The 144179-nt window shown below is 35.9% G+C and overlaps 6 pseudogenes; 3 read left to right on the top strand and 3 right to left on the bottom strand.

The window, feature by feature from the left end:
* Positions 1–34084: 34084 nt before the first annotated feature.
* LOC124555346 lies at positions 34085–34903 on the top strand (annotated as a pseudogene).
* Positions 34904–35312: 409 nt separating this feature from the next.
* Positions 35313–47393, bottom strand: LOC124556282 (annotated as a pseudogene).
* On the top strand, positions 47392–49206 carry LOC124556281 (annotated as a pseudogene).
* A 163-nt stretch (positions 49207–49369) lies between these two features.
* Positions 49370–49962, bottom strand: LOC124556280 (annotated as a pseudogene).
* Positions 49963–63854: 13892 nt separating this feature from the next.
* On the top strand, positions 63855–64827 carry LOC124556599 (annotated as a pseudogene).
* Positions 64828–65235: 408 nt separating this feature from the next.
* Positions 65236–65943, bottom strand: LOC124556279 (annotated as a pseudogene).
* Positions 65944–144179: the final 78236 nt, after the last annotated feature.

Genomic DNA, 144179 nt, shown 5'->3' with positions numbered 1-144179 from the left:
TGCTGGCCGTCTCTACAAGGACTACAGTGGGTCTGCGTCTTTGCTGACTCACCAGTACCATTATTTCTACAAGGACTGCAGTGGGTCTGCGCCTCTGATGGCCCATCAGTACCGTAATCTCTACCAGGACTACAGTGGGTCTGCTCTGTGATGACCTACCAATATTCTTCAAAACGTCGACTGACTCTGCTGTGGGTTTGCTCTGTTGTGGCCCATTACCTGTCAGCATGTCAAGTGTCAGCACTGTCTTTCCATTGGAAGGACAACACTACTTCTTCAAGACTGCATGGAAATCCACTACTTCCGTGTGCATTTTCTTTTACTGCTCAGACTTTGAGAAAAACACTGCTATTTTACTGTGATAAACAATCAGGACTGTCTCTATGGACTGTGAGAAAGTTTAGCTTTTGACCAACATTGTATCAATAAGTGGGCATTTGATATCTTTGTTATTGTAATTATGAAAAATTTTATCAAATCATTATTGGCCACTCCACAAAACAATTTGTAAATTTTTTTGTGGGGAGCATGGGGGCTATGTAAGTAGGCTGTTTAGGTTTTTTTATTGGTAACGCCACCTCTGTATGAAAATCACTGGCTGTGCTGTGTGCAGTCTGTGGCTGCTTTGCATTGTTGTAATACTCGCCATTGTAGTGTTGGGCAGCTGGGCTGTTAACAGCGCGTAGCGTTGCGCAGTTGGAGGTGAGCCGCCAGCAGTGGTGGATAAGGGGAGAGAGATGGCGGAGTTTTGTAATTTGTCATGAACTGTTATACATATTATGACTATTAAGGTAAATACATTGTTTGTTCTCTATTAATATCTTTCATTTGCTAACTATCCCTATCAGTAGTTAGTGCCTTCCATAGTTTGAATCTTTTATTTAGCTGACAGTAGTGGCGCTAGCTTTATTGTAGTAGCTTGAGCAGCGAAGATTTTTGTGAGGTAAGTGATTTGTGAAAGGTATAGTTTAATGTTAGTCAGGGTCATTCTTTTGTAGGGAATTTTGAAAGTCAGATTGCGTTGCGCTAACAAAATATTGTGTGTCAGTTTAAGCACAGTCATGTAGAATTGTTCAAAGGGGACGTTTCATATGTCGACCCTTAGCTGAGGATACCTCACTGGAATCTTCTGATTTTTTCTTGTAGTTTGTGTAATTAGTGTAGCTATTGTTTATTGCTAGCGCGTAATCATAGAGAGAATTTCCTTTGTAGTTGCAGTCTTTCATTGTTGTACAGTAAAACAGTTGTGACATGCATGTAGATTTGCACCAAGTATTTCGCAGCTGCAATTAACTAGATATTATTTTCAGTGCTATGTTAATGTGTTCTCTTATTTTTGATTTTCAAATTGTGTTTTTCTGTGTTGTCGTGTGAAATACTGTGACAATAATGGCGTGTGAAAAACGTAATACTAGGCTCCAAAGTAAACTGAGAAATGACAGTAAAAATGAAAGCAGTGTGTTAGCGCCGCCGAGTAATGAATTAACTGATGTTCAAAGTAGTAATTTGGTAATTGTGCATAGGGAAATGGAGCGGGCTGCAAACAATGGTGTAGACAGTGAAACAGGTAGTGAACAGGGAAGCATTATGGATCGATCGGTCGGCAACAGCTCGCCTCAGGAATCCGAAATGACAGGACACAATTTCGCAAATACTGTAGATTCAGGTTTTGGGTCATCACCGTTTTCTCAAATAAGTCAAGACACATTTTCTGCTTGTCAAAATGTGAATGTTGCCGGTGCAAATGCACTGCCGAAAAGCGTAGAGAAACAGATTCCATACACTAATACATTATTATTGCAATTAATGCAACAAATGGAACAAAATCAGAGACAAATGGGACAAAATCTTAAAAAGTTAGACACAGTGGAACAAAATCTTAATAAGTTAGACACAATGGAACAACATCAGAGACAAACACAGCAACAGTTAGACACAATGGAACAAAATCAGAGACAAACACAGCAAAAGCTTCAAAAGTTAGACACAGTGGAACAAAATCTTAAAAAGTTAGACTTATTGGAACAAACACTTGAACAAACACGTGAAGATTCAACTACTGAGTTACGTAACATTGAATCGAAATGTCAAAAAGTCTGTAATGACGTAAAAACACAAATTTGCGAGCATTTTCAACCTATTTTTTCGCGGCATGAAAATGCATTACAGAATCACGAAGCAGTCATAAAAGAACTGCAAACCATTGTTCATGAAAATCATGAGACCTTGTGGGCTAAAATTGACTCAGTTGCATCTACCGATTCGGTTACGCAACTTGCAAAAACTCAGGAAAACTTAAAGGACACAGTAGATTCGATTTCAACGCAAATGGACACTCTGAAACTTGGTTCAGAAAAACACACTGAGGAAATGTGTTCACTATCGGAGAAAGTAGCCGAACTTTCGGATCAGGTCACTAACTTATCTACAAAGGTAGATGATGATCTGAATGACACAAGACCTGTAGCCTTCACTGACACAGAAGAGTATGAACAAATTAGAAAATTCAAACAGAATCAAAATCAAATCAATACACAGTACAAAAGAGAAATCCGGGAAGTACAAGATCAGCTGACACAGGTAATACAAGAATTACGTATTTCAGAGGATACTCGCGCCCCAATACGGGAAGAGGGACATAGAAATACGGAACAGCCACAAAATAATAACACAGGGCATTTCGGAAGTTATGAAAGAAATTGGCAATGTGCACCGAATTTTGAGATGGAACGGCCGACACGACCTAACAATGACCGATATGCGACTCGCCGACATGATGATTTTGACTATAAGCTGTTCATTACTACATGTAAATTCAAAACATTTAAGAATTCTGGCAACGACATTCATCCACAAGCATGGCTCCATCAATTCTCTCATTGTGTTCCTCACAACTGGTCGTTATAACACAGATTAGACTTTATGTGTGGCTACTAGGAGAATGAACCAGCTGTAAGAATGCGATCGGTAATTCACGATTGCCACAGTGAAGGAGAGTTTTACCACGCCTTTCTCTCAGCATATTGGTCTCAAGCCACACAAGACCGAGTAAAACATAGCATCATAATGATGAAACGTTTCGAACAATCTGAATTTTCCAGTCTTATGAAATATTTTGAAGACATGTTGCATAAGAATCAGTATCTTTCAAACCCATACAGCCCCTCAGAACTCATCCGCATTTGCTTAATCAAACTGCCTGAACATTTACGACATATTATTTTGGCAGGACGTTGCAAAGACGACATTGAAGCATTTCAGGGACTCTTACAAGAATTAGAAATTGACACTGACAATCGCGGAACGCGAAACCAGGAACACAACAATTACAGGTCACATCCGTCGCAATTCCGTGATGACAGAAACAATAACTGGACATGAAAAGGCTATTCTTACAATGCAAATCGTGACCAAAATAGACACCACCCATATGACAACCGCTGGCAGAGTAATAATAGTTACAGAGAAAGATCGCATTTCCGTAGTAATGACTATCACAGAGACAATCAGAGAAACAGACAATATGGGAACCAAAACAATTATTATCAAGGGAGGCAGAATAACTTCAGATGCAACAGTTCGGCGCACGGTTACGATTCAGGGAGAAACTCTCCACCACGTGACGGACAAGGAAGAAACTACGGAATCTACCGACATGACGACAGACGATATATTCGTAACGACAGACCTGAATTGCATCAGAACTGGCGGGATTCAAACAGAGCAGGGCACTTTCGACAACGTGAATTTGTAGAAGTTAGGTCTCCTAATCCCAATAACAACCCACACCAACAAAGAGACAGACAATGACTCGCGCTGCAGGCACCCACGTGCGCCGGCTGGCTCAGAGAAAAATAACATAGACGCTAACCTTGAGAAAAATTCCAGTTTTCTTTACCGAGGTATACCACATGATAATTGCGTTGAAGTTGAAACTCTGCGTACTAGGAAGAGTAAAGGTTTACACCACATTTCACATGTAAAACCGTTTATTTAAAGATAATCTGCTTTTTAGCTTTGTCTTTGCCATAAAACGTTTCACTTCACGTTACTAGTATGTTTCAGAAACTGTTACCATGCAACAATGTTTGAAGTTAAATATCCAGTCAAGAACCAAGAGAACTTATTTCAACAGAAATTATGAATGCATTGTTATTGCGAACAGACGACACAGTGTTATTGTGTGTGTACATTCTTGCTTGTTAGTTGCACGATTACGTAACGACTATAAGGCTCACATACTTAGAACATTTACCAGTACTGCTAATGAGATTTTAATGCAACATTTTGGTTTACTTGAAAATACATTCTGGATTTAAAGTACTTTCTGTGAGATACCAGACGACAGAGTGATTAGTTTATGTGACAGGTACACGATTTTATCACGACGCTACTAATGAGTGACAATTTACCTTGTTGCTTTTGCGGTGTATCTGTTTTATATCTGCACAGTTTTTCTGAATTATTCTGGAAAGTAAAACAGGTTTCAGTAGTAACTTTTGTGGTATAGCTACAATGAGACTGCCTTTTCCGTAGCACAACGATACGTTACAGCACAGTACTTTCCTCATCACGGCAATAAGCGTAATAACTAAGACATTTATACGCAAAGCATTTCACTTTTGTGTATTATGAGGTAAGTACATTGACTTCTGCAGAACTTAGCTTTCGGAGGACGATAACTACGACACTTCCACACAGATTATGTTGCAACAAGGCGCACATTTAGCGCTACAGTACACGCATTAGAGTGATTAATTTTGTACTTTAAACATTTATTTTTAAAGACTTTTGAATTACAAAGAAAGTTTTCCGTGATACATTTCATTCCATTGCTGTAATCTGTAACACCTGAGGGTATAATTACATTAATCCTCAGGGGGGTAGACGCTTACTTTGTGTACCATGTGTGTGGCAACCACAAGGAACCCTAGCTAATATGGTATTTGCTTATACAACTTTACACATCGGTACCATATTTCTCCAACACATAATTACACAGCTATCTGATCATTTAACTGAGACAGACAAACGTTTTTACTACATCAGTGACAGATGTTTACGTAATTACACAGTTGGATAACTTCACACTTACGAAATTGTATTTTGTCTGCACTTTGAGAAATGCTCATATTTTTCGGAACCATTGTGATACTATGAGAGCTTTGAATGATGTATTCGGTGTGAGATCATGATTTTTAAGGTACGTTTGAGGTAGATGACACTTTTGACATGAGCAGAGAATTTTTTTAATTATTGGAGGAAGCTACGACGATTTTGAGATTTGACTGAGGTGTTATGATGTTATTTTTACGACGACGATGTGTATTATGCTGTTGAGGTATGTTTATGTCAATAAGATGATGCTACCATATATGAGGAATGTGATTGCGTGTTTATATGTATATGAATAATGAATAGAAGTTAGGGACTCTTGACTTGTGGAACAGGATGTTGGAAACCAAGAATCGTACTTTAGAATTATGAAATGTGTGTAAATGCGTGAATGTATCACAATGCTGGCGAAAATTTTTTTGGGACACTGTTATATTCATAGGATTTTGTTTCTACACATTTGCAACGTAAATTCTCGACCTGTGAAATTTTTATATGAGACTGTCACTGTAGCGGAAACTGCTGTCGTAAATATTTCCTAAGAAAGTTAAGTGACCACCTGCACGTGCGTCGTCGGCACACCGCTGTGTCAGACACCTGGAGAACAAGCCATCAGGGTGTGCCTTTCCGGAAGCACAGGTAGAAAAAAAAAGGGGAGGCCATTATCCTCGCTATTGACATTTTCTTGTTGAAAGCATACTGTGGAGCTCGTAATTTATGATATTTACTGAAATGCCTAATGAAATGACGAGAAATATTTTTACATCTGCACACCTGATTACGACAAGCGTCTTTCTACGAGAGTTGAGAGAATTTCTACTAACGTATGAAATGTCACATGACTATTGAATGATATTTTTATGCTTTGGTTTGCGTAATTGCTTATTTCATTTGATACCTCTTTTCCAGCTGTGTTACAGCATTAGTTTTATAAAATAAACTTAGATGCATTTGCTAATGTGAACACTTTCTGTCAACAGATCTATTAAACGATAATTTTGTAATCCACATTCTTTAAAAAAGGAGCACTTGGAAAGGAAAGAACAATAAGAAGGGACTAGTAACAGTAACTGGACACATAATTTTCTTTTCAAGTACATGGTAATATTTTTTTTACAATAAGTTGTTGTGGTGCACCACTTTAATTACATAGACATTAAGATGTGAATATATACTCCTGGAAATTGAAATAAGAACACCGTGAATTCTTTGTCCCAGGAAGGGGAAACTTTATTGACACATTCCTGGGGTCAGATACATCACATGATCACACTGACAGAACCACAGGCACATAGACACAGGCAACAGAGCATGCACAATGTCGGCACTAGTACAGTGTATATCCACCTTTCGCAGCAATGCAGGCTGCTATTCTCCCATGGAGACGATCGTAGAGATGCTGGATGTAGTCCTGTGGAACGGCTTGCCATGCCATTTCCACCTGGCGCCTCAGTTGGACCAGCGTTCATGCTGGACGTGCAGACCGCGTGAGACGACGCTTCATCCAGTCCCAAACATGCTCAATGGGGGACAGGTCCGGAGATCTTGCTGGCCAGGGTAGTTGACTTACACCTTCTAGAGCACATTGAGTGGCACGGGATACATGCGGACGTGCATTGTCCTGTTGGAACAGCAAGTTCCCTTGCTGGTCTAGGAATGGTAGAACGATGGGTTCGATGACGGTTTGGATGTACCGTGCACTATTCAGTGTCCCCTCGACGATCACCAGTGGTGTACGGCCAGTGTAGGAGATCGCTCCCCACACCAAGATGCCGGGTGTTGGCCCTGTGTGCCTCGGTCGTATGCAGTCCTGATTGTGGCGCTCACCTGCACGGCGCCAAACACGCATACGACCGTCATTGGCACCAAGGCAGAAGCGACTCTCATCGCTGAAGACGACACGTCTCCATTCGTCCCTCCATTCACGCCTGTCGCGACACCACTGGAGGCGGGCTGCACGATGTTGGGGCGTGAGCGGAAGACGGCCTAACGGTGTGCGGGACCGTAGCCCAGCTTCATGGAGACGGTTGCGAATGGTCCTCGCCGATACCCCAGGAGCAACAGTGTCCCTTATTTGCTGGGAAGTGGCGGTGCGGTCCCCTACGGCACTGCGTAGGATCCTACGGTCTTGGTGTGCATCCGTGCGTCGCTGCGGTCCGGTCCCAGGTCGATGGGCACGTGCACCTTCCGCCGACCACTGGCGACAACATCGATGTACTGTGGAGACCTCACGCCCCACGTGTTGAGCAATTCGGCGGAACGTCCACCCGGCCTCCCGCATGCCCACTATACGCCCTCGCTCAAAGTCCGTCAGCTGCACATACGGTTCACGTCCACGCTGTCGCGGCATGCTACCAGTATTAAAGACTGCGATGGAGCTCCGTATGCCACGGCAAACTGGCTGACACTGACGGCGGCGGTGCACAAATGCTGCGCAGCTAGCGCCATTCGACGGCCAACACCGCGGTTCCTGGTGTGTCCGCTGTGCCGTGCGTGTGATCATTGCTTGTACAGCCCTCTCGCAGTGTCCGGAGCAAGTATGGTGGGTCTGACACACCGGTGTCAATGTGTTCTTTTTTCCATTTCCAGGAATGTATATTTCCCTTATCTGCATTGTTGTTTTTACTGTAATATTTTTTCTGCTTGAGCTATGTCATGTTTAGGTATAAGTTACTGCTGTTTGCCAGGCATAGTGCTACTGAATTTGACTTTGTGTTACTCTGCTAAGCCAGTTTTACTACTCATTTATTTTTCTTGTTGCTGCACATTGGCTCATATTAGTTGTAATGTTGCATTGCTTGGTAATTTAGATTTACTGTAGCTTGCTTTGCAATTTCCCATTTTTTTGGTCATTGCTGTTTGTGTTACTTATTTTGTGCTGCTGCATTGCCTCGTCCCTTAGTTTAGCATCTGAGCTCAGTAGATTTAAGTTAGCTTAAGAGGGGGTAGCCTCTAAGAGAATGAGTTGCGATGAATTGGAAGAAATGCAATGAGAAGTTATACGAAAAAAAGTACAGAAAACAGGTTTAGGTAGGATTTTCTTGGAAATAAATGTTGAGGTAAGAAATGTGTGAACATACAGAAAGCATGCTTAGATAGAATTTTTTTGGTGGAAACAAAGGATGAAATAAAAGGAAAGATATATGAAGTTTTGGGTTGGACTGCAGTACCACATGTTACACTGAAAACGAACCCTGTCCTTTCCTACTGGTGTTATCCCTCTATATGTTTGTGTACCCTTGTGTATTTGTTTTCTTCCTGTCTCTGTGTACTGTTTCATAGAACTTTTTTCTCTTCTAATACTAAGTTACATTCACTATGATGAGGAATACTGTTATCCTCAAATACAATTGGCATTAATAATGTGTTATTTACTTTGTAAAGATGTTTAGACATTATTTACTCTGTTTTGTGTTAATGCTCATGTGTGAAGTTGATGTTTCGAAAGATATTCTGATCTTTTATCTATGTACTCATGTCATAATTCCTGTAACACTGATGTATATGTTTATTTCTATTCTTTTGTAAAGCCCCTATTACTACAAATGTTATCTGTATTATTATGTTTTTAGTGATGTATTTTGTACCTTTGTAATTGTATTCTCATGTTATAAAATTGTAATTGACACCAGTTCATCTTATTATTAACTTGTAAGTTACATTTCACTGCACACGTTTCTGTTGGTCATAGTATATGGACAATATGTGAGAAGTAGGGACTGTTAGTGTTGCATGTGTGTTGATAATTCAGCAAGGGACTGGATAACAGCATTGCTCGTTCTAAGGACAATTCCAAAAAACTTTGTGAGTGCACAAGTGGTGGTTTATGGACTTGCTATATTCTCCGCAAGACTCTTCGATGGTGAATATGAACCTGCACAATCGCAACAGATGGCTGCTGGCCATCTCTACAAGGACTACAGTGGGTCTGCACCTCTGGTGGCCCACCAATACCATTATCTCTACAAGGACTACAGAGGGTCTGCATCTATGATGACCCACCAACGCCATTATTTCTACAAGGACTACAGTGGGTCTGCATCTTTGATGACCCACCAATACCATTATTTCTACAAGGACTGCAGTGGGTCTGCACCTCTGGTGGCCCACCAATACCACAATCTCTACCAAGACTCCAGTGGGTCTGCTCTGTGATGACCTACCTACCAATATTCTTCCAAACTACGACTGACTCTGCTGTGGGTTTGCTCTGTTGTGGCCCATTACCTGTCAGCATGTCAAGAGTCAGCACTGTCTTTCCGTTGGAAGGACAACACTACTTCTTCAACACTGCATGGAAATCCACTACTTCTGTGTGCAATTTCTTTTACTAATGAGACTTTGTGAAAAAAAAACCTGTAATAACTATTATGATAAATGATCAGGACTATCTTTATGGACTGTGAGAAAATTTTAGCTTTTGACCAACATTGTATCAATAAGTGTGTGCATTTGATTTCTTTGTTATTGTAATTATGAAATTTTTTTTTCAAATCTGTATTGGCCACTGCCCAATCCAATTTGTAAAATTTTTTGTGGGGAGCATGGGGGCTATGTAAGTACTCTGTTTAGGTTTTTTTATTGGTAACGCCACCTCGGTATGAAAATCACTGGCTGTGCTGTGGGCAGTCTGTGTCTGCTTTGCATTGTTGTAATACTCGCCATTGTAGTGTTAGGCAGCTGGCTGTGAACAGCGCGTAGCGTTGCGCAGTTGGAGGTGAGCCGCCAGCAGTGGTGGATGTGGGGAGAGAGATGGCGGAGTTTTGTAATTTGTCATGAACTGCTATATATATTATGACTTTTGATGATATCAAGGTAAATACATTGTTTGTTCTCTATTAATATCTTTCATTTGCTAACTATCCCTATCAGTAGTTAGTGCCTTCCATAGTTTGTATCTTTTATTTAGCTGGCAGTAGTGGCGCTCGCTGTATTGCAGTAGCTTGAGCAGCGAAGATTTTTGTGAGGTAAGTGATTTGTGAAAGGTATAGTTTAATGTTAGTCAGGGCCATTCTTTTGTACGGAATTTTGAAAGTCAGATTGCGTTGCGCTAACAAAATATTGTGTGTCAGTTTAAGCTCAGTCATGTAGAATTGTTCAAAGGGGGCGTTTCAAGTATAACCCTAGATCAAACACCTTTATTTGTATGATCTGTAGCTATTACAGCCCTTCTCCTCCTTCTTTCACTTCCAGTATTAGCGGGAGCTATTACTATAATATAAACAGACCGAAATTTAAATACTTCATTCTTTGACCCTGGAGGAGGAGGTGACCCAATTCTATATCAACACCTATTTTGATTCTTTGGACACCCAGAAGTTTACATTTTAATTCTACCAGGATTTGGGATTATCTCTCACATTGCATGTCAAGAAAGAGGAAAAATTGAATCATTTGGAACATTGGGTATAATTTATCCTATATTATCAATTGGGCTAATAGGATTTATTGTATGAGCACATCACATATTCACAGTAGGAATAGATGTTGACAGACGAGCATACTTTACATCAGCAACAATAATTATTGCTGTACCTACAGGAATTAAGGTATTCAGATGATTAGCTACACAATATGGAACTAAATTCAAATTCAATCCACCATTATTATGAGCTTTAGGATTTATTTTTCTATTCACAATTGGTGGACTAACAGGATTAGTATTAGCAAATTCATCACTTGATATTGTATTACATGATACATACTGTGTAGTAGCCCACTTCAATTATGTATTATATATAGGAGCAGTATTTGCAATTATAGGAGGTGTTATTCAATGATACCCACTATTTACCGGATTAACTATAAATAATACATGATTAAAAATCCAATTTACAATTATATTTATTGGAGTAAACTTAACATTCTTCCCTCAACACTTCTTAGGGCTAGCAGGAATACCACGACGATATTCAGACTATCCAGATGCATATACATCATGAAATGTAGTGTCAAGAATTGGATCTACAATTTCTATTGTAGGAATCATTATATTCATTGTAATTATTTGAGAAAGAATGGTTACAAACCGAGCAATCATATTTAGAGCTAACATAAGAAGACAACAGAATGACTACAAAATAACCCGCCTGCAGAACATAGTTACTCAGAACTACGACTAATTTCTAGATTCTAATATGGCAGATTTGTGCAGTAGATTTAATCTCTACAAATAAAGGTTTGACCTTTTATTAGAAAAATTCATTAATGGCAACATGATCAAATTTATCCCTTCAAGATGGAGCTTCACCATTAATGGAGCAACTATCATACTTCCATGATCATACTATGGTCGTATTATTGTTAATCACAGTAATTGTAGGTTATGCCCTAAGTTATATACTATTTATTGCCTATACAAACCAAAACATACTTCACGGACATTTAATTGAAACAATCTGAACAGCATTACCAGCAATTACGCTAATTTTTATTGCACTTCCATCATTACGACTACTATATTTACTTGATGATTCAGTAGATGCAATAATCACAATTAAAGCCATTGGACGATAATGATACTGAAGATACGAATATTCGGACTTTATAGACTTAGAATTGGACACTTATATAACACCAGAACAAGACCTAGAAAACGACGGATTTCGACTTCTAGATGCAGATAATCGAACAATTCTACCAATAAATACGGAAGTACAAGTATTAACAAAAGCATCAGACGTTCTACACTCATGAGCAGTACCTGCGTTAGGGATTAAAATTGACGCAACGCCAGGTCGACTAAACCAAGGAACATTTACGATAAACTGACCTGGACTGTTCTTTGGACAATGCTCAGAAATCTGTGGAGCAAACCACAGATTCATACCAATTGTAATTGAAAGAACTTCAGTTAACTTATTTATCAAGTGATTATCTAAGATAATCTAAGTACTTAGTTAAAATGTATAACATTAGAGTGTCAATCTAAAATAAATAAATAATTAGTACACCTTGAAATACATCAGATGACTGAAAGTAAGTAATGATCTCTTAAACAAAAAAATAGTAAATTAACGACTACTTCTGATGGGGAAATTTAATCCAAATCCCTCAAATATCCCCTCTCATATGATTCTCCCTATTCATTATATTTTCGCCTACATTAATTTTATTTAATCATATAAACTTTTTCTCATTTAAATCAAATCTTATTAAAAGAGCAGAAAAAAGAACAATTGATATAAAAAACTTATTTTCAACATTTGATCCATCAACTAATATCTTCAAATTATCATTAAATTGAACTAGAACATTCTTAGGATTATTAATCCCATCAATGTTTTGACTTACACCATCACGGATTAATATTATTTGAAATAAACTAAACTTAACCTTACGCAATGAATTTAAAACATTACTAGGACAAAAATCATTTATTGGAACTACATACATCTTTATCTCAATTTTTATTATAATTCTATTTAATAATTTTATAGGATTATTCCCTTACATCTTTACTAGAACAAGACATTTTGCATTAACATTTGCAATCGCTCTACCTATATGATTAAGATTTATGTTATTTGGATGAATTAATCATACCAATCACATATTTACACACCTTGTTCCTCAAGGAACACCGCCTGCATTAATATCATTTATAGTATTAATTGAAACAATTAGAAATGTCATTCGACCAGGTACACTAGCAGTACCTCAAGGTAAAGTGTATCCTATAAGTGCAGCTGCTATAACTAAGAATAGAATTACTGTACCAATTATTCAGGTGTGTATGTATATGTAAAATCCGTAGTAAATTCCTCGTCCTACATGTAAATAAATACAAATAAAAAATATAGAAGCTCCATTTGCATGTAGGGTTCGAATAATTCAACCATTATTTACGTCTCGGCAGATGTGAACTACACTACTAAATGCTATTTCAATATTTGATGTATAATGTATAGCTAAAAATAGTCCAGTTACAATTTGAATTACCAAACATAACCAAAGTAGGGACCCAAAATTTCAACAAAATGAAATATTTGTTGGTGCGGGTAAATCAACTAAAAAGTTATTAATGATTTTAATTAATGGATGTCTTAATTGTAAGGGTTTATTCATTAGTAAATTATCTTATTTTACGAATAGGCCCCTGGTTAATATTAGTGATTTTAACAACTGTTAATAGTGCAAAAAATAAATAAATTATTATTATTATTGTCATAATGAATGTTGGTCTATTATATAGTTTTTCTAAAGATATTGTTATTTCTTGATAATTGATTGAATTATCAATATTTATAGCTTCAGTATTCTTGAAAAAGTCTATAAATATTGTTATATCTAAAATAATTAATGTTGATATAATAAATACTCATATGGTTACGGTAATATTTTTCGTAATTGATTTAGGTTGAAATATTTCGTTTGATGCAATCCTCGTAATATAAATAAATAGAACTAATATACCACCAAGAAACGTTAAAAATAAAATATATGATAATCAATATCTTACCATTATTGTTCCTTTTATTAGTCCAACTAAAAAAGTTTGTAGGATAATGAAAAGCATGATTGATATTGGGTGTCTTAATTTAATAAAATTAATATTTATTACGTTTGATAGTGATATAATTATTATTTTGATCATTTCAGGGGTTACTTTATTAAAAATATCGGTTTTGGGGACTGATGATGGAAGCTTTTCCACCTCTGAAGTTTTAAAAGTGGGGGCAGGACTTATTTCCGGTTTACAAGACCGGCGTTATATTTAAACTATTAAAACTAATGTTTATATTCTCTGTCTTTACTTCTTTATTGGTTTATTTTACTGGTGTTTATGTTTTTTCTTCTAAACGTAAGCAATTATTAATGGTTCTTTTGAGATTAGAATATATTGTTCTTTCTTTATTTATATTATTTATTGTTTTTCTTATTGAGTTTGTTATGATTATTTTTTCCTGTTATTTTTTTGGTTTTTTATGTTTGTGAAGGTGCTTTAGGTCTTTCTATTTTAGTTTCAATAATTCGTTCTCATGGAAATGATTTTTTTAATTCTTTTGGTTTATCTTTATGTTAAAGTATTTATTTATAACTATTTTTTGATTCGTCTTTGTTTGGTTAATAATTGTTGATGGTTTGTTCATTCTTTAATATTTCTGTCTAGTTTCGTTTTTATGATTTGTGTTTATTCATACGCAGATTTGAATATAATTAGATATTATTTTGGTACTGATAATTTTTCTTTTAGTTTGATTTTGCTTAGTTTTGGATTTGTTCTTTAATAATTACTGCTAGAGGTTCAGTTTATTTAAGATCTTATCATTCTAATTTTTTTGTCTTTATGGTCTTAATTTTAATGATTATGCTTTATTGTTCGTTTGCTAGATTGAGTCTTCTTTCTTTTTATATTTTTTTTGAGGCTAGATTAGTTCCTACTTTACTTTTGATTTTGGGTTGAAGTTATCAACCTGAACGCTTACAGGCTGGTGTTTATTTTATTTTTTATACTCTGGTTGCTAGATTACCTTTATTATTAGTATTATTTAGGGTTTTTGATTTTTCTAATACTTTATATTTTCCTTTATTGGTTGATTTTGGTTGTTATTATTTTATATTTTATGTGTCTATAATTCTTGCTTTTTTAGTTAAGATACCAATATTTTTGGTTCATTTAGGGCTTCCTAAGGCTCATGTTGAGGCCCCTATTTCAGGTAGAATGATTCTTGCTGGTGTTTTATTAAAGTTAGGTGGTTATGGTATATTTCGTGTTATGAAGGTTATTTCTTATTTGGGTTTAAAGTTTAATTATATTTGATTGTTTTGGGTTTATCTGGTGGGGTTATTGTTAGTTTTATTAGTTTTCGTGAGGTTGATTAAAAGTCTTTAATTGCATATTCTTCTGTTGCTCTTATAAGAATGGTTATTGGAGGATTGATGACCATGAATTGATGAGGTTGTATAGGTTCTCTTTCTGTAAGGGTTGGTCATGGTTTATGTTCTTCTGTTTAATTTTGTTTGTCTAATATTATTTATGAACGTTTAGGTAGACGAAGACTATTAATTAACAAGGGTATAATTAATTTGATACCAAGAATGGCTTTATGATGATTACTTTTGAGATCATCTAATATAGCTGCTCCTCCTTCTTCACATTTGGTAGGTGAACATAAATTATTGAATAGAATTATGTCTTGATCTTCTTTTAGATTTTGTGCTTCAATTTTTTTGTCTTTTTTTAGAGCTGTTTATACTTTATATATGTATTCTTATTCTCAGCATGGTAATTATTATTCTGGTGTTTATACTTGTTCTCTTGGTTATTTTCGTGAATATCATCTTTTACTTTTACATTGATTCCCTTTAAACAACCTTTGTTTAAAGGGGGAGTATTTTTTTGTTTAGGTTGCTTAAGTATTTTAATTAAAAATGTTGTTTTGTGGAATCAATTATATGAATTTTTCATCTTAGGCCGTGAATTTATTTTCTGTTTGTTCTTTGAGTTTTTTTTCTTTATTTTTTTCTAGAACTATAATTTTTATTTTGGGTAATTATTATTTAATAATGGATTATAGAGGTTTTGTTGAATGAGAACTTTTTAATTTAAATGGTTCTATGGTTGTTATGACTTTAATTTTGGATTGAATATCTCTCATTTTTATGTCTTTTGTTATATATATTTTTCTTTGGTTATTTATTATAGAGAGGATTATAAATTGGGAGAAAATAATATAAATCGTTTTATTGTTATTGTTTTAATATTTATTCTTTCTATAGGTTTTTTAATTATTAGTCCTAATTTGATTAGAATTTTATTAGGATGAGATGGTTTTGGTTTAGTTTCTTATTGTTCAGTTATTTATTACCAAAATGTGAAATCTTTTAGTGCAGGTATGTTAACTGCACTTTCTAATCGTATTGGTGATGTTGCTATTTTAATTTCTATCGCTTGAATATTGAATTTTAGTGGTTGGAATTATATTTATTATTATAATTTTATATCTAATTCTTTTGAAATAAAGCTTATTACTATATTAATTGTTTTAGCAGCTATAACTAAAAGAGCTGAAATTCCCTTTTCTTCTTGACTTCCTGCTGCTATGGCTGCTCCTACTCCTGTTTCTGCTTTGCTTCATTCTTCTACTCTTGCTACTTCTGGGGTTTATTTATTAATCTGTTTCAGACCAATATTAGATACTTATAATTGTGGTTGATTCTTACTTTTAATTGGTTGTATAACTATATTTATGGCTGGTTTGGTGGCTAATTTTGAATTTGATTTGAAGAAAATTATTGCTCTTTCTACTTTAAGACAACTTGGTTTAATAATAAGAATTTTGGCTATGGGTTATGCGAATCTTGCATTTTTCCATTTATTAGCTCATGCTTTATTTAAGGTGTTATTGTTTATGTGTGCAGGTTCAATAATTCATAATTTAAAGGATTCTTAGGATATTCGTTTTATAGGTTCAATTGTTAATTTTATACCTTTAACTTCAGTTTGTTTTAATGTTTCTAGTTTGTCTTTGTGTGGTATACCTTCTTCAGCAGGGTTTTATTCAAAGGATTTAATTCTTGAGATGGTTTGTTTAAGATGAATTAATTGTTTGATTTTTTTCTTTATTTCTTTTCTACTGGTTTAACTGCTTCTTATTCTTTTCGCCTTTTTTATTATTCAATATCTGGTGATAATAATTTTTGTTCTAGATTTTCTTTTGATGATAAGGGGTATTATATTTCGTTTGGTATAATTGGTTTATTGTTTGTTGCTGTTTTTGGTGGTAGCCTTTTGTCTTGATTAGTTTTCCCTGTTCCTCATGTGATTGCCTTGCATTATTATTTAAAGTTTTTAACTATTACTGTAGTTGTTTTAGGCGCTTATTTGGGTTATCTCATTTCTAATTATGATTTTTCTCAAAATTTATTTTCTTTACGTAACTTTCTTCTGTCAGATTTGCTGGTTCTATATGGTTTATACCCTTTCTTTCAACTAAGTTTATTAGATATATTCCTTTAAAATTAGGTTATTATTCATCTAAATCATTTGATTATGGTTGAGGTGAATTATTTGGTGGTCAAGGTTTATATAGACTATTTATTTATTTAATTGGTTATATACAGGGTTGATACGATTCTAATTTTAAGATTTTTTTTTAACTTTTATTTTTTGAATATTTATTTTGGTGGTATTATTTTTCGTTTACTTAAATAGCTTATAGTTAGAGCGTGACACTGAAGATGTTAAGGAAGTATTTTTACTTTTAGGTATTTATAAATATACATATATTATTTTTACAGTGAAAATGTAATGTTTTATTTAAACTATATAAATTTTAGAAATGTTAACGGAGTTTAACCGCTAATATAAAAAGTTAGCAGCTTTCATATTGGCTTTACAGTTCCTTAATTGGAACTTTATTGTTCAATTATATTATTAACAGTAATATGCCTCTTTTTTGGCTTCAATTAATAAGAATAAGGGTATTTTATTTACCAACCTTCCAGGTCGAAACTGACTGCAATATTTCGCTTCTTATTATATTTGAGGTTGGTTGATTATATCAATACATTTTGAATGCAACCCAAATGTTATAGTTAACTACAACCCTTTATTCTGCTCATTGTAAGGCTCCTTGATTTCATTCATGGTATAGTCGGCCTAGTAATACTATAATAAAAAATATTGTTGATACTGTTCAGATTATAATATCTGAAGTTTTAAAAATAATTACAATTGGAAGGATTAGTGCGATTTCTACATCAAAAATTAAGAAAATTACTGCAATTAAAAAGAATCGAAGTGAGAATGGTATTCGTGCTGATCTTTTTGGGTCAAATCCGTACTCAAATGGTGATCTTTTTTCTCGGTCATTAATTAATTTGTTTGATAATGTTGTTGCAAGGATTATAGCAATTATTGGGATAATAAATCTAATTATCTACCTCATTATCTACCTCATCAATAAATAGAGATGTATAAGAATAATCATACTACGTCTACAAAGTGTCAGTATCATGCTGCTGCTTCAAATCCAAAGTGGTGTCTTGGTGAGAATTGGTTTATTGAATGTCGAAGTAGACATGTTGATAAGAAAATTGTTCCGATAATTACATGTAGACCATGGAATCCTGTTGCAACAAAGAATGTTGATCCATAAACTGCATCTGCAATGGTGAAGGGTGCTTCTCAATATTCGTATGCTTGAAGTATAGTGAAGTATAGTCCTAGTAATACTGTAAAGAATAGTCCTTGTAATGCTTGAGTATGATTAGATTCTATTAAACTATGATGTGCTCATGTTACTGTTACTCCTGATGCCAAAAGAACAGCTGTATTAAGTAATGGAATTTGTATAGGATTAAAAGGTTGAATTCCTATTGGGGGCCATAGTATCCCTGGTTCAATAGTAGGTGCTAGTCTTCTTCTAAAAAATGCTCAGAAATATGAAACAAAGAATAGTACTTCTGATGCAATAAATAAAATTATTCCTCATCGTAATCCAATTGATACAAATCCCGTATGTAGCCGTTGGTATGTCCCTTCTCATACTACATCTCGTCATCATTGGATTATAGTTAGTAGGGTAATTCCGAATCCGATTATAATTAAGTTAATGTTAAATAGGTGAAATCATTTTGCAAATCCTGATACTAGGACTATTGCTCCAATTGCTCCTGTTAATGGTCAAGGTCTATAATCTACTAAGTGGAATGGGTGGTTTGAGTGAGTTGTTAACATAGGTTTGGTATACTTCTCTAGAATATAAAGTTCTTAAAATTGAGAAAACATAAGCTTGAATTATTGCTACTGCTGATTCTAAGATTAATAGATGTATTTGCCCAATAATTAATAGTGAAATTAAGTTTATTGCTATAGATGGTCCTGTATTTCCTAGTAATGTTAATAGTAAGTGTCCTGTAATTATATTTGCTGCTAGTCGTGAAACGTGCCCTTTTGAAGAATTATATACGAGACTGTGCTTAACCTGACACACGATATTTTTAGCGCAACGCAATCTGACTTTCAAAAAATCCCCACGAAAGAATGGCCCTGACTAACATTAACCTATACCGTTCACAAATCACTTACATCACAAAAATCTTCGTTACTGGAACTACTGCAATACAGCGAGCGCCACTACTGCCAGCTAAATAAAAGGTTCAAACTATGGAAGGCACTAACTACTGATAGGCATAGTTAGCAAATGAAAGATTTTAATAGAGAACAAACAATGTATTTACCTTAATAGTGTTGAAAAATCATAATATACATAGGAGTTCATGACATCGAGTCTTAAAAATTTCCAAACTCCGCCATTTCTCTCCCCCACATCCACCACTGCTGGCGGCTCACGTCCAACTGCCCAACGCTACACGCTGTTCACATCCAGCTGCCCAACACTACAATGGCAGACAACAATGCAAACTAGCCACAGACTGCACACAGCACAGCCAGTGATTTTTTCATACAGAGCGCTACGTGGCGTTACCAATAAGAAAACCTAAACAGCCTACTTACATAGCCCCCATGCTCCCCGCAAAAAATTTTGCACATTGTTTTGGGCAGTGGCCAATAATGATTTGATAAAATTTTTCATAATTACAATAACAAAGATATCAAATGCTCACACTTATTAATACAATGTTGGTCAAAAGCTAAAATTTTCTCACAGTCCATAACGACAGTCCTGATCATTCATCACAGTAATACTGCCGTTTCCTTTCTCAAAGTCTGAGCAGTAAAAGAAAATACACACAGAAGTAGTGGATTTCCATGCTGTCTTGAAGAAGTAGTGTTGTCCTTCCAACGGAAAGACAGTGCTGACTCTTGACATGCAGACAGGTATTGGGCCACAACAGAGCAAACCCACACCAGAGTCAGTCGAAGTTTTGAAGAATATTGCACCTGTAGTCCTTGTAGAAATAATGGTATTGGTGGGTCATCAAAGATGCAGCCCCACTGTAGTCCTTGTAGAGATGGCCAGCAGCCATCTGTTGTGACTGTGCAGGTGCACAATCACCATTGAAGAGTCTTGCGGAGAATATAGCAAGTCCATAACCACCACTTGTGCACTCACAAAGTTTTTGGAATTGTCCTTAGAACCAGCAATGCTGTTATCCAGTCCCTTGCTGAATTATTAACACACGTGCAAACACTAACAGTCCCTACTTCTCACATATTGTCCATATACTATGACCAACAGAAACGTGTGCAGTGAAATGTAACTTACAAGTTAATAATATGATGAACTGGTATCAATTACAATTTTATAACATAAGAATACAATAACAACGGTACAAAATACATCATTAAAAACGCAATAGTACAGATAACATTTGTAGTAATAGGGGCTTTACAAAAGAATAGAAATAAACATATACATCAGTGTTACAGGAATTATGACATAAGTAAATACATAAAAGATCAGAATAGTTATTGAAACATCAACTTCACACATGAGTATTAAAACAAAACAGAATAAATAATGTCTAAACATCTTTACAAAGTAAATAACATATTATTAGAAAAATTCTACAACATAACTCTTATTAGCTAAACATATAAAGACAGGAAAAACAGAAATATACAAGAGTACACAAACACATAGGGGGATAACACAATGGAAAGGACAAGGTTCGTTTTCAATGTAAAATTTGGTACTGCAGTCCAACCCAAAACTTCATTCCATAGATCTTTTGTCTTATTTCAACATATGTTTTCACCAAAACATCCTATCCAAGCATGCTTTCTGTATTTATATGTTCACATATTTCTTACCTTATTATTTATTTTCCATTATGTTACATAATTTATTTCCAAGAAAATCCTACCTAAACTTGTTGTCTCTAAACCCTACTTTTTTTTGTTCATATCCTCTTTCAAAATACTTTTTTTTGGCCAATCTATATTCTTATAGCTTCTCAATGCATTTCTTCCAATTCATCACAACTCATTCTCTTATAAAGTATACCCCCTCTTAAGCTAACTTAAATCTACTGAGCTCAGATGCTAAACTAAGGGACGAGGCAATGCAGCAGCACAAAACAATTAACACAAACATCAATTACAAAAAATTCAAATTGGCAAAGCAATTGCAATATTACAACTAATATAAGGCACTGTGCAGCAAACAAGAAAAATAAATTTGTAGTAAAACTGGCTTAAAAAAGTAATACAAAGTGAAATTTAGTAACACTATGCCTGGCAAGCAGCAGCAGCAAATGCAAGAACTTATATCTAAACATGACATAGCTCAAGCAGAAAAAATATTACACTAAAAATGACCATGTCTAATACCTATGTCACATCTTAACACTAGAGTGATGCATCACGAGAATTTACACTAGCAGATAAGTTAACAAATCGTAAAGAAATTATTTATGCAATTCCTGTGAAGGGAAATGTCTATTTATGTGCCCTCGTTTTCTTGGAAGTAGATCATAAATTTCTTAATGACTGGATCTGTAGGCATAAAATAACTATTTTAGTACATATATTAAATTTTATTTTAACCAATGCTGCAGTGCAGCTAGAAACTAGGTATTAAAGAAAATGAGCAAATATGTACAAAGGACGGCATGAAACATCATTCATTAGCCATATGGCATTTCATAAGGCAGTAAAAATTCTCTCAATTCTCGAGAAAGACGCTTGTCATAATCAGGTGTGCAGATGTAAGTATCTTTCCAAGTAATGAGCGTGTCGTATTTGTGGTGCTTTCTACAAAGGAATGTCAGTAGCGAGGATAATGGCCTCCCTTTTTTTTCTACCTGTGCCTCTGAAAAGGCACACACTAATGGCTTTTTCTCCAGGCGTCTGACACAGCTGGGTGCCCACGACGCATTACGTGCAGGTGGTCACTTAACTTTCTTACGGAAATATTTACGACAGCAGTTTCCGCTACAGTGGCAGTCTCATATAAAAAATTTCAGAGGTCGAGAATCTGCGTTGCAAACGTGTAGATACAAAATCTTATGAATATAACAGTGTCCAAAAAATTTTAGCCGGCATTATGATACATTCACGCATTTACAAACATTTCATAACTCTTAAAGTACGATTCTTGGTTTCCAACATCCTTTTTTGCAAGTCAGAGTCCCTAACCACTACTCCTTATTCCTTACCTTATTACACATATACATATTCATCAACACGTCTTCAATATTTCATTATAATAAATACATAGCATAATCAGATTCCTCATATAGCATCATCTATCATAAACATACCTCAAAAGCATAATACACATCGTCGTCGTAATAATAACATCATAAAGCCTCAGCCAAATCTCATAAACGTCGTAGCTTTCTGCAATAATTTCAAACCCTAAAAAATATTCTCTGCTCATTTCAATAGTGTCATCTACCTCAAACATACTTTAAAAATCATGATCCCATACCAAATATATCATTCAAAGCTCTCATGGTATCACAAAGCTTCCAAAAAAAATTATGATCAGTTCACACAGTACAGACAAAATACAATTTCATAAGTGTGTAGTTATCCAGCAGTGCACTTGTGTAAACATCTGTCACTGACGTAGTAAAAAAAAATGTTTCTCTCTCTCAGTTAAATGATCAGCTAGCTGTGTAAGTTATGTGTTAGAGAAATATGGTACCGATGTGTAAAGTTGTTTAAGCAAATATCATATTAGCTAGGGCTCCTTGTGCTTGCCAAACACATGGTACACAAAGTAGACGTGTACCCCCCTGAGGATTAATGTAATTATACCCTCAGGTGTTACAGATTACAGCAATGGAATGAAATGTATCATGGAAAACTTTCTTTGTAATTCAAAAATCTTGAAAAATAAATGGCTTAAGTACAAAATTAATCTCTCAAATGCGTGTCCTGTAGCGCTAAATGTGCGTCTTGCTGTAAGATAATTCTGTGGAAGTGTCGTAGTTATCGTCCTCTGTAAGAAAAGTTCTGCTGAAATCAATATACTTACCTCATCATAAACGAAAGTGAAATGCTTTGTGTATGTGTACCGTAGTTATTACGTACCTTACTGTGATCAAGAAAGTACGATAATGTAACGTATTGTTGTGCTACGAAAAAGGCTGTCTCATTGTAGCTATACCACAAAAGTTACTACTAAAACATGTTTTACTTCCAGAATAGTACAGAAAAACTGTGCAGCAATAAAACAGAAACACTGCAAAAGCAACATTGTATATTGTCACTCATTAGTAGTGTCGTGATAAAATCGTGAAGCTGTCAAATAAACTAACCACTGTGTCATCTGGTATCTCACAGAGAGTACTTTAAATCCAGAATGTATTTTCAAGTAAACCAAAATGTTGCATTAAATCTCATTAGCAGTACCAGTATATGATCTAAGTATGTAAGCCTTATAGTCGTTATGTAATCGTGCAACTAACAAGCAAGAATGTACCCACACAATAATACTGTGTCATCTGTTCACTATAACAATGCATTCGTAATTTCTGTTTACAGAAGTTCTCTTGGTCCTTGACTGGATATTTCACTTCAAACATTGTTGCATGTTAACAGATTCTAAGTCTCACAAAGCATACTAGCAATGTAAAGTGAAAAATTTTATAGCAAAGACTAAGTTAAAAAACAGATTATCTTTAAATAAACGGTTTTACATGTGAAATGTGGTGGAAACCTTTACTCTTCCTAGTACACAGAGTTTCAACTTCAACGCAATTATCATGTGGTATACGTCGGATTCTGTAAGGTCCATTGTAAACTAGAAGGAATTTGTGACTCAAGTGTTTCTTCTTATGTGACAATGAATGAGCTTTAATGAGAACTCTCTGACCAATATATAATTTCTTTGCATTTGCTTTACCATGTAGTTTACTCCTTTTGTCTGCTGCAGATTTTATATTTTTAAGAGCCAAGTCAATTATGTCTTTGTGTCGAAGTTTACGTGTTTTCGGGAAAGGTACAAGCTCTCTGATTCTGTTCGGTGGTTCTTCATTCTTCAGTACAAGAGTAGGTGGTAAAGCAGTGGAGTCATGAGGCATTTCATTCAGCACGTTCTGAAATAAGTGTGAATATCTGTCCCAATGCTGATGCTTTCTGTGACAAAGTCTGCAAAGCTTATTGATTTCTTTCATAATCCGTTCGGAGGGATTACAATGTGGTGGGTACAATGAAATAAAAACAGGTTTGATTTTATGATTCCGAAGCATGCGTGACCAAACAGCAGATCTGAATTGCGGTCCGTTATCTGAAATGACTTTACTAACGTGTCCAACTTCACCTAAGAAATTTTTAACAAAGGCGTTGGATACAGACCGTCCAGTGGCTTAATGTAACGGAGTGAAAGAAACAAATTTTGAAGTAAGTTCAACAGCGACTAGAACGTACGAAAATCCATTAGATGTTCTGACAAGCGGTCCCAAGAGATCAACAGCAGCAAATTCTTTTAATTTAGAAGGAATGATAGGAAACAGCGGAGCACAATGGGAGATAGTAGATGGTTTCGCCTTTTGACAAAGTTTACAAATAGACAAGACTCTTCGAATTCTCTTTTCCATATTGTTAAAATAACAAGTCGTCCGAAGAATATGATAACATTTTCGTGGACCAAAATGTGCGTAGCTGAAATGAATGTACCAAATGAGCTTATTGACAAAATCGTCTGGAATGCAAAGTACCCATAGCTTGTCATCAACAGTGCAGCGTTTGAAGAGTATGTTGTTTCTAACCAGGTAATAATGGCGAATCTGAGTGTGGGTCTTTTCATGCCATTTACTTTTGATGTCTTTCCAAATCGGATCTTTATCTTGTTCATGAGCAATGTCCCTTAAAGAAGTGGTGATGAAGTTTTCAAAGGCGACTTTCTGAATGTAAAGAATACTGAAATTTTTTTCGAGGTTGCCTTCTGTGTTACTTCTCTCAAGCCCAGTCGGTGCGCGTGACAATGCGTCCACAACAATGTTCTCCTTGCCGGGAATGTAGACTATTGTGAAGTGGAATTCTTGCAGAAACAATGCCGAACGTTTTAATCTGTCATGATTTAATTTTGAAGACATAAGATATTGTAATGCACGATGATCACTGTATACTTTTACGTGCTTACCAGAAAGAAAGAAACGGAATTTGTTAAATGCCCAAACGATAGCTAAAGCTTCTAATTCAGTAATGGAATAATTTTTTTCAGATTTTGTTAGCACTCGGCTAGCAAAAGCAATGGTTTTCTGAACGGTAGTGTCATTTTCTATGGCTTCTTGAAATAAATGGGCACCAAGACCGACTTTAGAAGAATCCGTGCTAAGGCAGAAATCTTGTGACAGATCTGGATAAGCTAGTATTGGCGCGTTAAGTAGCGATTCTTTCAAAGAATTGAATTCCAACTGAGCTTGTTCATCCCAGTTCCAAATAGTATTTTTTCCAGTGAGAGAACAAAGTTTTGGTGTAACAAGAATTTGCATATTCAGAAAACGACGGTAAAAATTTACGAGACCCAGAAAACTGCAGACTTGTTTTTTTGTGGATGGAACTGGAATGGCTCTGATTGCTTCTAACTTTTCAGGATCCGGCTGAATGCCTTCAGAAGAAATAATATGTCCCAAAAACCTCACCTTTGACCTATCGAATTCAGACTTTTCCAAGTTAACGGTAATTCCAGATTCTGCAAAAATACATAACAAACTGTTGAGGATGCGATTATGTTGTTCCCATGAGGCTTCTGCTATCAGAACATCGTCCACATATAAGGTGATGTGACGTTTTAAGAACTCAGGTAATATGGAATTTAGCCCGCGAATGAATGTTGCCGAAGAAATGTTCAAACCAAAAGGAAGTTTACGAAACTGATAACAAACGCCAAAACAAAGGAAAGCTGTGTATTTTCTACATTCTGGATGAAGCTCGATCTGATAAAAACTGGATCAGAGATCAATGGAAAACAACACTTTTACACCATTAAAATTTTGAAGAAGTTCTTCCAACGTTTGCGGCCTGTCTGTTTCAGGAATAATGATAGTATTGATTTGTCTCGAATCTAAGTCAAGCCTGATAGATCCATTTTTCTTCTCAATAACATGTAGTGGATTGTTTTATGAGCTTACTGCAGGTTCAATAACGCACTCGTCAAGCATAGATTGTATTTCTCTTCTAACACGGTCCCTATAATGCGCCGGAATTACGTATGGTCTAACACAAAATTTTGTATGCTCACGAACACGAAATTGATATTGAAATCCCTTGATTGTTCCTGTTTTGTGAGTAAAAACTGTGGAATGTGCTTGTAAAATCTCAAAAAGGTCCTGCCTATCAGTGTCATTACAATTCTCAATTGTTTGAATTTTATTCTGAATTAACTCATTAGTTTCAAATATGCCGTCGATATCATCCCTGTCAGTATTTGCAGAGTGATTGTTAGTGTCTAACTGCTGTTGTGTTTGCCTCTGGTGTTGTTCCATTGTGTCTAACGTTTGAAGATTTTCTTAAATCGTGTCTAACTTTTGAAGATTTTGTTCCATTGTGTCTAACTTTTGAAGATTTTGTTCCATTGTGTCTAACTGTTGCTGCGTTTGTCTCTGATTTTGTTTCATTTGCTGCATTAATTGCAGTAATAATGTATTAGTGTCTGGAATCTGTTCCTCTATGCATTTCGGCAGTGCATTTGCACTGGCAGCATTCACATTTTGACAAGCAGAAAATGTGTTTTGACTTATTTGAGAAAACGGTGAGGCCCCAAAACCTGAATCTACAGTATTTGCAAGACTGTGTCCTGTCATTTCGGATTCCTGAGGCGAGCTGTTGCCGACCGATCGATCGATAATGCATCCCTGTTCACTAATTGTTTCACTGTCTAGGCCATTATTCGCCGCCCGCTCCATTTCCCTATGCACAATTACCAAATTACTACTTTGAATGTCTGTTAATTCATTACACAGTGGTGCTGATAAGCTGCGCTCATCGTCACTATTATTTCTCAGTTTACTTTGGAGCCTAGTGTTACGTTTTACACACGCTGTTATTGTCACAATATTTCACACGATAACACAGAAAAGCACAGTTTGAAAAGCAAAAATAGGAAAACACATTAACATAGCACTGTAAATAATATCTAGTTAATTGCAAGCGCAGCTGCGAAATACTTGGTGCAAATCTACATGCATGCCACAACTGCTTTACTGTACAACAATGAAAGACTGCAACTACAAAGGAGATTCTCTCTACAACTACGCGCTAGCAATAAACAAAAGCTACACTAATTACACAAACTACAAGAAATAAATCAGAAGATTCCAGTGAGGTATCCTCAGCTAAGGGTCGACATATGAAACGTCCCCTTTTGAAGAATTATATACGAGACTGTGCTTAACCTGACATACAATATTTTTAGCGCAACGCAATCTGACTTTCAAAACATCCCTACGATAGAATGGCCCTGACTAACATTAACCTATACCTTTCACAAATCACTTACCTCACAAAAATCTTCGTTACTGGAACTACTGCAATACAGCGAGCGCCACTACTGCCAGCTAAATAAAAGGTTCAAACTACGGAAGGCACTAACTACTGATAGGCATAGTTAGCAAATGAAAGATTTTAATAGGGAACAAACAATGTATTTACCTTAATAGCGTTGAAAAATCATAATATACATAGGAGTTCATGACATCCAGTCTTAAAAATTTCCAAACTCCACCATTTCTCTCCCCCACATCCACCACTGCTGGCGGCTCACCTCCAACTGCGCAACGCTACTCGCTGTTCACATCCAGCTGCCCAACACTACAATGGCAGACAACAATGCAAACTAGCCACAGACTGCACACAGCACAGCCAGTGATTTTTTCACACAGAGTGCTATGTGGCGTTACCAATAAGAAAAAATAAACAGCCTACTTACAGTCGTACTGCTAGCGTACCTGGTCGAATGACATTTCTAATTGTTTCAATTAATACTATAAATGATATTAATGCTGGCGGTGTTCCTTGGGCAACAAGGTGTGTAAATATGTGATTGGTATGATTAATTCATCCAAATAACATAAATCTTAATCATATAGGTAGAGCGATTGCAAATGTTAATGCTAAATGTCTTGTTCTAGTAAAGATGTAAGGGAATAATCCTATAAAATTATTAAATAGTATTATAATAAAAATTGAGATAAAGATGAATGTTGTTCCATTAAATGATTTTGGTCCTAGTAATGTTTTAAATTAATTGTGTAAGGTTAAGTTTAGTTTATTTCAAATAATATTAATCCGTGATGGTGTAAGTCAAAACATTGATGGGATTAATAATAATCCTAAGAATGTTCTAGTTCAATTTAGTGATAAATTGAAGATATTAGTTGATGGATCAAATGTTGAAAATAAGTTTGTTATCATTTTCAATTCAAGTTTTTTATATCAATTGTTCTTTTCTCTGCTCTTTTAATAAGATTTAGTTTAAATGAGAAAAAGTTTATTTGATTAAATAAATGTAATGTAGCCAAAAATATAATGAATAGGGAGAATCATATGAGAGGGGATATTTGAGGTATTTGGATTAAATTTCCCCATCAGAAGTAGTCGTTAATTTACTATTTTTTGGTTTAAGAGACCATTACTTACTTTCAGTCATCTGATGTATTTCAAGGTGTACTAATTATTTAGTTATTTTAGATTGACACTGTAATGTTATGCATTTTAACTAACTCCTTAGATTATCTTAGATAATCACTTGATAAATAAGTTTACTGAAGTTCTTTCAATTACAATTGGTATGAATCTGTGGTTTGCTCCACAGATTTCTGAGCATTGTCCAAAGAACAGTCCAGGTCGGTTTATTGTAAATGTTCTTTGGTTTAGTCGACCTGGCGTTGCGTCAATTTTAACCCCTAACGCAGGTACTGCTCATGAGTGTAGAACGTCTGATGCTCTTGTTAATACTTGTACTTCCGTATTTATTGGTAGAATTGTTCGGTTATCTACATCTAGAAGTCGAAATCCGTCGCTTTCTAGGTCTTGTTCTGGTGTTATATAAGTGTCAAATTCTACATCTATAAAGTCTGAATATTCGTATCTTCAGTATCATTGTCGCCCAATGGTTTTAATTGTGATTATTGCATCTACTGAATCATCAAGTAAATATAGTAGTCGTAATGATAGAAGTGCAATAAAAATTAGTGTAATTGCTGGTAATGCTGTTCAGATTGTTTCAATTAAATGTCCGTGAAGTATGTTTCGGTTTGTATAGGCAATAAATAGTATATAACTTAGGGCATAACCTACAAATACTCTGATTAATAATAATACGACCAAAGTATGATCATGGAAGAATGATAGTTGCTCCATTAATGGTGAAGCTCCATCTTGAAGGGATAAATTTGATCATGTTGCCATTAATGAATTTTTCTAATAAAAGGTCAAACCTTTATTTGTAGAGCTTAAATCTACTGCACAAATCTGCCATATTAGAATCTAGAAATTAGTCGTAGTTCTGAGTAACTATGTTCTGCAGGCGGGTTATTTTGTAGTCATTCTGTTGATCTTATTATGTTAGCTCTAAATATGATTGCTCGGTTTGTAACCATTCTTTCTCATATAATTACAATGAATATAATGATTCCTTCAATAGAAATTGTAGATCCAATTCTTGACACTACATTTCATGATGTATATGCATCTGGATAGTCTGAATATCGTCGTGGTATTCCTGCTAGCCCTAAAAAGTGTTGAGGGAAGAATGTTAAGTTTACTCCAATAAATATAATTGTAAATTGGATTTTTAATAATATATTATTTATAGTTAATCCTGTAAATAGTGGGTATCATTGAATAACACCTATTATAATTCCAAATACTACTCCTATAGATAATACATAAAGGAAGTGGGCTACTACATAGTATGTATCATGTAATGCAATATCAAGTGACGAATTTGCTAATACTAATCCTGTTAGTCCACCAATTGTGAATAGAAAAATATATCCTAAAACTCATAATAATGGTGGATTGAATTTGAATTTAGTTCCATATAGTGTAGCTAATCATCTGAATACCTTAATTCCTGTAGGTACAGCAATAATTATTGTTGCTGATGTAAAGTATGCTCGTGTGTCAACATCTATTCCTACTGTGAATATGTGATGTGCTCATACAATAAATTCTATTAGCCAATTGATAATATAGCATAAATTATACCCAATGTTCCAAATGATCCAATTTTTCCTCTTTCTTGACATACAATGTGAGAGATAATCCCAAATCCTGGTAGAATTAAAATGTAAACTTCTGGGTGTCCAAAGAATCAAAATAGGTGTTGATATAGAATTGGGTCACCTCCTCCTGCAGGGTCAAAGAATGAAGTATTTAAATTTCGGTCTGTTTATATTATAGTAATAGCTCCCGCTAATACTGGAAGTGAAAGAAGGAGGAGAAGGGCTGTAATAGCTACAGATCATACAAATACAGGTGTTTGGTCTAGAGTTACACTTTCTGATCGTATATTAATTGCTGTTGTAATGAAGTTCACTGCACCAAGAATAGATGATACACCTGCTAAGTGGAGTGAAAAAATAGCTAGGTCTACAGATGCACCCCCATGTGCGATAGCTCCTGCAAGAGGGGGGTAAACTGTTCATCTTGTACAAGCACCGTTATCTACCATCGAAGATGTAAGAAGAAGGGTTAATGAAGGCGGTAGTAATCAAAAACTTATATTATTTATTCGTCTAAATGCTATATCTGGTGCACCAATTATTAATGGTACGAGTCAATTACCAAATCCACCAATTATAATAGGTATTACTATAAAAAAATTATTACAAATGCATGGGCTGTAATAATAACATTATAAATTTGGTCATCTACAATTAGAGATCCTGGTTGACCAAGTTCAGCACGAATAAGTATTCTTATTGATGTTCCTACTATTCCTGCTCACACTCCAAATAAGAAATGTAAAGTACCAATATTCTTATGGTTTATTGAGAAGTAAGAATCAACCACAATTATAAGTATCTAATATTGGTCTGAAACGAATTAATAAATAAACCCCAGCAGTAAGAAGAGTAGAAGAATGAACCAAAGCAGAAACAGGAGTAGGAGCAGCCATAGCAGCAGGAAGTCAAGAAGAAAAGGGAATTTGAGCTCTTTTAATTATAGCTGCTAAAACAATTAATATAGTAATAAGCTTTATTTCGAAAGAATTAGAAATAAAATCATAATAATAAATATAATTTCAACCACCAAAATTAAATATTCAAGCAATAGAAATTAAAATAGCAACATCACCAATACGAGTAGAAAGTGCAGTTAACATACCTGCACTAAAAGATTTCACATTTTGGTAGTAAATAACTAAACAATAAGAAACTAAACCCAAACCATCTCATCCTAATAAAATTCTAATCAAATTAGGACAAATAATTAAAAAACCTATAGAAAGAATAAATATTAAAACAATAACAATAACACGATTTATATTCTTTTCTCCCAATATATAATCCTCTCTATAATAAATAAACAAAGAAGTATATATATATAACAAAAGACATAAAAATAAGAGACATTCAATCCAAAATTAAAGTCATAACAACCATAGAACCATTTAAATTAAAAAGTTCTCATTCAACAAAAACTCTATAATCTATTATTAAATAATAAATACCCAAATTAAAAATTATAGTTCTAGAAAAAAATAAGGAAAAAAACTCAAAGAACAAATAGAAAATAAATTCATGGCCTAAGATGAAAAATTCATGTCATTGATTTCACAAAACAACATTTTTAATTAAAATACTTAAGCAACCTAAACAAAGAAATATTCGCCCTTTATACAAAGACTGTTTAAAGGGAATCAATGTAAAAGTAAAAGATGATATTCACGGAAATAACCAAGAGAACAAGTATAAACACCAGAATAATAATTACCATGCTGAGAATAAGAATACATATATAAAGTATAAACAGCTCTAAAAAAAGACAAAAAAATTAAAGCAAAAAACTAAAAGAAGATCAAGACATAATTCTATTTAATAATCTAAGTTCATCTACCAAATTTAAAGAAGGAGGAGCAGCTATATTAGATAATCTCAAAAGGAATCAACATAAAGCCATTCTTGGTATCAAATTAATTATACCCTTGTTAATTAATAGTCTTTGTCTACCTAAAGGTTCATAAATATTATTAGACAAACAAAATAAACCAGAAGAACATAAACCATGACCAACCATTAAAGAAAGAGAACCTATACAACCTCATCAATTCATGGTCAGCAATCCTCCAATAACCATTCTTATATGAGCAACAGAACAATATGCAATTAAAGACTTTAAATCAACTTGACGAAAACAAATAAATCTAACAATAACCCCACCAGATAAACCCAAAGACAATCAAAAATAATTAAACTTTAAACCCAAATAAGAAATAACTTTCATAACACGAAAAATACCATAACCACCTAACTTTAATAAAACACCAGCAAGAGTCATTCTACCTGAAATAGGGGCCTCAACATTAGCCTTAGGAAGCCATAAAGGAACCAAAAATATTGGCATCTTAACTAAAAAAGCAAGAATTATAAACACGTAAAATACAAAATAATAACAACCAAAATCAACCAATAAAGGAAAATATAAAGTATTAGAAAAATCATAAACCCTAAATAATACTAATAATAAAGGTAGTCTAGCAACCAGAGTATAAAAAATTAAATAAACACCAGCCTGTAAGCGTTCAGGTTGATAACCTCAACCCAAAATCAAAAGTAAAATAGGAACTAATCTAGCCTCAAAAAAAATATAAAAAGAAAGAAGACTCAATCTAGCAAACAAACAATAAAGCATAATCATTAAAATTAAGACCATAAAGACAAAAAAATTAGAATGATAAGAACTTAAATAAACTAAACCTCTAGCAGTAATTATTAAAGAACAAATTCAAAAACTAAGCAAAATCAAACTAAAAGAAAAATAATCAATACCAAAATAATATCTAATTAAATTCAAGTCTGTGTACGAATAAACACAAATCATAAAAACAAAACTAGACAGAAATATTAAGGAATGAACCAACCATCAACAATTATTAACCAAACAAAGAGGGATCAAAAAAATAGTTATAAATAAATACTTTAACATAAAGATAAACCAAAAGAATTAAAAAAGTCATTTCCATGAGAACGAATTATTGAAACTAAAATAGAAAGACCTAAAGCACCTTCACAAACAGAAAAAAACAAAAAAAAACAGGAAAAAAATAATCATAATCAAACTCAATAAGAAAAGCAATAACTAATATAAATAAAGAAAGAACGATATATTCTAATCTCAAAAGGACCATTAATAAATGCTTACGTTTAGAAGAAAAAACATAAACACCAGCTAATAAACCAATAAAGAAGTAAAGACAGAGAATATAAACATTAGTTTTAATAGTTTAAAAAAAACGCCGGACTTGTAAACCGGAAATAAGTCCAGCCCCCATTTTTAAAACTTCAGAAGTGGAAATGCTTCCATTATCAGTCACCAAAACCAATATTTTTAAAAAACTAACCCCTGAAATGATCAAAATTATAATTAAATCACTATCAAACGTAATAAATATTAATTTTATTAAATTAAGACACCCAATATCAATAATGCTTTTCATTATCCTACAAACTTTTCTAGTTAGACTAATAACAGGAACAATAATGGAAAGATATTGATTACCATATATTATATTTTTAATGTTTCTTGGTGGTATATTAGATCTACTTATTTATATTACGACAATTGCATCAAACGATATATTTCAACCTAAATCAGTTACGATAATTATTACCTTAACAATATGAGTATTTATTATATCAACATTAATTATTTTAGATATAACAATATTTATAGACTTTTTCAAGAATACTGAAACTATAGATATTGATAATTCAATCAATTATCAAGAAATAACAATATCTTTAGAAAAACTATATAATAGACCAACATTCATTATCACAATAATAATAGTAATTTATTTATTTTTAGCACTATTAGATGTTCTTAAAATCACTAATTTTAACCAGGGGCCTATTCGTAAAATAAGATAAGTTACTAATGAATAAACCCTTACCATTAAGACATCCTTTAATTAAAATCATTAATAACTCTTTAGTTGATTTACCCGCACCAACAAATATTTCATTTTGATGAAATTTTGTGTCCCTACTAGGTTTATGTTTGGTAATTCAAATTGTAACTGGACTATTTTTAGCTATACATTATACATCAAATATTGAAATAGCATTTAGTAGTGTTGTTCACATCTGCCAAAACGTAAATAATGGTTGAATTATTCGAACCTTACATGCAAATGGAGCTTCTATATTTTTTATTTGTATTTATTTACATGTAGGACGAGGAATTTACTACGGATATTACATATACATACACACCTGCATAATTGGTACAGTAATTTTATTCTCAGTTATAGCAACTGCATTTATAGGATACGTTTTACCTTGAGGTCAAATATCATTTTGAGGTGCGACAATAATTACTAATTTATTATCAGCAAATCCATATTTAGGAACAGATTTAGTTCAATGAGTGTGGGGAGGGTATGCTGTTGATAATGCAACATTAAATCGATTCTTTACATTCCATTTTGTACTACAATTTATTATTGCTGCAATGGCAGCAATTCATTTATTCTTTCTTCACCAAACAGGGTCTAATAACCCCTTAGGCCTAAATGGAGATATTGAAACAATTCCGTTTCACCCGTACTTTACTTTCAAGGATTCTATTACATTTGTATTAATAACATCAATATTAATGATACTGTGCTTGATTAATCCTTACCTCCTACGGGATCCAGATAATTTTGTACCTGCTAACCCATTAGTATCCCCCATTCATATTCAACCAGAATGATATTTCTTATTTGCATATGCAATTCTACGATAAATCCCTAATAAGCTAGGAGGTGTTACAGCATTATTCTTATCAATTAGAATCTTAATAATTTTACCATTTTATAGTAAAACACCATTCCGAGATATTCAATTCTATCCTTTTAATCAGATTTTATTCTGAATTATAGTGTTTGTTGTCTGCTTATTAACATGAATTGGTAAACTACCTGTTGAAGAACCTTATATTATAACAGGACAAATCTTAACAATTATCTACTTTACATACTTCTTAATTAATGTTCATGTTGCAAACACATGAGATTAACCAATTAAGGAATAATAAGTTAATTAGCTTAGGAAAAGCACATGTTTTGAAAACATATAACTATAAGTTTAACTCTTCTATTAACTTTTCTTAAAAAATTTCACTAAATAAATGAAATAAATAAAATCTTTAAACCAACAAAGAAAATAGAAAAATTCAAAGATAAAGGCAAAAAAACTTTTTCAAACTAAGTACATTAACTTATCATAACGAAAACGTGGTAATGTACCCCGAACTCAAATAAAACCAAAGGACATAACAGCAAGCTTAATAAAAAATATAAAAGAATAAAAATCACCACCTAAAAAAATTAAAGCTAATAATATTCTTATAAAAACAATTCTAGTATACTCAGCTAAAAAAATTAAAGTAAACCCGCGTGCACCATATTCAATATTAAAACCTGAAACTAACTCTGACTCACCTTCGGCAAAGTCAAAAGGAGTATGGTTAGTTTCAGTTAAACAAGAAGCAAAACAAGCTAGAGCTAAAGGAAAAGAAATAATAATAAATCAACAATAAAGCTGATAATTTATCAAATCAAACATGTTTAAACTACCAATTAAAATAATCAAAGATAATAAAATTAAAGCCAAACTAACTTCATATGAAATTGTTTGAGCAACAGACCGAAGAGAATAATTTGAATTAGAAGACCAACCAGCAATTATAACGGTATTAACACCTAATCTAGTACAACATAAAAAAACACAAATCCATAAGAAAAAGAACATATATAAGTTAAGTAAGGGAAAATCGCTCAAACAGCCAAGGAAATTATTAAATTAAAATCAGGAGAAAAATAATAAAGTAAATAATTAGATATAATAGGAATTGGCTGCTCCTTAGAAATTAACTTAACAGCATCACTAAAGGGTTGAGGAATTCCTACAAATCCTACTTTATTTGGACCCTTTCGAATTTGGATATAACCTAAAACCTTATGCTCTAATAAAGCAACACTAATTAAAACACAAATAACTAATAAAAGAAAATTCAAAATAAACTTAAATAAATCATAAAGTATCAATACTATTTGTAGAAAAAACCTACATAAATGAATTCTAAATTCAACACATTAATCTGTCGAAATAATAATCTAATTAATATTAATCAATAAAATAAAAAATATTTCAACCATATGGTCCTTTCGTACTAATATGAATTAATAATCTTAGGATAGAAACTGACCCAGCTCAAGCCAGTCTGAACTCAGATCATGTAAGAATTTAAAGGTCGAACAGACCTAATTACTGGGCTACTGCACCAAAAATTTTTCTTAATCCAACATCGAGGTCGCAATCTGCTTTGTCGATATGAGCTCTCAAAAACAATTACGCTGTTATCCCTAAGGTAACTTAATCTTATGATCATAAATTACGAATCAAAACAACAAACATAAATAAATGATATAATAATGAAGAGTTTATTTAGTCTTCATGTCACCCCAACAAAACATCATCATTAAATATAGAAAGACAAACAAAAAACTATATAAAAGTAAAATGTTAAGCTCTATAGGGACTTCTTGTCCTAAAGAAAAATTTAAGGCTTTTGACTCAAAAGTTAAATTCAAAAATTTATTAAGAGACAGTTGATTTCTCGTCAAGTCATTCATTCCAGCCACTAATTAAGAGACTAATGATTATGCTACCTTTGCACGGTCAAAGTACCGCAGCTCTTAAAAAATCCGCTCAGTGAGCAGGCCTGACCTCAAAGTATTTTCAAGAGGACTTGTTTTTGATAAACAGGCGGGAATCAATTTTTCCTAGTTCCTTATAATAAATTCACAAGGTAAAAATTAAATCCAAATAAATATACTAATTCTATCATTTTTACAAAAATTTTAAAATTAAATCTATAATCTTAATAAAAAATCTAAAATACTTATAAAATCAAAAAAAAAAAATAATGAACTAAAACGTAATCTTAAAGGTAGCTGGTTTAAAGCTTACTATTATATTTCATAAAACAAATTATAGGTTATTAACTTCAAAGTTTATCCCTTAAAGAATAAATAAGTCAATATTTATACTTAAAAAATTAAATAAAAACAATTATCTTCAAAAAATTAAATTTTTTCTTAAGAAACTAGATATCTTGGGAAACGATTATCATCTCATTTCTATAAATTATTTAATAATAATTATGATACATTTACTATAAATTATTTTTAAATCAACCCAAAACGAGACAAGTCAAGTAAATACTAAAATTTTGAAAAAACCTTGATACAAAAGGTACAATAAATAAAATTTACTTTTTAAAATTTAAAATAGTATTTCATAAAACAATTACATTACCAATAAACTATAATCTAAAAAATCAATTCTACAAAATATACTAAGACAAAATTCGACAAAATTATTTTTATTAAATAATTAAACAAACAAAAAATAAATATAATAAAATAAATAATCGAGATATCCTGATTTGCACAGAAAAATTTTAAGTGTAAATGAAACACGTTACTAATAAGTTATATCTTGAAACTCTTCCTAGATACACTTTCCAGTACATCTACTATGTTACGACTTATCTCATCTAAATTGAAGCTACCTTAAAATAATAAAATAGAATAACCAATTATGAGAGCGATGGGCGATGTGTACACACCTCAGAGCCAATATCAGTTAAATTACATAAATTAAATTACTATCAAAACCACCTTCATTAACAGTATTTCACCATCAAATCCTTTATAAACAAAAATCTATTGTAACCCACCTCCTCTTAACTATAAGCTGCACCTTGACCTGAAATATTTTATAATTATAAATCTTGAGAATTATGACTCTAAAAACATTCTCTGATAATGGAGATATACAAACAAATAAATTAAGTAGGGTAAATCGTGAATTATCAATCACGGGGTAGATTCCTCTGAATGGAATGAGATATTGCCAAATTCTTTGGGTTTAAAGACCTTAACTAATAGTACCCTGGTAAATATAATTAACATTTAATATAATAGGGTATCTAATCCTAGTTTATTATTTAAATTTCACAGATTCATAAAAAGAGTTATAAATAAATTTTAACATTTCACCTTACAAATCTATATTTTAACACTAAAAATATAAAGAACTGTTTTAACCAATAATAGTCACTTGTATTAATCGTATAACAGTGGCTGCTGGCAAGAATTATGCCGATACTAAATCAATTGCTACAGCCAAAATCACTTGATAATTAAATCAAATTACTGCTAAAAGAACATTAAGTTTAACGAAACTTACATATAATACAAAGAAAAGGTGAATAAACTAGCAAGAATAAAATTTTTGGAAACAAAAATAAGAAATTTGAAAATATATAAAATTCAGAAAAAATAAAAGATTCAAATATTTAAAGAAAAAAAAGAAAAAAACACAAAAAATGTCAAAAAATAAGAAACGCACCCCTGTATGACCACACAACTTCTCTATTATATATAAATAAAGATTAATATGGAACATGTATACCAATAAATTCATTATATTCTTTCTTATTTAATCTTTCTTTTCACAAATATTAAAGAAAGATAAAATAATATAATAAATATATTTTATACAATTATGTAATTTAATGTAATATGTTATTAATATAAAATTATTTTTATATTAAATTAACTTAAATATTAATTAGTTAAATAAGTTAATTATAGAAAATTATGTAATTATATTATTGTAATTAATATAATCATTTATATTGATAGAATATATTATATATAATATCATTAATTAGATTTATTATATCGAATTATAATAATATTTAATATTAAATTCCATATTATTATATAATTTATAATTTAATAACCTATTTTAAGCTAAAAACATAAGTATCTATAATCGTAGGTAAATAAATGTATTAAAATAATCATTTAATAATAGTATAATAACATTATAGGTATTTAAATTTCATTAAGTGTAATATATTAATATATATATATATATATATATATATATATATATATATATATATAAATATATAGATTCAATATATCCGAATCGAGATACATTAATTAGAAATAACCAAAATAATACATAAACAAAATTTCAAAAAAAAATTTTATTTATATATTAAATTTAAATGAAGTGCCTGGTTAAAGTGTTACCTTCATAGGGTAAATCAAGTAAATAAAAATTACCTTCATTAAAAATTACATAAGACAGAATTAAACTACCTCCTTTAATGTCAAAAACTAACGTGCATCATACACTTTAACGTAAAAAGGTAAGCTAAACAAGCTAATGGGTTCATACCCCATTTATAGATGTATCAATCCTCTCCTTTTTAATGACCAACCACTCTATAAAACTTCTCTGCCTATCAACATTAATGATAGGAACGATCCTGTCCATTTCATCAAACTCCTGATTCGGAGTTTGAATAGGACTTGAGATCAACTTACTTTCATTTATTCCACTCCTAACAAGAAATAAAAATATATCAATAAATGAGTCATCAATTCAATATTTTATTGTCCAAGCAATAGTATCGACAATACTATTACTTTCAATTTTGCTGATTCAAATAAAGTATCCAATAGGGTGAGAAACAGAACTTATTCCCTCAATAATAATTAGATCTAGATTATTATTAAAGATTGGGGCTGCACCCTTTCATTTCTGATTTCCAGACGTAATAGGACCCTAGAGATGAAATAACTGTTTAACACTAATAACATGACAAAAAATTGCCCCAATAATGGTATTATCTTATTGTATTCAACTAAGAACTTTCATTTGAACAATTATTATTCTAAGAATTATTATTGGGGCTATAGGTGGCTTAAATCAAACATCTCTACGCCAACTTCTAGCATATTCCTCAATTAGACATTTAGGGTGAATAATTAGATCCCTAACAGTAAGAGAAAACATCTGAGAACTATATTTTATTATTTACTCACTATTAAGATTAATTATGGTCTTATTATTTTAGCAAATAAATCAATTTTTTTAAACCAAATTTATTCAGCCAGAAATATAAAAACTGAAATTAAATTCATAATATTTCTATCTCTACTATCCCTAGGTGGTTTACCACCATTCCTTGGTTTTCTACCAAAATGAATTGTAATACAATCATTAATAGAAAATAACATAACAACTATTATAACCATTATGGTTGTATTAACCACAATTACACTTTATTATTATATACATATTAGATTCTCAGCCCTACTTATGTCATACACAGAAAATTCATGATCTATAAAAATAAAGTCTCAAAAATCAAGAATTATTCTTCCTATAACAGTAATAATTTCAACAATAGGATTAATCTCAACATCAACCTTAATCTCTTTATACTAACGACTTAAGTTAATTAAACTAATAACCTTCAAAGTTATAATTAAAAGATTAATCTTTTAGGCCTTAGTAAAATTTTACACCTCTAGAATTGCAGTCTAGAATCATAATTGAATATAAGACCTAAAACATGGTAAGAGAGAAACATCTCATAAGTAGATTTACAGTCTACCACCTAATATTCAGCCATCTTACCGCAAAAATGATTATTCTCAACAAACCATAAGGATATTGGTACTTTATACTTCTTGTTTGGAGCGTGAGCAGGAATAGTAGGAACATCAATAAGAATACTTATTCGTGCTGAACTTGGTCAACCTGGTTCTCTAATTGGAGATGACCAAATTTATAATGTTATTATTACAGCCCACACATTTGTAATAATTTTTTTATAGTAATACCTATTATAATTGGTGGATTTGGTAATTGACTCGTACCATTAATAATTGGTGCACCAGATATAGCATTTAGACGAATAAATAATATAAGTTTTTGATTACTACCGCCTTCATTAACCCTTCTTCTTACATCTTCGATGGTAGATAACGGTGCTTGTACAAGATGAACAGTTTACCCCCCTCTTGCAGGAGCTATCGCACGTGGGGGTGCATCTGTAGACCTAGCTATTTTTTCACTCCACTTAGCAGGTGTATCATCTATTCTTGGTGCAGTGAACTTCATTACAACAGCAATTAATATACGATCAGAAAGTGTAACTCTAGACCAAACACCTGTATTTGTATGATCTGTAGCTATTACAGCACTTCTCCTCCTTCTTTCACTTCCAGTATTAGCGGGAGCTATTACTATAATATAAACAGACCGAAATTTAAATACTTCATTCTTTGACCCTGCAGGAGGAGGTGACCCAATTCTATATCAACACCTATTTTGATTCTTTGGACACCCAGAAGTTTACATTTTAATTCTACCAGGATTTGGGATTATCTCTCACATTGTATGTCAAGAAAGAGGAAAAATTGAATCATTTGGAACATTGGGTATAATTTATGCTATATTATCAATTGGCTAATAGGATTTATTGTATGAGCACATCACATATTCACAGTAGGAATAGATGTTGACACACGAGCATACTTTACATCAGCAACAATAATTATTGCGGTAATTACAGGAATTAAGGTATTCAGATGATTAGCTACACTATATGGAACTAAATACAAATTCAATCCACCATTATTATGAGCTTTAGGATTTATTTTTCTATTCACAATTGGTGGACTAACAGGATTAGTATTAGCAAATTCATCACTTGATATTGTATTACATGATACATACTATGTAGTAGCCCACTTCCATTATGTATTATCTATAGGAGCAGTATTTGCAATCATAGGAGGTGTTACTCAATGATACCCGCTATTTACGGGATTAACTATAAATAATACATGATTAAAATTCCAATTTACAATTATATTTATTGGAGTAAACTTAACATTCTTCCCTCAACACTTCTTAGGGCTAGCAGGAATACCACGACGATATTCAGACTATCCAGATGCATATACATCATGAAATGTAGTGTCAAGAATTGGATCTACAATTTCTATTGTAGGAATCATTATATTCATTGTAATTATATGAGAAAGAATGGTTACAAACCGAGCAATCATATTTAGAGCTAACATAAGAAGATCAACAGAATGACTACAAAATAACCCGCCTGCAGAACATAGTTACTCAGAACTATGACTAATTTCTAGATTCTAATATGGCAGATTAGTGCAGTAGATTTAATCTCTACAAATAAAGGTTTGACCTTTTATTAGAAAAATTCATTAGTGGCAACATGATCAAATTTATCCCTTCAAGACTGAGCTTCACCATTAATGGAGCAACTATCATTCTTCCATGATCATACTATGGTCGTATTATTATTAATCACAGTAATTGTAGGTTATGCCCTAAGTTATATACTATTTATTGCCTATACAAACCGAAACATACTTCACGGACATTTAATTGAAACAATCTGAACAGCATTACCAGCAATTACGCTAATTGTTATCACACTTCCATCATTACGACTACTATACTTACTTCATGATTCAGTAGATGAAATAATCACAATTAAAACCATTGGACGACAATGATACTGAAGATACGAATATTCAGACTTTATAGACATAGAAATTGACACTTATATAACACCAGAACAAGACCTAGAAAGCGATGGATTTCGACTTCTAGATGTAGATAACCGAACAATTCTACCAATAAATACGGAAGTACAAGTATTAACAAGAGCATCAGACGTTCTACACTCATGAGCAGTACCTGCGATAGGGGTTAAAATTGACGCAACGCCATGTCGACTAAACCAAGGAACATTTACAATAAACCGACCTGGACTGTTCTTTGGACAATGCTCAGAAATCTGTGGAGCAAACCACAGATTCATACCAATTGTAATTGAAAGAACTTCAGTAAACTTATTTATCAAGTGATTATCTAAGATAATCTAAGGAGTTAGTTAAAATGCATAACATTACAGTGTCAATCTAAAATAACTAAATAATTAGTACACCTTGAAATACATCAGATGACTGAAAGTAAGTAATGGTCTCTTAAACAAAAAAGTAATAAATTAACGACTACTTCTGAAGGGGAAATTTAATCCAAATCCCTCAAATATCCCCTCTCATATGATTCTCCCTATTCATTATATTTTCGGCTACATTAATTTTATTAATCAAATAAACTTTTCCTCATTTAAACCAAATCTTATTAAAAGAGCAGAAAAAAGAACAATTGATATAAAAAACTTGAATTGTAAATGATAACAAACTTATTTGCAACATTTGATCCATCAACTAATATCTTCAATTTATCACTAAATTAAACTAGAACATTCTTAGGATTATTATTAATCCCATCAATGTTTTGACTTACACCATCACGGATTAATATTATTTGAAATAAACTAAACTTAACCTTACACAATGAATTTAAAACATTACTAGGACCAAAATCATTTAATGGAACAACATTCATCTTTATCTCAATTTTTATTATAATACTATTTAATAATTTTATAGGATTATTCCCTTACATCTTTACTAGAACAAGACATTTAGCATTAACATTTGCAATCGCTCTACCTATATGATTAAGATTTATGTTATTTGGATGAATTAATCATACCAATCACATATTTACACACCTTGTTCCTCAAGGTACACCGCCTGCATTAATATCATTTATAGTATTAATTGAAACAATTAGAAATATCATTCGACCAGGTACGCTAGCAGCAAATATAATTGCAGGACACTTACTATTAACATTACTAGGAAATACAGGACCATCTATAGCAATAAACTTAATTTCACTATTAATTATTGGGCAAATACTTCTATTAATCTTAGAATCAGCAGTAGCAATAATTCAAGCTTATGTTTTCTCAATTTTAAGAACTTTATTTTCTAGAGAAGTATACTAAACCTATGTTAACAACTCACTCAAACCACCCATTCCATTTAGTAGATTATAGACCTTAACCATTAACAGGAGCAATTAGAGCAATAGTTGTAGTATCAGTATTAGCAAAATGATTTCACCTATTTAACATTAACTTATATATAATCGGATTCGGAATTACCCTATTCTTTGTTTCATTTTTCTGAGCATTTCTTAGAAGAAAACTAGCACCTACTATTGAACTTGGGATACTATGACCCCCAATAGGAATTCAACCTTTTAATCCTATACAAATTCCATTACTTAATACAGCTATTGTTTTGGCATCAGGAGTAACAGTAACATGAGCACATCATAGTTTAATAGAATCTAATTATACTCAATCATTACAAGGACTATTCTTTACAGTATTACTAGGACTATACTTCCCTATACTTCAAGCATACGAATATTGAGAAGCACCCTTCACCATTGCAGATGCAGTTTATGGATCAACATTCTTTGTTGCAACAGGATTCCATGGTCTACATGTAATTATCAGAACAATTTTCTTATCAACGTGTCTACTTCAACATTCAATAAACCAATTCTCACCAAGACACCACTTTGGATTTGAAGCAGCAGCCTGAGACTGACACTTTGTAGATGTAGTATGATTATTCTTATACATCTCTATTTATTGATGAGGTAGATAATTGTTTTTCTAGTATAAATAGTACATTTGACTTCCAATCAGAAATCTTCATATAAATCAAGAAAAACAAACCTGATTTTATCTACAAGAATTTTTATTAGATTTATTATTCCAATAATTGTTATACTCCTTGCAACAACATTATCAAAAAAATTAATTAATGACTGAGAAAAAAGGTCACCATTTGAGTGTGGATTTGACCCAAAAAGATCAGCACGAATACTATTCTCACTTCGAGTCTTCTTAATTGCAGTAATTTTCTTAATTTTTGATGTAGAAATCGCACTAATCCTTCCAATTGTAATTATTTTTAAAACTTCAGACGTAATAATCTGAACAGTATCAACAATATTTTTTATTGTACTATTACTAGGCGGACTATACCATGAAAGAAATCAAGGAGCCTTACAATGAGCAGAATAAAGGGTTGTAGTTAACTATAACATTTGGGTTGCATTCAAAAAGTATTAATATAATCAATCAATCTTAAATAGAATAAGAAGCGAAATATTGCAGTCAGTTTCGACCTGGAAGGTTGGTAAATAAAATACCCTTATTCTTATTAATTGAAGCCAAAAGAGATGCGTATTACTGTTAATAATATAATTGAACAATAAAGTTCCAATTAAGGAAATGTAAAGCGAATATGAAAGCTGATAACTCTTTATATTATCGGTTAAACTCCGTTAACATTTCTAAAATTTATATAGTTTAAATAAAACATTACGTTTTCACTGTTAAAATATATGTATATTTATAAATACCTAAAAGTAAAAATACTTCCTTACATGCTTTAATTATAAGCTATTTAAGTTAATTAATATAAAGTTACTTTTATATTAATAACATATTACATTAAATTACATAATTGTATAAAATATATTTATTATATTATTTAATCTTTCTTTATTATTTGTGAAAGGAAAGATTAAATAAGAAAGAATATAATACATTTATTGGTATACATGTTACATATTAATCTTTATTTATATATAATAGAGAAGTTGTTGCGATCATACAGAGGTGTGTTTCTTTTTTTTGTCATTTTTTGTGTTTTTTTCTTTAAATATTAGAATCTTTGATTTTTTCTGAATTTTTTAAATTTTCAAATTTCTTATTTTTGTATCCAAGAGTTTTATACTTGCTTGTTTATTCACTTTTTCTTTGTATTATATGTAAGTTTCGTTAAACTAAATGTTTTTTTGCTGTAATTTGATTTAATTATCAAGTGATTTTGGATTTAGCAATTGATTCAGTATCGGCATAATTCGCGCCAGCAGCCGCGGTTATACGATTGATACGAGTGAATATTATTGGTTAAAACAGTTGTTTATATTTTTAGGGTTAAAATATAGATTTGTAAGGAGAAATGTTAAAATTTATTTATAACTCTTTTTATGAATCTGTGAAATTTAAATAATAAACTAGGATTAGATACCCTAATATTTTAAATGTTAATTATATTTACCAGGGTACTATTAGTTAAGGTCTTTAAACCCAAAGAATCTGACGGTACCTCATTCCATTCAGAGGAACCTACCCCGTGATTGATAATTCACGATTTACCCTACTTGATTTATTTGTTTGTATATCTCCGTTATCAGAGAATCTTTTTAGAGTTATAATTCTCAAGATTTATAATTATAAAATATTTCAGGTCAAGGTGCAGCTTATAGTTAAGAGGAGGTGGGTTACAATAGATTTTTGTTTATAATGGATTTGATGGTGATATACTGTTAATGAAGGTGGATTTGATAGTAATTTAATTTATTTAATTTAACTGATATTGGCTCTGAGGTGTGTACACATCGCCTGTCGCTCTCATTATTGATTATTCTATTTTATTATTTTAAGGTAGCTTCAATTTAGATGAGATAAGTCGTAACATAGTAGATGTACTGGAAAGTGTATCTAGGAAGAGTTTCAAGATATAACTTATTAGTAAAGTGTTTCAGTAACACTGAAAATTTTTCTGTGCAAATCTGGATATCTTGATTATTTATTTTATTATATTTATTTTTTGTTTGTTTAATTATTTAATAAAAATAATTTTGTCGAATTTTGTCTTAGTATATTTTGTAGAATTGATTTTTTAGATTATAGCTTATTGGTAATGTAATTGTCTTATGAAATATTATTTTAAATTTTAAAAAGTAGATTTTATTTATTGTACCTTTTGTATCAGGGTTTAACAAAATTTTAGTATTTACTTTACTTGTCTCGATTTGGGTTGATTTATAAATAATTTATAGTTAATGTTTCATAATTATTATTAAATAATTTATAGAAATGAGATGATAATCGTTTCCCAAGATATCTAGTTTCTTAAGAAAAAATTTAATTTTTTGAAGTTAATTGTTTTCATTTAATTTTTTAAGTATAAATATTAACTTATTTATTCTTTAAGGGATAAGCTTTGAAGTTAATAACCTATAATTTGTTTTATGAAATATAATAGTACGCTTTAAACCAGCTATCTTTAAGATTACGTTCTAGTTCATTATTTTTTATTTTGATTTTATAAGTATTTTTGGTTTTTTTATTAACATTATTGATTTAATTTTAAAATTTTTGTAATAATGATAGAATTAGTATATATACTTATATATAATTTTTACCTTGTGAATTTAGTATAAGGAAATAGGTAAAATTGATTTCCGCCTGTTTATCAAAAACATGTCCTCATGAATATACTTTGAGGTATGGCCCGCTCACTGAGCGGATTTTTAAAGAGCCGCGGTATTTTGACCATGCAAAGGTAGCATAACCATTGGTCTCCTAATTAGTGGCTGGAATGAATGGCTTGATGAGAAATCGACTGTTTCTTAGTAAATTTTTGAATTTAACTTTTGAGTCAAAAGGCTAAAGTTTTTCATTGGGATGGGAAGACCCTATAGAGCTTAACATTTTACATTTATATAGTTTTTTGTTTGTCTTTCTATATTTTATGACGATGTTTTGTTGGGGTGACATGAAGAATAAATAAACTCTTCATTATTATATCATTTATTTATGTTTGTTGTTTTGATCCGTAATTTACGATCATAAGATTAAGTTACCTTAGGGATAACAGCGTAATTGTTTTTAAGAGCTCATATCGACAAAGCAGATTGCGAACTCGATGTTGGATTAAGAAAAATTTTTGGTGCAGTAGCCCAGTAATTAGGTCTGTTCGACCTTTAAATTCTTACATGATCTGAGTTCAGACCGGCGTGAGCCAGGTCAGTTTCTATCCTAAAATTATTAATTCATATTAGTACGAAAGGACCATATGTTTGAAATATTTTTTATTTTATTGATTAATATTAATTAGATTACTATTTTGACAGATTAATGTGTTGAATTTAGAATTCATTTATGTAAGTTTTTTCTACAAATAGTATTGATACTTTATGATTTTTTTATGTTTATTTTGAATTTTCTTTTATTAGTTATTTGTGTTTTAATTAGTGTTGCTTTATTAGAGCGTAAGGTTTTAGGTTATATCCAAATTCGAAAGGGTCCAAATAAAGTAGGATTTGTAGGAATTCCTCAACCCTTTAGTGATGCTGTTAAGTTAATTTCTAAGGAGCAGCCAATTCCTATTATATCTAATTATTTACTTTATTATTTGTCTCCTGTTTTTATTTTAATAATTTCCTTGGCTGTTTGAGCGATTTTCCCTTACTTAACTTAAATAAGTTCTTTTTCTTATGGTTTTTTGTTTTTTTTTATGTTGTACTAGATTAGGTGTTTATACCGTTATAATTGCTGGTTGGTCTTCTAATTCAAATTATTCTTTATTAGGTTCTCTACGGTCTGTTGCTCAAACAATCTCATACGAAGTTAGGTTGGCTTTAATTTTATTGTCTTTGATATTTTAATTGGTAGTTTTAACATGTCTGATTTTATAAATTATCAGCTTAATTGTTGATTTATTATTATTTCTTTTCCTTTAGCTTTAGGTTGTTTTGCTTCTTGTTTAGCTGAAACTAACCGTACTCCTTTTGACTTTGCCGAAGGTGAATCTGAGTTAGTTTCAGATTTTAATATTGAATATGGTGCAGGCGGGTTTGGTTTAATTTTTTTAGCTGAGTATACTAGAATTGTTTTTATAAGAATATTATTAGCTTTAATTTTTTTAGGAGACGATTTTTATTCTTTTACATTTTTTTAAGCTTGCTGTTATGTTCTTTGGTTTTATTTGAGTTCAGGGTACATTACCACGTTTTCGTTATGATAAGCTAATGTACTTATCTTGAAAAAGTTTTTTGCCTTTATCTTTGAAATTTTTTATTTTCTTTGTTGTTTTAAAGATTTTATTTATTTCATTTATTTAGTGAAATTTTTTAAAAAAAGTTAATAGAAGAGTTAAACTTCTAGTTTTATGTTTTCAAAACATATGCTTTTCCTAAGCTAATTAACTTATTATTCCTTAATTAGTTTATCTCATGTGTTTGCAACATGAACATTAATTAAGAAGTATGTAAAGTAGATAATTGTTAAGATTTGTCCTGTTATAATATAAGGTTCTTCAACAGGTAGTTTACCAATTCATGTTAATAAGCATACAACAAACACTATAATTCAGAATAAAATCTGATTAAAAGGATAGAATTGAATACCTTGGAATGGTGTTTTATTATAAAATGGTAAAATTATTAAGATTCTAATTGATAAGAGTAATGCAATAACACCTCCTAGCTTATTAGGGATTGATCGTAGAATTGCGTATGCAAATAAGAAATATCATTCTGGTTGAATATGAACGGGGGTTACTAATGGGTTAGCAGGTACAAAATTATCTGGATCCCCTAGGAGGTAAGGATTAATCAAGCACAGTATAATTAATAATGATGTTATTAATACAGATGTAATAGAATCCTTGAAAGTAAAGTATGGGTGAAATGGAATTTTTTCAATATCTCCATTTAGGCCTAGGGGTTATTAGACCCTGTTTGGTGAAGAAAGAATAAATGAATTGCTGCCATTGCAGCAATAATAAATGGTAGTACAAAATGGAATGTAAAGAATCGATTTAATGTTGCGTTATCAACAGCAAACCCTCCCCACACTCATTGAACTAAATCTGTTCCTAAATATGGAATTGCTGATAATAAATTGGTAATTACTGTCCGCACCTCAAAATGATATTTGACCTCAAGGTAAAATGTATCCTATAAATGCAGCTGCTATGACTAAGAATAGAATTACTGTACCAATTATTCAGGTGTGTATGTATATGTAAGATCCATAGTAAATTCCTCGTCCTACATGTAAATAAATACAAATAAAAAATATAGACGCTCCATTTGCATGTAAGGTTCGAATAATTCAATCATTATTTACGTCTTGGCAGATGTGAACTACACTACTAAATGCTACTTCAATATTTAATGTATAATGTATAACTAAAAATAGTCCAGTTACAATTTGAATTACCAAACATAACCCTAGTAGGGACCCAATATTTCATCAAAATGAAATATTTGTTGGTGCGGGTAAATCAACTAAAGAGTTATTAATGATTTTAATTAAAGGATGTCTTAATCGTAAGGGTTTATTCATTAGTAAATTATCTTATTTTACGAGTAGGCCCCTGGTTAATATTAGTGATTTTAACAACTGCTAATAGTGCTAAAAATAAATAAATTATTATTATTATTGTGATAATGAATGTTGGTCTATTATATAGTTTTTCTAAAGATATTGTTATTTCTTGATAATTGATTGAATTATCAATATTTATAGTTTCAGTATTCTTGAAAAAGTCTATAAATATTGTTATATCTAAAATAATTAATGTTGATATAATAAATACTCATATTGTTAAGGTAATAATTATCGTAATTTATTTAGGTTGAAATATTTCGTTTGATGACATTCTCGTAATATAAATTAATAGAACTAATATACCACCTAGAAACGTTAAAAATAAAATATATGATAATCAATATCTTTCCATTATTGTTCCTGTTATTAGTCCAACTAGAAAAGTTTGTAGGATAATGAAAAGCATTATTGATATTGGGTGTCTTAATTTAATAAAATTAATATTTATTACGTTTGATAGTGATATAATTATTATTTTGATCGTATCAGGGGTTAGTGTATTAAAAATATCGGCTTTGGGGACCGATGATGGAAGCTTTTCCACCTCTGAAGTTTTAAAAGTAGGGGCTGGACTTATTTCCGGTTTACAAGACCGGTGTTTTTTTAAACTATTAAAACTAATGTTTATATTCTCTGTCTTTACTTCTTTATTGGTTTATTTTGATGGTGTTTATGTTTTTTCTTCTAAACATAAGCATTTATGAATGGTTCTTTTGAGAATAGAATATATTGTTCTTTCTTTATTTATATTAGTTATTGCTTTTCGTATTGAGTTTGGTTATGATTATTTTTTTCCTGTTATTTCTTTGGTTTTTTCTGTTTGTGAAGGTGCTTTAGGTCTTTCTATTTTAGTTTCGATAATTCGTTCTCATGGAAATGATTTTTTAATTCTTTTGGTTTATCTTTATGTTAAAGTATTTATTTATAACTATTTTTTTGATCCCTCTTTGTTTGGTTAATAATTGTTGATGGTTGGTTCTTTCTTTAATATTTCTGTCTAGTTTTGTTTTTATGATTTGTGTTTATTCATACGCAGATTTGAATATAATTAGATATTATTTTGGAATTGATTATTTTTCTTTTACTTTGATTTTGCTTAGTTTTTGAATTTGTTCTTTAATAATTACTGCTAGAGGTTCTGTTTATTTAAGTTCTTATCATTCTAATTTTTTGCCTTCATGGTCTTAATTTTAATGATTATGCTTAATTGTTCGTTTGCTAGATTGGGTCTTCTTTCTTTTTATATTTTTTTTTGAGGCTAGATTAGTTCCTACTTTACTTTTGATTTTGGGTTGAGGTTATCAACCTGAACGCTTACAGGCTGGTGTTTATTTAATTTTTTATACTCTGGTTGCTAGATTACCATTATTATTAGTATTATTTAGGGTTTATGATTTTTCTAATACTTTATATTTTCCTTCATTGGTTGATTTTGGTTGTTATTATTTTATATTTTATGTGTTTATAATTCTTGCTTTTTTAGTTAAGATGCCAATATTTTTGGTTCATTTATGGCTTCCTAAGGCTCATGTTGAGGCCCCTATTTCAGGTAGAATGATTCTTGCTGGTGTTTTATTAAAGTTAGGTGGTTATGGTATATTTCGTGTTATGAAGTTTATTTCTTATTTGGGTTTAAAGTTTAATTATTTTTGATTGTCTTTGGGTTTATCTGGTGGGGTTATTGTTAGATTTATTTGTTTTCGTCAGGTTGATTTAAAATCTTTAATTGCATATTCTTCTGTTGCTCACATAAGAATGGTTATTGGAGGATTGATGACCATGAATTGATGAGGTTGTATAGGTTCTCTTTCTTTAATGGTTGGTTATGGTTTATGTTCTTCTGGTTTATTTTGTTTGTCTAATATTATTTATGAACGTTTAGGTAGACAAAGACTATTAATTAACAAGGGTAAAATTAATTTGATACCAAGAATGGCTTTATGATGATTCCTTTTGAGATCATCTAATATAGCTGCTCCTCCTTCTTTAAATTTGGTAGGTGAATTTAGATTATTAAATAGAATTATGTCTTGATCTTCTTTTAGATTTTTTGCTTTAATTTTTTTGTCTTTTTTTAGAGCTGTTTATACTTTATATATGTATTCTTATTCTTAGCATGGTAATTATTATTCTGGTGTTTATACTTGTTCTCTTGGTTATTTTCGTGAATATCATCTTTTACTTTTACATTGATTCCCTTTAAACATTCTTTGTTTGAAGGGCGAGTATTTTTTTGTTTAGGTTGCTCAAGTATTTTAATTAAAAATGTTGTTTTGTGGAATCAATGATATGAATTTTTCATTTTAGGCCATGAATTTATTTTCTATTTGTTCTTTGAGTTTTTTTCTTTATTTTTTTCTAGAACTATAATTTTTATTTTGGGTAATTATTATTTAATAATGGATTATAGAGTTTTTGTTGAATGAGAACTTTTTAATTTAAATGGTTCTATGGTTGTTATGACTTTAATTTTTGATTGAATGTCTCTTATTTTTATGTCTTTTGTTATATATATACTTCTTTGTTTATTTATTATAGAGAGGATTATATATTGGGAGAAAAGAATATAAATTGTGTTATTGTTATTGTTTTAATATTTATTCTTTCTATAGGTTTTTTAATTATTAGTCCTAATTTGATTAGAATTTTATTAGGATGAGATGGTTTGGGTTTAGTTTCTTATTGTTTAGTTATTTACTACCAAAATGTGAAATCTTTTAGTGCAGGTATGTTAACTGCACTTTCTACTCGTATTGGTGATGTTGCTATTTTAATTTCTATTGCTTGAATATTGAATTTTGGTGGTTGAAATTATATTTATTATTATGATTTTATTTCTAATTCTTTTGAAATAAAGCTTATTACTATATTAAATGTTTTAGCAACTAAAACTAAAAGAGCTCAAATTCCCTTTTCTTCTTGACTTCCTGCTGCTATGGCTGCTCCTACTCCTGTTTCTGCTTTGGTTCATTCTTCTACTCTTGTTACTGCTGGGGTTTATTTATTAATTCGTTTCAGACCAATATGAGATACTTATTATTGCAGTTGATTCTTACTTTGAATTGGTTGTATAACTAAATTATTGCTGGGTTGGGGGCTAATTTTGAATTTGATTTGAAGAAAATTATTGCTTTATCTACTTTAACACAACTTGGTTTAATAATAAGAATTTTGGCTATGGGTTATCCAAAACATGCATTTTTTCATTTATTAGCTCATGCTTTATTTAAGGCGTTATTGTTTGTGTGTGCAGGTTCAATAATTCATAATTTAAAGGATTCTCAGGATATTCGTTTTATAGGTTCAATTATTAATTTTATACCTTTAACTTCAGTTTGTTTTAATGTTTCTAGTTTGTCTTTGTGTGGTATACCTTTTTTAGCAGGGTTTTATTCAAAGGATTTAACTCTTGAGATGGTTTGTTTAAGATGAATTAATTGTTTGATTTTTTTCTTTATTTCTTTTCTACTGGTTTAACTGCTTCTTATTCTTTTCGTCTTTTTTATTATTCAATATCTGGTGATAATAATTTTTATTCTAGATTTTCTTATGATGATAAGGGTTATTATATTTCGTTTGGTATAATTGGTTTATTGTTTGTTGCTGTTTTTGGTGGTAGCCTCTTGTCCTTATTAATTTTCCCTGTTCCTCATGTGATTGCCTTGCCTTATTATTTAAAGTTTTTAACTATTACTGTAGTTGTTTTAGGTGCTTATTTGGGTTATCTCATTTCTAATTTTGATTTTTCAAAAAATTTATTTTCTTTAAGTATACTCTCTTTTGTCAGATTTGCTGGTTCTACATGGTTTATACCCTTTCTTTCAACTAAGTTTATTATATATATTCCTTTAAAATTAGGTTATTATTCATCTAAATCATTTGATTATGATTGAGGTGAATTATTTGGTGGTCAAGGTTTATATAGACTATTTATTTATTTAATTGGTCATATACAGGGTTGATATGATTCTAATTTAAAGATTTATCTTTTAACTTTTATTTTTTGAATATTTATTTTGGTGGTATTATTTTTCGTTTACTTAAATAGCTTATAACTAGAGCGTGACACTGAAGATGTTAAGGAAGTAATTTTACTTTTAGGTATTTATAAATATACATATATTATTTTTACAGTGAAAATGTAATGTTTTATTTAAACTATATAAATTTTAGGAATGTTAATGGAGTTAAACCGCCAATATAAAAAGTTTGCAGCTTTCATACTGGCTTTACACTTCCTTAATTGGAACTTAATTGTTCAATTATATTATTAACAGTAATACATCTTTTTTTTGGCTTCAGTTAATAAGAATAAGGGTATTTTGTTTACCAACCTTCCAGGTCGAAACTGACTGCAATATTTCGCTTCTTATTCTATTTAAGGTTGATTGATTATATCAATACTTTTTGAATGCAACCCAAATGTTATAGTTAACTACAACCCTTTATTCTGCTCATTGTAAGGCTCCTTGATTTCTTTCATGGTATAGTCCGCCTAGTAATAGTACAATAAAAAATATTGTTGATACTGTTCAGATTATTATGTATGAAGTTTTAAAAATAATTACAATTGGAAGGATTAGTGCGATTTCTACATCAAAAATTAAGAAAATTACTGCAATTAAGAAGAATCGAAGTGAGAATGGTATTCGTGCTGATCTTTTTGGGTCAAATCCGCACTCAAATGGTGATCTTATTTCTCGGTCATTAATAAATTTCTTTGATAATGTTGTTGCAAGGATTATAACAATTATTGGGATAATAAATCTAATAAAAATTCTTGTAGATAAAATCAGGATTGTTTTTCTTGATTTATATCAAGCTTTCTGATTGGAAGTCAAATGTACTATTTATACTAGAAAAACAATTATCTACCTCATCAATAAATAGAGATGTATAAGAATAATCATACTACGTCTACAAAGTGTCAGTATCATGCTGCTGCTTCAAATCCAAAGTGGTGTCTTGGTGAGAATTGGTTTATTGAATGTCGAAGTAGACATGTTGATAAGAGAATTGTTCCGATAATTACATGTAGACCATGGAATCCTGTTGCAACAAAGAATGTTGATCCATAAACTGCGTCTGCAATGGTGAAGGGTGCTTCTCAATATTCGTATGCTTGAAGTATAGTGAAGTATAGTCCTAGTAATACTGTAAAGAATAGTCCTTGTAAAGTTTGAGTATGATTAGATTCTATTAAACTATGATGTGCTCATGTTACTGTTACTCCTGATGCCAAAAGAATAGCTGTATTAAGTAATGGAATTTGTATAGGATTGAAAGGTTGAATTCCTATTGGGGGTCATAGTATCCCTAGTTCAATAGTAGGTGCTAGTCTTCTTCTAAAAATGCTCAGAAAAATGAAATAAAGAATAGTACTTCTGATGCGATAAATAAAATTATTCCTCATCGTAATCCAATTGATACAAATCCCGTATGCAGCCCTTGGTATGTCCCTTCTCGTACTACATCTCGTCCACATTGGATTATGGTTAGTAGGGTAATTCCGAATCCGAATATAAATAAGTTAATGTTAAATAGGTGAAATCATTTTGCTAATCCTGATACTAGAACTATTGCTCCAATTGCTCCTGTTAATGGTCAAGGTCTATAATCTACTAAGTGGAATGGGTGGTTTGAGTGAGTTGTTAACATAGGTTTAGTATACTTCTGTAGATTATAAAGTTCTTAAAATTGAGAAAACATAAGCTTGAATTATTGCTACTGCTGATTCTAAGATTAATAGAAGTGCCAGCCGCGGTGGTCTAGCGGTTCAGGCGCTGCAGTCCGGAACCGCAGGACTACTACGGACACAGGTTTGAATCCTGCCTCGGGGATGGGTGTGTGTGATGTCCTTAGGTTAGTTCGGTTTAAGTAGTTCTAAGTTCTAGGGGACTTATGACCTAAGATGATGAGTCCCATAGTGCTCAGAGCCAGCCAGTAGAAGTATTTGCCCAATAATTAATAGTGAAATTAAGTTTATTGCTATAGATGGTCCTGTATTTCCTAGTAATGTTAATAGTAAGTGTCCTGCTATTATATTTGCTGCTAGTTGTACTGCTAGCGTACCTGGTCGAATGACATTTCTAATTGTTTCAATTAGTACTATAAATGATATTAATGCAGGCGGTGTTCCTTGAGGAACAAGGTGCGTAAATATGTGATTGGTATGTTTAATTCATCCTTAATAACATAAATCTTAATCATATAGGTAGAGCGATTGCACATGTTGATGCTAAATGTCTTGTTCTAGTAAAGGTGTAAGGGAATAATCCTATAAAATTATTAAATAATATTATAATAAAAATTGAGATAAAGATGAATGTTGTTCCATTAAATGATTTTGGTCCTAGTAATGTTTTAAATTCATTGTGTAAGGTTAAGTTTAGTTTATTTCATATAATATTAATCCGTGATGGTGTAAGTCAAAACATTGATGGGATTAATAATAATCCTAAGAATGTTCTAGTTCAATTTAATGATAAATTGAAGATATTAGTTGTTGGATCAAATGTTGAAAATAAGTTTGTTATCATTTTCAATTCAAGTTTTTTATATCAATTGTTCTTTTTTCTGCTCTTTTAATAAGATTTGGTTTAAATGAGAAAAAGTTTATTTGATTAAATAACATTAATGTAGCCAATAATATAATGAATAGGGAGAATCATATGAGAGGGGTATTTGAGGGATTTGGATTAAATTTCCCCATCAGAAGTAGTCGTTAATTTACTATTTTTTGGTTTAAGAGACCATTACTTACTTTCAGTCATCTGATGTATTTCAAGGTGTACTAATTATTTAGTTATTTTAGATTGACACTCTAATGTTATACATTTTAACTAACTCCTTAGATTATCTTAGATAATCACTTGATAAATAAGTTTACTGAAGTTCTTTCAATTACAGTTGGTATGAATCGTTGGTTTGCTCCACAGATTTCTGAGCATTGTCCAAAGAACAGTCCAGGTCGGTTTATTGTAAATGTTCCTTGGTTTAGTCGACCTGGCGTTGCGTCAATTTTAACCCCTAATGCAGGTACTGCTCATGAGTGTAGTACGTCTGATGCTCTTGTTAATACTTGTACTTCCGTATTTATTGGTAGAATTGTTCGGTTATCTACATCTAGAAGTCGAAATCCGTCGTTTTCTAGGTCTTGTTCTGGTGTTATATAAGTGTCAAATTATACGTCTATAAAGTCTGAATATTCGTTTCTTCAGTATCATTGTCGTCCAATGGTTTTAATTGTGATTATTGCATCTACTGAATCATCAAGTATATACGGTAGTCGTAATGATGGAAGTGCAATAAAAATTAGCGTAATTGCTGGTAATGCTATTCAGATTGTTTCAATTAAATGTCCGTGAAATATGTTTCGGTTTGTATAGGCAATAAATAGTATATAACTTAGGGCGTAAACTACAATTACCGTCATCAATAATAATACGACCATAGTATGATCATGGAAGAATGATAGTTGCTCCATTAATGGTCAAGCTTCATCTTGAAGGGATAAATTTGATCATGTTGCCATTAATGAATTTTTCTAATAAAAAGTCAAACCTTTATTTGTAGAGCTTAAATCTACTGCACTAATCTGCCATATTAGAATCTAGAAATTAGTCGTAGTTCTGAGTAACTATGTTCTGCAGGTGGGTTATTTTGTAGTCATTCTGTTGATCTTCTTATGTTAGCTCTAAATATGATTGCTCGGTTTGTAACCATTCTTTCTCATATAATTACAATGAATATAATGATTCCTACAATAGAAATTGTAGATCCAATTCTTGACACTACATTTCATGATGTATATGCATCTGGATAGTCTGAATATCGTCGTGGTATTCCTGCTAGCCCTAAGAAGTGTTGAGGGAAGAATGTTAAGTTTACTCCAATAAATATAATTGTAAATTGGATTTTTAATCATGTATTATTTATAGTTATAGCTGTGAATAGTGGGTAACATTGAATAACACCTCCTATAATTCCAAATACTGCTCCTATAGATAATACATAATGGAAGTGGGCTACTACATAGTATGTATCATGTAATACAATACCAAGTGATGAATTTGCTAATACTAATCCTGTTAGTCCACCAATTGTGAATAGAAAAATAAATCCTAAAGCTCATAATAATGGTGGATTGAATTTGAATTTAGTTCCATATAGTGTAGCTAATCATCTGAATACCTTAATTCCTGTAGGTACAGCAATAATTATTGTTGCTGATGTAAAGTATGCTCGTGTGTCAACATCTATTCCTACTGTGAATATGTGATGTGCTCATACAATAAATCCTATTAGCCCAATTGATAATATAGCATAAATTATACCCATTGTTCCAACGATTCAATTTTTCCTCTTTCTTGACATACAATGTGAGAGATAATCCCAAATCCTGGTAGAATTAAAATGTAAACTTCTGGGTGTCCAAAGAATCAAAATAGGTGTTGATATAGAATTGGGTCACCTCCTCCTGCAGGGTCAAAGAATGATGTATTTAAATTTCGGTCTGTTTATATTATAGTAATAGCTCCTGCTAATACTGGAAGTGAAAGAAGGAGGAGAAGGGCTGTAATAGCTACAGATCATACAAATAAAGGTGTTTGATATAGAGTTATACTTTCTGATCGTATATTAATTGAAGTTTACTGCACCAGGAATAGATAATACACCTGCTAAGTGGAGTGAAAAAATAGCTAGGTCTACAGATGCACCCCCGTGTGCGATAGCTCCTGCAAGAGGGGGGTAAACTGTTCATCCTGTACCAGCTTCGTTATCTACCATTGAAGATGTAAGAAGAAGGGTTAATGAAGGCGGTAGTAATCAAAAACTTATATTATTTATTCGTGGAAATGCTATATCTGGTGCACCAATTATTAATGGTACGAGTCAATTCCAAATCCACCAATTATAATAGGTATTACTATAAAAAAATTATTACAAATGCATGGGCTGTAATAATAACATTATAAATTTGGTCATCTCCAATTAGAGATCCTGGTTGACCAAGTTCAGCACGAATAAGTATTCTTATTGATGTTCCTACTATTCCTGCTCACGGTCGAAATAAGAAGTATAAAGTACCAATATCCTTATGGTTTGTTGAGAATAATCATTTTTGCGGTAAGATGGCTGAATTTTTGGGTGGTAGACTGTAAATCTACTTATGAGATGTTTCTCTCTTACCATGTTTAGGTCTTATATTCAATTATGATTCTAGACTGCAATTCTAGAGGTTTAAAATTTTACTAAGGCCTAAAAGATTATTCTTTTAATTATAACTTTGAAGGTTATTAGTTTAATTAACTTAAGTCCTTAGTATAATGAGACTAAGGTTGATGTTGAGATTAATCCTATTGTTGAAATTATTACTGTTATAGGAAGAATAATTCTTGATTTTTGAGACTTTATTTTTATAGATCATGAATTTTCTGTGTATGACATACTTAGTGCTGTGAATGTAATATGTATATAATAATAAAGTGTAATTGTAGTTAATACAACCATAATGGTTAGAATTGTTGTTATGTTATTTTCTATTAATGATTGTATTACAATTCATTTTGGTAGAAATCCAAGGAATGGTGGTAAACCACCTAGGGATAGGAAAGATAAAAATATTATGAATTTAATTTCAGTTTTTACATTTCTGGCTGAATAAATTTGGTTTATAAAAAATAGATTTATTTGCTTAAATAATAAGACCATAATTAATCTTAATAGTGAGTAAATAATAAAATATAGTTCTCAGAAGTTTTCTCTTAACTTTAGGGATCTAATTATTCACCCTAAATGTCTAATTGAGGAATATGCTAGAAGTTGGCATAGAGATGTTTGATTTAAGCCATCTATAGCCCCAATAATAATTCTTAGAATAATAATTGTTCAAATGAAAGTTCTTAGTTGAATACAATAAGATAATACCATTATTGGGGCAATTTTTTGTCATGTTATTAGTGTTAAACAGTTATTTCATCTCGAAGCTCCTATTACTTCTGGAAATCAGAAATGAAAGGGTGCAGCCCTAATCTTTAATAATAATCTAGATTTAATTATTATTGAGGGAATAAATTCTGTTTCTCACCATATTGGATACTTTATTTGAATCAGCAAAATTGAAAATAATAGTATTGTCGATGCTATTGCTTGGACAATTAAATATTTAATTGACAACTCATTTAATATTATATTTTTATTTCTTGTTAGGACCGGAATAAATGAAAGTCCTATTCAAACTCCGAATCAGGAGTTTGATGAAATGGACAGGATCGTTCCTATCGTTAATGTTGACAGGAAGAGAAGTTTGTAGAGTTGTTGGTCATTAAAAAGGAGAGGATTGATACCTCTATAAATGGGGTATGAACCCATTAGCTTGTTTAGCTTACCTTTTTACATTAAGGTGTATGATGCACATTAGTTTTTGATACTAAAGGAGGTAGTCTTTTTAATGAAGGTAATTTTTATTTACTTGATTTACCCTATCAAGGTAACCCTTTAACGAGGCACTTCATTTATATTAAATATATAAATTAATAATTTTTTTTAATTTGTTTATATATTATTTTGGTTATTTCTAAATAATTTATCTCGATTCGGATAATTTGAATGTGTGTGTGTATATATATATATATATATATATATATATATATATATATATATATATATAATTTATATTAATATATTACATTTAATTAAATTTAATACATTTATTTACCTAGGATTATAGCTACTTAGGTTTTTAGCTTAAAATAGGTTATTATATTATAAATTATATAGTAATATGTAATTTTATATTAAATAGTATTATAATTGGTTACAATAAATATAATTAATGATATTAAATATAAAACATTATATTAATATAAATGATTATATTAATTATAATAATATAATTACATAATTTTCTATAATTAAATTATTTAACTAATTGATATTTAAGTTAATTTAATATAAAAATCATTTTATATTAATAACATATTACATTAAATTACATAACTGTATAAAATATATTTATTATATTATTTAATCTTTCTTTATTATTAGTGAAAAGAAAGATTAAATAAGAAAGAATATAATACATTTATTGGTATACATGTTCCATATTAATCTTTATTTATATATAATAGAGAAGTTGTTGTGGTCACAGGGGGGTGCGTTTCTTTTTTAAGTCATTTATCGTGTTTTTTTCTTTTTTTTCTTTAATTGAATCTTTTATATTTTCTTAATTTTATAAATTTTCAAATTTCTTATTTTTGTTTCCAAAAGTTTTATTCTCGCTTGTTTATTCACTTTTTCTTTGTATTAGTATCGGCATAATTCGTGCCAGCAGCTGCGGTTATACGATTGATACAAGTGAATATTATTGGTTAAAACAGTTGTTTATATTTTTAGGGTTAAAATATAGATTTGTAAGGTGAAATGTTAAAATTTATTTATAATTCTTTTTATGAATCTGTGAAATTTAAATAATAAACTAGGATTAGATACCCTATTATTTTAAATGTTAATTATATTTATCAGGGTACTATTGGTTAAGGTCTTTAAACCCAAAGAATTTGGTGGTATCTCATTCCATTCTGAGGAACATACCCCGTGATTGATAATACATGATTTACCCTACTTAATTTATTTGTTTGTATATCTCCGTTATCAGAGAATCTTTTTAGAAGTTATAATTCTCAAGATTTATAATTATAAAATATTTCAGGTCAAGGTGCAGCTTATAGTTAAGAGGAGGTGGGTTACAATAGATTTTTGTTTATAACGGATTTGATGGTGAAATACTGTTAATGAGGGTGGATTTGATAGTAATTTAATTTATTTAATTTAACTGATATTGGCTCTGAGGTGTGTACACATCACCTGTTGCTCTCATTATTGATTATTCTATTTTATTATTTTAAGGTTGCTTCAATTTAGATGAGATAAGTCGTAACATAGTAGATGTACTGGAAGGTGTATCTAGGAAGAGTTTCAAGATATAACTTATTAGTAAAGTGTTTCATTTACACTGAAAATTTTTCTGTGCAAATCAGGATATCTTGATTATTTATTTTATTATATTTATTTTTTGTTTGTTTAATTATTTAATAAAAATAATTTTGTCGAATTTTGTCTTAGTATATTTTGTAGAATTGATTTTTTAGATTATAGTTTATTGGTAATGTAATTGTTTTATGAAATATTATTTTAAATTTTAAAAAGTAGATTTTATTTATTGTACCTTTTGTATCAGGGTTTATCAAAATTTTAGTATTTATTTTACTTGTCTCGATTTGGGTTGATTTATTAATAATTTATAGTTAATGTATCATAATTATTATTAAATTATTTATAGAAATGAGATGTTAATCGTTTCCCAAGATATCTAGTTTCCTAAGAAAAAATTTAATTTTTTGAAGTTAATTGTTTTTATTTCGTTTTTTAAGTATAAATATTAAGTTATTTATTCTTTAAGGGATAAGCTTTGAAGTTAATAACCTATAATTTGTTTTATGAAAAATAATAGTAAGCTTTAAACCAGCTATCTTTAAGATTACCTTTTAGTTCATTATTTTTTATTTTGATTTTATAAGTATTTTAGGTTTTTTATTAAGATTATTGATTTAATTTTAAAATTTTTGTAATAATGATAGAATTAGTATATTTATTTGTATATAATTTTTACCTTGTGAATTTATTGTAAGGAACTAGGCTAAATTGATTTCCGCCTGTTTATCAAAAACATGTCCTCTTGAAAATACTTTTTAAAGAGCTGCAGTATTTTGACCGTGCAAAGGTAGCATAATCATTAGTCTCTTAATTAGTGGCTGGAATGAATGACTTGACGAGAAATCAACTCTCTCTTAATAAATTTTTGAATTTAACTTCTGAGTTAAAAGACTTAAATTTTTCTTTAGGACGAGAAGACCCTATAGAGCTTAACATTTTACTTTTATATAGTTTTCTGTTTATCTTTCTATATTTAATGATGATGTTTTGTTGGGGTGACATGAAGAATAAATAAACTCTTCATTATTATATCATTTATTTATGTTTGTTGTTTTGATCCATTATTTATGATCATAAGTTTGGTTGGTTGGTTGTTTTCGGGAAGGAGACCAGACAGCGAGGTCATCAGTCTCATCGGATTAGGGAAGGACGGGGGAGGAAGACGGCCGTGCCCTTTGAAAGGAACGATCCCGGCATTTGCCTGGAGCGATTTAGGGAAATCACGGAAAACCCAAATCAGGATGGCCGGACGCGGGATTGAACCGTCGTCCTCCCGAATGCGAGTCCAGTGTCTAACCACTGCGCCACCTATGATCATAAGTTTAAGTTACCTTAGGGATACCAGTGTAATTGTTTTTGAGAGCTCATATCGACAAAGCAGATGGCGACCTCGATGTTGGATTAAGAAAAATTTTGGGTGCAGTAGCCCAGTAATTAGGTCTGTTCGACTTTTAAATTCTTACATGATCTGAGTTCAGACTGGCGTGAGCCAGGTCGGTTTCTATCCTAAGATTATTAATTCATATTAGTACGAAAGGACCATATGGTTGAAATATATTTTATTTTATTGATTAATATTAATTAGATTACTATTTTGACAGATTAATGTGTTGAATTTAGAATTCATTTATGTAGGTTTTTTCTACAAATAGTATTGATACTTTATGATTTATTTATGTTTATTTTGAATTTTCTTTTATTAGTTATTTGTGTTTTAATTAGTGTTGCGTTTTTAACTTTATTAGAGCGTGAGGTTTTAGGTTATATCCAAATTCGAAAGGGTCCAAATAAAGTAGGATTTGTAGGAATTCCTCAATCCTTTAGTGATGCTGTTAAGTTAATTTCTAAGGAGCAGCCAATTCCTATTATATCTAATTATTTACTTTATTATTTTTCTCCTGTTTTTAATTCAATAATTTCCTTGGCTGTTTGAGTGATTTTCCCCTACTTAACTTATATATGTTCTTTTTCTTATGGATTTTTGTTTTTTTTATGTTGTACTAGATTAGGTGTTTATACCGTTATAATTGCTGGTTGGTCTTCTAATTCAAATTATTCTTTATTAGGTTCTCTTCGGTCTGTTGCTCAAACAATTTCATACGAAGTTAGTTTGGCTTTAATTTTATTATCTTTGATTATTTTAATAGGTATTTTTAACATGTTTGATTTGATAAATTATCAGCTTTATTGTTGATTTATTATTATTTCTTTTCCATTAGCTTTAGCTTGTTTTGCTTCTTGTTTAGCTGAAACTAACCGTATTCCTATTGACTTTGCTGAAGGTGAGTCTGAGTCTGAGTTTTAATATTGAATATGGTGCAGGCGGGTGTACTTTAATTTTTTTAGCTGAGTATACTAGAATTGTTTTTATAAGAATATTATTAGCTTTAATTTTTTAGGCGGTGATTTTTATTCTTTTATATTTTTTATTAAGCTTGCTGTTATGTCCTTTGGTTATATTTGAGTTTGGGGTACATTACCAAGTTTTCGTTATGATAAGTTAATGTACTTAGCTTGAAAAAGTTTTTTGCCTTTATCTTTGAATTTTTTTTATTTTCTTTGCTGGTTTAAAGATTTTATTTATTTCATTTATTTAGTGAAATTTTTTAAGAAAAGTTAATAGAAGAGTTAAACTTCTAGTTTTATGTTTTCAAAACATATGCTTTTCCTAAGCTAATTAACTTATTATTCCTTAATTAGTTTATCTCATGTGTTTGCAACATGAAATTAATTAAGAAGTATGTAAAGTAGATAATTGTTAAGATTTGTCCTGTTATAATATAAGTTTCTTCAACAGGTCGTTTACCAATTCATGTTAATAAGCATACAACAACTACTATAATTCAGAATAAAATCTGATTGAAAGGATAGAATTGAATACCTCAGAATGGTGTTTTATTATAAAATGGTAAAATTATTAAGATTCTAATTGATAAGAATAATGCAATAACACCTCCTAGCTTATTAGGGATTGATCGTAGAATTGCATATGCAAATAAGAAATATCATTCTGGTTGAATATGAACGGGGGTTACTAATGGGTTAGCAGGTACAAAATTATCTGGATCCCCTAGGAGGTAAGGATTAATCAAGCACAGTATAATTAATATTGATGTTATTAATACAAATGTAATAGAATCCTTGAAAGTAAAGTATGGGTGAAATGGAATTTTTTCAATATCTCCATTTAGGCCTAAGGGGTTATTAGACCCTGTTTGGTGAAGAAAGAATAATTGAATTGCTGCCATTGCAGCAATAATAAATGGTAGTACAAAATGGCATGTAAAGAATCGATTTAATGTTGCGTTATCAACAGCAAACCCTCCCCACACTCATTGAACTAAATCTGTTCCTAAATATCGAATTGCTGATAATAAATTAGTAATTACTGTCGCACCTCAAAATGATATTTGACCACAAGGTAAAGTGTATCTTAAAAATGCAGTTGCTATAACTAAGAATAGAATTACTGTACCAATTATTCAGGTGTGTATGTATATGTAAGATCCGTAGTAAATTCCTCGTCCTACATGTAAATAAATACAAATAAAAAATATAGAAGCTCCATTTGCATGTAAGGTTCGAATAATTCAACCATTATTTACGTCTCGGCAGATGTGAACTACACTACTAAATGCTATTTCAATATTTGATGTATAATGTATAGCTAAAAATAGTCCAGTTACAATTATATCTAAAATAATTAATGTTGTTATAATAAATACTCATATTGTTAAGGTAATAATTATTGTAATTGATTTAGGTTGAAATATTTCGTTTGATGCAATTCTCGTAATATAAATAAATAGAACTAATATACCACCAAGAAACGTTAAAAATAAAATATATGATAATCAATATCTTTCCATTATTGTTCCTGTTATTAGTCCAACTAGAAAAGTTTGTAGGATAATGAAAAGCATGATTGATATTGGGTGTCTTAATTTAATAAAATTAATATTTATTACGTTTGATAGTGATATAATTATTATTTTGATCATTTCAGGGGTTAGTTTATTAAAAATATCGGTTTTGGGGACCGATGATGGAAGCTTTTCCACCTCTGAAGTTTTAAAAGTGGGGGCTGGACTTATTTCCGGTTTACAAGCCTGGCGCTTTTTTAAACTATTAAAACTAATGTTTATATTCTCTGTCTTTACTTCTTTATTGGTTTATTTTGCTGCTGTTTATGTTTTTTCTTCTAAACGTAAGCATTTATTAATGGTCCTTTTGAGATTAGAATATATTGTTCTTTCTTTATTTATATTAGTTATTGCTTTTCTTATTGAGTTTGATTATGATTATTTTTTTCCTGTTATTTTTTTGGTTTTTTCTGTTTGTGAAGGTGCTTTAGGTCTTTCTATTTTAGTTTCAATAATTCGTTCTCATGGAAATGATTTTTTTAATTCTTTTGGTTTATCTTTATGTTAAAGTATTTATTTATAACTATTTTTTTGATCCCTCTTTGTTTGGTTAATAATTGTTGATGGTTGGTTCATTCTTTAATATTTCTGTCTAGTTTTGTTTTTATGATTTGTGTTTATTCATACGCAGATCTGAATATAATTAGATATTATTTTGGTATTGATTATTTTACTTTTAGTTTGATTTTGCTTAGTTTTTGAACTTGTTCTTTAATAATTACTGCTAGAGGATCAGTTTATTTAAGTTCTTATCATTCTAATTTTTTTGCCTTTATGGTCTTAATTTTAATGATTATGCTTTATTGTTCGTTTGCTAGATTGAGTCTTCTTTCTTTTTATATTTTTTTGAGGCTAGATTAGTTCCTACTTTACTTTTGATTTTGGGTTGAGGTTATCAACCTGAACGCTTACAGGCTGGTGTTTATTTAATTTTTTATACTCTGGTTGCTAGACTACCTTTATTATTAGTATTATTTAGGGTTTATGATTTTTCTAATACTTTATATTTTCCTTTATTGGTTGATTTTGGTTGTTATTATTTTATATTTTATGTGTTTATAGTTCTTGCTTTTTTAGTTAAGATGCCAATATTTTTGGTTCATTTATGGCTTCCTAAGGCTCATGTTGAGGCCCCTATTTCAGGTAGAATGATTCTTGCTGGTGTTTTATTAAAGTTAGGTGGTTATGGTATTTTTCGTGTTATGAAGGTTATTTCTTATTTGGGTTTAAAGTTTAATTATTTTTGATTGTCTTTGGGTTTATCTGGTGGGGTTATTGTTAGATTTATTTGTTTTCGTCAGGTTGATTTAAAGTCTTTAATTGCATATTCTTCTGTTGCTCATATAAGAATGGTTGTTGGAGGATTGATGACCATGAATTGATGAGGTTGTATAGGTTCTCTTTCTTTAATGGTTGGTCATGGTTTATGTTCTTCTGGTTTATTTTGTATGTCTAATAATATTTATGAACGTTTAGGTAGACGAAGACTATTAATTAACAAGGGTATACTTAATTTGATACCAAGAATGGCTTTATGATGATTCCTTTAGAGATCATCTAATATAGCTGCTCCTCCTTCTTTAAATTTGGTGGGTAAACTTAGATTATTAAATAGAATTATGTCTTGATCTTCTTTTAGATTTTTTGCTTTAATTTTTTTGTCTTTTTTTAGAGCTGTTTATACTTTATATATGTATTCTTATTCTCAGCATGGTAATTATTATTCTGGTGTTTATACTTGTTCTCTTGGTTATTTTCGTGAATATCATCTTTTACTTTTACATTGATTCCCTTTAAACATTCTTTGTTTGAAGGGCGAGTATTTTTTTGTTTTGGTTGCTTAAGTATTTTAATTAAAAATGTTGTTTTGTGGAATCAATTATATGAATTTTTCATCTTAGGCCATGAATTTATTTTCTTTTTGTTCTTTGAGTTTTTTCTTTATTTTTTTCTAGAACTATAATTTTTATTTTGGGTATTTATTATTTAATAATAGATTATAGAGTTTTTGTTGAATGAGAACTTTTTAATTTAAATGGTTCTATGGTTGTTATGACTTTAATTTTGGATTGAATGTCTCTTATTTTAATGTCTTTTGTTATATATATTCCTTCTTTGGTTATTTATTGTAGAGAGGATTATATATCGGGAGAAAAGATTATAAATCCATTTATTGTTATTGTTTTAATATTTATTCTTTCTATAGGTTTTTTAATTATTAGTCCTAATTTGATTAGAATTTTATTAGGATGAGATGGTTTGGGTTTAGTTTCTTATTGTTTAGTTATTTACTACCAAAATGTGAAATCTTATAGTGCAGGTATGTTAACTGCACTTTCTAATCGTATTGGTGGTGTTGCTATTTTAATTTCTATTGCTTGAATATTGAATTTTGGTGGTTGAAATTATATTTATTATTATGATTTTATTTCTAATTCTTTTGAAATAAAGCTTATTACTATATTAAATGTTTTAGCAACTAAAACTAAAAGAGCTCAAATTCCCTTTTCTTCTTGACTTCCTGCTGCTATGGCTGCTCCTACTCCTGTTTCTGCTTTGGTTCATTCTTCTACTCTTGTTACTGCTGGGGTTTATTTATTAATTCGTTTCAGACCAATATGAGATACTTATAATTGTGGTTGATTCTTACTTTTAATTGGTTGTATAACTAAATTATTGCTGGGTTGGGGGCTAATTTTGAATTTGATTTGAAGAAAATTATTGCTCTTTCTACTTTAACACAACTTGGTTTAATAATAAGAATTTTGGCTATGGGTTATCCAAAACTTGCATTTTTTCATTTATTAGCTCATGCTTTATTTAAGGCGTTATTGTTTATGTGTGCAGGTTCAATAATCCATAATTTAAAGGATTCTCAGGATATTCGTTTTATAGGTTCAATTGTTAATTTTATACCTTTAACTTCAGTTTGTTTTAATGTTTCTAGTTTGTCTTTGTGTGGTATACCTTTTTAGCAGGGTTTTATTCAAAGGATTTAATTCTTGAGATGGTTTGTTTAAGATGAATTAATTGTTTGATTTTTTTCTTTATTTCTTTTCTACTAGTTTAACTGCTTCTTATTCTTTTCGTCTTTTTTATTATTCAATATCTGGTGATAATAATTTTATTCTAGATTTTCTTTTGATGATAAGGGTTATTATATTTCGTTTGGTATAATTGGTTTATTGTTTGTTGCTGTTTTTGGTGGTAGCCTTTTGTCTTGATTAATTTTCCCTGTTCCTCATGTGATTGCCTTGCCTTATTATTTAAAGTTTTTAACTATTACTGTAGTTGTTTTAGGTGCTTATTTGGGTTATCTCATTTCTAATTTTGATTTTTCTCAAAATTTATTTTCTTTAACTATACTTTCTTTTGTCAGATTTGCTGGTTCTATATGGTTTATACCCTTTCTTTCAACTAAGTGTATTAGATATATTCCTTTAAAATTAGGTTATTATTCATCTAAATCATTTGATTATGGCTGAGATGAATTATTTGGTGGTCAAGGTTTATATAGACTATTTATTTATTTAATTGGTTATATACAGGGTTGATATGATTCTAATTTTAAGATTTATCTTTTAACTTTTATTTTTTGAATATTTATTTTGGTGGTATTATTTTTCGTTTACTTAAATAGCTTATAATTAGAGCGTGACACTGAAGATTTTAAGGAAGTATTTTTACTTTTAGGTATTTATAAATATACATATATTATTTTTACAGTGAAAATGTAATGTTTTATTTAAACTATATAAATTTTAGAAATGTTAACGGAGTTTAACCGCTAATATAAAAAGTTAGCAGCTTTCCACTGTTTGAATTATTCAAATATGTGTATAAGCACAAAATAAAATAACAAAAAGAATCGACTGCTGTCAAGATTGTGCATCTACATATTTAAGTACCGGCAGATTCCCCAGTTACTAACTAAACATCAGTGGTTTGCTAAATATTAAGTCCCATTCTGCTAAACTGTACACAAAATAATCACCAGCTCACAAATAAATAAAGTTCAATATAGTGATTAACACATCAAAACTTGTGTGATCATGAGTACATTCCAACTGCCTTCCAGAAATAATTCCAAAATTGCTGGTGGAGTAATTCATAGTTCACTGCTGTTCATTAACTAACACTTGCAAAATGTACAAGTCCCAAATGGGTCACAGGCTGTAAGTCCCATTCAGCTCAGAATTCTTCTAAGTATGAATGTAAGTTAAAGTATTTGAGAGACACTTTCCACTTGAAACCTATAGCTTTAAGAGTTCTAAACTGCACTACAGCTCTGCAACATGCACGTTATGTCAATGACCACTCAATGCAGAATGACCAGTCAATGCATAATCACCATATGTGCTCCTTTATAAGCCCTCAGTATGCCCACCAAATTTTATAATGATCAAAAAAATACATAAAATAGACCTTAACTAAAATATCCATAATTCATAAATACAACAAATATGTTAAAAGAAATGTCTTTCTCTGCCAGTTCCCCCCAGACCATTGACAACTCACCTTGAATTAATTAAAACATGAAATATGCACATCTATGCTCAATATTAATGATAATTAGATTGTTGTAAAGATGGCCTGCTCAATAGAAGCATTGTTTTGCACTTTATTTGATAGTGGTTCTAAATTTTATGTACATATTACCACTTTCTTTATTATGGACTGAATTAACATTTAATTATTTAAATAAGAAATAACTTTATTAACTATAAATACAATATATGGTTTCATAGAAAAAGGTACAAGGGATGTTGTGCTGCATTCGTTTTCTGTGTATGCGTGGAGAAACAGTGTTCTGACACATTTTTGTGATTAAAAAACATCAAATGTGAAATAATCCAATAAATAAAATATATACAGACATGTGAGTTTCAATGTTGATAGCTAGTGTCCTCAGCAATGATCCATCACCTTGATCATAAAGATTGTGTGAAGCATTCAGGAATTATTAATGTTTAATGGTGTGCATGATAAAAAACATTTACAGTGCCAGTGTAACTTCTGTAGCTCTTATAATATAATTGATATTAAAGTCTCAATACATGCACCTCAGTGCCACAATTACATTGTTATATTGGTTTTGCATGTTAATTATTATGCAGTATCCATTGTTTGCCATTTTGCAACAGCTCCCACACTTAGTGTCTTCTTCTTTTCCCTTGCCCTCAAAATGGCTAACTAACTGCTCCTCCCCAGCATCTGGGAAGAATCACACACATACTTGTGACAGCTTGCTTCCACCCACCTCTCCCTGCCAGCTGAGGCTGCACTGTCCAGTGTGGCCTGACTCCCAACTTATGCTTTCAATAATTCTGCTGTGCCAACAGCTCACTAGCATACATGTTAACTCACAAAATACATTCCAAATCATATTGTTTATATTACTTTGCTACATTAACTATTAACTATTTATGTGTGTTCAAGAGAAATGAACGTTGCACAATGAGAACAGTTTCAAAACACTGTTTCCAATGAGCCAGGAAATGGGCTTGTTGTAGCAAAGCAAGTATCCACATGGGCAGTGTGACTGTGTCCGGAGTACTGGCAGCACACCAGCCACTGTTGTTCTGTTCCAAACTATCGGCCGAGCTCCTTAGCCCCAAATTCATTCTAACAGTAAGCCGTGCTTGCCAGGTTTCACTTCTAATCAGTTAAAGCAAAATCAAATTTACCACCATCAAATACAGTTCAGGTAGTTCTATTGAGTTTGAATTAAGATGGAAGGTCTTTTTAATCAGATTTGTATGGAACATGTGATATATAGAAATGTTACACTTAGTAAATATAAATTTCCGTTTCATAATCTCAACTATTTGGTTAAAAAATTTCATACTGTCACTAATAAGTCAACTGTCCTCAACATGGTATCAGAGTGAGGCATGTCAAGTAGTCTACTAAATAATGCTGGACGCAGGACTGGCACCACATTGTCTTTTCAAATGTATCCTGGTTACGTTCACAGCATCACAATAGAAGTACACTTGTGTGGAGGTTCCAAGGAGCATGAACATTGCCAGATCACATACATCATCATCATACAGGACCAGCAACATGTGTGATGAAAGGGGAAGTGTTTATTACACAACACGATCACCTCTGGCTCTTATAGTCAGCAATTTGGACAGCAGATATTACATTTTTGAAGTGCTAATGTTAATGGCTGTTCTCTACCTATGAGATCACCATATCATTCTTCCTGTCATTTACACAATAATATTAGACTGCATGTTGCTTGTGGTGTGTGACTTATCTTGATACAGAGGCTGTTTGACAGCTGCACTGGTCAGCATGTTCACCAGATCTCTCACCAGTCGAATACATCGGGTTGTAGGTTGCTGAGAGACTGGCATGCCGCTACTCACCAGCTAATATAACTGATTAATTCTCACACTGAGTTATAGCAGCATGAAATGATGTATGCTTGTCTATTATCCAAGCTGGTTTCGACTGTTGAATGCTGCCAACTCTGTGTACTAAATTTTGTACCCTGTATACTTCCAAGCACCTACAAACTTAATCATGTATTCTTCCTGTCATACAGTATGCACACAGTAAGAAAGATGTAGTTATTTACTATTGTTTCCAGTGTTGCAGTTTTAATGTTTAGCAATGCACTTGTGCAAATTGACAGGCATTCAAGTGATGATGTCTGTTATTGCATGCTCTCAGGTGACAGGTGCTGAAACATAAAGGGTGCTCAGTGGTGAGGTCATCAGTACTTGTACTCAACTGATGGGAGATGAATTTGGTTTTGTTTTATGAAAAGTATACAGATGAAGCAACCCCCCTGGAAACACATTAAAAACTTTTACCTAAGGTACCACTGGGAAGACTGGACATCATACAGAATCCTAAAACATGGACCACATTTGATTTTTCATCACCTAAAATAGATGGCAGGTCAGTTAGTAAGTGGGTTGCAGCCCTCATGGATTGGCATGAAACACATTCTGTTAAAATGTGGTGCACAGATATCTGTACATGATAAAAACTGCATACTGGTAGATCTTCTTGCTGAAGAAGGAATCCAACCATAACAGGATAGAGTAGTTTCTTTTGGCACACTGGCTGGGAGGAGGAATGCCACGGCCATGTTGTTAGCTTCACTAGCCATAGCTTGTTGTCCCTCAATCCTAACCACTCCACCTTCCACAGACGCATGACCCTCCATATCAGCAGTGAGATAATTGCATGTATGGGGGCAGCACATCCAGAAATTGTATTTTCCAAGCAGGCATTCTTAGCTACAGCATCTGCTGCTTCATTACCCTGAACGCCCATGTGCCCTGGTACCCAGCAAAATGATACCTCTTTGCCATGCCTGTGTAAGTGGAAAATGGTCTCATGGATCAGCTGAAGACACTTTTCTGCTTGGTACATGTGAAGGATAGCCTGAAGGGCACTTAGGGAGTAAGTGCAGATGAGGAATTTGGTAGCATGAAGACACTGCATCTGTTCCATTGCAGTCAAGATCACACATATTAGGTTGGTGCATAAGCTATAAGCGGTTTTGTTTTGCATGCTGGTATTCCAGTTGCTATGGGTTTATTTATCAATTGTCATTTTTTATTTGTAGTTCACTGTTGCTCTTTGAGTTTACATATCGTCATTTTGTCATTTGGAGATAGTGAGTGGAGCTGTGGATGCTAGAAAATGGAGTGCCAAGTGGAGAAATGGGAGCAGTTCTAACACATTCTTCTGTTGAAGTTCAGTTGAGGGGTGACCGCAGTGGAGGCATCCAGAAACATTTGCACCATGTATGAGGATAATGCCATTGGACAGAGTGTGGCAAAAGAATGGTTTCCTCATTTTGAGAGGGATCAGTTTGACATTAGTGATTCTCCACATTAAGGAAGATCTTCAGTGTTTGTTGAAGAGCTTTTAAAAGCATTAATCCACAATGACCTACATCAGTCTACTTGAGAACTGTCAAATGTGATGAACTGTGATCATTCCACCATCATGAGACATTTGCACACAATGGAGAAGGTTCAAAAATTGGGTATATGGGTACCACATGCTCTAACCAAAATCACAAAAATCAATGGGTGGTCGTATGTGTATCTCTGCTTGCTCATCGCCAATTGGCTCATGAACAACACTGACCATTTCTATCCTCTATCATTACTGGTGATGATAAATGATGTCATTTTGCTAACATAAGGAAAAGAATGGTTAAGCCCAAACAAAATAGCAACTCCCCATACAAAGACCTGTATGCATCCACAAAATATAATGTTTCCCCAAGATGTAACCATCACTGCTGAGATTTGTCATCAATAACTGAGAGGTTTAGTACATGAAATCCAAGGACAGTGACCTGTAAGACTGCATGAAGTGATGCTACTCCATGATAAAGCCCTCCCACATTCTGCTACTGACAAAAAACACTATACAGCAGTTGGGTTGGGAAGTCATTCCATGCCCACCTTATTCACCTGATCTTGTGCCCTCAGATTTTCGCCTTTTCTGCTGTCTATTGAACAACCTTCAAGGAACTTCCTTTACAGATGAAAATGCACTCCAAACATGGCCCAACAAGTTCTTTGCCTCAAAACCACACGATTTCTACCATCGCAGAATCAAAAAGTCACCTCAGCATTGACAGATTGTTGTACATATTGAAAGAGAACATTCATGAATAAAGTCTCTGCTGAGTGTATCTGTTGTGCTTATTAACTTACAGGAAAATGCTACGAACTTATGCACCAACCCAATAATTCAGCATTGTACACTGTGAATGTGCCAGGTAACTGAATCTTGAGAACATATTCTGGAAAGAACATAGCACATCCAATGGAATGATCCTGTTTAGACTCATCAGTGTAAATGACACTGATAAATCTAAAATAATTCTGGATCTCCTTATTAACCAGGCAGTGAATGACTCCAACCTTGATGAAGCACAGAAATATGATCCGCATTAAGAGCTATTAAGTCCTGCCACACGAAAATCCTGAATCACTTTGCTGCTCATGGCCTATTTCTGAATATTTGCTCTATTGGAGGGTGAGGAATTGTATGGAATGCCGGGTTTGTGGGGTGGAGACTAATTGCATACATGACACATCATGAGGATCCACTGCTAGGTGATGAGCAGTTGTTTGCAAGCCTCAACACAGAGGTTAGTGATCAGAATTGTGCTATATGCTCTTTTCACCAGCTGAAACCTTCATGGCGAACAGCATCAGTACTCTTAAGATAAGATGGCCTACTGAAGACATAGATCCCGTGTATTTAATGTTCTTAAGATGTGATAACCACGTGAACTGCTCATGAAATGTCAGACCCAAAAACTTTTAAAATTTATGGCTTTTTCTCCAGGAATGTTAAATTAAATAGCATTTGTAAAATTTAATCTAATAGATGTTTTTAAATAATAAATTGTCCAAACTGTCACTCTGCATTTGTTGTGCCCAAAGCCTGCTCCACACCATCTGATGGTACAGTTCTACATCGGCTGAGAAGAGGCATGCAGACCACAGTGTTGTGCCAGGCATCCACTGAAAGCTGCTTTGCCTTCCCAATCAGCCACAGCCAGTGTGAGGCAAGCCACAACTGACACATACAGTGCTGCTTCTGGTGACTCAACAGAGGGCGACATATGCAAGTGAGCAGTACAACTTAATATGGAGAGGCTGTGCACTGCAATGTGTTTGACATCAAATGGGCAAACATATGTAGTCAAGATGGTTACATGGAAAGGAACAGTGGCAACTGACATGAGCAAAAGAAGATACAGGTAAAAAAAGAGTAAATTAAAAGTGGAATTAAAGGGGAAAATATCACAATAGGCATTAGAGCAGACATTATTAATTGGAAGGTTGCAACAACCACAAAAATAAAATGACTATTATGGAGAAGATTTACACAAACCAAAGAAAACATATGCAAGTGCAGTGATAATGGTGCCACTTAATATAAATGCAGCAAAAACAGCCCCAGCTGCTAAAATCACAGCAGCACAAACAATGCAACAAAACATATTGTTATAAAGTCAAGAATGAATGAAAAGACAAAGGGAGTGCAACAAAAATTAATGACCATAATAAACCACACCAAAGAGAAAATTTGTATGAAGCAAACCAATAATGTAGTTAACCTGGAACTGCTACACAAAGTGCCACAGCAGAGATGATGAATGACAAAAAGGTGTAAGAGACACATAAATATGAACAGCCTGAGAAAAAGAGACCTTAATGATACTACATGACATTGCAGAGGATACACATGCAAAGACACTAAGACACAATTGTTACATATATACAAGCAGGACCTTGAGAATGAGCTGACCAAGGAAAGCTTCAAAACTGGCTTCACAGTATGATTCAGGACAGGTCTAATATCAAGAAATCAAATCAAATCATTTTATTCCATATTTAAACATTTTATGATGTAACTGATGTCATTGTACTGAAATACATTAAATACAGTCTATAGAAAAATTACAATTTACACAGAAGAGTCAAAGAAACTAGCACACCTGCCTAATATTGTGTAGGGCCCTCATGAGGATGCAGAAGTGCCACAACATGATGTGGCATGGACTCAACTAATGTCTGAAGTAGTGCTGGAGGGAACTGATACCATAAATCCTACAATGTTGTACATAAATCCTTAAGAGTACGAGGAGATGGAGATCTCTTCTGAACATCACGTTGCAAGGCATCCCAGATATGATCAATAATGTTTGTGTCTGGGGATTATGGTGGCCAGCAGAAGTGTTTAAACTCAGAAGAGTGTTCCTGAAGCCACTTAGTAGCAATTCTGGACATGTGAGGTGTTTCATTGTCCTGCTGGAATTGCCCAAGTCCATCAGAATGCACAATAGATATGAATGGGTGCAGGTGATCAGACAGGATTCTTATGTATGTGTTACCTGCCAGAGTCATATGTAGATGTTTCACGGGTCCCATATCATTCCAACTGCACATGCCCTACACCATTACAGGGCCTTCACCAGCTTGAGCAGTCCCCTGCTGACACGCAGGGTCCATGGATTTATGAGGTTGTTTCCATACTCATACATGTCCATCTGCTCAATACAATTAGAAATGAGCCTTGTCTGATCAGGCAACATGTTTCCAGTTATCAATAGCCCAATGTCGGTGTTGTCAGGCTAGGCAAGTTTCGTGTCATGCAGTCATCAAGGGTACACGAGTGGGACTTCAGCTCTGAAAGCCCTTATCAGTGATGTTTCGTTGAATAGTTTACACACTGACACTTGTTGATGGTCCAGCATTGACATTTGCAGCAATATGCAGAAGGGTTGCACTTCTGTCACATTGAACAATTCTCTTCAGTTGTCAATGGTCCTGTTCCTGCAGGATCATTTTCTGGCCACAGCAATGTCAGAGATTTGATGTTTTGCTGGATTCCTGATACATTGAATCAACAAAGAAACCATTATAGGCTTGCTTATTCAAATACAGAGACATGTAAACAGGCAGAATATGGTTCTGTGGTCAGAAATGCCTATATAAGGCAACAAGTGTCTGGTGCAGTTGTTAGATTGATTACTGCTGCTAAAATGACAGGTTTTAAAGATTTAAGTGAGTTTAAACATGGTGTTGTAGTTGACGCATGAGCGATGGGACACAGCAACCCTGAGATAGTGCTGAAGTGGAGATTTTCCTGTATGACCATTTCATGAGTGTACTGTGAATATCAAGAATCTGGTAAAACATAAAATCTGTTACAGTGTTCATCCAGGAATCCCCCTAGATATCTTGTTACTGCAATTCTTCTAATCTTTACATCATTTAATTTTATTTTAGTGATTCTTTCTAGGTTCCCTTTCAGCAGGAGGTACATAGTTTTGTGGGGTGCTAGTGACAGTCTGACACTTTTACAGTGTCCTTGAAGTTCATGGAGCACTGCATTACATTTTTGTTATATAATTTTTCTGCAAGTCACTGCTTACAATGGACAGTGCCTGTAGATGCTACTAGTCTGCTTATGTTACCACTACCATGCAACTTACGTAGCATGGGCTCTAGTGCTATGTCCCAAAACTCTGGATCATACACTGATTCCTGTGGACAGCCTTTCGTCATTGTCTCCATTATTGCTTTTCATGGGCGTATTAACGGGGCATGTCTCACATGCAATAGTCTATTAGGCAGTTGTACAGCACCTCTGGAAACTCCAAATCTCTAAGGTGACCAAAGAAAGACGGCCACCGTAGGTTATTGAAAACACCAACAATATAGATAATCATTGCTAGAGCTTATGTAGAATCTACATCTACATCTACATCCATACTCCGCAAGCCACCTGACGGTGTGTATCTGTTGCTAGTGAGATCACTTTATTAACAGTGTCTTCAGTTGACTTGCCTCTTCCTAAACCATACTTGTGAGGGCTCATTCAGTATAGCAGTTTATGATCTTGTAATCTCTTGCATAATAGTTTTTCATATATCTTGCCAAGAACATTCAAAAGACAAATTGGGCTGTAGGATTTGGCTATCTTCAGATCCTTATCTTGCCCTTTATTACTTATCACCACTTCAGCATTCTTCCATGCCATTTGCCTAATTACTTCCTGTGCAAAGGGGTAGTACACAAGCCTAATGTTTTTATAATCTTCCCATAACCAACATTTTTCATATTTCACACTGATCCTTTATCTTATCTTCTTCTCTGTCATCAGAAGACAGTGTTTCCATTAGTGAGGCAGGTGACTGTTTCCAACTTTCTGTTACCATCCAGTCATTCCATTTCAGCATGGATATGACTGTTGGTGATCATATTTTCTCACAGACTATTTTGTATGATGTACCACTGGGTTTGGTTTCTAAGTTAGTCTGTGTGGATTGCTTCCATCACTCCACTTTTGTTTTCCATAACTCCTCCTTAAAACATTGTTTAACATCCCTCTATCTCTGCAGCCTTCAGATTCTTTCTTCTTGGGTCTTGCTGCTCTGGTACAATTTCTTTTTGTTTCACATCTTAATTTTGGCTGTGGTTCAGATACAAGGTTCTCTTCGAGAAGGACCTCTACTGTTAGGTATTGATGCCTCCATTGTTCTGTGTATGACCAGTGTAAGTCCTTGGACTTCTTGGACCTTCTCAAATCTTGATGTTGAATTCTGCATTATGCGAACATTTTCTGTGGTGTCTTGGATTTCCCTTCCAGTGGTGGTATAGTGTATGACATTACGATCACTCAATTTCATTCCACTCTCAACCTTCCAGCCTTTCACATGGCACACTGCTGCTGTATTTGCTTGAGTGACATCTATATCTGATATTCCTCCAACCCTCCCCTCATAAGCTGATGGATTGCAAATTGTAGGCAATACCTGTAAGTTGAGCTTTTATTTATTTATTTATTTATTTACACATCAAGTTCCACAGGAAAAAATTGAGGAGCAAATCTCCAAGGTCATGATACGTGTCAGTACATGAAAATACAACATAAAAGTAACAACAGATAAAAATAAAATGTTTATGGACCCAATAAAGGTCAAGCCATAAGTTTCAGTAAACACAGTCAACAATATAACACAAGAATCAGCTTAATTTTTCAAGGATCTCCTCAATAGAATAGAAGGAGTGACCCATGAGGAAACTCGTCAGTTTTGATTTGAAAGCGCATGGTTTACTGCTAAGATTTTTGAATTCTTGTGATAGCTTATTGAAAATGGATGCAGCGGTCTACTGTACACCTTTCTGCACAAGAGTTAAGGAAGTTCGACCCAAATGCAGGTTGCATTTCTGCCGAGTACTAACTGAGTGAAAGCTGCTTATTCTTGGGAATAAGCTGATATTGTTAACAAGAAATGACAGTAAAGAATATATATATTTAGAGGCTAATGTCAAAATACCAGACTAGTGAACAGGGGTCGACAAGAGGTTCGCCAACTTACACCACTTATTGCCCAAACCACCCGTTTCTGAGCCAAAAATATCCTCTCAGAGTGGGAAGTTACCACAAAATATAATACCATACAACATAAGTGAATGAAAATAAGCAAAGTAGACTAATTTTTGAGTCGAACAATCATTTACATTAGATTCTGTTCGAATAGTAAAAATGGCAGCATTAAGTCTTTGATCAAGATCCTGAATGTGGACTTTCCACGACTTTTTAATATCTATCTGAACACCTAGAAATTTTAACTGTTCGGTCTCACTACTCATATGCCCTTTCTGTGAAATTGAAACGTTGAGTTTTGTTGAATTATATGTTAAAAACTGTAAAAACTGAGTGATTTAGCATTGGTTTATTTTCTACAAGTCATGAACTGCACTGTTTGAAACCGAGCCAGTGTTGCACACAATATCTTTTACTACCAAGCTAGTGTCATCAGCAAACAGAAATATTTTAGAATAAGCCATAATACTAGAGGGAATATCATTTATAAAAATAAGGAACAGGGGTGGCCCCAACACTCATCCCTGGGGCATCCCTTCCCCCCCCCCTCTCCCCCATCTGACCGTACCCCACTCAGACCCCACATCATAGCCATTCTCAACATTGTGAATAATGACCTTTTGCTGTATATTGCTAAAGTAAGAGGTGAGCCAATTGAGAGCTACTCCCCACAGCCCTTCTTCTAGTTGCCTTCCATGGTCATCAGTGAGGTGGCTGTACCACATTACTGATTTCACACTTGCATCAGTGTAGTACACAAGAGGCTTAATTATCCCAGGTGGCTAACCAGATACTCATTGATCTCATCACTAAATTGAAACTACATGGAAACCAGGAAGGAACTCTCCTTTCTGGTTAATATTTCCATGCATATTACATGTTCTGAACAATATTGTGATATTTTTGCCACTGTTATGACTTCGTTAAATACTGTTATTGCTGTCACAGGATGTTGCACTTGAGTGAATATCTGGGCAGTTATTGGCATTCTGTGAACCTTTCCTACCTTAGTGTATGGTTCTTGGTGACACAATACATCTAACTTCAATTCTTCTTCTTCTCTTCTAGCCGCATGCAATATGCTGGCACGTCGCATGGCATTAAATTGTCCTATTTTTATTTCCATTAGGGATGGTGGGCATGTATTATACAAGCTGATCATTCTCACCTGTAATCTCATGCTATATGACCATGCACCATCACAAAGTGCTTGTACAATGTATCTGAGGTAAATAATTCATTTCTTGTGGCAGAAACTTGTGTCAATAATTTCTACAGTTTTCTCACTTCTGTTGACAGACTGTTCACTTTGAGATGAATTCTATCTATGAAATCAGGTACAGAAAAAGTAATATACTCTCCTTTTGGGTACATATTCCTTACAAGATGCCTTAATGCTGTGTAAGCATCAACCACTCTTTCAGTCAAATGAACTGTATCACATTCTCTATGCTTTCATAAATCTGTCGTGGATCTATTCTGGTCTGTGTTCTCTTGCCTACTTCTCTGTAGTAGGTGTTTGTTTCCTGTACGAACTGGCTCTGAGACTCATACTGTTTTTGCTGCAGAGCTATATTCTGCATTGGCAAATCTTCTTTTACTTCTGTAGGCTGGTCAGTATTTTCCTCAGGTTGTGTGCTGTCATATTCTAAATAAGATGGTGCAGTTTGTGTCAACAAATCCTCCTCACTTACATCAAATGTCACACCTATATCTGCCTGTGATTGTGCTTCTCTCTTATACCTTATAGTACTGAATTTTCGCCGTAACTTTCTCTCCTGTGTCATGTGTTCTTTTCTATGGTACTTACTACTCACATTTTGCAAGAAGTTCCTCACTCTTTCAGTGTTCCTCCTCCTCTTTGCCACTTGTTTGATTTTACTGCTGTCTTTTCTGATAAGGCCTTCTTCCTCAGTGTCCACAAATTACTACTTGTTTTTCTCAATGTTTTGCCAGATGACCAAGGTCGTGGCATTGAGCACACTGCCTCACTACTAGATAGTCTTTTGCTGAAAATAAACAAAATCCCAGATATACTTTTTGTTGCTTCATGAGAGTAGTGCCAACCTCAGAGCTCACTGCAGTAACTTGATGGACAACTTTTTGAAGCTGCTGCTACAATACTGTTCTCCCTACAACTTATTATTGTATCATTGTATTTTACCCCAGATAGTAACATTGAATTACTCATCAAGAGACTAAAAAAACTGATCATAATGTTAGAAAAAATACACTAAGCATAACCTTTTTAATCTTGGAGGATATCAACATTGATACCAAAACGAAGGCTTCAAAATATCCCTATTCTCTTAATGCGTTAAGATCACAAGACATGTTCTGTACTAATGATAATCCAACAAGACAGTACTCCTATTACAATAATGTCACATAACCAATAGTGATAAATGCAGTTTTGAGGTAAAATTGTTTGATATTCACTTCTTATCTGACCATAAAGGCATCTTACTAAAACTTATGGTTAGTAATACTCAAACTGTTTGTAGGCAGACTGAACAACTCAAGATAATTAACAACACAAATGTGATTACAGGACCAAGCTACAAATGATAAGATGGCAAGCAATAATCTATGACTGTGTTGATATTGATGATGTCTTTCACAAATTTATTACTGCACTTTCCAATACATTTAAACAATGTTCTCCTGAAGTAGCTAGAAGATGCAGTTCTTCATCAATAAAGCCTTTACAGACATCTGTATGTAAATGGTTCACACCAGAATTACAAAAACTTAGATCTTTAATCATGATTTACTAAGATAAATCAAAGAAATGTCATAAAGTGAAGAACATAAAAATAAAAAGTAAATACAGGGCAGAGATTAAACATGCCAAATGTCATGCAAATGATGGATATATTAGTATGCCCACAATAAGAGCAAAGCTGTCTGGAAGGTTGTGAAGGCTGAAATAGGTAAAAGTAGGAACCATAGAAATCTTTCAAGTGATGTCAGTATTACACCTGATGAATTAATGACTTTTTTGTAAATGCCTCAAATGTAGCTAGGTCAAGCATAGATGTCTCTCAAAAATGTGAAATTAAACAAAGCTTTCATGGTAGAAATGCATTCCTGAAACACTTACAAAATTAACAAAAATTGATAAATGGCCAACAGTTAAGGCCCAAGAAATATATAGCAAAATTAAGCAATTCAAAAATGGAGATTATTATGACTTATCCAATTACATTATTTAAAAAAATAGCAGACATCTCCTCTGTGCACACTGACTAACTGGACATTTGAAGAGGGTTGATTTCCACCCTAAAAATAACAGTCGTTTTGCCCTTACACAAGAAGGGTGACAAGTCAAGCCCTTAAAATTTCTGTCCTATATCACTTGTACTGTCAAAAATAGTAGATTAATGTACACAGTTAGAAATTTCTATGCATTTAGCTTGTCATGAATTTTTTCCAGAATCCCAATATGGATTCAGGTTAGGTCTGTCTGCAGTTAAGACAATCAAAAATATTGTATTACTTATATTAAACTCTTCTGAACACAGATTATCTGCTCATGCTACACTTGTGAATCTTAGTAAGACTTTTGATTTGGTGAATCACAAAATCTTAATACAAAAGGCATGGCAAAATGGCATGAGAAGCAAAGTACTTTCTTTCATTGAATTTTACTTGAGTGGTAGAAATCAGACTTCAACAGCTTAAGATCAGGGCCACTAAATATTACAAGAGCTGTTCCAAAGGGATCTTTACTTGGATCTTTGTAGTTTATCATTTATGTAAATGATCTTGTAAAGCAGTTCTTTATGCAGGTGATACTACTTTTATAATTGCATGTAAGGGCTTAGATACATTAAAATCACAAAGTGAAGAACAATTAAGAGCAACTGATGACTGGTTTGGAATCAGCACATTAATAATCATTCCTGGAAAAACAATAAATCTTCTCTTCAGTCTGTGCAATATAGAGACAGATAATAAATTGGCAGAGCTCCCTGGTATTCACCTTGACTCAAGATGAACTCTGGAGATTCATACAAATTTTTTATGTTAAAAGCTAGCAAGAGTCACCTATTTGTTGGGCAGACTTAGAACTTGTGTTAAGTGATAATATTTTCCTTAATTCGTATGATGCCTTCTTCCATACACACTTAATATATGGAGTATTACTGTGGGGTAACTCACCAGGAGTAAAGAAAATCTTTTATTTGGCAAAAAAGGCCATCAGGTGTAGCTTAGGAATTTCTGATAGTAGGGCTTCACGCAGAGTGCATTTTAAAAAACCGAAAATACTGAGTGCCCCATCATTATTTATATTCATTTGTTATTACACATAAAAGAAATCAACAAAAATGTACCCGAAGAAAGTCATTCATCTACATAACATACAGCATAAAGAAAACATAGGCACATCAGCAGCCAGGCTTCAGAAGAGAATTAACAGCTACCAGTATGTTGGAGTTAAGTTTTTTAATTCATTGCCTTCCATTATTTTCTTTTAAAAATGTTACAAAGAAGTGACTAAAATATAAAGCCTTTTATACATTGGAAGAGTTTTATACAGGCTGTGAAGATGACCTCATTTATTGACTTTCTTATCTGTGAGAATGTTAAAGTCCTGTAGTTCTGATCTGCAAATATTTTAAGGAAATACTGCAGTTTATATTCTTCATATACACTTAAGTGCCAAAGAAATTGGTATAGGCATGCGTATTCAAATACAGAGATATGTAAACAGGCAGAATATGGTGCTGTGGTTGGCAATGCCCATGTAACTCAAGTGTCTGTTACAGTTGTTAGATCAGTTACTGCTGCTACAATGGCAGGATATCAAGATTTAAATAAGTTTGAATGTAGTGTTAAAGTTGACGCATGAGGAAAGGGACACAGATAATGATGAAATGGGGATTTTCCAATACGAGCATTTCACGAGTGTACTGTGAATACACTGAAGAACCAAAGAAACTAGTACACCTGCCTAATATTGTGTAGGGCTCCCACAAGCATGCAAACGGGCCGCAACACAACATGGCATGGGCTCAACTAATGTCTGAAGTCATGCTGGAGGGAATCCTGTTCTGTAACAGGCAATGGCTAAGTTTACTCCTCAAGACACTTTAGAGATGCATTCTTCATTGGGATAATTTTGAAAAAGGATGTTTATTCCCTGCTCAAAATAAGAAAGCCCATCTGGCAAGTTTTCTGTGGTTATCTGTTGGCACACAATACACTATCGCTCTGTATCTTCAGTACATACTCATTTAGTTTCTAACTGGGTCAGTTCAATTGGTTTCTGACTGGATCAGCCCTTGTTTGAAGCAGGTTCTCTGTCAGCATCTAGGAGGTCAATCAAATCACCTTCCTCCAAATCTTCAAAACCAAGATGACTTCCTAAGTTTAGTATATCTTGTAAAATTTCAGAGAGAGAATCAAAATCACATTCATTAGTTTTTATGCATTCTGGCCAGATTTTTTTCCAAACTTGGTTCAGTATGGTTGATTTTGTTTCTGTCCATGATTCACTTACTTTGTATATGGCATCCTGTATGCTGTATTGTTTCCTAAACTGTTTCATTGAAGAGCCATCATCAGTCTTGGTTATAAGTTCACAAAAAGTTCTGCATAAATAATAAGACTTAAAAGTTGTTATTGCATCATGATCTATTGGCTAGAGCATAGCTGTTACAGATCAGTGCTAAAAGACACATAAAGCAAGATGAAGCAGGCAATCTTGCATCAATATTCTAAACTGGTTCAATCCACAAATGGGGAAAGTGAGGATGGCAGAATGTTATAGCTTAGTGATTCTTAGATTAGATTAAAACAGTTTCTGAAAATATTTTTTATTATATGTATAAATATGTGTATACAATTTCCGTCATTTTTAAATGACAAAATGTTTATTTTTTGGATTTATGTTTATTATTACATTGTATTTTATTTTCATTTTCAAGTAAGCATTTTTATATGACATAAAAATAATGAAATGCTTTATACTAAAGACTACATTATTTAAAAAAAAAACCTGGAACAGATCCATTTAAATCTGTGTGAAATTGTACCAAAATTATTGGTTTGGTATACAGCTCTTCACTTTATGGCCAACTTTTACAGAACTTATCGAGGCTGTAGTGACATATGGGTGTAATGTGTTCTACTGGATGACGACTCTTCTATCCTGGTGTATGAAAGCACTACATTTGTAAGATTATATAGGTTCAGTATACCAGATATTTTTTAAAATTATTGATGTTATAAGAATTTCTGTAAATATTTAAGCCTCTCAGTATTATGAGCTCATTGGGTCCTGCTTGGGCAGAAGATTATAGGAAATGAATCACCTACGTATTTGGTAAGCAATACATATCCATCACTTTATGCTTTATTGTATTTGTAATAAAGTCTTTTTGATGTATCATAATGCCAACCAATTATAGTGAACCTGTTCTGCAGTACTGTTAAAATATTGTGTATTATTTGGAGACAACGCTGCTTCAGCACCACTGCTGTAGATGTAATCAACTGCATTTACCAGAAATCCCCCTTATGGTTTCCCATACTTTCATAGAACAAGTGCAGTTGTTGACAGATTTCGGGAATGTGTGTCATGACTTTCTTGCTTTCCTTGATTATGCATTGAGTTTTAGCTGTTGCTACTCAGAAGGCTGTGAGGTTCTCTGCTGACCTGGACTGGTGAGGTACAGGCTGCCTTCTTCTAAGAGAACCTGAATGCTTCAGAATGAATAAGTCAGCTTCATGGTGGACCACACATGTAATGTGGTCCATCCATTCCTGTACATTGCCTCAGTGTTGAAACACAGCTAGATGGCTGAGGAATGTCTGCTGAACATCCATCTTGGTGGCTTCCTTTCAAGGGTTACCCCATCTGGTAGGTGAATCCAGAGTTGGAATTGGTTATCAGTAACTTCATACTGAGTAGAATCTGCCAAAGCTGGCAAACAGAAAGTGAGATCTATGGCTAAGTATGATTTAGTAGCAGCACTGAGAGGAGTGAGAGTGTCCATTTGGAGGTTGTACAGCTCCTGAGACATCATGAGGCTCTCTAAAACTCAACCCCTGGGGCAAGCAGGGTTTGGGCCCCATGATATGATATGGGCATTGAAGTCTCCCACTAAGAGAAATGATTGGAGGAGATGGTCTATAAGATCTGTGAGTGTCACAGAATCTATCACATCTTGTGTAAATATAGAGAGCATGCAATGGTTCTTAGACCCACATAAACTTCAACTGTAACTGGAACTGATTGCAGGTCAGTACAAGGAATAGAACAGAGGAGGGGTGTGATGTTATTGACAAACATAGCTACCCCTCCCTTGGCCCTTTTATCAGTCAGGTCATCCTTGCAGTATAGAGTACAGCCCCATAACACAGCAACATCAGTAAGTTTAAAATATGTTTCTCATAACCACAAGGACTGGGCATATTTCTCAAAATGTGGAACACATGATGATTTTGTATGTTATCCAGGCACAGGGACAGCGGATCTGGTTCTTCAGAATGTGTGAGGATGTGGTACAGGAAACCTGTATGCAGACTACGTATTGAGAATAGTGCTTGTTGGTGAAGGCCTTAGTGAAACCTTCAGCATACTGTACAATGGAGTTCTTGTCATTGCAGATGTGCCAAACAATTGATGTTTAGCTGGCTTGATATAGACGAAAGTCCAGACAGGGCCATCAGATAGGTGATGGTCTACATCCAGGAAGATTGCATGTTGGGATGAGAAGAGAAGAGCATCATGTGGGAAGTTTCAAACTGAAAATATTCAATTTATCATAACTTTACACAAACAGAATGTTAAGGGATTTTCTGTCCAATTGTGTAGTAGATGCTCACATCTTGGGTCACACTGAAACTTGCTTTGGGCTGCAGGTTGGACATGTCACTGATAGGGTGTCTTGCACCTGGGTCCAGATCTTGAAAATATCATCAATGGGTTTCAAACAGACAATGGGTTTGAGAAACTGGGACTAGGAAGGCTTCCTCTTGTTGCCCCAATGAAAAGGTTGGCCTCGGAGGGTGTCATCTATATCTTACATCTACACTCTGCAAACCACTGTGAAGTGTATGGCAGAGGGTATGTTCTATTGTTCAGATTTTCTCAGACAATACTTCATTATAGATAACTGCTCATCTGCAAAATGTCTAAAGTTACTAATATTGGCTGCAAGGTCATTAACACACAACATGAACAGCAGGGGTCCCAACACACTTGCTGTAGTATTCCATTGTGGGACATACATGCATCAGGGAAAGGTGCCCAGATAGCCAAGTTTATTATTGCAGAGAAACACACAAAATGAAATGATCGATGGACTAATTATGTTCAAGGTTCTTAAGTCATATGCCGCACTTGGAGAAATATACTAGTGGCATTTTGGAATTCTTAAGTCAATGTCCAGGCTGGGACTTGCACTGGCTGGCAAGCTGCTGGGCAGAGTACTATAAAGGCTGCCCGTGAAAGAGTACCAGGAAGTTGTCTTGTGTCACTTGGCTCACAGATGCAAGCTAGTACTGGCTGTATCTGATAAATGTGACACCATCAGTACTGCAGCAGTTATTATTTTATTCACAGCTGTAATTTTCATCAACTATAGTATTACTTTTTCAGTAGAAATATCAGTAATTAGTTGCAAATAAATTTTATTGTGATATTATAAGCATAATAAAATGTATTTACAACTGATAACTGAAATTTATCCTGGAAAAGAAAGAAAAAAAGAAGAAAAAGAAAACTGCACCTGTTATTGCAGACCATGAGGAGCTGTGCCAGCTTGCAGGCATCTGACAGGGGTGGCAGTCCACAGCAGTCTGTTTGGGTGATGTGTGGCTGGATCATGAGGGACCGGGCATATGCCATATTCCTCTTCCCTGCAGTAGACAGTGGCTGCAGTGGAGACAACAGCCAAAGACATGGAACTCATCTTCCCCACAGAGGAAAAGCTATCCAGGAGAAGTGGTCCAATGAATAAGAGTGCCAACGAAGGCCAACGGAAGGCCCGGAGGAGGCAGGGGAGGGGGTCCAAAGCCTGGCATGCTGCTGAGAGGAGAAGATGCATGAGAGCATAGAAGAGAATCAAAATTGGGGAAGACCGGGACCCACAGCCAGTGTGGAATGGTGCAGAGTGGGATCGAGATGAAGGTTCCTGTCAGGAAAGAAAAATCCCAATACATGAGACAAGTGAGAAACACATGCAGAGGAGAAGATGTCTTGGGGAGGAAGTATGGTCCAGAGGGCAGAGGCAAAATGCCAGCAACAGACAGGAAGGATGGTGGAAAGAAGATCCATGTGGCCAGAGGAGACAAGGAGCAGACAGTAAGGCAACAGAAAACAGAGAGATGCCACCATTGGACTGAGAAGAAGCAGGCATGCTTGAGGCTAGATCTGATGGCACAGGTAATGCCAGGGAAAGGCCAATGGTGCAAGCAGGCAATCATCATGTGGACCTACAGCAAGTGGGCCAGTGGCGTGTCGGATGGCAGCAAGTGGGCCAGTGGTGTGTTAGCCTGTGGTGTGCAGCCAGAGGTGCGAAGGACGCTGGTAGTGATGCAACCCAAGGAGGCACTGGGGCTGATGGCGAGAGTGCTGGTAGTGTTGAAACATGTCACAACAGGTGCCTGACATGGAGGCTGCAATGCATGCCTGTTGTGTCATTGCTGACTGGCTGTGAGGACTGCAGCAGGGCACCAGTGGCTGGAGGAAGACAAGTGTTTGAACCATCAGTGGCCAGCAAGATGTAAGGATACTGAAGGGGCCAACCAGGCAAGAACCACAGGAGAATACATAGCAGCAGCCAGCTCTGGACACAACAGAGCAAGGAAAACACCCTAAGAGAATGTCACACACCCCATTGTCAATAGTGGAAGGAGCCCAGAGCATGAGGCATCCACATCAGAACAACTGGCCATGACCATGGGCTTCTGGCCGCAGGCACAAGTGGCATCAGGAATGGTCAGTGGAGAAAGCTGTCAGATGAGATGTGGAGCAGGTCTGGGAGAACAAGAGACGTACAGAGCCGTTGCCATGAAAGGACAACCATATCAGTGAAGGAGGCAACACCAGGCATGGAATTAAACTCTGCAATCAGGCCTTGTAGACCACATGATTGCCATGGGCTGCCATGTAGCATCATGCATATGTGGTATGCAGCAGCATGGGGTCAGCACACGGCTCTCCGATTTGTTGCTGACTTTTCAAACCTTGGAGCCATCACTTCTCATTCATGTAGCTCCTCAATTGGCATCATAAGGCTAAGTGCACGCTGTTCCAGTCCTCTCATCAAGGAAAAATCCAGGAAGGTGAAACAGGGCCCTCCACATGAGAGTCAGGCTTGCTGACCACTTGGCTGTGCAGGTGGATGCTACAAGAACATGAAAGACTTTTTTTTAAACATATCCTGTATAATTATCTTTAGAAGGCCTTCTGCATTTAGTGCCAAAACTGCAACTATGCCATAATGTAGAGTGTCAGTATGCACCTCCATTTCATTGCTCAGTGCCATGGCTGAGGAAGCATCAGTGTCTTCTTAAGGAAAAATGAATGAAGATCTTTCTTGAATGCCATTATTTAGTATTACCTTGTATCAGTTCCTATGGTGGACATTGGTACTGAAATTCTTTATTGTGTGTCTTTATTAAGGATACAGGGTACCTTTCCAGCTCAATATTACGTAAAAATCAACACCTATTTCTTTCAGACACTGTTTATAATGTATGTTTTACAGATTTTTTGTTGATATCAGGTAATGCAGCACACTTTCTAAACAAATTAAAAGTATTTTGAATATTTTTGAACCCGCTTAGGGTTATTAAAAAAAATTGCAAAGAAACTGATGCAATTTTCTTTCCCAAAATGCTTCCTCAAATTGAGGTACGATTTAATCCAATGTTATACATTTGAAGGAGACCTAATTTTTACCAGATACACATGACATGATGGCTGAGGTACTCATTTAATGCCACATATTATGTATATTACAAGGATAAAAAATATCACATCTTACATTTTAATTTTTATACCTTTTTTCATAATAAAAATGTTATTTTTTTATATAATTTAGTTGATTTTGCAATAAAGTTTAGGTCTGCTTCATAAGTATGGACTAATGCAAGTTACAGAAAAAAATTACAGCAATGCTTTATACACTTTAGGAAATATTTGTGACTGAATTCTCAAAAATACAACTTGCGGAAATTTGTAAATGAAGATATGAGTCCAATTAAACTGTGCCTCATAACATTCCTGAAGCATAGTCTTCATCCTGCAGAATTTTTTTAATCTTCAAGCTTCCTCTTGGCATTCCTTTTAGCATTTCTTGCTTCTTTGCTAACTTGAAGAGTGAATCTTGTGGCTTCATGCAGCTGTTGTCTGTCACACACAAGCAATTGATCTTCCATATTAGAGCCACATTTTGTGCCTAAATTTCTCAGGACTTCCAACTTTCCTATCACTCCATCATTGAAACATATCACTGCATCTAGTACACCAACTTTTAATGTATTTAGTCCTACAAAAACATTCTTGGGTAATCTTTCCCATATGAATCTTTCATTTATATTCCAAGTGCCCCCATGAAGACATTTACTAAACAAAACAGGGTCAGTCAGGTATCTAAAAATTGGTTTTATTTCATTCATAACAGGCTCAGGAAGAGAATGCTTATGATGGTTATATTTGCCCACTTTCTTTTGCTTTTTGGTAACCACACCAAGAATTTAGGGCAAAGTCCATGAACAGGGTGGTCATCTGTGGATAACTTATGAAAGTAGGTGCCCCATACAGCTTTTCTCTTTGCTGTAAAATCATTCATAGGTGCAGTTCATCTAATGGACAGTCCATAATAACTCTGAAGAAGATCTATTTCAGTTTCTGTCAATCTGCCTCTGCCAGACAGAGATTTTCCATCAGATAGCAACTTTCCTTTCATTTATCTTCGTAGCTTCCTCAATCTAGCACCCGTCCTCTTTTGCGCATGTCCACAACACTCCAGTTTTGTTACCATGGTATCACCATAAACATTGAACTCATTAATTTTATTGAAAGCTTTAGAGTCCTCATCACCTAGGTACTTCGTATATCTAATGTTATAAATGGGCATCGACCTCTGAAATATTTTTAGAGCTTCTTCGCACTCCATACCTCCACTGTAACCATCATAATTCTTAGAACACTGATGTTCAATATGTCCTTAAGTGCTACCATTGCAGGTGTGGCAGTACTTAGATAACCACTCAACATCAACAACTTTTCCATTCTCCAGAGAAGTAGCACTTACAACACCATTCAAGGAATGATGACCTCAATGTTGCCATGTTCCATCAAGTGCAACAGTAATGTCCCTGGTTCTACTAATATTTTCAGTTTCTGCTAGTGTACATTTCACAGATCCTTTAGACACAACCATCAAGGCACCTAAAAGTACTTTTATGTACTTGCTGAACCGACTGGGAGGAGGAGGAAGGTCGATCAAACCACAAAACGTTTGAGCAGCCTTTTCTCCTTTTCCCATTGCACGCATTGCATACACTAACTTTAAATTCACATAATATGAATTATGCACAACATTTGAGTCATTTTCGAGGTAGATTTATTGCAGGATCTACACAGAGCAACAAATTTTGACGCTAAACCCTTCCTGCTACTTTGATGTTCAGTTTTTCCAGACAGCCTACACCATGATATTGTTTACATTTTGCCACTTCCTTTTTCAAAGAAGATAAGATGCCCACATCAACAACAACAAATCGTCTACAAACAGCATCATTGTTAACACAAAAATTTGAATCACCAGGAGGCATGCCATGTGGGAGTTTCTTCCCTGAAGAACTGATACATAGGTTACTTTCAACAGTGTGGCTTGCTTTGTTTTTGAACTGGTTACCATGGAATTCCCTTTTATTGAATGCTTGGAATGACATAGGGTTTTATTAGAACCAAAAAAATACACAAGTTCAAAAACTGTCCAACAGATGGCACTTCATCTGATCAGAATAGCAATAATTAGCATAACAAAGTAAGACACAGCAAAGATGATGTTCTTTGCAGGAAATGCTCAATATGTCCACCATCATTCCTCAACAATAGCTGTATTTGAGGAATAATGTTGTGAACAGCACTGTAAAGCATGTCTGGAGTTATGGTGAGGCATTGGCGTCGGATGTTGTCTTTCAGCATCCCTAGAGATGTCGGTCGATCACGATACACTTGCTACTTCAGGTAACCCCAAAGCCAATAATCACACGGACTGAGGTCTGGGGACCTGGGAGGCCAGGCATGACGAAAGTGGCAGCTGAGCACATGATCATCACCAAATGACGCACGCAAGAAATCTTTCACGCGTCTAGCAATATGGGGTGGAGCGCCATCCTGCATTGTACGTTCCAGCAGGTGTTTATCAGCCAGGCTGGGGATGATGTAATTCTGTAACATATCGGCGTACCTCTCACCTGTCACGGTAGGAGTTACAAAGCCAGAATCACGCATTTCCTTGAAGAAAAAAGGCCCGATAACGGTAGATGTGGTAAATCCAACCCATACCACGACTTTCTCGTCATGCAATGGAGGTTCCATGACAGTTCTAGGATTTTCGGTAGCCCAAATTCTGCAGTTGTGGGCATTGACAGACCCTCGGAGCAGAGTTTTCAAGATACATCAATTCAAACAAAATTCCTTAAGCATTCAACGGCCATCACTGTCATCCTCATCAGAAGTAAAAACCACTGACTGCTGGGACTGTTTTTTTCCCTTTATTGTTATTTCATATCCCTCGTTCCATGTGATTGGGGGGGGGGGGGGGGGGGGGGGGAAGAGAGTAGGCAGTCAGCAGAACAATATTCCTCTCTTCAGTCAAGTGAATTAAAAAATATATATATATATATATATATATATATATATATATATATATATATATATAATGAGAAAACAAAATCTGTGGATGTTGTTCTATTTTAAGTTAAAAATCAAAGACAGACAGATAAAAAACAAAAATATATACATGCTAAAAGCACATCACAGAAAGATGAAATTCATCTGATAAAAAACACTGCAGCTCTGCACTTCCACTTAAAAAATGAGGGACCTGTACTGGATGAGAAGTATTGTCAGAGAAGAAAATATGTTCATGGTGTAGAGGGGTGTTGGTAAAGAGGTAGGGACTGTTATGGAAACTATTGAGAGGATAAGTAGGAGGTGAGGTGGATAGGGGGATACAGACAATGAGAAAGAGAAAGGGTGAGGGGTAGTTTGGTGTGTGGGGAGAGTAGTAGTTACAAGAGAAAAGGGAGAGGGGTGGATGGAAAGTGAAAAGGAGATAGGTGCCCTGATGTTGATTTGGATAGGTTGGGAGAGGGAGTTGGTTGAAATTGCTTTGAGATGAGATATGGAGTGTGTGACTAGCATAATTTCTGTGTCATAAGCCTGCTGATAGCTAACTAGTTAATTGAGAAGTGAATTTTTTCACCACATCTGTTTTATAAGCTAAAAGCATCATACATTATGGCACATCATGAATGTAGCAAATGTGGACTTCACGGATCTGCTAGATTGATCCTAGATTCTTAGTTGTGAGGTATGGGTTCAAGTTCCACTTTTGGCATGTAGTTTAGATACACATGAACAGTTCTCCTTTATCTCTAGTAATACCAAGTGAAGAATCTCAGGATGCGCCACAGTTCAGAATCCGTATTATAAACATCGTATCGTTTCGCTACCAAATGAGGCAGAGCCAGTTAAGATTGAGGCTTAGCAGAGGTGGAAGTCTCAGTAAACAGAAAACCTGTCGCCAGAGAACTTCCTTTCACTGGAAACTTCATTGTATTCAATGAGCTAATGGTCATTTAAGGTCATGGGGCTCTTACTTTATATGAACTCGAGACACTGAAAAATATGGCCTAGGGCCTCCCATCAGGTAGACCATTCGCGGGTGCAAGTCTTTCAATTTGATGCCACTTCAGCGACTTGCGTGTCAATGGGGATGAGATGATGATGATTAGGACAACACAACACCCAGTCCATGAGCGAAGAAAATCTCTGACCCAGCCGGGAATCGAACCCGGACCCTTAGGATTGACATTCTGTTGCGCTTACCACTCAGCTACCGGGGGTGGACATTTTCATCACTCAGCACTCACCATTCATTAACAAAAATAAGTAAAAGGAAGGTACATTGCCATTTTAATTCAGGTCACTAAACCTGTATTTTTATGTTATTTGGTCTGGTTTTGAAAGAACATATAAAGAGCAGTAATAATTTTGTGTTATTTCCCTAGGAATTTTCAGATACAGGAGTTTTAAATTTCGTCTGCTGTAAAAATTATAACTATTACAACAAAGTCCTAAATATTTTTTATTAAATAGAAAAATTGTAAGAATGAAGACTGATCCTTATTGTATTTTGATACTTTTATTGAAAAAAACTGTAAAAATTATATTAACTTTATGGTAATTGAAGTGTATCTGTAGTCATCACAACTTACAGTAAGTATTACCATATATGTTCCCATAAAGGAAAAATTAATCAGTATTATCATTTATAAACAAAATTTGACCCATTTTAGTCAACGCAAATACCTTTCTCCCCTTGGTTCACATTTGTCTTACTTTTGAAAATGTTTGTTCACAGGCCACTGATACCTTTAGAGCTAGTTGATACAGCACTGACCACAGCAATTTTCTTGTTTCCCACCAGTTTAAGGGATTGCTGCTTCTAGGGAAATATCTATCCACTAAATATTTGTTCAGTTCGACAACTGCCTCATTTTCTGCATCGTGACTTGCTTGAAGCCGACTAATAGTTTCACTTTACTCTTCCCAGACTGGTAAAATCTCACTTGTCACAGTGGTAACTGATTGAGAAATGAGTTCTGCTTTTTCTTGTTGAACAGCCAATGCTTTCATTTCTGCAGTATCCTTCACGTAGCAGTCCTGAAATGTTTTGTCATCTGAAAATCCTCGCCTTTGAATCAGGTGTCCAGTAACATTACCTGACTAATCAGTTCATTGCTGGAGATAAGCCCAAACCACTCTAATAATCCTTTAAGCAATTATCAACCAATGACTATTTCTTGAGGATATTCTTCATTTTTGTCTTTAAATATTTTAGTTGCCACTACATGTCAATCGCGATAGAGGGAAGAGAAGACAGTTAAAACCAGGGACGCAGAGAAAGGTCTACAATATGCCATAGACAAATGGAAGTCCAGAACTAAACATTAAATGGCCTTCACCATATTGCTATGACAGACAAATAGTAAAATGCAGTCGACAGCCTGCACATCATTCGCTAAAATGGCCGAAAACTCAAATGGCAAACCCAAGTGGGAACACAAATGGTTAAGGCATTATGTCAGGAAAAGGTGGACAGTTAAAAGTTAAGCACAATGTGCACAAAGTGGTGAGGGAGCACCACTTAACAAATGGCGATAGCTAAAAAGACAGTGCCCAATATGAAACCTAGTTAAAAATGACCTCCTCGCTGCAGCAGGGCCAAGAGGTGGTCATCCAAACCACTGAGAGAGGCTTAATAACATGGAGCTTATTCCCACGAAGGGAGGACCAGTGGTGATGCCAAAGTGACACCACCTCCTGACAGACGACAATACAGAGATCATCGGAGGGAGTGTAAGGATTAGTGGGCTGAGGTACAAGGACTGCAGTCTTGGCAGCAGTGTCAGTAGCCTTGTTTCCTGTCAGACCAACATGACCAGGAACCCACAGAAACAGCACAGTTGATCCATCAAGAGTAAACAAGTGATAGGACTCCTGGACTCATTGCACAGAGAAATGGGCAGTGTACACCACACAGAGGCTTTGAAGAGCAATGAGAGATTCTGAGCAGATGACACAATTGAAAAGTCTGTGTCGGCGATGTACTCTGTGGCCTGATACACAGCAAAGAGCTCTGCTGTAAATACTGAGCAGCGTGCTGGAAGCCGATACCGAAAAATGTCAGTGCCAATGACGAAGGTGCACCCAACACCATGGTCAGTTCGAGAGCCATCAGTATACTCAAAGGTACTACCACGAAGTTCCATGCAAAGGTCGTGAAGCTGAAGGCGATAGACCAAGGATGGAGTAATGACCTTAGGAAGGGAATGAAGGCCAAGGTGAACACAGGCCACCAGACGAAGCCAAGGTGGTGAAGGGTTCACACCCACTGGGAAAGTTGCAGGTAGTGTGAAGTTAAGCTGCGGGAGCAAGAGCCAAAAGCAAACTCCAGGAGGTAACAGAGAAGAGGAACATGCCCCATACTGGCGATCAAAGGAGTCATTGGAGGAGGAGGATAGGATGGGTGGCCATGCATGGCAGACAAACGGCATGCATACCTGCTGAGGAGAATGTCATGGCAATAGGACAGCAGTAGTTTCAACAGCTTCTGCATGCAGACTCTCATCTGGGCTAGTGCAAAAGGCACCATTGGCCAACAGATCCCACGATGGTGGATAGTATTGAGATGGTGTAAGAGGGAGAGACATGCAGGTGCATAAACAAAAACAAAGCAGTCTAGTTTCGAACAGACAAGGGACTGATACAAACAGAAGAGGATGGTTCAATCTCCACCCCAGGAAGTATCATTGAGGACATGCAGCACAGTAAGGGACAACGTACAGTGAGCTATCAGGTAAGACATGTAGGAGGACCACAAGCATGAGCGCCACGAATTTCGTAGTTTCAACAAATCGAAGAGCAACAGGCCCAAGATGTAAAGATGGTGGGAGAAACCAATTGCACCGCCAGAAATTCATACAAACCGTTTTGTCGGTGGAAAAACAAAAGCCATTAGCGATGTTCCATGAGTAAAGACGACCGAGACATCGCTGAAGGCGCCGCTCAATGCGGCAGGTCCATGGAGAGCTGCAATAGATGGCAACATTGTCAATAAAAAGGGAGCTGAAGATGCCTGGCTGGAGACGGGCCATTATAGGGGTAATGGCGATAGCAAAGAGGATGACGCTCAGGACAGAAACCTGAGGCACACCATTTTCCTGGATAAAGGTGCCCGACAAGGCAGAACCTATATGTACCTTGAAACCTCAGCCTTTTAAAAATTCCTCGAGGAAACGGGGCTGGCGGCCGCAGAAGCCCCATGTGTAGAGAATACGGAGTATAGCAGTCCTCCAGCAAGAGTTGTAAGCTTTCTCCAAATCAAAAAACACGGACACAGTCTGGGATTTCTGCAGAAAACCATTCATGACATGGGTGGACAAAGTGACGAGATGGTCAACTGCAGAACGGCGCCCTTGAAATCCACACTGTGCAGTGGTTAGTAAATTGCGAGAATTGAGACACCATACCAGCTGGGCATGATGCATACGTTCCATCACCTTGCAAACATAGCTGGTGAGAGAGATGAGGCAGTAGCTAGAAGGAAGGTGTTTGTCCTTCCCAGGCTTAGGTATGGGTATGACAGTGGCTTCACGCCAGCATCTGGGAAACATGACCTCTGCCCATACGGAGTTGTACTTATTAAGCAGAAAGTGATCGCCCGCAAGGGAAAGGTGCTGCAACATCTGAATGTGAACAGTGTCTGGCCCTGGGGTGAAGGATCAGGATGAACTGAGAGCATGGTCTTGCTCTCTCATAGTAAATCCGGCATTGTAGCACTCACGGCGAGCCTCCTCCACTCGTTTACAATGGAGGCAGGGTGATGATGGGAAGAGCTCGAAATTTCCGCAAAATGGTGGCCCAAGGTGTTGGAAATACCAATAGAGTCCATGATGACATCGGCCGCTACTGTCAGGCTGGGATTTACAGAATAGATCTTGGTCCTATAGAGCCATCGCAGGTTGGTCCACACGACAGAGGAAGGAGTGGAACTGTTAAATGAACTAGTGAATGAAATCCAGTTAGCTCTCTTGCTATCCCAAAGAATACAATGACACAGTGCACACATCTGTTTGTAATGAATGCAAAAAATGATTCAAATGGCTCTGAGCACTATGGGACTTAACTACTGAGGTCATCAGTCCCCTAGAACTTGGAACTAGTTAAACCTAACTAACCTAAGGACATCACACACATCCATGCCCGAGGCAGGATTCGAACCTGCGACCGTAGCGGTCACGCGGTTCCAGAATGTAGCGCCTAGAGCCGCTCGGCCACACGGGCCAGCTGTAATGAATGCAGTTTGCCATTGTAGGATGATGGTTAAAAACGTGGAGAGCAAGTCTCCACATGCGAATTGCATTGCAGCATGCCTCAGTCCACCAAGGAACCAGGACACAGCACGCAAAAGAGAAAGAGGAAGAGGAATGGAACGTTCTGTGGTGGTAAGGAGAACGGTTATAAGATATTCCACTTGGTCATCACAACTGAGAAAATCTTGTTCATCAAAGGTCTCCAGGGAGGAGTAAAGCCACCAGTTGACCTTAGTAAGCTGTCATTTGGTCGTGCAGGCAGGTGGGGTAGAAGTCAGCAAACAGATATCTCATGGGAAATGGTCACTCGAGTAGGTGTCAGAAAGAATGAACCATTAGAGACACTGGGCAAGCTGGGCAGTGCAGAAGGATAGGTCCAAATGGCAATAGGTGTGTGAGGAGTTGGAAAGGAATATGGGTGGTCCTGTGTTAAGGCAGAAGAGGTTAAGTTGAAGGCTTGTTGCACAGCTGAACGAGCGGATGGTGATGATACCATGACATTGGGCGATTTCACAACCTCAGAGCTGAGTTTGAGTTCGCATGTCTGCATGGCCATGTCCTTAGTGGAGCAATAGCAGTGCTGTAACTACCAGACAGTAGAATTCAGGGTTTGTGACTAGCCAACAACTTGCGATCGAACAGGTAAGAACTTTTTCCTTTACTCAGATCTCCTGGATAGCCCGCTCATCGAGAAACTCAGGACACTCTCAAGAGGAGGCAGCATGGTCGCCATTGCAGTTGATACAGTGGGAAAGGGCGGACAATCACCCTCATGCGCATCTCTACCACAGGCTACACATTTGGCCAGATGTCGACAAGACATTCAAAAATGGCTCTGAGCACTATGGGACTCAACTGCTGAGGTCATTAGTCCCCTAGAACTTAGAACTAGTTAAACCTAACTAACCTAAGGACATCACAAACATCCATGCCCGAGGCAGGATTCGAACCTGCGACCGTAGCGGTCTTGCGGTTCCAGACTGCAGCGCCTTTAACCGCACGGCCACTTCGGCCGGCGACAAGACATTCGAGTGTGGTTGAAACGATGACACTGGTAGTAGCACATCAGGTTCAGAATTTACAGTCGAACTTTGATAACTTCATAGCCGGCTTTGATCTTGGATGGAAGCACCACTTTATCAAAGGTGAGAAAAAGAGTGCGTGTGGGCACTAAGGAGGTACCTATCTTTTTCATCACCTGATGGACAGCAATGACACCCTGATCAGAGAGGTATGATTAGATTCTGGCCTTGGTCAGACCACCGAGCAACCAAGTGTAAATAACATCATGGGAAGAATTCTGAGTTCTATGGGCTTCAACATAAACAGGATAACTGTGGATAAGCGAAGCGACAAGCAATAGTTGTGCTTGAAAATCAGAAGTAATCTCAAAAAGCAAAGTGCCATTCCATAAACGAGAGCAGAATTTCGCAGGGCCGGCAATTGCATCAACACGTTTCTGAATAATAAACAGATTTACCATTACGAAGCACTGACCAACTTCCGTACATGAAACCACAAAGTACCATGGTGCAGCTGTAAAGGTCTTTGAATCTTTAGCCTCATTTATGTTTCGTAGACGTTGATTGTGAAGATGACTGGCTCATTGTGAGAAAATCCCCCTAGATTGTCAGCGTGCCTGATGGCGAGCTCCTTCCAACTGGGGGTTCCTTTCACAAGGGGGTGGACTAACCTTAGGTGATTGTTGACAGCTCAGGTCACACATCCCAAACATCTGACAGAGGGATCAATCGGCAATTTGGGAAGGTAGCAGTTCAGTCAGTCACCCCTCCCTTGGCCTGGCCTGTACTAGGGAGTACGTGCGAACCCTACCTGTCGACCTGGGGCTGGGAATTATGCGTTACCCACTCACCTGTTATGCGTCATACACATGGGCCTGCCTTCAGGAGCGAACAGCGAGGAAGAAGAAAAAGAGGAGCCTCAGATGCTGAAGCGGAGGAAGGATAGGAGAAGGTGAATGAAGAAAGGAAAAGAAACGAAAAACAGTGGTCAGACTGTTCTTAAGTGAGCTAAGGACAATGCAGAACATTCCTAAAAACACTCCAGAGATGTTCTCCAAGGGAGGGGAAAAATAGCAAGAGGACAGATATGCAGCATGGAAAGGAAAATATGCTGCAAAGGCTGGGGACCCGTGGTAGCTGAGCACGAAACCGCCAAAGAGTGGCAAGCCCCCTGGGGGGTAAATGTTTAAGGTGATGTATTTTTCACCTAATATAATGAGGCAATAAATTATGGCATCTTTATTTAAAGGAAATCTGTGCAACATTTCGTAAGTGGAGTTCCATAGAATTGGGACATCTTGTTTCAGTTTCAGTTGGGCTTTTCTTAAATTTTCTTGCATTTCAGCAAGTTTGCTTAAAGCATCAGGCTTCTCTTTGAAAAGGTAACAACTATTTTGCTTTCTGTATGGACTTCTAAATTGCGTGTTGAGCAATGAAGTTTAAAGAATATACAAAGCGTGAGATATGTGGAAGTTTCAGAAGCAAGGCAGTTAATTACATATTTGACGCATATTCTGTTATTATCAAAGTGATTTTAAAAGTGATATTGTGTTTGGGATGACAGACTACTCAGTTTCAAATGTTTTCTGCAGTGTGTCTGTTCAAAAATGGTTCAAATGGCTCTGAGCACTATGGAACTTGACACCTGAAGTCATCAGTCCCCTAGAACTTAGAACTACTTAAACCTAACTAACCTAAGGACATCACACACATCCATGCCCGAGTCAGGATTCGAACCTGCGACGTAGTGGTCGCTCGGTTCCAGACTGAAGCGCCTAGAACCGCTCGGCCACAACGGCCGGCAGTGTGTCTGTATTCGAATTGTGAGAACTCTAATCTCATCTATGAAATGTGCAGTGAATGCATAGAAACTAATGTCGTTTACACTCATCCATGCATCAGATGAAAGGCAGACTTCTTTTGCCATGGTTAAATCATTTTTAATTTTATCAAATAACTGGAGATGCAAATTTCTGCATCGATTGATGGCGATCTTGAGCTGCTTCCTGAGGTCGTTCCAGAGGTACCGTAGGATGCTTCAGGTTCAGTGATGAGTCAGAAGCCATGCCAATTATCTGCCATATAGTTCAGAATATCGACATCCATGTCTTTCTTCTAACGAACAAGGACATCTGGCTCCACCCAAGCATGTTCTCCAGTTCCCTAAATACAGACACCATGGTCTTAAGACATCACAGAAGTAACAGATCAGCAGGTGGAGTAGTGGCTTACAAATGCTGTAACTGATTGCTGACCGTGCTACCCACATCGATTACTCATTAGTAATGAAGAGAAATAAGTCAAATATACACTACTGGCCATTAAAATTGCTACACCACGAAGATGACGTGCTGCAGATGCGAAATTTAACCGACGGGGAGAAGATGCTGTGGTATGCAAATGATTAGCTTTTCAGAGCATTCACACAAGGCTGGCACCGCCTACAACATGCTGACATGAGGAAAGTTTCCAACCGATTTCACATACAGAAACAGCAGTTGACCGGTATTGCCTGGTGAAACGTTGTTGTGATGCCTCGTGTAAGGAGGAGAAATGAGTACCATCACGCTTCCGACATTGATAAAGGTCGGATTGTAGCCTATCGCGATTGTGGTTTATCGTATCGCAACATTGCTGCTCGTGTTGGTCGAGATCTAATGACTGTTAGCAGAATATGGAATCGGTGGATTCAGGAAGGTAATACGGAACGCCGTGCTGGATCCCAACGGCCTCGTATCACTAGCAGTCGAGATGATAGGCATCTTATCCGCACGGCTGTAACGGATCATGCAGACACGTCTTGATCCCTGAGTCAACAGATGGGGACATTTGCAAGACAACAACCATCTGCACGAACAGTTCCAAGATGTTTGCTGCAGCGGTTACCCTTGACGCTGCATCACAGACAGGAGCGCCTGCGATGGTGTACTCAATGATGAACCTGGGTGCTCGAATGGCAAAACCTCATTTTTTCGGATGAATCCAGGTTCTGTTTACAGCATCATGATGGTCACATCCGTGTTTGGCGACATCACGGTGAACACACATTGGAAGCGTGTATTCGTCATCGCCATACTGGCGTATCACCTGGTGTGATGGTATGGGGTGTCATCGGTTACACGTCTCGGTCACCTCTTGTTCGCATCAATGGCACTTTGAACAGTGGACGTTACATTTCAGATGTGTTATGACCCGTGGCTCTACCCTTCATTCGATCCCTGCGAAACCCTACATTTCAGCAGCATAATGGACGACCGCATGTTACAGGTTCTGTACAGGCCTTTCTGGATACAGAAAGTGTTCAACTGCTGCCCTGGCCAGCACATTCTCCAGATCTCTCTTCAACTGAAAATGTCTGGTCAATGATGGCCGAGCAACTGGCTCGTCACAATACGCCAGTCACTACTCTTGATGAACTGTGGTATTGTGTTGAAGCTGCGTGGGCAGCTGTACCTGTACACGCCAATGTTTGACTCAGTGCCCAGGCATATCAAGGCCGTTATTACGGCCAGAGGTGGTTGTTCTGGGTACTGATTTCTCAGGATCTATGCACCCAGATTGCGTGAAAATGTAATCACATGTCTGTTCTAGTATAATATATTTGTCCAATGAATACCCGCTTATCAACTGCATTTCTTCTTGGTGTAGCAATTTTAATGGCCAGTAAAGTATGTTCGGAAATATCCAATCCCTTAAGAAAATTTGCCTAATGTGCATCCTCTACAGACCTCCGAAAGTAGGTGGGATAGCCTGTTTCACAACTGACCTTTCAAAATTCCATTCGACTTAGAAGCATACACATAATTCTAGGAACACCAACATAAATATTCTGCCCCTTCACTGTGAAATTCAAGTGTGTAGTTTCTTCTTCAAATGTAACAGTATTTCAGTTTGCACCTACCCATAATGCAGCCTGTAGTCTGGCCCCCATAGCCTCCATACAGTTGCCACGAAATCCACAAGCAAATAAATTTGTACCTGCTTACTCTCTCAATTATGAAAGGAATAAACTGTGCCAACATACAGAGACTTTAAGTGTATCACTGTGCCTGAACTTGCAGTGGAGGCACAAGAGATAATTTGGGAGACGACTTAAATATCATTCCTAGATGTGAAAGACCAACTCCATCAATTTACAACCAAACTTACTATATTACGTAATAAATATGTTCCCTCAAAGACTGCAAACCTGTAGGGAAAACCTGCACCTTGACTAATGGAAGAGTGAAAATGTTCATGAATCTCGGAGACACTACACATCAGGCATACACAAGACCAGCTACCCTTGAAAATAAAACTGATTTTAAGCAGAAAGCAAACAGAGTCAATTAATCTGAGAGAAACGACGACTAAGACACGCTAATACATTAATCTAAAACATAAAGACCAGATGCTCTATGGAAAAGCTTCTGTGGTCTAGGGCAGAGTAGACAAAGTAGAAGCTGCAGCTGATCCCACTATCCCAACCAAGGAACTAAACCAGTACTTTACTTTAGCGATAACCTTCATTGAGCTGTAAACAAAACAGAGACTTACTGATTATTTCACGAAGGTAAATGATAGTAGTGTCGACAAATTCTTTCTTGAGCTGACAAAGCTGTCGAAAAATCCTTCAACTCAGCATTTACTGTACAGGAGTGCATCGCAGTCCAAATGATCAACCTTATTGTTGACCCACAATAACTATTGCTCGCTAGACTTTGAAGTTCTTGCCTGGACAACACAGCAGAAACACTCGTTCCCATCAGAATATGAGCACTAGAGATTCGATTGCTAAGACGAATAGCTGGGAGCATTGTGTATGACAGGAGAGGGAATGTAGATGTTAGAAAGGGACTGAGAGTGAAAAACAAAAATGAAGAGATTAAACAATACAGACACAACTGGAAGGATTATGTCACAAGAATGGAAGAACGAAGGAGTACCAACTTTGGTGATAATTATTACCGAGTGCACGGAAGACCTAGGACAATTAACAATTTCAACCAAGACGGCTAACAGGCAAATGCCTAATAAATGCAGAAAGAAGGAGAGATATCATACTAAAAATATTATGATTTTAAGTGATTTTAATAAGTTTTCTAATTACATATAAAACTCTGTTCTGACGAAAGAGCACCCCTGAGGGCGGTTTAAACGAAAACATAAAAAATTAAACACAATATACAAGTTACTCTGGATGAATAGTCAATATTCAGAAATATGAGAGGAACGATCATTTGAAGCAAAAACTTCGTGTGGACATATGCACCAGTCTGAATCATTTCTGAGACAAAACATATTTAATGTACAGTGTTACTTATTTTCTTTATTGTTCAGTACATTGTCATTGTCTACAACGTACCATAGTAGTTTAGATGAAATCGAGACGAATAATTTGATGAAGGACACATGATCTATCAAAGTGGGACATTACTGCAAACTTGCTTACCTACACCTCAACGCTTGCATGTTGCCCAAGATTTCCCGTATTCTCTAGCTCTCTTCACGCAGCCTGTAAGTCCTTGAGAAAAAATGAATAGGACCTTTTTAAAGGAAATTTAATGTAGTTTAATTTTTAGACTGCAACATGTTATCGCTAGAGGCCACAGATTTCGTGTTATTCAGGAATAATGTACTAAATGTAACTTTAAATGTGTTCCATCTCAGAAACCGATTGGCATAGGGAATATGCCCATCTGTAGTTTTTTGCTTTAAATGATGGTTCCTGTCATTTCTCTGAATATTGACCATTTCTCCTGAGACAACCTTTATACATGGGCTGTAATGAATGTTAAAATAATTATTTTTATACATACCGGTACCTATTTCTATACATACCTATCGACTCAAAGTAATTAAAACATTTGTAAAGGCTACCTACAACAGCAACTATAAATGCAACAGACATAGAAAAAGACATAATAGTACACCTAACAAGAACACTCATATAGCAAGGAGACAGAAGAGCAACAACATAAGAAGATGACAACTAGAACACATCAAATAAGGATCCAAAGAATAAAGAGATGAACTCAGAAGGAGAGGTGCTCGGTCAAGAAAGTGAGTTGCAAGCTGTATCATTGTGCCACAAGCACAGAGAACAGTGTGACATCTCAAGTCACCATGTGGTCTGCTCCCTGTGATCTTGTCTGCAAGAGGTAGATGCCTTGGCAGGGAGCATTGAACCAGCTTTCAGTCTGATGAGTAGGAGCGATGGGGAGTACTGGTGTAGTGAGCTAGAGAGCTAGCTTGCAGTCTGATTTCTGAGAGTGGTGGAGAGAGCAGTGAACTAGTGAGACAGCCTAGATTTGATCAGTGAGAGTGGTGGAGAGCCTGAGATACTGGAAGGGGAGTGATGCTTGGATCACTTTGTGATATGCTCCAACCGCACGTTGGCTGAAGACTGCGGCTTTTATGATCACTGGCAACACATTCCGAGTGTGGTGCTATGACAAACGGTAAGAAGGAACAACTCACTCTGAAGTACGTAAACATTTATTGAACTTCTGAATTTGAGATATTCTTTTGAACTCAAGGGCAGAAATATGATGCTGGAAGTGTTTTATGCCTTAATTTATTGTACTGAAGATATCTTGCTTCATTTGGCCAAGTACTTACGTGGTGGATTGTGAAGTGAAGGGTACCACATTCGATTCCCAATTGGGTTGAAGATTTTTTTTCCACTTCGAGACTGGGTAAAGTGTTTTGTTTGCTTTCATATCATCACAATTTGTATTACTACTGAGATGTGTCAATGGGTACTGCCCACCAGCCAATAAATCGGAAAAAAATGAAGCTTTCTTTAGTTTCCGTTTTTATGGAAGGGAAAAGCTTTATGTACCAGTAAGGTATGTAAATCTGCATGTGCACATGGTAGCTTGGGAAACGCTTTCTTAAGGATGTGGGGTGGGGCACCATTGCAGAAGCCTAGAGAAGAATTTTCATCATGCTCATTACAGCTACAAGAGACACATTTTGAAATTAGATGAGCTACAATTCATTTTTTCCAAATCATCCATCATCCACTCTTTAGAAAGATCTGGCTCTTTGAATCAATTCAGGGGCATACTGCCTATCTCTAATGCAGATCCGGCAAAATGCAATTTAAGTTTTTCGAATACTTTTGGGTATGAGAGTACACTTAACTTCAGTTGTGCTCCTGGGAAATTTGTTGAAATTCTTGTTGTTCATATTGTATTTTAAATGTTTGATAGTCAATATTAATAGTAATATCAGACAATTGCAAATGATACATTTATCTATAATGTACTTGGTGTCTAAGATATTAAATTGTTATGTCTATGGACGGTAATATTTTTATGTTTTTAGTGTGAATTCTGTGAAGTGGTAATGTATATACAAGTTGTGCCAGTAACTACTATGGTTGTGCAAAATGCTTGTAGGGATGCCATCACTTGTTGCTTTCTCCATACTGATTTGGGGAATATATCATCTTATATGTACTACAATTTTTACTGCCATGTAAATGACATAAGCAGGCAAACTTGTGTATATATTTTGTTTATTTTATTTCTTGTTTAATCTCACAACTTCTGTAACTTTTAGTACTTTATTTACCATTAGGGGTCTTGGTTATTCCCAAGGGAGCACAATTAAGTAATCAATAAATTATGAAAGAAAACTGTTATTTCTGAATAAAACAGCCTACACAGGAAAATGACTTACCTCAAAGAATTCACAGCGGCTATGGACTCATACATATGAAAGACTATTAACTTCCTCATAATAAAGAAGAAGTTGGGAACTCGTGCAAAAATGTTGAAGACACCTCCATCATGTTCTTCTGCATTTCATGTTAAAAAAACAAGTGGAAGAACTACATGGACACTCAGTAAACAATTAAGTATTGGGCAGACAGTTACATCTATCACCAAGGTGAGTGTTTTTGCTCAGTAATCAGCTAAAGCTCTAGTGTGTAGGCTCTCAGATTAAACTTTGTGAAACCTGCCTGGGCCATCAGGATAGTGCAAAGGATTCTATCTGTCAGCTCATCAATGTCAGCAACTTTTGTTGTGTAGACTTTTGATTTAACAAATCTCCATAAAAAGAAGTTCAAGAAGATAAGATCCAGGGACATTGCTGTCCATTGTCTATGGCCCCCTTGTCCTATCCACCAGCTGGGAAACACTTCATTCAGGGAGTCCCTGACCGTTATTCCATAGTGGAACAGGGCACCATCATGTTGGTAAACAACAGTGTCTAAGATACCCTCTTAATACATTTCTGGTTGCAGGAATTCCATTAGCATATCTGAGTAACAGGCAACATTAATGGCTTTTTCTCTGAAAAAGAATGGTCCACAGACCTTGGTCTGCACGATTGCTAACCACACATTGGTCTTTGGACTGTCCCTGATATGCTCAATGAACTTAACACCACATGTGACATTGAATCATTAGTTCTGCACACTCCACCAAATCTATGCACATTGGCATGCTTTCTGCTAAGTCCTTATCATGGAGTTGGTATAACACTTGCAAATGATATGCATGCTTCTTCAAGATGAAGTTCAGCACTTTCAACACTGTTGATTTCAGAATTTGCAACTGATGTGAACGACACTGTACAGATTTAGTACTCCATTCAGTTTACTTCCATATGGCATCAATGTCAGCTGCACTTGTGGAAGGCCGACCTGGTCGAGAATCATCAGCAACAATGCCTGTTCGTTGAAACTTATTCAACACTTTCCATACCATATGCTTTTATTTGTTGGTCAATCCTTTCTAAATTTCCACTGAAACTGTCATCGCAGCTCACAGTACAGAATACCATGTGACAATGGCAATACATTCAGGAATCATTGATCAACCTATAGCAAAAAGACACTTGTATGTTACTGCAAACACAAAATAGTTACTTATTTTGTGGAAACCCTACATTTCCTTTCTTATTTGTCAAATATAATATTCTCTTTAATTCTGGCATCACCAAACAGCCATATTCAAATTCTACACCCTCAGTTACAAATGTCAGTAAAGTTTTATATCTCACCAACTTGCTGTGTTTACCAGTAGCCTTTCTAATCATAATGCCTATATCTGGCATTTCAGTATAATTATTACTGTATCTAATTTCATTACTTAAAAACTTCTGATATCCTAGAAATTTTGCTATCTGAATCGAGTAATGCTTCCTCTTCCCAATTTCCTATTTTCATATAAGCATTAGGGATCTTTATTTCACCACCTACCTTTACACCACTGCCTTCATCTATTGAGTTTTTTTCAGCTTTACTGAACTCCATATCTTTTGGTCCTGCTTCTAGTTAAGTCACTTACCTTTTCCATCCACTTGATGTTTACATCAGAGTCATCACTGCTACTTATATTAAAGTGGTCGCTACACAAGTTACATAAAAACACAATTAATTCTTCACACATCTACACCTTTCTTTTACAAGATTCACAAATTTGATTCCAATTTTGTTGCTAGAACTCAGGGTGGACTCTTGCAAAACATTGCTAACTTTTCCCAAAGTGTGTCATTAAATATCTCTTGCCCAATATTTATTGAAATTGATACATAAGACTTTCATTACTAACTTTAGGATTTAGGACTTAATAATGCTTAAACAAATCACATATAGATTAGTTCTGAACACTTTCAGTGACTAAGTCATGAGCATCGTTAGTATTTATACATATAAAAGAATAAAAGACTCGTACACTTCATTTGCAATTTCACCTAAATTCCTACTTACCCCTGTCAACTTCATGAATGACATGGGCTCATGTTCCTCCTCATCTAACAAATCATCTTTCAATCTACTTATTTATTTATTAATTTATTTGCCCAAGAATCATTTTAGAACATTGTACATGTGATATAGGACAGTGGTGAACCTAGTAAATTTACAATACAATAGTCATTTTGACTATATTGTTGACATAATCAAAAAGCATAATAATGTAGGTTAGTGTACTACATAGCTTCTACATGTGATAACAGTTATTAAGTGAGATGACATAATAAGCACAACATAAACTATATTATGAATTGACAATTAATAAAATTTGGTGTATGATGTTTACTTATTATGATGTTCCATAAATTCAGACAAAGAATAGAGGCAGTGGTCAAGCAACAGCTGTTTTAACTTTATGTTAAATGCATTTAATGTTGATATTCATTTTAGGTATGAAGGCAACATTTTAGGTATGAAGGCAACTGGTTATATAACATAGCTCAATTATGATACAATCCTCTTTTTCATAAGTTTGTATTTACCATGTTCATGTGTAGGTTCACCTTCTGCCTAGTTTCATATGTGTGTATATCATAGTTGTGTCTGAAGAGAGTTTCCTTTTTTAAGATGCTCCCTTTTGTGGAAATTAGTATTTTGTATATATACAAGCAAGGCAGCAGCAATATTTTGAGTTTCAAAATGGGGTCTACAGAAAACCTTGCATTTAGTTTTTTTAATCACCTTGATAATTTTTTTCTCTATTTTAAATGTTTTTGTAGAATTTGTGGGATTCCCCCCAAAAATTATTCTGTACATAAGTAGTGACTGTATACTAAAATGGTACATTGTCACCACTGATGACCAGCTTGTATTCTGAGTGAGGATCCTAAACAGCATATGCTAGTGAATTCAGTCTCTTATTTAAATTGTTTAGGTGCACCTCCTACTTCAGATCTGTCTGAAAATAAATCCCAAAAAACTTTGTATGACTGGCCTTTGGCAATTTTTTTCCTTTGATAGTGAAAACAGGGTTTGCAGGATGGAGGTTTTGTGTGGTGCGGAAGTTAACTGCCACAGTTTTTTCTGAATTTACAATGAAGGTATGAATAACTGATATTGCAGCCTCCTGCAGATTTTCCTCATTCTGTCATCTGCAAAATTTATTTAAAATGTATTTTACTGACCAAGTCAGTTATATACAGCAGAAATAGGACAGGTCTCAGAACTGACCCTTGTGGGACTCCATACTTGATTTTCTCATCATCATTGTAACAACTAGAAATTTTTTGTGTTTCACCATCTTTGTGTTTTATTCCTGTAATCTGCTGATGATTACTGAGGTACAACTGGAACCACCTTTCAGCCTGGCCTCTAACTCCATAATTACTTAGTTTATGCAAGTGAATGCCATGATCAGTAACATCAAAGGCTTTACTAAGATCCAGAAATATCCCAGATACATGTTGCTTATCATCCACTGCTTTCAATACTTCATTTAAGAAGGCCAAATTTACTGTCTGAGTTGACTTTCCAGCTCTAAACCCATGTTGGGAGTCATTTATCAGCCTCCTTTTATTTAAGAAAACTTAAGCTTCTAAGGAACATTTTTTCTGTAATTCTGATGAAGCTTGACAATACTGAAACTGGCCTATAATTAGCAATATCACATTTTTTCCCCTTCTTATCAAAGGCATTACTTTTGCGGTTTTTAGATTATTTGGAAACACACCACTCTCAAAAGATGAATTTACTATGTTTGTTAGTGGTTCCACAATAAATGTTGCACTAACTTTGATAATAGCATCTGGTATCTTATCAACACCCACGGAATATTTATTAGGTGATTCTTGACAGTTTCTCATGTGTTGCTGGGTACATGAATAATGTGCTTGGATGAATTTATTGATTTGAGTTACTGGCTGGCTGTTTGTCACGGTGTGTATTTTTTAACTGCTGTACTATATTGGAGAAATACTTGTTGAAAGCACATGTTTGGGGTCAGTTAGTTTGTTTTTATTCATAAACAGCTTGATATTACTGTGATTAACAGGCCTGGTTCCCATTTCTTTCCTTATAATTTGCCAGGTTGTTTTAGTTTTATTCTTGGAATTACACAATATTTTGTCATTTTATAGTTTTTTGCTGTTGAAATTACTTGTGTTAGTATTCTTTTGTATCTTTTGAAATATGTAATAAAGTCAGGATTACAATTCGCTTGGAGTACTCATACATTCATCTTTTATTTTGACATGATATCCTTATCCCTTTTGTAATCCACTTGTTTGTTTTTTGAGTAGAGTTAAATGTAGTCATACATATCTTTCTTACTTTCATCCTTTAGGAGAGAACAAAAATATTCCACATTTTTTTGTACTGAAATTACTTATAGTGTGTCGTATTCTACTGGGAATTGAGTGTCCTGGAATATTCACTGCAAGAATTTGAGCACTGTGATCACTAAAACCAATGTTTACAACTTGTGTGTTATAGGCGTATTTGCACATTCTTATCAAGATCTGATCGATAATAGATGCAGAGGTTGGTGTGTCTTGAGTTGGTTCAGTTACCATTACACTGATGAACAATTGTAGTAGATTTATGTCATCTCTGAATTTGTTGGATTGCGAGAAATCAATATTAAAGTCACCACATATAATTATATGTTCTTTGGGAGAGCGAATTTCTTCCAAGAGTTCTTCCATCAGATTTTAAAACACTTTGTGTCTCCATCTGGTGACCTGTATATGCAAATAATAACTTATTTTGCATTGGTAGATGAGGAACAGAGAGTTCTATATCTGTGCAGGGGGAGGAGGGGGGGGGGGCAGTAGAGGGGTGCCCCACCAAGCCCTCAGGCAATCAATGAGACCAAAAAACCACCTTCACAGGCAAAACGTAAAACCAGATCAGCCGCTTTGGAATTGTCTGTTAGCACCAGAGGGAGCGTGTCAAGAAGATTCAGATGCCACCTCAAAGCAGCCAAATTAGGGCAGGCTATGAGTATGTGGCCCCACCACCAGGTCGGCTCCACATTGGCAGTGAGGGGGTTTCTCAGATCGGCGAATGCAGCTATGGGTCAGTCAAGTGTGGCCAATGCGGAGTTGACAGACGATGGTGGATTACCTGCAAGAAGCATGTAGGGAAGACTACCACACACTTGTGGTCTCCCTAATTGTCCTCAATTTGTTTGGGCGATCAGAGCAGACCATTCTGAGTTCCAGACTTCCAGTAATTAATGGCATATAAACAACCGAAGGTCTGGTTCTGTGACCCCCATTTCCAAAATCGGCATCCTGGTGGCCAGCTTGGCTAACCGGTTAGCTTGTTCATTCCCAAAATCCCAACATGAGCAAGGGTCCTAACAAAAACAATTGGCCGTCCACCTTGATGCGGGTCAGAGACAAGATTCTGGACAGCCATAACCAGTGGGAAAGGAGAGTAGCACTGGTCTATAGCCTAAAGGCAGCTAAGGGAGTCACCACAGATTGGGATACTATTATCAGTGCAAGAACAAATACGGTTAAGGGCTAGTTTAATGACCAATAATTCAGCAGTGAAGACACTGCAGTCATTTGGCTGGGAGTGGAGTTCACTGCAGCATGCATGTGTATATGCAAAGCCTGTTCATCTGTCAACTGTTAAGCCTTCTGTGAATATCACTTCTGAACCCAGATACATCTCAAGGACAGCCATAACAGGTGGTAAAAATCGTGGGGTCTATGGAATCTTTTGGATCAAAGGAGACTTCGATACAAATCCAAAGTTGGGGAAAATGGGGGCAGATGTGATGTCTTCCTGACCAGAGGTGACAGTGGAGGAAGTTGCAGTTCTAAAGAGAGGCACTGGAGGCGTTCAGCAATTGTAAACCCAGTACTGAGTTGTCATATTGGAAGGTGGAGGTCTCTTCCTGGGAAAAGGACATGATAGTTGGGATGTGCAGAGAAGCTATGAACACATATAGCATAACTCAGCAACTGTTGTTGGTGACCAATGGAGGGACTCCAGCCTGGACTAGTAGGCTGTTCACAGGGCTAGTTCAGAAGGCAACAGCTGAGGCCGGGGCCGAGGGCACCTGAATCAGCAAAGCAGACATTCCAACATTCACCTTCATGAGACGCTGACACTGTGCCTGATGAACAAACATGGTAAGTGAAACACACCATGGCATGGAAACAAGGTCTTAAGCTGTGCGGAAGGACAAAAAAACCCAAATATGAATCTGGACAGTAGTAAGTTCCCACCAAACAAATAGCTTTGTCTGACACATTCAAGTTAATTCTGAAAGCTTTTGATGGAAGTGAAGATCACCTTGGGGAATTCATAGACAATCGTGTCTCAGCATTTGAACTTACTACCAACCTTATTCATAGTGTACTACTAAAATTAGTAAAAAACTAGGATTGGGGAGCTGCACAGAGTAAGTTACTCTTATCTGATTTGACCACAACCTGGGCATATGTGAAGCAAATTCCACTGCAGAACTATGAGTCAAAATGTGCTTTGGATCACCATGTGTATTTACCATTCTCTAGTAGACAATAGGGCCAAAAATATGGCTAACTGGGCAAGTCGAGTGGACACGTTTCAGTACCGATTTCGAGAATCTGTACAAGGGGCAATGAGAGAGTCAGACATTCCAAGCTCTAATTGGGAAGATAGCAAGATCAGTATTCATACAAGAAATTGATGATGAGAAGATTAAAGTAGTCATGAGGGTAGCAGGAGAGGATTTAACATTAGCACTAGCGGTGGATTTAGCAATAACAGAGGAAGCTTCAATCGCCCCTTGTACAGAAAAATTCGTTGAATCTGGTCATCTGGGGGATTACTGTTTTAGATGTAAGAAAGGAGGTCATTAATCAAGGAACTATGCTATGGAATGACATGTCAGAAAAGTAGGCACCATGCAGCCAAATCATCCATCACCACCATGGAGGACAGTTGAGACATCACGTGGAGATCGTGGGGTCATGGAAAGCTTATGGTCAACTGTGTGCCACCGATGCAAACTTCAAGTACATGCAGAGCCATGTGATAGGGTGAGACCCATAATACATTATGTCTGCAGGGAACCAGGACACATAGCCCGACAATGTAATGTCAAGAATAGGTCAGCTAGAACGAAGATTTGAAAGCCAGGAAACAAAGGTATGGCACGAGTATGCAGTTAGCCTCTACCGTAAAATAGTACTCAGTAGACTGCCAGGGAAAGAACAATTTCATAAGCATAAGGTGCATATGAGGGACACAGAAATCACAAGTTTTATAGGAGATAGCACCACTTAGGTTAGCATCATAAAGGAGTCAGGAGTGGATAGTACAATGGCCATTGATGCCGATAAGAGAATAAAACTAAGAGGGATCACTAAAGAAGAAACAGAGACATGCAGAGCTGCAGTGTTAATGTTGAGAATAGATGAAGATGTGGGTGTGAAGCACAAGTTCAATGTAGTAGGGGATGAGTTAGATATCCTATATGAAGTACTTCTCCATTTCTTCTTCTGCGAGAAGCAAAAAGTAACCATAGATTACACATTGAAGACATTATGAGTCAAGGGCTAAGCATTACGGTTACAGATGAAACATGAGCAGAACCATCTAATCATCCAGAATGAGAGAAAGCTGTAAAGAGAGGAACATTGTTCTGTGGATTGGACATTAGATAGCCAAGACGAATGGGTAGTGATAACAGGGGCGACAGTAGGAGTGCCGGTAGAGCCAGGGGTACAACAGAGAAGGGGAGGGACCTCCAGAGAGAGAAACCAGAAGACATCAGAAGTTAAGGGAAACATGACACAAAGTTGAGCAACACATGGAAAATAAAGAGAGCTCAAGTGATGTTATATGAATAGGCACATGAGAGGTATATGGTGATAAGTTCCTATGGGACCAAACTGCTGAGGTCATCAGTCCCTAGGCTTACACACTACTGAATCTAACTTAAACTAACTTATACTATGGACAACCCACAGAACCGTGCCTGAGGCAGGACTCGAACCTTCAACGGGTGGGAATGTGTGCGCCCACAAGAGGAAAAGATTTTAAGAATTAAGGTGCAGCCTATAGACCTGACTAAGGAATAACGGAAAAGTAGCTGTTGCAGATGGGTGTGTATTTGCCTGCAGCATTAGTGACCATGGAAAGAGGGACACGTGCCCCAAGTATTCTGAATAGTACAGAAGAGGTGGTTATACTGGAGTGACCTCAGGTGAAGATAGATGCAGTACCTGCCATAGAAGGTGATGAGCGCCACAAATATAGTATAATACCTGTGTACCAGGAGACAAAGTCATGGAGTAGCAGATAAATGAAATGAATCGAATAGGTTATTTAAATGAGGAAGAAAGGGGTTCGATTATTGAGCTATGTATTACATATCATGATGTATTTTACTTGCCTAGAGACAGATTAACATACACAAAGATGGTGAAGCTTGAGATTAGGTTGAAACCAGAGGCCCAATGTAAAGTGATAAATATCTGGCCATATAGACTGCCAGAAGGTCCCCCAAAATGTGATTGATGTAATTACATGGGAAGATAGGATTATGCTGAGCATTTCTCATTACTATTAATTCTGAAGAAGCTGGATGCTTCAGGGAAGAGAAAGTTAAGGTTGTTGCAGACTATCAAAGGTTGAACGACAACTGCATTAGCACTGTATTTCCACTACCCCTGATTGATGAGATCATTGACAGATTAAGGAAAGCCACATACTACATCACAATGGACTGTGTAAAGAGTTATCATCAGATACTGTTTAAGGAAGATGACAGGGAGGAAACAGCCTTCTCCTTTCCAGAAGGACATTATGAGTACAAGAGATTACCAATGGGAATAATAGACAGCAGAGCCACTTTCCAGAGGTTAATGAACACAGTACTAACTGGAGTGCAGGAACACTAGATGTTCATATATTTACATGATGTGGTTGTGCTCAAACCTACATTGGAAGAGCATAATGCCAGACATGCAGAAGAATTTGCAAGGTTTCGACTGCACAGCTTAAAACTGCTGGTTGACGAGTGTGAATTCCTCCAGAAGGAGGTAACTTACTTGGAGCACACAATTATGACAGAAGAATTAAAACCAGATACTCAGAAGGTTAGCACAATAAAAGAGTATCTGATACCCAGTTCTACAAAGCAGTTAAAAAGTTTCCTTGGGATCATGCCCTTCTACAGATGTTTCATCAAGGACTGCAGTCAGATAGCAAAACCATTACGTGAATTGTTGAAAAAGGGAGAAAATACAGCATAAGGCAGCTTTCGAGGAATTTAAAGAGAAAATAGTAAGCTCACTGATCTTACAGTATACTGATTTCACAAAGCAATTCATAATCACCACAGACACGAGGAAGGTATTTACATATGTCCCTCTGAGTCAAGGAGAACTAGGACAGGACTTACCAGTAGCCTTCACATCCAGAACACTGAACCACACTGGCAGAGGATATAGTATGACTGAGCAAGAACTTGTAGCCATACTGTGGGAAGTAAAGCACTATTGACCTTATGTGTACAGAAGAACATTTCTGCACTGATCACAAACCATTGAAATTGTTGGTGCATGTAAGTGATCCTTCGTCAAGGTTAACAAAATTCAGAATCAAACTGGCAGAAGATGACTTTGAGATTCTATACAAAAAGGCCTCACAAAATGCAGTAGCAGATAGATTGTCATGCGTACCAGAAGACCCTGCTGCAGTCATCCAGAGTGCGGAAGAGGCTGCTGAAGAGCAAGATGACCAGCAACCAGTGATCAGGGAAGAAGAGAAATGAGCTATTCTGAAGCAATTTCACAATTCACCTATAAGGGGGCCACAGGGATCAGTCACAAATATGAATGCATTAAATGGTACAGATCATGACGAGGTATGACGAAAGACATATGAGAGTACATTCGAATTTGTGACAGTTGTCAGAAGAATAAAGTTATGCAAAGTAAGGTGAAGATGCATTAGTGTGGACTAAATTGCCTACCCAGGTATTTGCTTGTTGTGATATCAACATGGTCAGACCACTTCAAATAACAGAGAAGGGGAATAGATGTACACTAACATTCCAGGACATCCTTGCAAAATTTGTTGTAGCTGAACATATAGCACTACATGATGCTGACACAATAACACAAATCTTAGTGGACAGAATAATCGCCAATTACACAATACGATCATTACCATTTAGCAACCAGAGGACCAGTTTCCTAAGTGATGCTCTCAAAAGAATATGTAGATTGAGAAGATTCAGTCTTTTGTCTACCACTGACAGATAGTTCAAATGGCTCTGAGCACTATGGGACTTAACTGCTGTGGTCATCAGTCCCCTAGAACTTAGAACTACTTAAACCTAACTAACCTAAGGATATAACACACATCCATGCCAGAGGCAGGATTCGAACCTGCGACCGTAGCGGTCACACGGTTCCAGACTGTAGCGCCTAGAATCGCATGGCCACACCGGCTGGCACCGACAGATGAATGGCGCGCTCAAAAGAATGCATAAAATGTTAACAGAATACGTATGTCACTACATGCGTATGAAGCCAGAAAATTGGGGTGAATGGGTACATCTTGCCACCTTTAAATATAATATCACACCACATTCCCTGTCTGGGTTCACCACATTCGAGCTGCTTTTTGGTAGAGTATGAAATATTCCTGGGATCCTACAGCAGGATCCTGCCAAAATGCAATATAAGTACTATGATTATGGAATTAAAGGAAGGAATGAACCATGTGCATCAAATGGCAAGAAGTTTTAACAAGGATTGTAAGAAAAGGAACAAGGAATACTATAATCACATGCAAAATCCCAAGGAATTTAAGGCTAGAGACAAAATATTATTACATGACAAAAGCATGAGAAGAGGGAGGTCAAAGAAGTTAACAAGCCCATGGAGAGGGCCCTTCCATGTTATAAGAACATGTAGACCAAATAAGTACTCCAGTTATTGAACAAGAAATTCTTGACTGTACATGCACATAGACTAAAAGAGTTGTTCTAACTCTAGACATGTGAGGCTATGAAGAAACTGAATAGCATGCTCTGAAATTGATGGCAGAGAATGGGTAAAAATGCTATATAAAAACAAATAAAGGAAGATCTTGTGTACCCAGGCTATAGGTAAGGGAGACATTGTAATTGGTCCTCAGAGACAGGCTAACCCCGATCACTTTGCCTCTGTTAGCCTAACCCTGGTAGCAGTAGCAAATGGGAGGAGGTGGCAGTGAAGGAAGATGACAGCAAGAAACTTAAAGTTGGATTGTAAACATCAAGAGAGTAAAGATAATCCCTTTCACTTTACAGATGGCCCCAACATCAACGCTGCTTGGAGACCTTCTGATATGTGGGTGGACAACAGTGACCTCAGTCCAGTATAAGCTGGATGTTTAATAGATGCAGGAGTTCTGCACCTCTCCAGGAGTGTACTATGATGCAGAAGGGAAGGTGCAGATCACCACGTCATGTGGATTAATGCCACCTACATAAATTTATGAAGGCTGGAGGAAAAAGCCAGTGGGACGATATGCATGGCACTAGCCGCCATACAACATCAAGATAAATGGACCCAGATAGCAGGGCTGGGCACAACGGAAGTACAATCTACAGAGGATGTGGTAGAATAGCAGACAGGAAGACTACAAGAATCACAGGCACTGATTAAGCAGCTGCCATGTCATGAGCGAAAACCTAAGTGAGAACTCGCGAACTTTGTGGGAGCTATGAGCAAAATTTTATTTGGTACCTTAAATGAGCAAGTTACTGAGTACATTGAAATCAGAATAAAATATGTGGCAGAGGAACAGAAGCAACTATTGCACTTAAGCCAGGAGGAATAGACATTAGTAAAATCAGTAATAACCAACTTTAACAGCACAGAAGAAGATCGACAGGAGTACACTAATATCTTGTGAGCCAGTACAGAGATAATCAATAAACAAGTCTCCAAACTGTGGGACAAAAGAGACCAGAGGATGCAGCAGATTTCCTTAGAGATAGTATTCAATGAGCAGATGATGCAATTGATCGCAATATTTCAAGATTCAAGAGCAGAATACAAGCGACTGTTGGCAGCAATCATGAATGCACAGAAGGGACTACTAAACCCACATATTTATCTTGTGTAGGTAATAGAATGCCTTCGAATAATCAGCGATGACATTGGCAACAAGAAGTTCCCCCAGATATCAAAGAGGAGATTGGGTATGGGTTCCTCTGAATAATATAAACTGATGTATTCTTAACCAATGCATACTTAGAATATGTACTGAAAGTTTCCTTGCTGGAGAATCAGGTCTTTAATGTGTACAGGGTATTACCACTTCCCGTAAGAGGTGGGAAGGAATGGTATGTATATCTCGGTCCTGAAGCTGACTATCTGCTAATAGATGATGCCAAACAACAACTTACAGCCATAGACCAGGATCAGTTAGATTGCAAAGTAACAACACATGAACAGAAGACATGCAAACAGATGTTTGCAATATAAACGACAATGGAGTGCAACCCCTGTGTGATAGATCTGTTGAAGCAACCAAACGAGATCCCAAATAACTGCATCAAGACACTTGTATCAATAGCAAGGGCATTTGGAGCCCAGAAGGAGGGAATGAATGTATCTACATAGCCCCCAGAGATAAAAGATTAATTATAGTCATGTATCAATAGGTATAATAATACAGGAAATCTGACATTCCTAAAAAAGTGTACAGGATGTAGTGATCAGACTATACTACATACACAGCAGATGATACAGACTGAACAAGTGCTCTGGAACATACTACCCAATATTAACATGACCATGAAAAAGTTCCTATCTCGGTCTAGAATACAAAAAGACAATAAGGAAGACCAAGAATAGCAATTCCCCGCACCTACAAACATATGTCACTTGTAGAACCTAAAAGCAGCCAGGAAGCATCTGCATTTCACCAGGGAATAGTAGAAACTGAGAGAGCCAATTGGGAAACAAAAGTTTTCATCTATGCATCATCAACAACTGCCACCTTCATAGCCATAGGATTGCTTCATAGGTATATTAAACCCAGCATCCAATGCTGAAAGTGAAAAGGACAGGAGTTATGACCAGGTGCGTGTGAAATACGTTCCAGCTCAGGGGAAAATCTAACAAGAAGTGCACCCCACACGTGAAGTTTCCCCTAACCACAGTGCTTCACCACAACATACACAGGATCACAGATGAAAAGGAGGTGATCATATACTGTATATGTTGAAACTTCAATGGTGTATATGAACTGTACTAGTAAAAAACTCTTGTATAAACATTTATATGTAAAAAAAAAGAGAGAAAATTCTGTATGCATATTTGTTCATGTGTTTAAAGAAAAGATAAACTTACGTATCCATGCACATAACTTGCGTTTTAAAAAAAGTAAAATTTGTGTCTAAGATTTGAGGACAAATCTTCTCCCAAGGATAGAGGTGTAATAAGCAAATCATGACATGATTACAAAAGTCATCTTGGTAAGAATTTTAACAAGTAAGGCCTGGAAAACTAGGTGGAGATGTACAGTGTTTGATGCTTTCACCAGATCATTATGAGGTCATAAGCATTAAGAAACTGCTGATTTCAAGCTGGCGGATTGTGAATTGCTAGTAAAAATGTGACAAGGTCATGTATTGTCTATAAGCAAACAGTATAAAGAGTCCACCAGTTGAGGAGCAGTGCAGAGTTCACCAGTTCAGGAGTTCCTGCCAGCAGATGAACCTGAGGTGTCCATCAGCCGACAGCAGAAAATTATGTAGGTGAAATAATCTATTCAGTTAAGCTTATACACTAAGAAGGACTTACATTTTTACCTGTACATACCTCTGGACTGTGTGTAGTTAAATCTATCATGGCTTACTTGTACCTATGACTGATTGTCACTTACAATGTAACATGTAACAGAACATGAGGGTTTGATTTGAGCAATAAGAAACTGGGTCCTTTTCATGATTCAAGTCAAAGTGACAGGCCAGGCAGGCTACTTGTTCTAGTCATGTGAGTATAAAGTATGCCTCATCTACATTCTACATTTGTTAAAATTATGACCCAGTGTCTGTGTTCTTCGACATGTTCATTAAACTCGGGAAGCAGCAACAAAATCAGACCAAGGTACCAACCCAGAAGCTTGTTTATTCATTTTTGCCTCCCTAGCCTGATACAAGTCTTTCTGTACTGTCTCCAACCACAGAGACCTAATAAACCTCAGCTAGACCCAGCCACCAACTTATTTCCTTGCACAAAGCTACTCATGTTCTAAAAAGTCTGTAGACCTGAAAAATCCCACATTATTTCCTATTTGACTGAGGGATTCGTGTAAGTATGTTGGGAGCCACATTGGGTTATGACAGCTCTCTGTTTATATAAAAATTGTAAATTCTGTTGCCTCACTACAGAGGCGCGCATAATGTAGGTCCATATTTCCCCTGTTCATATGAAACTTGTAAAAAATTGTTATGTTGTTTGTTGCACAAGCCATCAGTTGGTAGCTCCATGCAAAAAATGTTGTTCTACATCTTCACTTTCAGAAAAGATCTCATAAGTGTGTAATCACCAGTCTCATTAATATTTCTTTCCCATATGAACATTGTAAAAGTTTTCTTGATCACCTTTCTGTAACTCACAGTTTAGACTTTATGTTTCTGTTGGGTTCCATTTTTTAATTCTATCTTGCCAGAAAGTACCTAAAAACACTTATTTTATTAATTTGGTATTCCTGTGTAATTACCCCCTGTTGTAGCAACCGTTTTACATAATAATTTTATTACTTTTATTGGTGCATGTATTGAAATTATTAATTTTTACCTTCACATTCTGTCCCCAATGGAGCAACCTTCAGTTTAACTGCTCACTAATTTTTGCACCCTGACTGAAATGCTGAGCTGGATATTGATTATGACTCCAGTTTCTATTAGTAAGAGAGTTATACCAAAAGTAATGTTCCCAATGAGCTACAGTCTCAAAGGAAGATGCTGGGCTAAATCCGACAACAGTGCCGTGCATAGTGGTTCCCCCACTCTCAAGCCTACCCGTCTGCAATTCGCTACATCACTCAGTGTTGGTTTGGCAGCTATCAGAGATGGAAGTGTTGATCACTGCTCCTGCCAAGTGTGAGGCTCGAGCAGTAATACAGTTTCTCCATGCAAGGAAGTTACCGCCCGTGGAGATTAATTGGCAACTGACTGAGGTTTATGGTGAAGAGCGCATGTCAAATCAGCACGTCTACAGATAATGCAGGGCTTTTGCTGTGGGTCACACAGAAGTTCACGATGAAGAATGGAGTGCAAGACCACTGGTTTTGGATGTGATTGTCTCAAAGATCAACAGTGAGCTACTCAAAGATTGGAGGGTCACCATCTGTGAACTTGTTGAATGCATTACTGAAGCTTCTCACAGCACAATTGAAAGAACTTAAACAGGAACGTTGGGTTAATGCAAGGTGTGTGCTCGCTGGGTTCCCCAGATGCTGACTGAGGGACAGAAGGAGCAAGGACTGTGCTCACAAGTTTCTTCAACAATGTGAGGTGGGAGGCAACAAGGAGAAGTTGTAGGACACCCCCGAAACAAAACAACAATTTCATCAGTGACATCTAGTTCACCGCCACCAAAGAAATTCAAACAAACACAGTCGGCAAGAAAGGTTACGGTGACTGTGCTTTGGGATTGGAAGGGGGTACTCCTCATCGATTTCATGCAACCTGGAACAACAATAAACTCAGACAGATATTGTGAAACATTGACCAAACTCCAGCAAGCATTCCAGAATCACCAGAGAGGGTGACTGAAGGAGGGAGTGGTGCTGCTTCACGACAACACTCGACCTCACGTCGCTCATCAAACACAGGAGCTTTTGAAGAAATTTGGGTGGACTGTTACGCCCCATCTCCAGTACAGCCCAGACTTAGCCCCCAGTGATTATCACCTCTTCCTCAAACTAAGGGAACACTTAGGTGGCAAACACTTCAAGAGCAACAATGAAGGCCAAGCAGATCACACACTTCCTCAACGGGTTGGCAGGAGACTTCTTCAACTTAGGAATACAAAAGCTGGAGCACCATCTTCAAAAGTGTGTCGAAAAAACTGGAGACTATGTTGGAATATAGACAAAAGTGTAAGCTTTTCAATGATGTATAAATTAATAACAATAAATAATGCTTCCTATTTGTAAAAAATATGAGAACCTTACTTTTGGTACAATCCTCCTACATTCATATTCCCTATTGTATTGTATCTCTTTGTTATCAAATTCTCTTGGTGGACTCCTCTCTGGATTTCTGTGATCATTATTGTCATTTCTCCCATAATAATTATTATTTCTCCAATTTCCATTGTAATTCCTTGTCTGAAATGATTTTAATCAAAATCCTGTCTGTCATTAATTTCAGAATCTCTGTTCAGCTTATCTACATATTTAATGAACTGTTTAGTTGATTCTTCATGGTCATACACCAACCCCCAATGGACATCCTGAGTTACTATTTGTGTATAAATTTGTGTCAATTCATCAAACAGCAGTCCAAATGAACAAGTCTGTTTAACTGATTTTTACATTATTCTTTAATATCCCCCTGTGTCCTCTGTAATGTGGCCTACTGGGAAATTCACTTTTAACTCTAGCCTGTCCTGACTCTGAGCAAAGCTTACGAAGGCAACTCTTTTCAAACTTCTGATAGGATAAATCTTCTGTGGAAGTGTTATTTGTCCAACTTCACCATCCAAACATCTTTTGACAAATTTAATTTTAACACCTTGCTGTACGATTTATTTTTATCTGAAAAATTATGACTTGTTAAGTCCAATGTTCTGATTTCAGGAAAAATACTTTACAAAACCATAAATGTTATTTGGGTGGAGGGTTATTTTTGAATTAATGGTTCATGCTGTATATGGGGCAGCAGTAATGGCTAACATCTTGTGATACCAGTTTTAGGAGGGATGATGCAAAGCTTGGAAGATATAAAATAATATATATACATACAATAGTGAAACTGAGTTTATACGAAACAATTACAATTTCTAATTACTATACATATTTATCAGAAATAACACTAATTCAGTTTCCATTTACTTGATTTGTTATGAGACTTGATGAAGCAGTTTCTCCCTGTGTTCAAGCACAATGTTGCACTGCACTTCTGACACACTATATAGGATTTTCTTTGCAGTCTGAATAATTGCAACGACAACAGTTTTCCAGCCAGATGGGTATGCAATCTATCATATGCTGTTGTACCTGTCACTGGGGGAGACCTGCTGTGGGACCACTCTCCTTACTGACCAGCTCTTTTTGAAATTCATTTTTCTTGCATAAAGGTTTCAAGTTTTAAAAATGGCACCTGCAACTACTACGTTGAAATCAACAAGGAGCATGTAATCTGTATTTCCTGTTCTTCTGAGCAGCTAGCTTTTCATGAAAGCTAGATAAACTAGATGAAAAATATCTTCAGATACCAGTTTTTTTATCTGCTCTGAATTCTATAACATTCAAGCATAGAATCTAATAAATTGGCACCCACATGTTGTCCTTTTAGATTACCACAGAGCATGGAAAAGGTATGATTTTTTAGTCTTTTTTCCTTCCTGAAAAGCCTCTTCTTTATACTTCTGGTTTGGATCCAACATATGTTGACAAAGTGTTGACTACTATGCTGTCAAACAAAGAGAATATTGACTACGGCATGCCTTTTCCTCCATACTGCTTCGACCATTCTTTTTCATTGCTGCCTTCTTGGGTAAAATTCAACAATGTACTCTAATGGCCCACAGTGTCCCTTGTGATTGTATAATTTCATTGTGCAAATACACTTCAGAGAGTACATTTGAAACCAATAATCAAACAATAGCTTGTGATCCACATGCCATGCGACTTTTTGTGTAAGATAAACAAGAGTACCCTGAGGTCCTGCAAAAATATCATAATCATAGCTGAAGACAAAAGCTTTTAACTCCTATTTATGTGGTTTACTGGGGTTGCATTATTTGAGTGAGGATTTACATTTTGTTGAAATAATCTGTTAATCTACAGCTAATAATTCATATTTTGGTGCTTTTAGCAGCCTTTCACACAGCTGGTCCAGCAGTGGGTGAATTTTGAAAGTATGTAATCATTGGGTTCACCAGTGAGGACTAGATTACTGCTATCATGAAAGTGGATTAAACATTTTATTTCTTCCCACTGGTTACATTTAATTACGTCACTCACAGTGGGAGGACCAAGATATTCACACCAATACTGTCTTGTTGCTGGTAGTTCAGTAACTGACATAAACAGGGCCACATCAATAAATTGTTCAGTTTCTCCAGCACTAACATTTACACATTTAACAGGTCAGAACTGTATAGAATAAAAATTAGATGGTTCAGCTATGTTTATTTATTTATTTATTTATTTACATCCTGAATCTTTGAGGTACATATACTATACACTAGACGTTGGACAAAATGACATTACATTAATATACTGTTACATTGATTGTATACATTACATTTATAAATTGTTATATAGTCATATTGTTAAATTGGTATATTGTTACATTACATTTTTATATTGTTACAACAGAAATTTACTTATTTTTCAAGATACTGTGTTACTGAGTAAAAACAGTTTTCCAAGAGATACGAAGTTACAGATTTTTTAAAGCTATGGATTTTGTTTATGACCTTTAAGTTACTTGGCAGCTTATTAAACAAATGTGAACCTGAGTGATATACACCTTTCTTGCACAATGTGGTACAACAGTTATGTCTGTGTATGTCACTATTTGCCCTTGTATGGTGTTCATGTACAGATTTATTCTGAATAAATCCATTTCCATTTTTTAGCATGCTTTTTTTTAGGTACATGACAACTTCTAGTATATAGATACATGGTAGGGGCAGAATCCCCAGTTCTTTAAAGAATGGTTTGCATGATTTTCGGCTGTTAGAATTTTTCATTATCCTCACAATCTTTTTTTGTTTCCGGAATATTGTTATGCTATGAGGAGAATTTCCCCAGAATATGATGCTATATCTCAATAGGGAGTGTATGCAAGTGTAATACACCGCTCTAACTGTTTCAGGACTTGTGTTGTTCCATATAATCCTCATTGCACAAGTCATTTTCGATACTTTAGAATTTAATGATGTGATGTGGGAATTCCATTTAAGACTGTCTTGTAAGTAGATGCCAAGAAATTTTATTTCAGTGACACTGTTAATTCTTTGGTTTTCCATGGACATGTTTGGTTTTAATGGGTTTTTATTTTGTTGTGTATGGAAGTGTAAGACAACTGTTTTTTGAGGGTATATCAGTAATTTATTCCTCACAAACCACACTGTGACATTTTCATTTGTGACTTTAGCATTTAAACTTAGAGCTGTTTCGTTTTCACCTTCAATTAACATGCTTGCGTCATCTGCAAATAGCACTGACTCGGAGTGTTGAACGTGTAGGGGGAAGTCGTTTACGAAAATTAAGAAGAGAAAGGGACCTAAAATTGATCCTTGTGGTACACCGTGGGTTAATGTCGAAGGTTTTGATTGATAAGTTTGGAGTTCGTTTTTTCCCATGTGTTTTACCTCTGTTATCTGAGAGCAATTTTCTAGGTAGGATTTCAGCCACTCATGTAGCAGGCCTCTTACACTATACCACTCTAACTTTCTTAGGAGAATTTCATGGTCTATTAAATCAAATGCTTTTGTTAAATCCAGGAAAATCCTCGAAACTTTTTTGTGATTATCCACTGAATTTAAATACGGTTTATGAGGCTAAAAGTGGCTGTTTCAGTACTGAAATGAGGCCTGAAGCCATGCTGACATCCTTAGATCATATTTTTTTGTTAAAGAAATCAGTTAATTGCGGCAGAACTAGTTTTTCAATGATTTTTGAAAAACCTGAGAGGAGTGACACAGGCCTACAGTTGACCATCTGCTGCCCATCGCCCTTTTTATAAATGGGTACAACTTTTGCAGTTTTTAACTGTTGTGGCAAAATACCACTTGATAGTGAAGAATTGTATATATCTTGCAGTATCTGTTCAGCTGATACTTTTATAATATGGCACATCAACAACTCTGGCTGAATATTTATTTTTTAATGACTTTATGGTGTTTAACAGTTCTTCCCTACTTATTGGTCGAAGGAACATGGATATATTTGTTACACTATTTCCAGAAATTTCCTGTAATATTTTGTTTGATGTATTTCCCATTTGTTCCTTCACTAGCTCACCAGCAATATTGGTGGAGTAAGTATTGAAGTGGTTTGCAATTAATTTTGGATCAGTGATCTCGTTGCCTGCCTGTGACAATACAATATTTTTGTGTGTTTCTACCTTTCCAGTAAGTCTCTGTACCGTGTTTCACATTGTCTTAGCTTTGTTTGATGATCCCACAATAAGTTTGTCATTTTCCCTTAATTTTGCTTCCCTTATTACACGACTCAGAGTTAACTTGTATTTTTTGAAATAGTGAGCAAATTCAGGGCTGCTATCTGTTTTTGATAGTACAAAAAGTTCTCTTCTTCTTGTACATGATACTTTAATCCGTCATGTAATCCAAGTTTTGGGTTTTCTAGGGCCTTGACAAATTATTTTCTACTGCACTAATGTCCATAGTAAGGAAATACTGGCCATATTCTACTCAAGTTCATGTTTCAATATTTCCCACAGAAAAACAGTATTTTTGGATAATTTGGTCTCATCAGCTACTTTAATCAAATGTCCTGGATTCCAATGTATTGTAAGCTTCTCTGTCTTTGCTGAAGGTTTTGAGTTTTGTCACACTGCTGTAATCTTATATGAAAGAGGACTGTGGTTGTTAAGGTCATAATCATTAGTAAGCCTACTCTTGCTGTCACCTTCTGTTTCTGGCTCCATTTTTGGTACCACAGTTATTTTATGTCTTGTATTGTAACTCTTAAGCCTATCATCATCATATATATATATATATATATATATATATATATATATATATATATATATATATATGGAAACATTCCACGTGGGAAAAATTATATATAAAAACAAAGATGAGGTGACTTACCGAACAAAAACGCTGGCAGGTCGATAGACACACAAACAAACACAAACATACACACAAAATTCAAGCTTTCGCAACAAACTGTTGCCTCATCAGGAAAGAGGGAAGGAGAGGGGAAGACGAAAGGAAGTGGGTTTTAAAGGAGAGGGTAAGGAGTCATTCCAATCCCGGGAGTGGAAAGACTTACCTTAGGGAGAAAAAAGGACAGGTATACACTCGCACACACGCACATATCCATCCACACATACAGACACAAGCAGACATATTTAAAGACAAAGAGTTTGGGCAGAGATGTCAGTCGAGGCAGAAGTGTAGAGGCAAAGAAGTTGTTGAAAGACAGGTGAGGTATGAGTGGCGGCAACTGGAAATTAGCGGAGATTGAGGCCTGGCGGATGACGAGAAGAGAGGATATACTGAAGGGCAAGTTCCCATCTCCGGAGTTCGGACAGGTTGGTGTTGGTGGGAAGTATCCAGATAACCCGGACGGTGTAACACTGTGCCAAGATGTGCTGGCCGTGCACCAAGGCATGTTTAGCCACAGGGTGATCCTCATTACCAACAAACACTGTCTGCCTGTGTCCATTCATGCGAATGGACAGTTTGTTGCTGGTCATTCCCACATAGAATGCGTCACAGTGTAGGTAGGTCAGTTGGTAAATCACGTGGATGCTTTCACACGTGGCTCTGCCTTTGATCGTGTACACCTTCCGGGTTACAGGACTGGAGTAGGTGGTGGTGGGAGGGTGCATGGGACAGGTTTTGCATCGGGGGCGGTTACAAGGATAGGAGCCAGAGGGTAGGGAAGGTGGTTTGGGGATTTCATAGGGATGAACTAACAGGTTACGAAGGTTAGGTGGACGGCGGAAAGACACTCTTGGCGGAGTGGGGGGGATTTCATGAAGGATGGATCTCATTTCAGGGCAGGATTTGAGGAAGTCGTATCCCTGCTGGAGAGCCACATTCAGAGTCTGGTCCAGTCCCGGAAAGTATCCTGTCACAAGTGGGGCACTTTTGTGGTTCTTCTGTGGGGGATTCTGGGTTTGAGGGGACGAGGAAGTGGCTCTGGTTATTTGCTTCTGTACCAGGTCGGGAGGGTAGTTGCGGGATGCGAAAGCTGTTTTCAGGTTGTTGGTGTAATGATTCAGGGATTCCGGACTGGAGCAGATTCATTTGCCACGAAGACCTAGGCTGTAGGGAAGGGACCGTTTGATGTGGAATGGGTGGCAGCTGTCATAATGGAGGTACTGTTGCTTGTTGGTGGGTTTGATGTGGACGGACGTGTGAAGTTGGCCATTGGACAGGTGGAGGTCAACGTCAAGGAAAGTGGCATGGGATTTGGAGTAGGACCAGGTGAAACTGATGGAACCAAAGGAGTTGAGGTTGGAGAAGAAATTCTGGAGTTCTTCTTCACTGTGAGTCCAGATCATGAAGATGTCATCAATAAATCTGTACCAAACTTTGGGTTGGCAGACTTGGGTAACCAAGAAGGCTTCCTCTAAGCGACCCATGAATAGGTTGGCGTACGAGGGGGCCATCTTGGTACCCATGGCTGTTCCCTTTAATTGTTGGTATGTCTGGCCTTCAAAAGTGAAGAAGTTGTGGGTCAGGATGAAGCTGGCTAAGGTGATGAGGAAAGAGGTTTTAGGTAGGGTGGCAGGTGATCGGCGTGAAAGGAAATGCTCCATCGCAGCGAGGCCCTGGACGTGCGGAATATTTGTGTATAAGGACGTGGCATCAATGGTTACAAGGATGGTTTCCGGGGGTAACAGATTGGGTAAGGATTCCAGGCGTTCAAGGAAGTGGTTGGTGTCCTTGATGAAGGATGGGAGACTGCATGTAATGGGTTGAAGGTGTTGATCTACGTAGGCAGAGATACGTTCTGTGGGGGCTTGGTAACCAGCTACAATGGGGCGGCCGGGATGATTGGGTTTGTGGATTTTAGGAAGAAGGTAGAAGGTAGGGGTGCGGGGTGTCGGTGGGGTCAGGAGGTTGATGGAGTCAGGTGAAAGGTTTTGCAGGGGGCCTAAGGTTCTGAGGATTCCTTGAAGCTCCGCCTGGACATCGGGAATGGGGTTACCTTGGCAAACTTTGTATGTGGTGTTGTCTGAAAGCTGACGCAGTCCCTCAGCCACATACTCCCGACGATCAAGTACCACGGTCGTGGAACCCTTGTCCGCCGGAAGAATGACGATGGATCGGTCAGCCTTCAGATCACGGATAGCCTGGGCTTCAGCAGCGGTGATGTTGGGTGTAGGATTAAGGTTTTTTAAGAAGGATTGAGATGCAAGGCTGGAAGTCAGAAATTCCTGGAAGGTTTGGAGAGGGTGATTTTGAGGAAGAGGAGGTGGGTCCCGCTGTGACGGAGGACGGAACTGTTCCAGGCAGGGTTCAATTTGGATGGTGTCTTGAGGAGTCGGATCATTAGGAGTAGGATTAGGATCATTTTTCTTCGTGGCAAAGTGATACTTCCAGCAGAGAGTACGAGTGTAGGACAGTAAATCTTTGACGAGGGCTGTCCTACACTCGTACTCTCTGCTGGAAGTATCACTTTGCCACGAAGAAAAATGATCCTAATCCTACTCCTAATGATCCGACTCCTCAAGACACCATCCAAATTGAACCCTGCCTGGAACAGTTCCATCCTCCGTCACAGTCTCCCATCCTTCATCAAGGACACCAACCACTTCCTTGAACGCCTGGAATCCTTACCCAATCTGTTACCCCCGGAAACCATCCTTGTAACCATTGATGCCACGTCCTTATACACAAATATTCCGCACGTCCAGGGCCTCGCTGCGATGGAGCATTTCCTTTCACGCTGATCACCTGCCACCCTACCTAAAACCTCTTTCCTCATCACCTTAGCCAGCTTCATCCTGACCCACAACTTCTTCACTTTTGAAGGCCAGACATACCAACAATTAAAGGGAACAGCCATGGGTACCAAGATGGCCCCCTCGTACGCCAACCTATTCATGGGTCGCTTAGAGGAAGCCTTCTTGGTTACCCAAGTCTGCCAACCCAAAGTTTGGTACAGATTTATTGATGACATCTTCATGATCTGGACTCACAGTGAAGAAGAACTCCAGAATTTCCTCTCCAACCTCAACTCCTTTGGTTCCATCAGTTTCACCTGGTCCTACTCCAAATCCCATGCCACTTTCCTTGACGTTGACCTCCACCTGTCCAATGGCCAACTTCACACGTCCGTCCACATCAAACCCACCAACAAGCAACAGTACCTCCATTATGACAGCTGCCACCCATTCCACATCAAACGGTCCCTTCCCTACAGCCTAGGTCCTCGTGGCAAACGAATCTGCTCCAGTCCGGAATCCCTGAATCATTACACCAACAACCTGAAAACAGCTTTCGCATCCCGCAACTACCCTCCCGACCTGGTACAGAAGCAAATAACCAGAGCCACTTCCTCGTCCCCTCAAACCCAGAATCCCCCACAGAAGAACCACAAAAGTGCCCCACTTGTGACAGGATACTTTCCGGGACTGGACCAGACTCTGAATGTGGCTCTCCAGCAGGGATACGACTTCCTCAAATCCTGCCCTGAAATGAGATCCATCCTTCATGAAATCCTCCCCACTCCGCCAAGAGTGTCTTTCCGCCGTCCACCTAACCTTCGTAACCTGTTAGTTCATCCCTATGAAATCCCCAAACCACCTTCCCTACCCTCTGGCTCCTATCCTTGTAACCGCCCCCGATGCAAAACCTGTCCCATGCACCCTCCCACCACCACCTACTCCAGTCCTGTAACCCGGAAGGTGTACACGATCAAAGGCAGAGCCACGTGTGAAAGCATCCACGTGATTTACCAACTGACCTGCCTACACTGTGACGCATTCTATGTGGGAATGACCAGCAACAAACTGTCCATTCGCATGAATGGACACAGGCAGACAGTGTTTGTTGGTAATGAGGATCACCCTGTGGCTAAACATGCCTTGGTGCACGGCCAGCACATCTTGGCACAGTGTTACACCGTCCGGGTTATCTGGATACTTCCCACCAACACCAACCTGTCCGAACTCCAGAGATGGGAACTTGCCGTTCAGTATATCCTCTCTTCTCGTCATCCGCCAGGCCTCAATCTCCGCTAATTTCCAGTTGCCGCCACTCATACCTCACCTGTCTTTCAACAACTTCTTTGCCTCTACACTTCTGCCTCGACTGACATCTCTGCCCAAACTCTTTGTCTTTAAATATGTCTGCTTGTGTCTGTATGTGTGGATGGATATGTGCGTGTGTGCGAGTGTATACCTGTCCTTTTTTCCCCCTAAGGTAAGTCTTTCCGCTCCCGGGATTGGAATGACTCCTTACCCTCTCCTTTAAAACCCACTTCCTTTCGTCTTCCCCTCTCCTTCCCTCTTTCCTGATGAGGCAACAATTTGTTGCGAAAGCTTGAATTTTGTGTGTATGTTTGTGTGTCTATCGACCTGCCAGCGTTTTTGTTCGGTAAGTCACCTCATCTTTGTTTTTTATATATATATATATATATATATATATATATATATATATATATATATATATATATATATATATATATATATATATATATAAACTAACCTATTTATAATTGTTCACAGATACAATTTCCCCCTAGAAATAATATAAACACTGAAATGAAATGTTTACTGTAACAAATACAACTGTCTGTATGAACAAACATGGGTACAAACACCACACAGCACAAAGCAAAGATTAATACCGTGTAATTTCTTTCTCTCCCAACAGCTCATCTTGACCATGTATCACATCTGTCGCAAAATGCAGTTTCGAATGCTCAAAATATGAGTTTCACAAATAGAAAAGTGGTATGTGCCTAATCTGTCCCAGTAAGCAGTAAGAGGTTAAGATTATAAGTCAAGTTTGAAATGAAATTGTCTTTACAGTGTAGTAAGAAACCAATCGGATCCAAACTACCATCTCCGGGTAAACTTTCCATTGGCATACTAGAAAAACCATTACAACCTGTATTAAACACCTGTATTAGTCACACCTTCATATAAACTACATAATTGTTTTAGAACATAAAGAAAATTATTCTCTAAACAAGACACACTAGGCTGGTTAGTTGATTTGGGAGAGGAGAACAGCGAGGTAGTTGGTTTCATGATCTAAGATGGCAGAAATCAAAGGAGGAACAACACAAACAGCACATTCCAGTAAAGGGGGAGGTATAAAGCACAAAAAAGAGGGAAAAGGGATGTCAGGGCAGCAGGGGCAGGAAAGAACAGGAGGATGTTGGGTGGAAACAGGGATAGCATGGGTGTTCCACAAATGTTATGCATGGTGGGGCACCAGCAACACCACCAACCTGTCCCGACCCTCACATCGTACCATTATCATGATGCAATAGGGGCAACCCGAGGGAAGAAGACACAAGAAAATGGGAAACAAAACAGCACAACGCACCAAACAAAATGTGGGGAAAAGGCGGGTAGAACCTGGTCTGTGTGGAGGCAATGACAAGGCCTCCATAACCAATGCCTGTGCTAACTGAGGGACTGAAATTCCAAAGGAAAATTCAATGACTTATAGGTAAGGGTACAAACCATTTTTGTGAATAAAACTGAGGTCAGACATGCAAGGGTCGTCCACTAAAACCCAAGACAGGCAGGTGGGAGGGCATATTTAGTGCAAAGTGCCAAAAGGCAGGGGCAGTCCAGCAAAATATTGATTACCATGAGGGGAGCCCCAAAGTACAAAGTTGGGGGGGGGGGGGAGGAGTGGAGGGGGAGTGGTGGCTCACTGCAGAGTAAAAGACAGTGGGTCAACCTGGTATGGCCAATATGAAGATGGCAGAGGATGGTAGATTCCCACCAGGGGAGGCAGAGGGAAGACCACCACATAGTGGGAGTCTCCTTGAGGGCACAAAGTTTATTAGACAGAGGGATAGCCTCCCAAGAGTCAGCCCACAATTGAGCAAAAAGGGATTTGATGTAAATCCGCAAATTTGCCCCCAGAGGGGTCATGGAGAATTGGGATAGGTGGCCAGCCCCCTGAGCCAGATGATCAGCAAGTTCATTACCTCTGATACCCACATAGCTAGGAACCCAAAGAAAATCAACAAAACAAGCAGCATCATCAAGATCAGCAAGAAAGTCATGGATGACAGAGACCAAGGGGTGGTGGTGAAAACTCCTAGTGATAGCTTGAAGGACACTTATTGAATCCATACATAATAAAACTCAGGTGAGTGAGGACTGTTTAATGAAGCAGAGAGCCTGATAGATGGCCGTCAATACCGCAGTAAACACCCCACATGTGGCAGGCAAGAGATGGTATTCTGTGCCAACAGATGTTAAAACATATCCTACATGATCGGCAGATTTAGAGCCATCGGTGTAAAAAACAATGGCATTCTGAAACTCACATAAGAGTGTTCAGTACAAACAATGGAACACCATTTGAATGATGGAGGCTTCCTGACTGTGGAAGAGATCCATCCAAATCCGTGGTCAAGGAACTAACCAAGGGCAAGGGGGGGGGAGGGGGGGGAGGGGGGGGAGGAGAGAACATGCAGAAGAGGACAAGGAGGGGAGATGGAAGCCACAGTGGAGAGAAGGGAGATGGAGCCCAATCAGCAAATCCACTAGAGGACTCACAGCAGGTGGGTGATGGCCCAAAGCTGCAGAAAGAATAGAATAGGATGGGTGAGCATGGGAAGAGCAGATAGTGATGGCACAGGAAACCAGGAGCTGGGACTGCTGAATCAAAATGGGAGGGATCCCAGCATCAACCGAAAGACTATTGATAGGGCTAAACAGATACCATGATGGTGAACTGGGTCCCAGAGGAGTGCTGTGGAAGAGGCAGCTGATCCATAAAGTTAACAACTGCACTCATGGAGTGTAAGGAGGATGTGATGGTGCCATGCTGTGTTAGGCCTTACGAAGATTGAAGCAAACTGCAACAAGATGGCAGCATTGAGAAAAGGTCTGCTGAACTACTGTTTCCAATCAAAGCAGATGATCGATTGCATACTGTTCCTCCCGAAAGCTGCACTGCTAAGTAGATGAAAGGTCCTGAGATTCAAGGACACAACTGAGACAATGAGCCACCATCCATTCTAGTAACTTGCAGGGGACAACTGTCTGGCTGACTGGCCGGTAACTGTCAAGGGACAACAGATTCTTGCCAGGTTTAGGACAGGACTCACAATACTGTCTCTCCACTGAGAGGGGAAAATGCCTTGGAGCCAAATATGGTTAAAAACCTGCAGGAGATATTGGCGTTGTGGAGAAATGAGGTGTTTAAGAAACTGGTTATGGATGGAACTAGGGCCAAGAGGTGAATCATGGGAATAAGAGGGGGCCAAAAGAAGCTCCGATTCAGTAAATGGTTCACTGGACGATTCTGCCTCAGAAGGGGTAAAATATAAGTGAGAAGCTTCAGCCCGCTATTTCAAGAGGAGGACTGCAGGTGAATATGAGGCTGACACAGATGTCATCACAAAATGGATCACGAGGTGTTCTCTGAGGATTAATGGATCCTTACAAAGACCATCTGGAAGGGCAAGGCCCAGAATGGAAGACTGCGGCTGGTAACCTTGGAGAGTGCGGAGTGTAGGCCACATCTGTGATGAAGGGAAACAAGAACTTACAGAGGTGACAAAGCTTTTCTAACACACCCCTTTGCTCTGATTGATAAAGTAATGGGCTTTGACACAAAGAAGTTTAAAGGTAATAAGACCAGCGGAGGACTAGTGACACTTAGGATGTAGCAAGGCATGACAGCAATCACAGATAGCTCTGGCAATGACCTTGCTCCACCATAGAACTGGCCGACCGTGAATGGGGCCTGTCAAGTGGGGAACAGCAATGCTAGCAGTGTGGATTACCTTATCGGACAGAGCACGGATGACTTCATCAATACAACCTGACAAAGAAGGTGGAAATACAACTTGGGAGGTATATAGAGGTCAATCAGCATGATGAAAAGCCCAGTGGGGTAACTGAGCCATTGTGAGGGGGAAAGGGAATGGGAGAATCAATGGTAAGTGGTCATTATCACAGAGGTCATCATGTGGTGACCAGTGTAAGGAAGGAAGAAGGGGATGGGAAGAGAGTGAAAGATCAGTGACAGAGAAAATGCTATATGCAGCTCTAAAATGAGTAGAGGAACCATCATTAAGAAGGCACAGGTCGTGGTCTGCAAGAAATTGGTCAATGAGAAGCCCCCTACTAGATGAAAAAGCACTGCCTCACAAAGGGTGACGGGAATTAAAATCTGCAAGGCAGAGAAAGGGAGAGGAAAGGGGGGGGGGGGAGTTGCTGAAGGAGGGCAGTTAGGGCAGCAGATATAGGTAGTCTGTCAGAAGGGAGACAGAGACTACGAACCTTGACTGCAGAGTGGACCTAACCAGCAACTGCTTCCAATGGTATGCAATGGGATCCATGTACTAACAATATCCTTACAGACCAATGTGTAGGTGCCACTGGAAATCCTCAAAGGGCCAATCTGATTCCCACAGAAAGCACATAACCTATGAAGGGTCATTGAGTGAGCATCAGCAAAATGAGATTCCTGGACAATGACAAGCTGCTGCTGAATAGAAGGTAATAGGGGATTGCATCTCTGGGAGCTGACAGTAGTATCCATTACAGTTCCATTGAATAAGTATGGAATGGGTATCAAAATTGGAGGTGAATGGGCTGTAGTGAATCACGATGCCAGGTCACCATCTGTCATCAATGAGGATAAGGCGACATCCATAAATAAGAGGTCAGTCTCAGGTTGCAAGAGAGGAGATAGCAGCCCTGGGTGCACCAGGGGCCTTGTCCTTGGACTTACATTATTTCTTCTTCTTCTTCTTCTTCTTCTTCTTCTTCTTCTTCTTCTTCTTCTTCTCCTCCTCCTCCTCTTTCACAGGTTGAGGAGGGCAGAGCACAAAGGGAGAGGAGGCTTCTGCAAGATGTGGAACTGAAAGAGGGAGAATGACCTTGGGGTGCACGGACTGTGTGTCCCAGGGCCAAGTTGTGATAGCAGGCCTCTGGCCTGAGACACGCTGGGACCCAGGAGCGAGCCTCATCACCGCTTGGAGTGAAGATGAGGGGCACTTTTTCGACCAGGGAGGGGGAACAGTACCCATAGGGGAGGGTGTGGAAACTGCAGGGAAGAGGATGAGGAGGGGGGATGGGACTGGGGTAAGGGAGAGGGAGAACAGACATAACAGGGGCAAAAGTAGAATTCATTGACACAGGATAAAGTCCGTCAAATTTCTGACGAGCCTCAGTGTAAGACAAATGATCCAGGGACTTATACTCTTGTACCACCTTTTCTTTCTTGTAAGTTGGGCACTCTGGTGAGCATGGAGAGTGATAGTCATGACAATTAACATATACGGGTGGTGGAACACAGGGGCTCCCCTCATGGAATGGGTGTCCACAATCACCACATGGAGGGTCTGTGGTACATCGAGAAGACATGTCTGAAACACAGTCACCAAAAGCACTTAATGAGTGATGGGATGTATGGCTTCAAGTCACACAAATAACACACAACCTTTACCTTCTCTGGGATGGTATCTCCCTCAAAAGTAAGAATAAAGGTGCCAATATTGGTACAATTGTTCTTACAACCTTTCTACACACACTGAACAAAATGAATGCCCCATCCTTCCAGATTGGCCTCATCCGTTTGAAGGATGTGATCCCTATGAAAAATGACTCCCTGGACCATATTCAATGGACACCAGGATGTCACCAAGATGACAAAAAGCATGAAGAGCTGCAGATTGGGTAGCTTTGATGAACTGGGAACCCGATCATATCTTACTGAGAGACTCCTCTTCACCAAACTTGTCTTCAATATTTTCTACAAAAGATAACACCTTTGTGGCAGTGAATGTGTCCTTGTCTGTCCTATTACAGACCAGGTAGCGGGGAAAGTGTTTCACCCCAAGCTGGTGAGCCTGGTCTCCTCTCAGGGTGTAGCCAGGAAAGGTAAGGTCACAGGGTCATATGAAGCAGCATTCAATGATCCATTACCAACTGAAGAGGCAGCAATCTTCACCAAACTTGTCTTCAATATTTTCTACAAAAGATAACACCTTTGTGGCAGTGAATGTGTCCTTGTCTGTCCTATTACAGACCAGGTAGCGGGGAAAGTGTTTCACCCCAAGCTGGTGAGCCTGGTCTCTCCTCAGGGTGTAGCCAGGAAAGGTAAGGTCACAGGGTCATATGAAGCAGCATTCAATGATCCAATACCAACTGAAGAGGCAGCAATAGGAGAGTAGTCAGAGTTTTGGAGTTTGATGCATTTCATACGCAAAGCCTCTGCCCTTATACCATCCACTCTTGTCAGAGGCTCTCCTGATGGGCACCACCTGGCCACAGCAATGGCAATCTGACATGGCAGCCGGCAGCAGCTCATGTATAAGTGTGATCCCTGTGTTGTCAGGAGGCTCAGTCAGATGGGTACATAACAGCCCTCCCATGGGGACTGGCACCACATGCTGATGACCATGCAGAGTGGAAGGGGGCTATGGTGGGGAAGGAAGGGGGGGGGCACATGAATCCATGTCGAAGGTGCTACGGAGGGAGCCCCACCCAAAGTGACTCACACTACAAAGAGAAAATTTAGAAGTGGACATCAAACCCAAAGGAAGACCAAAAATGCCAAAAAGGAAGGATGAAAGAGAAAACGTAATGAATATAGGAAACCAGATGGATCGCCAGATCAACCAAAGTAAGAACATCGACAGACGGGAAGATGAGGGCAATGGGGAAGGAGCGAGGATGAGGAGGAGGAGGGGCACAGGTGAGGAAATGCAGCCCAGGAAGGAAGAATGGGCTGCAATAGCTCAGGATCCTGTGGACATCATGCATGAACCCACAAAAGAATTGTTAGCCCCCTGGGGGACAAGAGACACTATTTTTACATACACTATCCTTTTCTGAAATGGTCTTTTGAACATTACAAAATTTTGTTTGAATAAGTATTATTAACAGATACAACTCCACTACTAAAATTACAATCTATTTCTGAAATCTCACCTCATAAATTTACTTACAGATAAGTTACTTTCTGATTAATAATCTAAACACTGGAATCTGTGTTTGTAACTCAGTCTTTTAATTCTGTAATTTTAGAATTCTCAGTGTAAATTTGTACACTCAATTCATTTCTGCTGGCAAGGATTTGACTACTTAGTTCACCTCGGAAGACCAGAATTTGCTTTCCTAGGTCCAATCTAACAGTGTCACAACTTATACGAAACGTATTTCCTAAAGTGTCATTGTTTTTTGGTATGGTAATTCATTTTTTAAAGCTTCCCTGCTTTCAGTAATTTGGTTGCCTATAACTTCTCTGTTTTCAGTAATTCAGTTGCCTGGAGCTACTTTGTCATCAGAAATTCAGTTATTTGTTACAGTAATTTGATTGCTTGTATCAATAATTTGCTTGCCTATAGTATCACACATTCTAGTTAAAACCCTTATCGTTCTTGTTGTTTCTCTAATAAATCGTACCAACACTGATCTGTTATCTGAATCTACTGAATATTCCAAACTCAGATTCTGAAGTCCTAAACCTGAATCGTCTTCCAGAAGCATATCCTGAACTGGACCAATTTTCTCTTTCCTTAACATCATTTTCAAAATTTAACCAATAATGTAAGTTAGCACATAAATTGTTTCACATGCCAAAATAATGTCACAAGTAGGCCTAATAACTTTCCAATCACTTTTCTTTTTCTAATATGATAATGAAACAAGGAATCTGTAATTATGTACTTAATTCAGTTGCGTGTACACAACGCCCTCCTCCAGTCCTACTGTTCACAAGTCTTGATTATTCTTCCATTTCATCTCCGCTCTGTTGGCTTTTGTAATCATCATAAAATTCTTATTCCTTTCACTTTTAATTTATCTCAAAAACATGTCAGATTAATGTTTCTTTGTAATTATCGTGGATAATGCACTTCTTCAATGCTGACTATTCAATGATCTGTCTTTGAACCAGACATTGAAGATCATTCTTAATTGGCTCTATCAAATCGCACATCTACATCTGAAATTCAAAGTTATTACTTAGCTGATTACCTTGTTGATCATCTTGTCATTTGTAGGGAATGATGCTGGTCACAGATTCTGTTCTCATATGAAGAAACATTGACTGATGAAAGGGCTAACATTCAGATGACTTCCAAACAACTTTGAAATAGGGGGAGTAACTTTGGGACAGCACATAATTTAATTTTCACCATTTGAATTAACCATGAAGTAGTCACACTTGGCCTGACAGTCTGCATGGATGTAATTTTTTTCTTTCTTTTTAATGTCATTAGATCTAGGAGTCACATGATCTGTAAACTTTCCTACAATCACCAGCACTACATCACTCATTTGCTTCATCTGGATTGGAGCAGCAGTGGTGGAATGGTCAACAATTGCGGGCTCACATTCCCAATGAGCAACAGTGTTACATGTAATCTGCGGTGTTGGCTTTAGGACTAATAGTAAAAGGTAAGTCATTATAGCTATATTATTGTCAATATTCAAGTGGTTTCTTATTATTGCAGTGTTACCTTCTATTAGTTACATTGTTTTGTTGGGTTCAGGTTAGTTAATCATTTTATTTATATATTTTTTGTAAAATGGATGCATACAAAAGAGTCTGAAAGAATTAGAAAGTTACTTGCTGAGGTTTTGGCACAGAGATCATGAAAGTGACTATGATGTTGAATGTGAAGAAAGTGTAGATAAGGTAGAAGAGCAAGCTGAAAATTCTGATACAGAACAAGAGGTTCCTGATGGTGAAGATGCTATTGACAACATCACAAACAATCCAGTGTATGTTGGAAAGGATCAGTTTAAGAAATGGAATAAAAATGTACCTCCAAAAAATGTTAGAACGAGGTCCAAAAATATAATACCCCATCTTCCTGGTGTACAGCCTACTGTAAAACATCTGTAAACACCTAAACAAATTTGGAAGCACTTTTTTACTGATTATATTATCAGCACGATAGTATGTAATTTTTCCTCCTTTCTATATAATTCTGTAGCTCTCAATTCTTTCGAGCAATCAATCATTCATGATAGGAAATACAGTCATAGCTCAGTCACTCAAAATGATTCTGAAATTTTACTTGTTAGAATGAAATCAGGCGATGATTCTTCTTCTCTGCAGGCTCGTGCTTTGCGGCAGTCTGCTAATCTGCACAAATAAAATGCCTCGTAATTTTGGGAGCGTTGTATAATCAGACGGGAAACCTCAGATCAAGCGGATATTTGGCTTTGATGAAGTTTAACCTTCCGAAGAAGCAATGGAGCTCTTGGATTATTAAGTGCAGGTTCGTATCCAGTCTTTCGGAAGTCCCTTCTGATTAGCAACTACGCAATATATCGATAAATATCATTAATTCTCAAATTTAAAATACACACACATCTATATATATTTCCATTTAATCGTACAGTTCATATCAGTTATCTTCTGTAATAAATCTCAATAATCAGATTACAGTTCTGCCAAACCAAGCACAGGCTAATCGGCACGAAGACAATCTCGGAAGCTCCCGTTCTTTTATTTCTAACAACCACCAGAGAGAGTACTACAAAGAATACTTATGCGCTAATGGCATAGCTATTGTATGAACTACTTTTCGCATGGATTCTGCGAGTATGAAGATAGAAAATTAGTAAACGTCATTCAAGGGTAAAATTGTATCTGAATAATTCATCGAATATAAAGAGATATTACAATTGCCCCTCGCAGCGAGCAAAGTTAATGATAATACACTTTGCGAGCTAACAGAAAAAATTTGTTGGGTTGTTTATTCAAAAGAGGAATATTTTGAATTAGTAGAATTTTACTATAGAGAGTATGGGTAACATGTTAAGACAATAAGTTACGAGAATACCTAAGCTGTAGCTTTTACATGTACCGGGGTATACCCGCATCTCGAGTACATAACCAGGGAAGATGTAGATTGGTGTAATTACGAAAAAGGTCTACCCATTTGGGAACTGGCCTTCACAGGGAAACCCTGGAAACCCGGAAGAATAGACCCCAACTCAGGTATTAAAGAAGATAGGAAAGCCTAAATCCAGTAATTTTGAAATATATAGAAGCTCTATAGATTAGATCGAAGGAAAAGTGCCTCATAGCCAAAAAAAAATTTTTACAATATTGCTCAAAAAAAAATTTTCAAAATTCTTCTTTCGACGATGTAGCCGGCGATCTCGTTGTGAAGTCGATGGAACAGGAACACTGGGTACGGACAACGGGTAGGCGACGTACAGCGTCTGGTGGAGGCGGCACGGAGGACAGGCGGTGGCTTATGGTACAGGATAGAAGCTTGTAACGTGCCGTAGAAACAGGAAGATGATCTCAGGAACAGATGGTCAGGGACGTGAACATGAAACAGGTTTAAAGTGGAATAAGAAAAAGTTCTGACTGAATAAATTCCTGGAAGAGAGTGGATTAAGGCAACGAAGTCCATATTTCATCGTTGAACTCAAAATTGGAGTGGATTCTTATATTCTTCCATCTGTACTAGACTGGAACATCCATCAGTCCTGACAATCGCGAATTTTTTTTTTTTTTTTTTTTTTTTTTTTGTCGTCCTCAATACCAAAGTTGTTTTGCATTACAACTGCTGATTGTCCAAAACATTGCCAAATAGACTGTGGGCAATTAAATTTTGTTGTAGCTCATATCGAATGTATTCCTCTCAAAAAAATTTTTAATCTTATCTTCGTTTTGTTACAGTGCAGGTGGAAGTAGAGCATTGAATCTGTCCGTGGTTTGCTTTCAATTACGAAATTATGGATAAAATTTAAGTTTACACCTGATGAAAAATTTTAAACATAGGCATATGACACTGACTCCACAAAAGGAATAATTTGAAAAATTTTCATTATTCTTATAATTAATTGATTTATAGATCCACTTTCAAATAAATATCATTAATGATGATGTATGTTCATTTAACAAATCATCCACTCGTAGAATCTTCTTCATCCTCTCATGAACATTTATGGAAATATATTTCAACAATTATGTCCATAACATGAAACACACAAACTGCTATTCTTAAAATGTTAGTTAAAATTCTTAAATTAATTCTCCTGGTAAAGAAGGCATAATGAAAAATCTAAAAATTATAATAATTTTCTCTCGCGCAACCAGAGAGTTTCTTCAATTGTTTGCAACAGTGACATTATCGACTGTTGCTTCATTTCACAGTTCATTTGTTTTCTTGCGCGAACAGCGCACATCATACACACAGCG

The sequence above is a fragment of the Schistocerca americana genome, chromosome X (assembly GCF_021461395.2).
Source record: "Schistocerca americana isolate TAMUIC-IGC-003095 chromosome X, iqSchAmer2.1, whole genome shotgun sequence".
NCBI classification, from domain to species: Eukaryota; Metazoa; Arthropoda; class Insecta; order Orthoptera; family Acrididae; genus Schistocerca; species Schistocerca americana.
Note: the sequence above shows the minus strand (reverse complement) of the source record. Positions and strands in the feature narration are given on the sequence as shown.